The sequence below is a fragment of the Panthera onca genome, chromosome C1 (genome assembly GCF_046562875.1).
Source record: "Panthera onca isolate mPanOnc1 chromosome C1, mPanOnc1 haplotype 2, whole genome shotgun sequence".
NCBI classification, from domain to species: Eukaryota; Metazoa; Chordata; class Mammalia; order Carnivora; family Felidae; genus Panthera; species Panthera onca.
Genome location: NC_138346.1, coordinates 98,113,910 through 98,235,805, shown reverse-complemented (window position 1 = coordinate 98,235,805; position 121,896 = coordinate 98,113,910). Strand labels below are relative to the sequence as shown.

Below are 121,896 nucleotides of genomic sequence, written 5' to 3'. Positions count from 1 at the left end.
TATCTTTATAGTAAATACAAACAACAAAGACACTTTAACTGCTCTTTAACTTTTAGACAGAAGTATACTAATCCTATGTGTTATTCTCATGGATAATGAACTTTAAGTGTTCACTGACATTGATGCTGACGTTTTAAAAAGCCTATAAAACATTTTCCATTTTATTCTTCTATAAATAACTGGTAAAATTTCAAGTTCACAAGATATTTTCTGCCATACACATTAGAGAGATTTCAATGAATCCCACTATTCCAACAGAAACAGAAATCATATAAAATACATAAACACAAAGTAGAATGACACTGTTCCTAAAAAAAAAAAAAAAAAAAAAAAACATTAGAAAAGGTAATTCAGTTTTAATTTATTTTATCACTTTTTCTTCATGATCCAGATATTTTAAAATGCAAAGAAAATTAACTTTCCATGATATGTCAGGGACTGGCACTAAAAAAATTTTCAGACTGCAAATGAGTTATACAAATGAAAATATCAAATGGAGATCCAGTTATCAAAATGAAAGCACTCAACATATTAAAATTTCACAATTATTTGTTCAGAGCACATAAAAAAGTCAGCTTGCTAACCAACTGTTGTGATTTTAAAGAACTATTGCAGAGGTTTGAAGAAAATAGATTAGTTAACTTATAAAGAGATTAAAGAGCTTGAAACAAGTATTAAAAAGAAATCTGTGCCTTTATTAGAATGGTGTTAGGCTTTAAATATACCAATTTTGGTAATCAAATTATTCATTTTTAATAAGAAATGACACTACAGAACTGCATTACTGGTCCAACAATCTTGTCTTTACTTTTCCTTTAAAGCAAGAAACAGAATTCGAGTAATCAGAAAGCACTAGCAGGCATCAGTTAATCCAAGATACTAGCTTCTTAGTTCCAAAAGCACTTGCAAAGAAAACCACTGTGGGGGTACAGGGGGGTGGAAGCCATTTGTAATAACTGGAATCCCATGAGTGTGTGTGTGCGCCAAGTCTCATGAGGCTTTTTTAATTTATCCTTTACTTGGTCACTTGTTTTTCCTCAAATACTAGTTTTTCTTTGACTTTTTTTTCCTCAAAGTATAAAAAGTATGAAATATAAACAAGCTCTTGCATTGCACACTTAGAAGTGCACAACTCAAGCATTATAGAGCTATCTACATACCGATAAATCCCATCGAATCTTGGATAATTCAATAATATACAAAATATCAGGGCACAGAAAGAACTAAAACCCACTTCTTTTTGTTACACATAAGATTCAAATATTCAGTCTAAAGAAAAACACATAATCATTTTGGCTCTCCTCTACATTCGCATGTTGATATACTTATTAAAATATCCTGTATAATTATGTTTGGTCTTCTTACTCCAAGTCAGGTTTAAAACCTCAAAACCAGCCATCCAGACAAAACAGGTAATCAGAAAGATTATTTCTTCCCCACCTCCCTAACCCCAATAATTATGAAATCAATTTTACGACATGACTCCAAACACTGGATTGTGACGACAAATGCTAGGTCCAATTTCTTCGTAATCCTTTTTGGTGTGGCACACTTGGTAGAACTCAGGCTGAAAACAAAAACATGTATTTTACAAAGGTCAAAAACGTACCACCTTTGAATATGCTTAAAAGAGATCTGTGTGGTGCCTTGGGTTAAGTGTCCGACTTTGGCTCAGGTCATGATCTCGCTGTCCGTGAGTTCAAGTCCCGTGTCAGGCTCTGTGCTGACAGCCTGGAGCCTGTTTCAGATTCTGGGTCTCCCTCTCTCTCTGCCCCTCCCCTGCCCATGCTCAAGCTCTCTCTCAAAAGTAAACATTGAAAAAAATTTTTTAATAAAATAGACTTGTTAAATCTAAAATTTTTATTAGCCCACCTCCATATGTGTACAAAGCTTAAAATTTCTAGCAACTGTGACAACATCAGTTGTAATTCTTTATCAGAAATGAAAAGTAGCATTAAACAACACATGTCCTAACACACATCTCCCCCTACCTTAGCATGATTTTGAAATTCTGAAGACTGGAAGGTGGATTCTCAAAAGCCCAGACTATTCTGCTGAGGCTTCCCCCCATTGTAATCTAAAAGAGCAGCATTAAATCTAAAATATAGGTAAACTCCTAGTAGTCATATACAAAAACTTCTAGATCAACTTGCTTTCCTTACTCAAGGTGTGGACAGAGTCTCTCTCTCTCTCTCTCTCTCTCTCTCTCTCTCTCTCTGTTAACTCCTTTCTCAAAGGGCACACTTACAAACTCAAATAGGTTATATGGCACAAATGAAGATGACTAAAATTAAGGAATAATATGTACCTCTTCATTTTAAATGGTTTTAAAAATCCAAGCATGTATGACATTCAGTAATTCAGATTAAAGCTTCTTCATTTTATTTAATACTCTGTGCTACAGGATAAAGCACCAATATTTAATAGACTAATGATGTTAAATTATCTTTTGAAGGGATTTTAAGATGTTTTGGTTTGGGGAGAGAGCTCTTAGAACAATTCCTTCCACTAAGTTTTGAACGTCATATTTCCTATGCAATGATCTTAATGCTTTTAAATATCTACACAGAAAAAACAATGACCTTCTGATATCTATATTATCACAAGGTTAAAAGAATTTTCCCTACAGATAAATTTTAACACCATAAATGCTTATTCTAAAAAAATGTCTAGCGAGCAAAAAATAAAATCCAAAGGACTTCTACTTTTTAAAATACTATATATATATATGTACGTATGTGTATATATATATATATATAGTATGTCTATATAGAGAGAGACATCCGATTTTAAAACCTGCTCATGCAATATACAAATACAATTTAAAGAAATTTCCTTCGTTCTTCTGAACTGTGTAAGTCCTGGGGTGCTTGTGTGGCTCAGTCGGTTAAGCATCTGACTCTTGATACTGGCTCATGGTCTGTGAGATGGAGACCTGTGTCCAGCCCTGCGCTGACAGCAGGGAGGCTATGTGGGATTCTCTCTCTCTCCTTCTCTGCCTGTCTGCCCCTCCTCCACTTGCACACACACTCTCAATCTCTCAAAATAAATAATAAACGTTACAAAATATTTTTAATTATGTCAGTACTGGTGAATTCTCCCATCTGAAAAATCACATTTTAAATGTAAGCTTTATCTCACCGTGGAAGCCAGCATCGATCCTCCAAACCAAACTGCGTATCGCTGCATGTGGTGTGTAATGACTTGTACATCAATAGGTTTTGGCTAAAAATGAAACAGAAAGAGCAGTTCGAGAAATAAATTCAAGTAACGATTTCTGTATTATGTAACTTTAAATGTATATAGACTAAAATATAATGTTTCAGATATTCAAAAATAATAAAACTCTAAGAGGACGCACATAAAGCAAAACAAAACACGACAGAAACAAATTAAGCTAATTTTTAAAAGAAAAAAAAACCAACCACTCTGAAGTGGCGAAAGCGACTAACCCAATTGTGAACACAGTATTATGACTGTGCCTTCTGGCTTAAGATAAAAATTAACTGATGAATTCCAGTTAATATATTTCTCACAATAGTATGGATTAACAATTCTGAAAGTACTATATACATATTCCAGATTCGAGCAAAAACATAAATATATTGTAGATAACGGAAGCCAAGATTCTCACTGTCAGAAAACACAACATTACAAATATGGAAGAGAAGAAGGCTAGATTGAACTTCTGGTATTCTGGAACTGGAAGTATCGGTATGCATTCAGAGTTTTAAATTTATATAGATACAAAACTAGATATAGATTGTGTGTGTGTGTGCGCGCGCGCGCAAGCGAACACACGCACGTACACACAAACACATCCTAGTTCTGTACACCAAGGCCTGAAGTGGTGACCCTCAGTAACAATAAACATAACTAGTATCCACAACTTGGTTGCTTAATAGCATTTTGCACAAAAAGGAACAGAAAGGAAGAGAAGAACCTGAATTATTCTGCTGTGTCAAGGAGTAACAAAGCACCGAAAGAATACTAGAGATGCATCAAAAGGACAAAAAGCCATCTTTAAGGGCTCCTACTGGCCAAATCTGAGAAATCTGAGCATCAAAATTAAAGATATTAATAGTAATAATGATATGTTGATATTATATCACAATGATATTAAATTATATAATATGAGAAATCAGGTTTTCACAGAGGTATTACTGAATGAATGAATGAATGAATGAAAGAATGAATAAATGAATGAGAAGGAAAAACTCTTCCTTACAGTAAAATGAGACTTAAAAAACACAGATGGAATGACTGGAATGTACAGAATACCAGCTGGCAACTACCACAACGATAACTATTTCAGAAAAGAAAAATGGATGTTAAAACCAGGGCTGAAAGTTTGATAAAAACCAGGATAGCTGCATAGTCTGAAACTATCTTTCCATAATATTCTTATTAAATATAAAGAAAAATAACTTCACAGAGAAACCTAACAAACACAACTTTATTAACCAACTGATCAAAATTAACATCTGGGACAACTTATACCATGTGTTCAGTGATACAATGCACTAAAAAGGATACAACATCATTTCTGTGGTATTACTGCCAAAGTACCTGATCTGAACCTAACTTATCATGAGGAAATATCCCCAATTGACAATCCCAAATTGAGAAACATCCTGCAAAATAAATGGCCTGTATGTATTCTTCAAAAACGTTAAGGTTAAAAAAGACAAATAAGACTGAGTACTTGTTCCAGATTGAAAGGACATAATAATTATTTCAAACATGTGATTCTGGATTGGGTTCTAGACCAGAAGTTTTTTCTTTTGCTATAAAGGACAATAATGGAAGAACTGTTGAAACCTGAATCGGGTCTATAACTAAATTATATATTATATCAAGCTTACTTGTGTGATTTTTACAACTGTAATGTATTGTTTGGGGACATACACTAAAACATTTAGGGGTGATGGACCATTATATTTCCAACTCACTCTCAATTCAGAAAAATGTGTGTATATATGCATATGTACATATATTTATAGATATAGAATAAAGCAAATATAAAATGCTAACATTTGGGGAATCTAGGTGAACGATTTATCGGAATTCCTTCCACTAAGTTTTGTAACTTTTCTCTAAGTATGAAATTATTTCAAAATAAAAAATTTACAAACTTACAGGTCATAAAAAATGGCTTATTTTGTTGCTGTTAAAACTATTTTAGTTGCCATTAAAAATTACAGATTGAAAGGGAATAAAGCCAGATTTAGATATAGATATATAAAAATGTTATGAAAGTCCATAAAAATATCATATAAAAGAAAAAGAGAGGCAGAGTCCTCCAGTAAACATTATTTTTCCTGTATCATTAGTGTCAATACAGTTGACATCACTGAGGGGAAAAAATCTCTCATTTCTTATTTTGAATGTACGAGCAACCTAAAAATGTTAAATTTTTACTTTATTAAAATACTACACTCAAAAATAGCATTTCTACTTTCATTTCATGTCTCTGAGTCATTACAAACTAAACAACTACTTAAACATATTTTATTCTGCAGTCCAAGGGACAGGTCTAAGATAACCAAAATTTAGTGGGTGATTTTGCTGTTTAAAAGGGTCTCCAACCACAGTAGTGCCAAACTCTAGAGGATTGTGTTTTACTTTTAAGTAATTTTAAATGATTAGTAGTCTCAGATGAAGCCCTCATTCTTAATAATTTTCCAAGTTGAATAAAATGTATTTTTATTTAGCAACATATCCTCTAAATCAATGTTTTGTATCAATAGTCTACAATGAATAAGGATGAAACATAACATTTACTGAAAATCTGTCTCATGAATATAGAAAGCCGACATCTGAAAATTTAAAATTAATTTTGATTTTGACAGTGAACCCAAAATCCAGGACATGCAAAAGAAAAGTTATTTCTGCCACCAGTGTGATTTTACACTATGAGCTGCTATGGGGGATAAGGGTGGGTAGGGTCAGTCTGTATAAGAAGGCTTGACCCCACAACATCAGCTTCTCTCTCATCTCAGCTTTATTGTACTACTATTGGAGAATTTAAAATTGTGTAGATTCCCTAAGGAATATTATCCCTGGAGTATGCAAGATATCTGTTCTATATAATATGTTATCCGTGAGAGAGGTATGAAAAAATGTTGCTTACACAGACTAAGAATACTTTCCAGAAATGTAGGTGATATCCTAGAGGAATAAAAATGACCAAGAATATCATGGACATGAATGTGTAATATTAACCACTTTCCATTAGAATGCCTGATAGAGGCCTCTTATTTTCCTAAATTAAAGCAAAAATTGGCAGACATTTCCCATCACCATTATAAGAATCAAGAAAGCCCCTACCCTCCCACCAATAACTGAGAAAACCAACCTTCAATCTGCCACCACTCAATTCCTCACTTAGTTTCAGTCTGGCATCTACAGTTCTTTTCAAATCTCTTTGTAAGCGACGTCCAAAGTCCCTGAACATGGTTGAACCTCCAGAGAGGACAATATTCTACATTGGTGGAGAAAAATAAATAAGTATTGACTTTTATTTAAAAGGAAAAAGAACATTTTTAAAGACATAAGAAACAATACTAAAATCCTATCAGAGCCTTTTGAAGAGAGGTTTTTCAATTTAATATTCAAGAACAGACCAGAAATTTAAGAAGTTTTTAAAAGTATGGCCTTGAACAGTAATTTTGCTGTAAATACTGACCTTGTAGAGAGGACGTCTGACATCAATAGGGCAATTCTGAATTACTTCATCTACAACTTCTGAGATAGGTTGAGTAAAGTCTGGATTAGCAAACTGAAAAGTAAAGGTGGATATACGATAGAGATTAGGTTAGTACTGACTTAAATATCACAATAAAAAAGCATGTTTTCAGTTCAAAAACAAAAGAATTTTTATAAATCATGAATTCTGGTCTCTAATTCAAAACTAAAGACACTGAAATCAGAGATTTCAGAAGTCAAATTGTAATAATGATGATATACACCATTTCACAACCATCAGAACAGTAAAAATGTAAAGCTGCACATACACTATGAACTGATAAAAATCTGTGGACACGCACATGAGCAGAGCTGCAAAAATCTGAATTGAATGACACATTTATAGTTGAAGGCAAACAAGGAAATGCTCAGTCTTCTCATTTCACCTTTTATACTATAAGTGGCCTTTTCACGATATATGTAGTGTCACAGTTTCCACAGTTTTGTGGGTGATTTTGCTGTTTAAAAGGGTCTCCAACCACAGTAGTGCCAAAGTGCTATCTACTATTCCTAAGCTTGAGAAGGCTGTGACGTGTGTTATGGAGAAAATACAGTGTTGGTAAGCTTCATTCAAGCATGAGTTACAGGGCTGTTGGCCGTGGGCTCAATGCTAATGATGGAAAATATATACTCGTGTGCCTTTAAACAGAAACACAAATAAAACAAGGTTATATGTTCAGTTGACAAAAAATGTAACCTAAAGCTCACAGGACCTAACCTTGTATTTCCCCTACGAACAATGATTTTAGTTTTCACTAATTCGATGTTCACAGCAACTTTATAGAGCATCTACTGTGAATAATGAGAATAAACTGTGTATTTATATGATGATATACCACAAACTATTTCCAAATAGCTGACACTCAAAAGCAAAACTCAATTTTTAAGAAGCTAACTTCAAAAAAATCTGAATGATTACATATATGTAAATCTTTTAAAAATGTTTATTTTTGGGGTGCCCGAGTGGCTCAGTCAGTTGAGCAACCAACTTCAGCTCAGGTCATGATCTCACAGTTCCTGAATTCGAGCCCCACATTGGGCTCTGGATTGAGAGCACAGAGCCTGCTTGGGATTCTCTCTCTCCCCATCTCTCTGCCCCTCCCCTGCTCATGCTCTCTCTCTCAAAAATAAACATAAAAAAAAAATTTTTTTTTAATATATGTTTTTGTGAATACATGCACAGTTAAAAAACATGAACTGGATATACACTAAATTTATGACAACCACCCTCAGGAGAAAAAGCAAGGATGGAAACCAAACAGAGAAAGGAAAAGGTCTGAGGAAGGGAAGGTACTCTTTTTGTAATACTTTATTTCTTAAAATCTCAGTATGATAAATATGAGTATTAGTATGTATTTATTTAGAATGGAAGGTACATGTATTAGGCAACACTTTTCAAAATTTTTTTAACAGATCGGTTAGATTGGTAGGTTTGAGATGGAAAGCAGCCTAACAATTTAAATCATCATGGAAATAAGAAGGAGATTAAAAATAGTAAATTTTTAAAAACTTAATTTTTATATACAGCAGGCCTTATACAAGGAGAAATAGTATTAGGGAAGGCTTTCTTCCCCATCATGTATTTTTATATGCATGCCTGTGGCCCTCCAAAACATGCTGTAGCTGTAGGTATATTTCTAGATTTCCTCAGAGGAACTACAAAACATAAGTTTTTTTTTTTGTTTTTTTTTTTTTGTTTGTTTTTTTTTAAGATTTTGAGAGAAAGAGAAAACGGGAGAAAGCTGGAGGAAGTGAGGGGGAGAAGGCGGAGGGACAGAGGGGAGAGGGGGGAGGGAGGGGGAGGGAGGGGGAGGGAGAATCTTAAGCAGTCTCTATGTTCAGCGCTGAGCTACATGCGGGCCTCAATCTCATGATCTTGGGATCATTACCTAAGCCAAAATCAAGAGACGGATGCTCAACCATCTGAACCACCCTAGCACCCATAAAATAGTTTTTGAATACTAGATCTCAGAATTCAACTTGTATTTTGAAACAAAGACCTCATTTTACTAAAACTTTTCAAAAATATATGTATGTGGCCATTCTTTAAAATTGGAGAGGAAATGCTAGATGGGGTTTTTCCTAGTTAAAAATAAAAGGTCAAAAGTTAGCCTAATTTGTCAAAATAAACAAGTATATTTCACTAAAATGAATAAAATTTAAAGTACTGTCCAAAAAATGAGTTGCCAACCACGTTTCTCGGCCTCTCATTTTTCACATTAGGTTGTCTAATGGGAGAGACAACATTCCTGTGTTCAATAAACTGATTCTAGAACTTGACTGATAACTCTTATGCATTTGTCAATTTTTTCCAGTTTTTAAATTTAGTTTTAAGTTATTGAGAGTTTGGGCATATAATGAAAAGAGATTTAACGTTACTTAAATGATGAAGCATAATGATACAAAATATTTTACTTTAGATAAAGTAAAATATCACTAGCAAAGATTCTACTGACTTCTATTATCATAGTAAAAAAACAAATGGTAGTCAACATCTATCTATTTAAAGCATACCCTAACAGGGGTATAGAATTCCTAGGAATAATGAATAGCTACAAGTGGGTAGAGAAATGGGGCTCATACTGAGGCTTGAAAACCCAAACTACAGACTATTTGTTCCATCTGTTAGAGGTAGTCCATATTGCATCCTGTGGGAAAATGGGAGAATATAACTCCACTCAGCTGGCTCTGTATGCCATTTACAGTCAATCTTAGTTTATGGGCAAGGAATGGCTCAGTTCACAATTAACTGGAATGAGTAACAGAATTGGAATCCTGAAAATTTCATTTTGTGATGTGTATAACCACTCTCTAAGCTTTAGACTATGAAATCTCTAAGGAAGCTTCAATTCTCAAAACACGCTTTTATGATCCCATAATGATACCTTCAACCTGAGAACCTGTCATGAGATTTAATCCTCAAAATGTGGAGAACATTAACAATCCGATAGAAAATATGGTCTATAGGGGCGCCTGGGTGGCTCAGTCGGTTAAGTGGCCGACTTCGGCTCAGGTCATGATCTCGCGGTCCGTGAGTTCGAGCCCCGCGTCAGGCTCTGTGCTGACAGCTCAGAGCCTGGAGCCTGTTTCAGATTCTGTGTCTCCCTCTCTCTGACCCTCCCCCGTTCATACTCTGTCTCTCTCTGTCTCAAAAATAAATAAACGTTAAAAAAAAAATTAAAAAAAAAAAGAAAAAGAAAATATGGTCTATAATATCTCATCAATTTACTAATACAGAACTTAAAAATTCTATACACTGTCTTTTGTTAGCCATACTCCTTAGTACTTACCTAAACAACACACACACACACACACACACAAAGGAGCACGCACTCAAGAGATTAACCTTTCCGTAATTCTTTCCCAAACCTTTAAGACAGTTCACCTGCTATAACAAGATCAGAAAAAGGCAGGGATAGGGTCATTCATTCCTGTGCCATGCCCTTCTCATAGCAATTTTTAATCAGGAACATACAAAAGATAGAATTTATACAACCTTTCAATATTCACATACCCTGGACTCACCCATAGATATTCTGATTTAGAAAGAAATGAAGTCTGATTTGAATACATCTTTACAAAAAGCTTGGGGACTATTGTGCTTTATAGAATCCCAGGAGAGAATGTGTAGAATGTAACGAGTGAAGCAGCAAGCAATGAATACTTAGTAATAAATAAATGAAGGAAAAGAGTTAAGAATTAACAATAAATTGTTGCAGGTTATTTAATACTTTAATACTAACAGGCTCAACCTAGGGTCCCTACTAAGCATATTTTTAGGCCTTTGCTTTCCCTTTCAGCAAAAGGATTAGTCCTGCCTCTGTTTTCTGATCGTGTCTTAATACTGCTACAAGTGGCTAACAAGAGAGGAGTATCTTTTCTCTCTTCTGAGAAATTTACAGAAAATACACTCAAAGTAGACAAAGCAGTCAAAATAGCTTTGTCAAAAAAATTTAATTTCCTTTAAAAAAAAAAAAAAAAAAGTGCCAAACCCGTTCCTTCTAAAAACAGCTCAGGTATTTGTGAAGAATTCAGCAATTCGAAAAATAAATATCCTTACTCTTTCATACAGTTTATCATCAGTGTTCAAATTCAGGTACCTACACTTTTATCTAGCCAAAACAAAAACCAGAGTGAATTCTTCAGATGACAAGAGGAACTGTGACACAGAAAAATCTAGAACTACATAAGACAGAATCTTAAAATTCACTTGGGAAGTGACACAGTTCATATGATACCAAAAAAAGGGGTGGGGGTCTATTCTGGAAAAACATGATGAACTGTACACACATATCTTCTTCTCTCTACTAAAAGCACTAATAAAGAAAAATTATCAAAAAGGCATAATCCCAAATGTATGTAGAGAAGAGAACAGGAAGAAACAGCAACAAAATTTGGCAAACTAGAATCTGGAAGGCAGATGGACAAGACCATACATTCCCTCCAAAACACTTAGTAAGTCATCAGTAGGGAAAGCCAAGAATAGGGCTGTTTCTATCACCAGCCCACCCCCCCTCCAAAGAACTGGCTGTTATGTGTTAGCACTGAAATGGAAGGGCTGTCTAAAACCTTACAACACCCAAATACTAGTCTGACCACAATGCCTTATCCTTCAGGGGCTCACTCCTTTGCTCCCAATTTACAGTTATCTGCAATTCATCATGATCTCCAATCCCTGGCCATACCCCTCATTATCCCTAAGTAAGTCAGGCCTTTCGGATTCAGGCTCTTACACTCCACAAAACTCTGACCTCTGCCTTGTCAAAACACTTTGTTCCTTTTCCACAACTGCCTGGGAGGGAAAACACTGCTCTATGACTCAAAGTTCTGAGTCTCTAACTTTTGTAGTGCCAACCCCCTACTATTAATATAGTCACCCTCTCAATTCTTCTAACGATTATACAAGTTACTGTTGTCTCCTAGCCCTCAACTTTATGTCCATTCCCTTCTCCCAACACAATAGCTTGACTCCCCTTCATGAAAAATAAAACTATGCACTGTGACAATGAACTTCCTAAGCTACCTGCCTACTCCTCTATCCACTCTTCCCAGCTTCACATTTTCCTGTACCCATACATAACTCTTTACCTCTACCACTGGGGTAATCCCTCTTAAAGACAAAACAACCTCAGCCTTATTCTTACAACTGGGCTCTTCTCAGTCCCTCCTTCATCTGGAAAACTGCAATAAACTAACCTGTTTCCAACACCTCTGTTCTAATTCATCCCACACAGTGCAGCCAGAGTGACCTTTCTAACACCGTTCATAAATCTGTGTCATTTGCACTGAAGATTTCTGCACAACTCCAGAATCCAGTAAACTCCATTCTGTAGCATATTAATCCCTCATGAACACCCATCTGGACCCATCTCCTAACTCCCTTCCTTTATACTTCTATTATTTAGCTCTCTCCTCTCCCAGACTTCTACCCAGTCTATCCCCTTTGCCAGAAACATACTCCCCTAACATACCTGCCTGACAAATACCTATTCATCCTTGAAGTAAGTCTCAGTTCAACTGTTACCTCATCTAAGAAGTTTCCGTAGTTCGCCCAAGCAGACTTAGATGTTCTTTGTTCCTATCCCCTACCCAGATCCATGCATTTATTAAAGCAACTTTACCTGTTTAGCTATTCATCTCCCTTATTCTCTGAGCTCAGTAAAACCAATATAAAATAATTTTTCATCTTTGAATATTCCGTACTTAAACTGAGACCATGAAAACTGTATTCACTTACTATTTGCTAAGAGAATAAACAATATTCAAAAACAACTGTTCTTAATGTCAAATACGCACAAAAAACATTTAATGTAATTCTATTAACAAGTTTTTTATAGAGGCACCTGGGTGGCTCAGTCGGTTAAGCATCCAACTTCAGCTCAAGTCATGATCTCACAGTTCATGAGTTCGAGCCCCATGTCAGGCTCTGTGCTGACGTGACAGCTCAGAGCCTGGAGCCTGCTTCAGATTTTGTGTGTGTGTGTGTCTCTCTCTCTCTACCCTTCCCCTGTTCATGCTCTGTCTCTCTCTCTCAAAAATAAAAAAAAAAATTTTTTTAATAAGTTTCTCATACTAAGTTATTAGAAGAGTTTTTCATTATTAAAAACACACCATTTCATTAATTTAATAAAACCTGTACATTACTAACATTTCACAGAGATAGAAAACTACTTTGTTAATAATATTTTGTTACGATACTTAAAGGTTCTTTGTCTAATGGCCACTTTATATGAGGACAGTGGCAGTTCTAGAACTTATCCCCAAATATTTTATTTAAATGGTCATAAATTTTAAGGGCTCTCGTCTTTGCATGACCCCACATAAGCCAAATTTTAAAAAGACAAGTTTCAGTTTTCTAAATGCATGAAAACAGTAACTTGTTTAGCCTATTTCAACATAGGCAATTTTTCCTCTTGAAAATGATTAATTCCCTATAGCATTTTAGTATACAAAAGAAAGTTCCTGAGATTAACTCTTTCCTGAATATCTTATAGTTCATTGATAATTTCTGCCAAATTTTTCAAAACAATTCCATCTAAAAAAAAAAAAAAAAAAAACTTACCTCTGGATGAAAAAAGATTTCAGGTCCCAAGAATCTCTCATAACCAACATCAATAGAAAATTCTTTTTTTGAGATAGCATTGATTCCAGTATATTGCTTAATCCACTTTGATCCATCTGTGTCATACTTGTTAAATTCTTTTACTAAATCTGGGCAGACATAACTATAGCGCTCCTAGAAAAACAAAGAATTGAGTAATTATTTCCTCATTTTAGTAACGGTAAAAAAAGATGCCATATTTTCAGTAAACAAGAATCAAATGAACCAATACCTTCAGAAAAAAAAGAAATTAAGCTGAGGAAAATTTCATGTTACAGTATTGTCTGATGTCTAGTACAAATAAAAAGCTCATCTCTCATCTCCTACACATAACTCCTGGCTTCATATATAAATTGAGTAAGATCTGACCAACTAAAGAGACAATCTCTATTATTTTAATGTTATTTCATGAAAATATTCATTTCTGTCATTCAACATTTTATACTGCTTCAGTAATTAATGGAGTTTACATTCAAGAGAGAAGAAAACATAAAATACATAATAACCAGAGAATAAATAATAGTTGAAATAACCACACAAATTAATATAGATACTTAATCCTTAATACCTATCTGAAAGAAAACTGAACATGGTCTAAGCAAATGAGCAAAAGAAAAATGACTGAAAATAAAAACTATTCTTTTTTACTATATCACCTACAATGCTAAATTGTTGCATATCTGATTATATGCCCTAAGTAAAAGTTTTTATCAAAACTGCAATTCAAAAATGTTATGGGTTATAACATTCTGTTTGCAACTTATGGGTTCCTGAATCCAAGTCTCAGGGTTTTTTTGTTTTTGCTTTTGTTTTTTTTTTGTTTGTTTTTGTTTTTTTTTTTTAAGAAAAACACACAGGGGTGCCTTGGGTGGCTCAGGCAGTTATGTATCCGACTCTTGATTTCAGCTCAGGTCATGATCTCACAAATCCTGAGTTCGAGCCTCACATCAGGCTCTGTGCTGACAGCATGGAACCTGGTTGGGAGACTCTGTCTCCCTCTGTCTCTGTTCATCCCCACTCATGCGTGTTCTCTCTCTCTCTCTCTCTCTCTCTCTCAAAAAAAAAAAAAAAAAAAAAAGGATTAAAACAAAACAAAAAAGCCACACATTTCATATAGTTTTGCACATCAAGAATCCTAATCTGCAATAGCTACAACTATTATTACTAATAACCAAAAGACATAAAAGGAAAAAGTACTGAAAAACAAAGGACAATTTGATTATGTTACCGTAGGTCTTCTTTCTCCAAACCTTGGAAGTAGAAATTACATGGAAATAATAAGTTTTAAAAGACATTCACACTGAGCATTAGTATTCTCTAGATTTAAATCATTGGTGCTCTTATCATTTTTTTAAATTCCAAAGACTTCCCGAAGATGCTATAGCAGTAATGTTCATATTAATTTTTTACACATTTAATTTCGATGCCACCATTGGCGTCTTTTGGCAGCCATTTAGTAATTTAGTAATTTTAGCCATTTAGTAATTAGGAACAGTAAATTCATTTTCATTCCTGACCTTTGACGAGTGGCAGAAACCCTATAATCATGCAGATAGGCAATAAATAGTTATTTCTGCTGGGGCAGTTTTACTTTCACATACTGAAAACATAGGAGAAATCCACGGAAATTTGTTTAGGTATGCTGGCAAGTGAGAAATTTAAAAAGCAATGCTAAATATTTTGATGGTTTACATAAAGCACTGATAGACTTATGTAAGATACATATTATAACACCTTACATAGCCTTTACACGTTTCTATTTGCCATATCACTGGAGCCAAACTTATATTCTATAGACAAATGAAACAATTACATTAAAAAAAAATTTTTGCAACAGAAAACTCTTAGGATTAAAATAAAGAATTCAGTGAAAAAACTAAGATACGAGGACTCTGAAGTGAACTAATGAGTTTTACTATGGGGAATAATCACAAAATGCATGCTAAAGTCAAATGTTCTTGACTCAAATGTGAAATGTGGAGACAACAGGCACAAGGCTGATAATTCCCCAAAATTTCCTTACAAGAAATACAGAGAAAACATATACATAATTAAGAGTAATGATTTGCAAAGGGTTTTTTAAGTACTATTCTTCATCTAATAGTTTCTCATGTTAACACTGTAAATTTGACTTTAATTTTTAAATGAATTACACACTCCTCATTATTTTGTACCTTTACTGCCTTAGCAGTTTCCAAGGATTGTTCTGGAGGGATTCCTACTTCTCGGTCTCTCAGCAACTGCTGAATAAAATATGTTATATCTCGTCCTGCGATTGGAATGTGCTTAATACAGCTGCCAATCACATACCCTTCGGCCTAGATGAAAAAAAAAGTCTCAAGTTTACTTTCAATGATTTCAAGATTAATATAACACAAATAACCATTATAATAAGACTAGGTTCTCAAGTTAGTGTATTTATATTCTCAAGTACTACTTTATCCCAGGAGAATTCTTCTAGTCTTTATTCCTCAAGTTTATTCCTCACAATACTATATTACATAATTTATAGTACTATACAGATATTATGAACAAGAATGGTCAGCAACTCAGAACTGTTCTTTTAAGAACTCTTGGTAAGAGTTTATAACCAAGACTGAAATGACTGAACAGCACAAACAACGAATTTCAGAAGTATTAAATGTTTTGATATTAGACCAGATAGAAAATTATTTTTAAAACCTTTTATATTATCAGTGAACAGTTTAGACAACATTGTAGGAAATTTATAGTCTACAAACTATCTTTTTTCCTACTGAAGTAGGTACCAATTTCACAAGGCTGAGGCATTCTATGCATCATCATAATGCCAAATAATTAAGTTCCATACAATGAATCCAAATTTTCTGATAGGAGTCAGAGGTACAAAGAATAATGTAGCAATATTAAATTTAATTAACAAAGAATATTAGGGATGTCCTCATCTGGGCACGGCAGAGTATTAGTGATTGGATTTATCCTCTCACCTTAAAGAAAGAACAGGACAAATTATATGAAATAAAGGTTTACAGACAGTGAATGAACAACAGGCAGAGTAGGGCAGTGTTCCCCATGAGAAGAGAAAACAAACAAGATGAATGCTATGAACATCCCATCTCATTGCCTAGAAAAGTGCCCACACAGCAGTAACAGGAGGGAGAACCCAAGCAGAGCCAGAGTCTCATTAAGTTGAGGATACGGAATTTCGATTTCAGGAAGGTCAAGACGGCTACAGTTTGCAAGTTAAACTATTGAAGTGGAAAGAGCTGCATTGACACAGCTTTGGAGATGTGAAAAGTAACACGTAAGCTGACTAATAATCACCACATTCATGTTAGGAAACCATCAAGACCAAAGAAAGAACCTCTAGAAAGGAGGGGACAAAATAATCCCCAAAGCTCTTGCATAACTGGGAATAGTCTACATTCCCATTAATCAGAGTTTAAAGATCTCAAACACAGGGCATTGAGTAGAGTCCACAGAAGGGTATTTCTTCAAGAGTGAGGATAGAGTAGAACCAGACAAAAGACTGTTCTGGACTTGCTCAATAACACTTAAAAGGAGCTCCTAAAAGGATCAAAATGATTCCTAGTAACTTAATTGGGTTCCAGGAAAGAAATCTCAAAATATTTTAAAAAGCCCCCAAAACCCAGGACACAACAATGTAAATATACGGTACCTAATGAAAAATTATAATCAAGCAAGGAAAGAGGAAAATACAACCCTGACTGGGAGAATCATCAAAAGAGAAAGCAACAGAAATACAAAAGATAATAGCATTGATAGACAAAAACACTGAAACAACTATATATTCCACATGAACAAGAAGATCAATGGAAATATGAGTGAGAGAGAAAGGGAAGATAAAAAAGACCCAAAGAGAACTTCTATGATGAAAAATAAAATATCTGAAATAAAAAATATTCTAGGGGCACTTGGGTGGCTCAAGTTGGTTAAGCATCCTACTTCAGCTTAGGTAATGATCTCATGGTTGGTGAGCATGAGCCCCACATCAGGCTCTTTCCTAACAGCTCAGAGCCTGGATCCTGCTTCGGATTCTGTGTGTGTGTGTGTGTGTGTGTGTGTGTGTGTCTCTCTCCCCCTCCCCTGCTCATGCTCTCTCTCTCTCATGCTTCTCTCTTTCTCTCTCTCTCTCTCAAAAATAAACATTTAAAAAAGAACAGCATTAAAAATATATATATGCTAAATGTGATTAGAGCAAATTAAATTATCTGCTCTAATAATAAAAAAAGTGAACATGAGGACAAGAATGAACCATTCAATTCATGAGTTCCAGCCCCACATCTGTTTCTGTGCCCATGGCACAGCCTGCCTGGAATTCTGTCTGCCCTTCATGCTCGCTTGCTCTCTCACTCTCTCTCTAAAAACCTCAAGGAGAAGAAATGGAAAAAATAAAATAAAAGAATACATTTAGGTACATCACAAACTACTAAAAACTAGTGAACCAGGAATATATTATGAGAAAATCTTGAAGGCAGCTGGACAAATAAGAAACATTACAAAGAAACGAGCTTAGGAATAACAGCAGACTTATACTCACAAACAATGTAAGCCAAAAGACAGTAGAATTACATCTTTAAAATACTAAAAGTAAAAAGCTATCAACCTAAAATTCTATACCAAGTAGTATCTTTCAAAGATGAAGGCAAACTACTTTTTCAAAGGATGTATATAAGTTGAAAGAGTTCATAGTCAGTAGACCAGCACTTTTAAGAAATGCTAAAGGCCATCGCCATCATTCTGGCAGAAAAAAAATTAGGCTAGACGAAAATATGGACCTTCACAAAGGAAACCAGCACTGGAAATGGTAAGTGCATAAATATAAAAGAAACTTACCTTTTTCAAGATCTCTTTTAAAGATGACAACTTGTTATGGGCTGACATGTCCCGCCTCTCCCAAAATTCTTACGTTGAAGTGCTAACCCCTAATACCTCACAGTGTGATTGTATTTGGAGACAGGGACTTTAAAGAGGTAATTAAGTTAAAGTAAGATGATTAGAGTTGGCCCTAATCTAATATGACTTATGTTCTTAAAAGAAGAGATTAGGACACAGACACACAGGGAAGACCATGTACAGATAAATGGAGAGAATTAGGCCATCTTGATAGAAGACACAGAAGCCTCGGAAGAAATCAACCCTGCCAACATCTTGATCTCAGACTTTATTACCTCCATCTGGGCAAATACTAATTTTCTACTGTTTGAGCCACTCAGTCTGGTACTTTGTTACAGCAGCCCTAACAAAACTAATATACTATTTACAATGAAACAAATTAATAACATAGTGAAAATTTATAACAGGTAGAAGTAAAATAAGTGACAATTATAATTCCAAAGGGAAGTACACTGTTGTACACAGTACCTACTTATAAAACATCAGAACATTATTTGTACTTAGATTATAAGTTAAAGATGTTTATTATAAACTCAAGAGCAACCACTGCCAAAAACAAGCAAATGACAATGACAAAGAAGTAGAACATAGCTAATAAGTCAATAAAGAAAACAAAATAGATTTAAAAAAAATACTCCATTAATTCAAAAGAAGGAAAAGAGTACAAAAACAGGAACATCCAATTCTTAATATCCTTATAAAAATTCACTCTTATTCATGTTCATAACTTCTATTTGAATATTAATTATCAAGATACTGACATTACTGATTAATTTCATAGATCTTCAGATTTGGGTGAATCAGAACCAGTTCACCTACTAGTTCCACAGCCTACTATTTGGTGATCTTAGGCAATTCACTTATTTTCATTTTTTAATGGGTAAACTGAGGCCCTCAAAAGGTAATATAACCTACATTATAGATTTTGAGGTTCAAACGAGAATTTAAAATGAAAATCTTAAGAAGCTCTATGTACCACTAAGAAAGAAAACTATGACACCAACTATAAAAAAAAAAAAAATGAAATATTGGACACATTCCAATATCCAAGATATTAACATATCCCCAATGGCAAAAAAAAAAAAAAAATGTGATATAGCCATACAATGAAATATTATATGGTGTAGCCATATAACGAAATCTTATTTGGCGATAATAATAAATGAAGTACTATCTTGAATCTTGAAAACCTAAGGCTTCATGAAAGAAGCCAGTCACAAAAGACCACAAAGTTTATGACTCCATTTATGTGAAATGTCCAGAACAGGCAAATCAATTGAGACAGAAAGTATGTGAGTGATTGCCAGTGGCTAAGGTTATCAGGGAGAGAGTCTGCTAATGGACAGAGCATTTCTTTTCAGAGTCATAAAAGTGTTCTAAAATTGACTGCGGTGATGGATGCACTCTGAATATACAAAAAACCACTGAATTATACATTTGAAATGGGTGAACTGTATGGTGTATAAATTATATCTCAAGAAAGGTGATACTAAAAAAGGGACAATTATTACTAAAACTATTATGACATTGGGAGAATGGATTATAACATCTAATCTAAGTCAACCCAAGGATGTTATCCTCATCAGAGGATGCCTGATCCATTAAAAATAGGAATGAGAATAATGAAGACATAAAAGTCCCGAAATAATTTCATCCCAAACAGGATATTTAATATAATATAAACATTATTTGAAAAACTGTTTTCTATGTATACCCATCTAATATTATCAAGTATGAATTCAAGTAGTCATTTTCAATATATTAGGCACAATAAAAACCCGAATCTGTCATTAAGAATTGGAAGCACAAAGGCCTTGGCAGAAAAAATGCTATCTCTGACAAACAATACAATCTGATGTATTTTTCTTAATATGCCTTACTAAATCCAAACCACAAAGTACAATCATAACTTGAGCTTTTTATTCAAAAAATAAAATAACTTTCCGGGACACTTAGCTGGCTCAGTCAGTAGAACATGTGACTCCTGATCTCGGAGTCATGTGTTCAAGACCCACCACTGGGTGTAGAATTTAATTTTAAAAAATAAATGAATAATTTCCCAAAATTATTAACAGCCATGAGCTTATAAACTATTTAGTTAACCTACGCACCCAGCTCAAGTCTGTTAATCAAGGATAAGAGAGATTATCAAGTAGCTAACACACACACAGACATATCCAAACCAGAAAACAGAATTCCATGTCTAAGAAAAGAAAGGTATAATATATTTCCATTCCAGTTACTCCAACATTTGCTAATTATGAATTAGAAATAATTTCTAATATCTTTAAAATCATTTTCTAATTATAGTACAAACCTATAGCAAAAAAGACTTTACAATTTGTTTACAGAATTTAAATATTAATTTGAGCAAAATATAGCTATAGCTGAACAAATGACCAAATTTTTAAAGTGCAACATTTAGAATTTTTTAAAAGTGGTATTAATTCATATAATTTATTTCTGCCAGATGTGTTATCTGATGTCCGATTTGGTAACTGTAAAATATTCTTACCACAGGAATGACATGAGTGACACCGTCTCCACTGTCTATTACTGTACCGGTCAATGTCCGTTCTCCTACTTGTCTTGAGGTCCAAGATGCAGCTAAGGCAAGAACAGCCTTAGACACACACACACACACACACAAATTATGACAGACAAAAAAATAGAAACAAGGGCAAAGAGTTAACAGAAAGAAAACTATTTCAATGGAGTACTACAATTTTAAATGTACAACTGACTCTTGAACAACACCAAGGTTAGGGACACTGACCATTCCAACACAAGCAGCTGAAAATACAAATATAACTTCTAACTCCCCCCAAAATGAACTACTAATAGCCTACTGTTGACCAGAAGCCTTACCAATAACCTAAAGAGTTGATTAACACAGATTTTGTGTGTTATATTATATACTGTGTTCTTATAATAAAGGAAGCTAGAGAAAAGAAAATGTAAGAAAATTGTAAGGAAGAGAAAATACATTTACAGTACTCTACTAGATTTATCAAAAAAACTCCACAGATTAGTGGACCCATGCAGTTCAAACCTGTGCTATTGAATGGTCAACTACAGTATCTTTGGAAAGAAAATACACAAAATTAATTTACATTATGCAATAAAATTATTCACATCCTACTAGTTTACAGGCTTATATTTACTTTCAGGGGCATGTTCATAAATATTCCATGTTTTAACAAGAGACATTTTTCTCCTAAACCCCGCAAAATGGGAAGACTAACATGAGATATCACAGTACTAAGAATGCAAGGACTTAAACTATGTTTATATGAGCTAGCCTATACACAAACCACAAAGTGTAAGGAAGGTAAAGAAATACACAAACACCCAATCACTCGTTATTCCATACACAGATGGCTATAAACAAGTACCTCTATCATAAGATTAGCTCCAAATTTTCTAAGTGCTGCGTGCATTTAGAAATATGTAACAAGTTATTTACCCATAGAAAAAGCCATTATACTCTTCTTAATATTATGATTTAATCAGGAAACAAAGTTGAGGGGACTGCATTTTTCAATGCAAAATACTAGCATGGGCAATAAGATACAATTTTTTTTTTTTAAGTTTACAAATAAAGAAACTAACACAGCTAGTTCATTGTTTAAAAACTCAATTTCATACAATCCAAGCTTCAAACAAGATACACAGCCAATAATTAAAAAGAGAGCTAAACTGGCTTTATTTTACCTACTTGCAATATAATAGCTGAAAGGGACCTAGAAAGTTATCTAGGCCATCCTCCTATTTTAGCACAGGATCACACACCATAATCATCATGACCTAAGAGAACTACACAATAGTTTACATACTTATTAAACATTTATGATATGCTAGGCATCACATTCACTACAGGGTTAAAAAACAAGTAAGAGGTGAGCTGTGATCCTGAAGGGTAGGAGAGAAGCCATTCCATGAAGATACACTTACAAAGTAAGTTCAATAAAATACTACAGGGATTTCTGATACATGGAAAACAGAAGGGCACAAAGAAGATGGTCCAATATACCTAGCAGTAAGTCAATCAAAACAAACTATGAAAAAGGGACACAACAACTGTTTCAAGGATAAATGAATATGTATATAAAGTTCCTGACCTGGAGCAAACAATAAATATTAGTTCCCTTATTTCTGTCCCATGAAAGCTTTGAATTATCTAAAGTTCATCAACTTACTTCCTTCAACATTTCTCTTTTGCTGATTAACTCTATTTCCTATGATTTCTAAATTACTGATTCAGGAAAGAACTATGGCATGCTTTGAGGTTATGAAAAATATGTATTTTTTAACAGTGAATTAAACCTTAGATTAAAATTTAAGAGACAAGCTTATCTTGACTTATGAACTTGCTTACCTGCACAGCAATGTACAAGCCTGGAACATTGAAGGACTCAAACATTATTTCAGCAGTATATTCCCTGTTTTCTGGAGTATTCAGTGGAGGTTCAGTCTATTAAATTGAATGTTAAACATTTTAAATAGACAAGATCAGATTATTTTCATAACTTTATAGACAATTTTTAAATAAGAAATAATTTGTCATTTTATTTAAAAGTCTTTTAATTAAACTTGCAGGTACAAAGATAGACATACAGACAAAAGAAAAACTATATAAAGATTTCAAGCAGATCTAGGCATATATGAAAACAATAGTTATTCACACAAGAAACTGACTCTTTATGTCACACCATTAAGCACTGATAAAAGGAATGAGAGAGAAAGGAGACCCAGTCAAATCATCTTGTGAAAGGGTAAAGACAGACCTCCAGGGAGACATACCAATCCTATCTGCTGGTGGAAGAACTCTCACCCATGTAATGTTTTCAGCAGGATGTACCTGGTCTATTTACAACTATAATAAATAAGCCAAGATTCTACAAATTTATGGCATGGCTTCTTGGAAAATGTTATAGAAGTCATAAAACTGTTAAGAGTATTAAAATGGAGATGTGTAGGGGTGCCTGGGTGGCTCAGTGAGTTAAGCATCTGACTTCAGCTCAGGTCATGATCTCACGGTTCATGAGTTTAGCATTGGGCTCTGTGCTGTCAGCTCGGAGCCTGGAGCCTGCTTCGGATTCTGTGTCTCCCCTCTCTCTCTGCCTGTCTCCCGCTTGTGCTCTGTGTCTATCTCAAAAATAAACGAATGTTAAAAATTTTTTTTTTTTTTAAATAAAATGGCGATGTTTACAGTATTCTCTTCCATTTTTGTGACCACATACATCATTTAGAAACCTGCAGATTAAGTCTTGGCCAGAACACATCCTAAGTCAAGAGTGGACTGAGGAAACAGTTACCTGCATTCCTGGACTTCATGTTTCACCTATGCCTCATGACTACTTAAATCATTTACATTATTAAAGCTTGAAACTGGGCAAGACCTCTAATTCTTCTGAATGTGATTTGACAATTCTTTTTGTTATCTCAAATATTGAAACTGAAAGGCAAAACTTTTAAACTTCAGAAGTACAAAAGAATTATCTTTTTGATCTTGAGGTAAGAATGATTCCTTAAATTTCAAGAACACATATTACAAAGAGAAAGATGGATAAAATTCAAATTCATTGCAAATTAAATCTTTTTGTTAATTTAAAAAAAACACTATAAAGTTTTTAAAGAAAAAGGTCGACTAGGAGTAGACTTTTTACACATGTAAACCCTTTAATAGCTAAACTACTTGATATGATTAAACTTATTTAGAGGAGTTTTGGAACATGTTCAAGGATTTGGAGATAATTTAGAGACAGGTACATAGAAAATTAAGCCCCCCCCAAAAAAAACCAAGGCAGTTAAATTATAAACTCCAAGAAAAACAGAAGTTCTATATAAAATAAGATATAATCAGAAGATCTCCCAAGGAAAATATACAAATAGCTAATAAGCACATGAAAAAGTACTCAACATCATTAGTCATCAGAAAATGCAAATTAAAACCAAAATGAGAACTCTTACACACCCACCAGAATGGCTAAAATTAAAAAGACTGACACCAAATGTTGGATAGAATGTAGAACAACCAGATTGCTAACACATTGCTGGTGGGTGTGCAAAAAGGTAGAACCCCTTGGAAAAAGTTCTGAAAGTTTCCTATAAAACCAATCATGCATGTACCCCCATGACACAGCAATTCCATATCTAGGTATTTGCACAAGACAAATGAAAACATGTCCACAAAAAGACTTGTATAAGAATGTTCGCAGCGACAGTTGGGTGGTTCAGTAGGTTGAGCTTCTGACTTTTGATTTCAGCTCAGGTCATAAACTCATGTCCAGCTCTGCTGAGCACAGATCCTGCTTGGGATTCTCTCTCTCCCTCTCTCTCTGCTCCTCCCCTGCTCTTTCACACACGCTCACTCTCTTTCTCAAAATACACACTTAAAAAGAAAGTTCGCAATAACCAAAATATGCATAATAATCAAAAATTGGAAACAGCCCAGGTAATCATCAATAAGAAAATGGATAGTGAGGCACATTCATACAATAGAATATGATCCAGCAACAAACTACTGGTATTTACAACAATGTGGATGAATCTCAAAGATTATGCTGGGGGCGCCTGGGTGGCTAAGTCAGTTAAATGTCCAACTTCGGATCAGGTCATGATCTGGCAGTTTGTGAGTTAGAGCTCCACATCAGGCTCTGTGCTGATGGCTCGGAGCCTGGAGCCTCCTTCGTATCCTGTGTCTCCCTCTCTGCCTGCCCCTCCCCGACTTGTGCTCTGTCTCTATCAAAAATAAATAAAATGTAAAAAAAAAAATAATCAATTAGCTTAAAAAAAATGATTATGCTGAATTAAGTCTTAACCAAAGAGCACATCTTGTACAATTCCATTTATACAAAACTCAAATACAAGCGAAACCAATCTGCGCTGGAAAAAATCAGAACAGTGGTTGCCTCTAGGGAAGAGGGGCAGGAAATAATCAGGAAAGGGCATCAGAAAACTTTCCAGGCTGATAGTAATGTTCCATATCTTGGTAAGGGTTTAGGTTACACAGATGTATGCATCTGTCAAAACCAGACAATGGGTAAACTACATCATGTATCCTGTAAAACAAATCCATCCCACCACTTGTTTCTGTAAATTCAATTTTATTGGAACACAGCCATACCCATTCATATAAGTATTTTCTGACACTGCTTTCCTGCTACAACAGCAGAGCTGAGTAGCTGCAAGAGACCACATAGCACTCAAAGCCAAAAATGTTTGCTATCTGGTTCTTCAGAGAAAGTCTGCCAATGCCTGGTCAATATACACTGAATGGTAGAATTAAGATTTGTGCATTTGATAGCATGTGAATGTTATATAAAAGAACTGTAAACAAATAATGAACTGTATTTGATGATATGCATGCTAATGTACTTAGGGGTGAAATTACCCCATCTACAACTCATTGTGAAGTAATTACAAATATAAGATTGGGGCGCTTGAGTGGTTCAGTCAGTTAAGCATCCAACTCTTGATTTCGGCTCAGGTCATGATCTCACGGTTCATGGGTTGGATCCCCACACTGGGCTCTGTGCTGATGGTGCGGAGCCTTCTTGGAATTTCCTCTCTCTTCCTTTCTCTCTGCATCCACACACATGCTCACTCTCTCTCAAAATAAATAAACTTTAATAAATAAATAAATAATAAGATGGAATGATGGATAACCTAATAGCTATCATAAAGCAATTATAAAAAAATTAATACTTGAGTCTAGGTTGTGTACATGTGGTATTTATTGTAAAGCTCTTTCAACTTTGTTTATGGTCTAGCCATAAACAATATTCACAAACTACCATAGTAAAATACAGAATACTGATTTACCAAAAATTATGATATAACCACACTGCAGGGAGGAAAAGATAGGGACTTTGTGTTAACAGAAGGGGGATAAGAGGAAAAGAATAAAAGCCTCATCTTTCCTACTAGGTAGTTAGTAGGTAGTGTCTAATATTCAAATAAACAAGAAATAGAAAACATGTTTAAATTTATGTGATAACTAGCACACACACAAAAAAACTCTTAAAAATTTAAAGTGTTTGTCTCAAGAGAACATGAATCAAAGACTGGGAAAGGTGAGGAAGGAGAATACTATCTTTTTATTTTAAATCTTATACCACTTGATTTTTTAAGCTAAAAACATGTGTTGCACTGATAAAAATAAGAAAAAAGTTTAAAAGTAAATTATATTGTATTTCTGTTGTCAAGAATTATTAATAAATAATAATCAGACTAGTTACTTAAAAACACAAAGTGAGGTGCCTGGGTGGCTCAGTGGTTAAGCGTCTGACTCTTTACCTCGGCTCAGGTCATGGACTGGAGCCCCCATGTCGAACCTGCTTAAGATTCTCAAGATTCTCTCCCCCGCCCCCAACCCTCTTCCCCTGCTTGCACACGCACAAACACTCTAAAAAGAAAAGAACAAAAGCAAAGTGCCTTATTTCTAATTTGTTTTGAACCTTACTTACAGTTCCTACTGTAAGAATTAAATATTAATTATGAAAACTTTGTAAAGCACCTAACCCTTGGTGTCTCAACATATTACAACTCTAGTGGAACTCAGAATTAGATAATCTTAAAGACAATACAACTTTATAACAAAGTCTCTTAGGTATATGGTAATGTAATAAGAAACTATGCCCTACTGAGTACAGATGTGATGAAAACATTCTCAGCATTTTTCAAAAATATCCCTGATGAAATTATAATTTGTACTTACCAAAAGAAAATAATGGTCTTCTGGTTCTGCCCTTAAATATTTAAAGATCACCTGTTCCATAAACCTTTCCATCAAGTCCCAATCTTCAACTATACCATGGCGAATTGGCCACTATTAAAACGAAACACAAAACAAATGAAATCGTATTAATATCAAAAGTAAATATAACTACCCAAAAAAGGTAATATTAAATCAGGACAGAAATTTTTAGGTGTGATTTAATGAGTGTATGTAGATCATGCTTAGGAGACACAAACTTAACTATTTAGAGATCAATGAAATTATTGCTACAACCTATTTTTAGATGGTTCAATTAAAATAAATAACGCAAATATGTCAAATGCTAAAAACTCTTACATCTAGATAAAAGTTCACCGTACTGGTCTTTCTCGATTTCTGAAAATCTTGTAATAATGGGAAAATAACCCATTAAAACTAAAGTCTATGAATAGTATAGTTGATTAAAGTTTCCTTAATTTATAATTTGTTAGCTCTTTCACAAATATTTGTTTTGTGCCTAATATATATAACACAGCTGGTATGTACAAAGCCAGCATAATCATAAATGAAGCATGTTAAATTTTATTTAAAAAGTTATAGATATTTGTACAGAACCATGCTTTAAAACAGAGTCCGAGGGTACTGCTGCAAATTCACAAAGACACCACAACATATTTAAAATTTTTCAGGGAAATACAGTGATACTCAAAATCAGTTTGACACTGCATATCTACTAGTTCAAGGTAGTTCAGTTTCAACATTAGATCATTCTATACTCCTTTCAGTAACATCACTTCTTTGAGAAGCTGGGTTGCCAGCAGTTGCTATTATAAAAACCAAGTACCTCCCCCCAAATAAGAAATGAGGGTGGCAATGAAAAGTTGTGACGTGCCTAACAAGCACATGCATCGTAACAGTTAACTGTGATTATCTGACAATTAAATAAAAATATTTTCCTTTTGAATAGTGTCTTATTTTTTTCAAATGGCTACTAGCTGCTTATCACTAGCTACTTAATAAACACAACTGCTGGGTATTTCTTTTTGTCTAGGTGGTGGGTGGCACAGTAAAAAATCTTACTGAGACACTGAGAGCACCAAGAAAGTTTGTGAACCTCTGCAATAATACTTCCACAACGTATATAACAAAAGATTAGTGTTATAAATATATAAGGAATTTCTTAAGCAAATTAAAATTTTAGGCAAAAAACTTTAAAAATACACATAACAGAAAGGAAACAAACAAACAAAAAAATAAATAGTTCCATGTACACAGTACGCACTCAATACCTAAGGCTGAACTATTGAATGAACAAGTAAACATCCCATAGTTATTTACTTAATCATTAAACCTCTTATCTATTAATCCCTAATGTTCACATCTCACTCCAGCACTTTAGATACTTTTTTAGTCATTATACTTATAAAATGACTTCTACTAGAATTTAAATTAATATTTGAAATAAAAGAAATACTCTTCAGTTTGCTTTAGGGAAGGGAAATGAATGTACTACACCATTCATCTTATAACATTACTGGAAGTTTACATATTTCAATGTTCTAAGAGCTTATTCATTTATTAGTCAAGTATTATTGTGCACCTAATGTGAACCACTGGCAAAAATGCTAAGGACATGACCATCCTGCCCACAAGTTCAGCCTAATGCAAGAAACAGATACAAATAATACACTGTAAGATCTTAAAGAAATAAAGTATCTAGGACAAGATAACCAACTTGGCTTCTGAAGGAAAACAGAAAGGCTCCTCCTATTCCTTTATGACTGAAGTCATAATCTAAGCTGGGTCTTAAAGGAGCAACCTTGTCAATACTGTTTTTTGGGGGGCAGAGGGAAAACATGTAGACAGAATAGAAAAAATATATACAAACACTACATAATATACAAACACTGCAGTTATCAAAAGGCTTGGGGAGAGGAAGTATAAAGAGATAAATCAGTTCTAGATGAAGGATACCAGATTCTCAAAAACTGCATTTACTTACCATGTATTTGTGTTTTATTCTATAAGAAATAGCTCATCAGTGGCAATTTTTAAGCAGCGCAATGACAAGAACAGCTTTGATTTTCAGAAACATCATTAGTGCAGCATTGGGAAAGCTGAAATTCATCTTAAAAGAATCAAGCAAGAAAGAATAAGAGCCCCAATTGTGGTATGGATGATGTTAGGCCATACTGAAGATTTCTGTCAATAAGAATGAGAACAAACTCAAATGTATCAACAAGTTTCCGTTCTGAAGTCAGATTGGAGAGGGTCTATTAATCAAGATACAAAAATTGTGTTCTGTATTGTCTTGGAATAAGCAAGGGTAGAATATATATGTAATGAATTTTGTTTTGGATATATTAAACTTGAGAGCCAGGTAGTTGGAAATGTAACGGTCAAGGAATTGAAAGCAGAGATCTGGGCTGTAGTCGTAGGGAATGAAGTGCATGAGATCACCTAGATAAGAAGGGAGCTTGGGTGGCTCAGTCAGATAAGCTTCCAACTTCAGCTCAGGTCATGGTCTTGCAGTCCATGGGTTGGGGCCCCACATGTCGGAGACTCTGTGCTGACAGCTCAGAGCCTAGAATCTGCTTCGGATTCTGTGTCTCCCTCTTTCTCTGCCCCTCCCCCGCTCATACTCTGTCCCTCTCTCAAAAACAAATATTTTTAAATAGATAGATAGATAGACAGATAGATAGATAAGAATCAGGGAAAGCACATGGGAAATAACACATCTGATTAGAGGCAAAGGCGGGGGAAGTAAGAATAAAATAGAAAAGTCTATGTTAGGAAGAGAATTATCAGAGCTATCCTGTTGACAGACAAACTAAGAAGGATAAAGATTATTATATACTAATGGATTAACAGTTTAAAAATAATCTGCATTCAAATAATGAGACTAAATAAGAAGTTTGGTTTTAAAAGGAAAGAGGAAAATGAGGAAAATGATAGCTCTAAAAGGCTGAGGAAAAGGAGTAGGAATAAAGACTGAGAGAAGTTTTATTGTTTTGGTTTGTTTGTAGCATTTGAAAATGTGTTTAAGATAATGTGTTGAAAATGTGTTTAAGAGAACAAAATCAGTGCAGAGAAACTCTGGCCTCTTAGCTCACTGACTTCATCACCTTCAAAGATTTATTTTCCATTCTGGCTGCAGTTTAGATCTTGGTATCACTATCATCTCTAAATTCCTGGAATCCAAGTATATCCCTCTCTGATCATAACCTCTTCTGGAATACTCCAGCAGCCCCACTATATTGCTCATCACAATAAGACTTGTAGTTCACTGGCTCTGGTAATTATTCCCTAGTTATCAAACCTCCCCAAATACACACACACACACACACACACACACACACACACACACGGTTTAGATTTTATGCCCCATCACTTTGACTACTCATATTTCCTTTTGTCATTCCATCTATCAAAACCTAACCTAGCATAACTCTTTGCTAAATGTGCCTATACCCAGAATGCTGACTATACTGAAGACACATACATAACTAGGTGGATAAAACTAAGTATTCATAATTACATTCTCAATTCTATACCTAACTTTGCCTGGCAAGCCTTTGTTTCCCTACTCTGTTCATCTTCACTCTTCACAATGATAATTTTAAATGTTCTCCCTATCTATCACTCATGTATTCTTCCCCAACTCCCTGGGCAGCAGAGATGATGTCACCATGTACTTCATTCACAGAGAAGGCAGAAGCCAAGTCAGGAATCCAACCTCCTTTCACCAAATCTATAAAACTGATTCCATACTGACCCTTGTTTCTCTTTCACTTTTTTGTAAGTGAAGAGACTCCCCACCCCCCCAAAAAAAAAAAAAAAAAACCACCCATATCAATTACATCATCTGTGCTCTGGATGCCATCCCTATCTTTCTTAGTCACCTGGATTAGACTACATCTTTCCTGTTACTTACACCTTTTTCTAATGGCTCTTTCACATTAGCATTTAAACATCTCTTCTTAGTCCCACAACTTGTCTATTCATCTATCTCTGGCTCCCAATCACAGACAAACCCCAACGAATTATTACTGTCATTTTTTCCTGGCCTAATATTCACAATCCAACCTACCTGAACCCAGCCTCACTGGGTTCTCACTCTTCTAAAACTATTCTTAAAGTTACAAATGACATCCCTGTAGCTAACGACAGTAAATAATATATGGGCTCTAGCTTATTTGATACCTTGGCAGCATTCCACACTGTTTATATTCCTTCCTATCTAGCCCAGTCTCTCGAACCACAGCTTCTCGGTCTCCTTTGTAGGCTTTCCCTCTTCTATAGAAATCTAAACGGTACATCCTGGGCCTCTTCCCAAGTACACCCCCCTAAGTAATCTCATCCTTTCTAAAGTAGATACTTTCCAAACATCTGTCTCTAGCTATCATGTTTTTGAGCTCCAAAAGCCAAGTACCTGACTGCCTAACAATGTATAAGATGTTTCTCAGGCACCTCAAACACAACACATGCAAAACTAAACTTACCCTCTCCTCCCTAAACCACCCCAGTCCAAAGTGTTTCTCCTCAAATAGTCTCAATCTCAAGAAATAAAGGGCACGAAGACTATCCAGGAGCTGGGAACTATCCTCAAGTACTGTTTACCACCAATATCTTGTTAATCATTCCCTACTACTCCTTAGGTATCCACGTTTTTATTCTTGGCAAAAAAACAAAACAAAAAACCAAACACACACACACACAACCACATAACTTACACACATCTAATCAGACTTCTATATTTAATACTTTACAACAAAGAAGTAAACATAGAAAACAGAGGATCATGTTAAGTGACAGAAGAATGTAATCATCAGAATCCACAAAGTGGGACATTTAACAAGACAAATAACCAAAATTTTTCCATAAAGGAAAGAAGAACTCACTTTCTCTCTCTCTCTCTCGCTCTCTCTCTCTCTCTCTCTCTCACACACACACACACACAGAAAAGAACCCCAGACCTAAGCAACCTGTCAACCAAATCAAAGGAGTAGACCTTGTTTAAAACTTGATTCAAACAGATTAACCAAGATAAGAAATAATCAGGGAAATGTACTTATTAGATTTCAGATATTAACAAAGTGCACACTGTATTTAGGTGTGATATTCATATTTTTAAAAGTCTGTAAGAGAGAAGTATTTGTAGGTGAAACAATATGTGAGATTTACCTTAAAATAATCGGAGGGAGGGGGAAGATACAGATCAAACAAGGTTGGTGATGGGTTGATAACTGCCAAACTTGTGTAGATGGTATGTGGGGGTTCATTATATTCCTTTCTATTCCTTTTATACATATGAAGTTTTCCATAACAGAAGTTAAGTATGTGTGTGAGAGACACACACACATAATCTGTTTCTGTCTATCCCCACTGCCATCAAATGTAGTCCAATCACTAATATTCCTTGTCTCATCTACAGTATGGCCTTCCCAGAATCATGCTGTGTTCCCAAATAATAAAAACAGCTAACACATAGTGCTCATTCATTAGGAACAAAGCACCACCCTGTTAACAACTGCTTTATATGCATTATCTCATCAAACCTTCCAACAATCCTGAAGTACCAAAAATATTCCCATTTTATAAATCAAGAAACTGAAACTCAGAAAGCTTAAGTTACTGAATGATACCACAAACCAAGAAAGTAGCATAGATTTCCAGCGTAAGCATAGAGACTTCAATATTTGTACTTTTAGTCACTAACATTATTCCTCTACTGAAACCCATTAATGTTGTCCATGGGACAGAGTTTAAATCCTTTAACATGTCTGGCCTAACAATACTTCCAACCATAACCAGCCTCCTCACTTCTTTCCACCTTATTCTCTATGCTTCAGGCACACTGGTTGTTCAATTCCAAGCTCCCTCATACTTCCAAGCCTTCCTGAATATTACAGTCTCTGCCTAAAACAATCTTGCTACACAATTCATTCATCTAACTCGTTTTATTCTTCAAGCCTCAGCTGAAAAGATATATTCTTCAAAGACTTTCCAAAATCCACAAACCAGGTAAGTTACTCCCGATGTATATTCCCAAAGCATCCTGTATTTTCCTTTTTCTAACCTTCATAACACTTGTAATTATTTCTTCAATGTCTTCCATTCCACCACATTATACTAGCCTTGAAGACAGGGAAGCCATTTTTCTTATTTACCATTGTACTCTTAGCACTTAGGGTTTTTTTTTTTACACACAGTAGTTGTTCATTGTTCATTAGTGAATAAATTATCAGAAGGGAATAAAAGGTACAGAAGAAATGTGCAAAAAAATGTGCAAATAAGGCAAAGTCAGCATCTAAAAATAAGAAAATTAAGGTCACAATGGTGTTTGCCTTTCAGTGTGGGCAGGGGTGGTAACAGTGTGGAGTAAGTACAAGGAAAGCAGGTGGGTCACTAGATTTATTTGCTCTATACACTGAACTTTTAGGATTATGATAACAAATATTTTTAGACTACAAAATGAAAACTTACCTATTTTACTATATAGAAATTATACCTCAATTAAAAGGGAAAGAAAGAAGGGTCAGGAACGAGAAAAGGAAAAAGAACAAGAGGAAAAGAGAGAGGCATTTCCAGGTGACATAAGCTTCAAGAGAGAAATAGTGTGAGTCTGAAGATGGGAAAGACATGTCTCTAGATGCAGCACTTTGGAAGTAAGAGAAAGCCACTCACATTGATGGCTCTGAGGTCTAGTGGCACGGAAAAGTAAATATTGCTCATTTGAATGGGTAAAAATTTTCCTCTCAGGAGGAAAAAACAAAGCAAGGTTGGGAGGAGCCTCAAGGAAGAAGAAATTTCTACACTAAAGTGGTTGAGGGTATTAGGCCTATAATTGAGTAAAATTCTAGATGGCACAATCACTGAGCAAACTCATTTTTAAAAAATGTATTATTTATTTATAGAAATCATAAAAATATACCTTTGTTGCATATGTAGGTTTTTCTATTGCTTCATCACCAATAAAGAAGTCTAGGTCATCAACACCTTTCATCACCCTCCTCTGAGCTTGATCACCCACTTTTGCTGACTCCTTAATAGCAATACCTTAAAAATAAAAGTTATTTATACATGTGAAAATTTGCTTTTCTCAAATGAGACATATTAACTTATATTTCTTCCATTATAAAGTATTATTAAACACAACATGACCTAACATACTTAAATTGTCAAAGCAGAGTACAAAGGTCATTTAAGAAATCAATGACAAAATTAATTTAACACAATGAAATCTCAACTTCCATCCAGAGACAAGGCCTCAAGTGTAAAAGCCACAAGTAGAAGTACTGTTGTGGGAATGTTTCAGTTATATTTTTTAAAACTATGTAGAATCTATTCTGATTTGAGCAAGATTATAATCCCACCAAGTCAACATATGCTTAATGGATAATCAGAAAGAAAAAAAATGAAAAACACTAACAAATGAAAACAGGAAAACAAAAGGGGAATTTTTTTTCAAAAGCTTTCTTCCTATTTGCACTATTATGGACTGGCAATTTAAATATAACACTGGGGGCACCTGGGTGGCTCAGTTGGTTCAGAGTCCAACTTCGGCTCAGGTCGTGATCTCACAGTTCGTGAGTTCAAGTCCCACATGAGGCTAGCTGCTGTCAGTGCAGAGCCCGCTTCAGATCCTCTGTCCCTCTCTCTCTCTGCCCCTCCCTGGCTTGCGCTCTCTCAAAAATAAAAAATAAAAAAAATATAAATATAACACTGGCACAGGGTTCTGTTAAACTTTAATCCCACAAAGGGAAATTTCAAATCATTTAAGTAAAATCCACAACATTCCCCTTAAATAATTCCAGAAACTCAGCCACGGTTCTTGACCTAAAACCTATATATTTCTTAATTAACATATAAATTTCTGAATCCTTCAAGTTAAGCATTCATTCAAAATAATTATCTGCATGTACTTAAAATGATCTAGCATTCAACTGTTATACTTTCATTTAATAACAATTATATTCTTAATAAGATGGGTAGAAAATACTGAAGGAAAGATATTCTAAATCCAGTCTACTCCTTCAAAATGTTAGAAAGCTTCTCTAGTAATTTATTTATAATGTCCATAGACATCCAGATGGCTCACTACAAGTTTCCTGAAAAACAAAGATATATGCAAATAACTATGAACCAAATCTACAGGCTTTCCAAATCAAATATCCATGCTCATCAGTGGCAACTGGCTGTATCTGATTATAAAAACTGGACTTGCAGCATTAAAACTGGATGTAAAAAACTCCAAAATCAAAAATCTTCTTTCAGTACAGAAATGGATTTTTAACACGCTACAACTTCTCGTAAGAAAGACAACGAAAACTAAAATTGCATATTTTGGCAAAGAGACAAAATAGAGAATGGGTATAATGGTGATGGGATCCTAAGGTTCCAAAGATGGGTCTCCAACAAAGACAACACGTCCACTTAAGATTTATAGGAAAAAAAAAAAAAAAGGAAAAGAAAATCAGTAATCTCATGAAATAAATGCTTAATCACAATACCTTATAAAAGATTATAAATTATGAAATAACAAAATCAGCATTTTATGGGTTGAGTATCTTCCCCAAAGTATGTTGAAGTCTTAATCCCCAGTACCTCAGAATGTGACCTTATTTAGAAAGAGGGTCTTTTGAGTTGAAAAGAGATTATTGGGGTGGGCCCTAATCCAACATGACTGGCGGGTGTCCTTATAAAAAAGGAAATTTGGACACAGCCAGAGAGAAGACAATGTGAAGACACATCGGGAGAAGACAGCCATGTGACTGGAGTGATGCATGTACAAGCACTGTCAGCAAACGTCAGAAGCTAGAAGCAGCAGCTAAGAGGGTTCTTCTCCTAGAGCTGTCAGCAAGATCATGGCCCTACTGACAACCTGATTTTGGAATTCTAGCCTCCAAAACTATAAATTTCTGATGTTTTAAGCCACCCAGTTTTTGGAACTTTGTTATGGCAGCCTTAGGACACTGATATAAAAATACGAAAGGGTCTAACACTAAACTCAAATATAACTAAGTCAGGTACTGGACCACAAAAGTATTATCCATATTAGCGGGCAATAAAGCCAATATTTGTTACCAAATTCTTGAAATAAACAACAATCAGTATATTGATACATAAATGCGAGGAAAGAGTAAAAAAAAGCAAACTTGTCCTTCAGTGTAGACAACAAACATGCATGAATAAAACATAAGGAAAAGACAATAGTACCACCAAACTAAGATCACTATAGTCACATGAATGAGTGATTTCATCAGTGTCACCTAAAATCCATTGTATGTATTAAAAAATTAGATTTAGGTAGTAGCCTAAATTCTTTTTCTCCCCTTTTAATTGAAGTATAATTAACATAAAATGTTTACTAGTTTCAGGCATGTAACATACTCATTCAACAACTCTACACCTTACTCAGTGCTCACCAGGCTAAGTGGTGACCATCTGTGACCATACAATGCTATTTAGAATATTATGGACTATATTCCCTATGCTGTAGTTTTCATCTCCATGACCTACTTATTTTATAAATGGAAGTTTGTACCTCTTGGTAGTAAGCCTAAGTTCTTACATAATCAATCCATAGCTAAGTATACCAAAAGTGTATCACAAGTACAAAGTCAAACAGGTTTGTCAGTGGAGAGCTAAAAAATAAGATACATATATGTATTTATATGAATGTATGTATACATATGTATACATATAAATATAAAAGCTCCCCTCTTAACTACAATTTTAACAATGTACTTCTCATATTTCACATTGAATTTTGTTCTTGCCATATTAATTACAAAACCACTGACCTATTCATGACCAATGAGTGCCGACTAGAGACTAAAGATCTGCATTTTTGGCAATTTCTACCATGTTCTCAACTTCACTGATCTGAAACCTAAGCTGTTTCATTAGTCTCCTGCATGTTTATTTTCCCAATTCCTTATTTTCATAAATAAGAATATACTACACAAAAATATTCAAACAGTCACACAAATACTACTTTGCAAGACGAGTGACACTCCAGGAGTTAGCACCACCAAGCAATGGCTCAAAAGATTTTTCACCTGATATTGTTAAAGTTTTGATTTGGCAGTAGGACAAGTAGATCAGGGTACTTTATATGTTTGAAAGTCAAAAGTACAAAAGCATGTCCATTCAAAACCAGATGCATAATCCAATGCTAACAAGTAAGAGTGTTAACAAACCAAGTGTGAAGAGTATTTTTTAAAAAACTACTGAAAGTTGGGGCGCCTAGGTGGCTCAGTTAGTTGAGCGTCCGACTTTGGCTCAGGTCATGATCTCGGGGTCGAGATCCCACGTGGATTGAGCCCCACGTCGGGCTCTGTGCTGACGGGTCGGAGCCTGGAGCCTGCTTTTGATTCTGTGTCTCCCTCTCTCTGCCCCTCCCCCACTCATGCCCTGTCTCTCTCTCTCTCTCTCTCTCTCTCTCCCTCTCTCTGTCAAAAATAAACATTAAAAAAAATTTTTTTAAATAAATAAATAAATAAATACTGAAAGACAAACTACTGAAAGTTGATGGTCAGGCTAAAGTGAAGTTAACAGAGGATAGAACAAAAACAATGTAAGTATGGTTATAAAATATTAGAAAACAGCTCAAGTCAACATTTCTAAAAATGAGATGCCATCCTTATTTTGAAACATGGGCTTTCAGCAGGGACGTCAATAAACACAAGTCTGGCAAACAACAATCATGTCCACACACCAAAGAATAGTCTTCATAGGTGTGCAACAGAGGATCCACTACTGAACAGTTACACCCAGAAACTGTTAACAGAAATATCCTCAAAGCAGAAAATTGTGTGATTTTTCAGTTCATTCATTTCTGTCTTTAAAAAGAGACATTTGGTAGATCTGGCAAATGAAGAACTAAACAGCTAAAATGAATGGTGAGAGGTGTGCAAATGAGGTCACACTTAGCAAACTGTTTTTAAAGGACTAAAATCTTACACAGTGCCAGAAATAATTATCTTTTACTTTAACGATTAAGAAAAAGATCTTTAAATCAGCTTGTGGCTTAAAAGAATACTTACAGGAAGGGATGATAAACTGTGGTTCTGTGTTTCCAGCATATCCTAGTTTTGTATACCTGCAAAATAAAAAATAAAATTTTAAGGATTTCACTAGTATCATAGCAATTATGAATTTATTTCTCAGATCTCCATTGGTTATGAAGTGAGATTCCATTGTGGGTAAATTTACAAAATCCCATAGCTTCAATGCATGTAAATATCCCTATTTTCCAAAATTATACCAAAATTATAAATACCCACAGCTTTTAACAAGAAATTCCACTTCTAGAAACTGATCCTACAGGAATATCCTACACATGTGAAATAACATGTATCAAGGCCATTTGCCACAATCTTGCTTATAACAGCAAGAGTCTGAAAATAACCTAAATAAACATGAAATGAGAAACTAGTTAAATATGCTAACTTCATCCTATGTTATATTATGCAGCTATTAAAAAAGAGATCGAAGAGGCTCTTTATGGACTGATATGGAACAACCTCCAAAATGTACTGTTAAATGAACAAAAAGCAAGGTACAGAACAATGTTTCACATACACTATACAGTATTTGTATAAAGTAAGGGAGAGGAGTAAGAACACATAAAATGTACTTGATTGTATAGACACACAGAGTATCTCTGGAAGAATATAAAGAAATCAATAATTGTGGTTGTCTCCAGAAAACGGAATTGGGTAGGTGATGGGCAGAATTGAGGAGGAGATTTTTTATTGCCTATTTTTTCATACCATTTGAATACATTACTATTCAAAATAACTAATTTTTAAATGCCTTGCCACAGTGGATTCAGCCTATATTCTTACAATAACAAAATAACGACAACAATGATGATTAGGAACTAAAAGCTGAGCTTTGATAAGCTGCGCGTTATGGGCTACGTAGGAGATACCTGGCTAAATATGAAAACCTATTAACTATGAGCAGGCTTTAAAGACAAAGTAACAACATTTTATACTACTCATATTCAAACTCACTGCTAAATAGTAGGCAGATAAATTGCTGTGAGATTCCTGGCTTCTAATAATATCTGCAGAACTTTTTTTTTTTTCTTTCCTAATATAAGAAGAAGGAAAAAAGCTCTCTTTGGGGAGAACATGGTTCAAAACTTAGTTCAAGAACTAAGAGTGCCAAATAGGCTAACTCGTTAAAAGTAAGGAGAAAACATAAACTCTTCCAAATGTGATAATGCTCTGACTAAAACCTCTTCCAAGATTCCCCACTGTCCACGTTTAAAAAGTAAACAAAACTTCTTTGCAAGGCATACAAAAGAGCTCTAATATTTGGCTCCTGACCACCTTTCCCAACAGCGCTGACATACTATACCAGGCTCCCTAGCCATAAAACTGCTAACGTTTTCTGGACAGAACAACTCATTTCATGCCACGGAGCCACTGTTAACACTTCCAACTACAGGAGATGCTCTCTTTTCAATGCTGAATGCAACTGCTAAACTCTAACCCATCCTGCAAACAGCAAATTAAGTATCACTGCCTCAAAACAAAAACTTTTCTAACCTTCAAACAGTATACTTTGTCCCCACAGTGGACAAATGGAGCTGACTTATGTTTTATTACAATAAAGACTTACAAAACATGACAGTCTAAAACTGTCTGAGCCACAACATCCTAGAAGTTTACTATACAATACTTAGTGTGAGATCTAATCCCTCTACCTTTTTTTTACCATTAGTCACCAAAGCAATTTAAGTCATTATAAATAATACCCTAATAGAACAGAATGTCTTACTTCCAATTCTATTACCCCTACAAAGAATAATCATCTCCCTAAAAATCACTGCCTAACCCACATATCTTCAAATGAGGCTCTACTGCTTACAATATTAAGTACAAACTTCTTCTTGTTTCTATAAAATGATTCATTATTAAGTATTCCTAAAGTCCCTTTCAGATAAAAAAAAAAAAAAAATGTATGATTCTGATTCCTTCAGCTGAATATTAAGGAACTTCACAATAAGTCCCAATTAAACATTTTAAGTGTCTCCCATCATTTGCTTCCATGAACCCAGCTCAAAGCACGCTGCACTTGTTACTCATTTTCCTCCACAATGACTTGCTATTTCCCCATCACATTATCCGTGTTTACATGGCACCCTCTCAGAAAGCTCTCACCACAACTTAGGACTCCTCCATGAAGTTTTCCTGATCATTTTAATTATCAGTCATCCTTTCCCTCAATAAATTCAATCTCAACAATCACTCGTTACACAAGCCAAACTGTTATTTTCCTGTGTGTAAATACCAACTCCCAAATAAAGTAGTAAGATATTTGAAGTAGAAACCATTACAGTAAAAACTCCCTTAAGAAAACTTCCATTTGTCAAGTTCACCAGATTAATCAATACTCCATCCCTGGTCAAAATCCAACAGCCTAAGTTGAACATATTCAGCAATAAATTAGTTTCAGAAAAAACACCAAAAGAAGAATCTAATCAACCAGTCTTTACCAGACTAATACAAAACAGTCAATACATAATCAAAACAAATGTGCTCTCCCCCAAACACAAAAATAACTACCTAGCATATTAGCTATATGGATACACCATAACATTTAATCATTTCTACTACACTTATAACACCACAGCCAAATAATTTTCTAAGTTTTTGTAGGAGAATAGCCAAATACATCTACCAATGCTCTACTGCTCTGGATTTAAAGTTAAACAGTATATCAAAGGTACTCAAATATCTCAAGTATCTCAAATACTAAAATGGCATCAAAAAATATCTCAATTTTCACCAATTTTTAAGAAATATAAAGGGAAATCTCCTAGTTTACTTTTAACCTTAAAATGTGCTTAGCCTCTAAAAATTAATTTGGCTTGTAGCTTAAAGAAAAATGTTTGTGGCACAGAATACAATCTAAAAAAACTGAAAAAGTCTTATCCTAAACTCTAGAAAAGAGTTACTGAGTTAGGTTGAAGTCACATTTTCTCTACTGGAGAGAGAGCAAAGTGCTAGATAACAAACAATATGACTCTTTAAAACCACTCTCCCATACTATTAGCAAACTTTAAAAGTTGTTTTTTAAAACAGCTTTGAAACTGCTCAAAAAATCCACAAAAGTCCATTTATTTAAGTTTATTTATTTACTTTTATTTATTTTACACAAGCAAGGGAGGAGCAGAGAGAGAGGAAGGGGGGGGGGGGGGAGAGACAGAGAGAGAGAATATATATGAATGAATGCCAAGCAGACCCCACAACACTGGGCTCAAACTCACAAACTAGAGATCATGACCTGAGCCGAAATCAAGAGCCGGATGTTTAACTGACTGAGCCACCCAGATCCGCCCAAAAAGACATTTTAATGTTCTTATATGAGCAGAGAAGCATTTAAATAGGGAAAGCAGGAGAGAGGAGAGGGAAAGAGTCTAGGAAGATCTGAAAGAACTGGTCAGCTGAGTCTTAAAGGATGACTTACAACAGTACATACCAATGCACACAAAATATGCTAATATTTGAAGAGTATACTGGAATGAATTGGAGGGCATTTGGGTATAGCTATAAGAGATTTGTTTTTAACATTCATTTAAACTTTCTCAACATAAATATAACGAAAAGAATATAAATTATTAGTACAGATATTAAGTACTAAATTTATGTTTCAAATTAAAGCTTTTCAAATATAAAGTAGCCTCGATTAACCTAACTTAATTTATCAGCTTTTATACTTGAAATGGCTGATTTGATTAAGACATTTTTATGATGACCTCTCAAAATTCTTGATAGTCACCACAGAGAAGAAACTGTACAAGTAAATGACAGAAAAGTTTTTCTTACTTTTTCTCTAAAAGAAACTCCTTTCTCACAATTAATGGCATTTGTTAACTCGAACTCTTTAAATTATAATTTAAGGATGTGTTCACTGTATTTAAACTAAAAGTTCTTTGCTTTCATTGACACATGCAAAATTCAAATTTTGTGTAATAAAGCAAATAGATTTCAAATCAAACTTTTTCATATTAAGACTTTCTCAAACCATGCATACATGTTCCTCTCCTTGTTACAACAATGTTCTTTTTTATTATTAAAATACTAACCAAAGATCACAGTGAAACATTTTTAGCTTCACTCTTCCAAAATGAATTTTTGTTTTAAATTCATAGATTCTGTCGGTATACTTTATTTTTCCACAGCCCTTGCAATTTTCTATTAAGTTCCTTTGGGTGTTCAAAAAAGTGTTTTATATAATTAAGCAACTCAGGAACACAATACTTAACCAGACTATACAATAAATCTATAAAGAAGTGCGCACGCACACACACACACCAAAATCTAAGTTGCCTTGAAGCAGAAACTCTTCCTTCAGACAGCTAGTAGACACTTTGCTAACATTTCCTCCCTTTAAGTTTTAAACATGGGATTAAACAGCTTGGCTTTCTCTTAAATTTGCCAGTTGGAGAACATCACTTAATGTAAGATTCAGACCTGGGACAAATCTTTATATTTGCAAGGCATTTATTCAAATCAATCTACAGATTCATGCAATCCTTATCAAAATCTCAAGAATTTTTTTTGTTTTTGCATTAATAGAAAAAAATCCTAAATTCACATGGAATCTCAAGGGACCATCAACAATCCTGAAAAAGAACAAAGTTGGAGATCTCAACACTTCCCGATTTCAAAGCTTTACTACAAAGCTAAAGTAACCAAAACAATGAGGCGGTGAGGTACACACAAACTATATAGACTAATGGAATAGAACAGAACTCAGAAATAAAACCTCCCAAAAAAGGTCAAATGTTTTTTGAAAAGGGTGCCATAACCATTCAATTGGGGAGAGGATAGTCTTTTCAACAAATGGTGCTGGGAAAAGTGGATATCTATCTACATGTAAATGAATCAAGTTAGAGCTTTATCTTATACCATATGCAAAATTTAACTTAAAAAGGATCAAAAACGAACACCTGGGTGGCTCGGTATGCTGAGTTTCTGACTTCAGCACAGGTCATGATCTCAGGATTCCATTCATGGGTTTGAGGCTCATCAGGCTCTGTGTTGACAGCTCAGAACCTGGAGCCTGCTTCAGATAGTGTCTCCCTTTCTCTCTGCCCCTCTCTCTCTCTCTCTCTCTCTCTCTCTCTCTGAAAAGCAAACATTTAAAAAAATGGATCAAAGACCTACATGTAAGAGCTAAAACTATAAAACTCTTAGAGGAAGTGCTCTCTTCAGCAGCACATATACTAAAACTCTTAGAGAAAAACACAGCGGAAAAGCTTCATGGCATTGGATTTAGCAATGACTTATTGGATGTGATGCTAAAAGCACAGGTAACAACAAGGAAATAAATCAGACATCATCAAAATTAGCAACTTTTTGGCACCAAAGGGCACTATCAGTTCAGGACAAAGGTACCCATGAAATGGGAGAAAACAGCTGCAAATCATATACACATAGTGCCCAATTTAGAATGATTCGACTCACAATTTTCTGACTTTACAATGGTGCAAAAGTGATAATGCATTCAGTAAAACAGTACTTTGAATTTTGATCTTTTCCTGGACTAGCGATATGCTGTATAATACCTCTGGTCATGCTGGGCAACAGCAGTGAGCCTCAGCTCCCAGTAAGCCAATGTGATCACAAGGGCTAACAACCAATACACTTACAATTACTCTGTACCCATACAACCATTGTTTTTTACTTGTAGTACTACAGTCAATATATTACATACTACAGGCATTTTATTATATGATTTTGCCCAAATGTAGGCTAATGTAAACTTTCCAAGCACATTTAAAGTAGGCTAGGCTAAGCTATGATGTTTGGTACGTTAGATGTATTAAATACCTTTGTGACTTAGGATATTTTCAACTAATGATGGGTTTATCCAGACGTAAGCTCAATGTTAAGTGGAGGAAGATCTTTATCATCCAGAATGTACATATATATATGTGTGTGTGTGTGTGTGTGTGTGTGTGTACATACACACACATATACATATATGTATTTTCTATGGATATATATATTCTGGATATTATACACTACATATGTACACATATATTCTGGATATATATACACTATATATACATATATATATGTATATATAGAGTGAAGAACTCAACAACAAAACAAACAATACAATTAAAACTGAGTAAAACACGTAATAGACATTTCTCTTAAAAAAAATGTACAAAAGACCAATAAGCACGTGAAAAGATGTTCAACATCATTAATAACGAAGGACATGTAAATCAAAATGAGATGCCACTTCATACCCATTACATTGGCTATTACCAGAAAACAAAAAGAAAATGACAAATGTTAGTGACAAAGTGCAGACACTGGAACCTTGTACTGGTAGTAATATAAATGGTACAGGTGCTACAGAAAACAATATGACAATTCTTCAAAAAATTAAACACAGAATTACCATGTGATCCTGCAATGCCATTTCTGGGTATACACCCAAAAGAAAAAGCAAGGGCTTGCAGACCCATGTTCAGAGCAACATTATGCATATAAGCTAAAAGGTGGAATCAACTTAACTGTCCACTGTGAAAGGGTAAACAAAATGTATATACACACCACAGAATATTAGCCTTAAAAAGAAAGAATATTCTGACACATGATACAATATGGAAGAACCTAGAGATCATGCATAGTGAAATAAGCCAATCACAAAAGATCAAATATTGTACGATTCCACTTATATGAGGTACCTAGAAGAGTCAAATTTACAGACAGAAAGTAGGACATGCCAGTAATGCAGGTGGGGTAGGGGCTGTTATTGTTTTATGGGTATAGAGTTCCAGTTTGGGAAGATGAGTAAGTTCTGAAGATGGATGGTAGTGATAGCTGCACAACAATGTGAATATACTTAATGCCACTAGACTTTACACTTAACAAGGTATTTATGTTGTGTATATTTTACCACAACTTAAAAAAAAAAACTAAATTTTGTAGCTGCCCAGAAAAAAAATTCAAATTGGATATATACCGTATATGTTAAATATAAATCTAAATGCATCAAAGATTAAAAGAGAAGAAAAATTAAGATATAAGTTTTAAAAGAAAGCAGGACAATTTCTTTTTTTTTTTTTTTTTTTTTTTTAATTTTTTTTTTTTTCCAACGTTTTTTATTTATTTTTGGGACAGAGAGAGACAGAGCATGAACGGGGGAGGGGCAGAGAGAGAGGGAGACACAGAATCAGAAACAGGCTCCAGGCTCCGAGCCATCAGCCCAGAGCCTGACGCGGGGCTCGAACTCACGGACCGCGAGATCGTGACCTGGCTGAAGTCGGACGCTTAACCGACTGCGCCACCCAGGCGCCCCAGGACAATTTCTTTATAACCATGGAGTAGAAGCGGTTTTCTAACTATAATTTAAAATCTAGACACTAAAAAAAAAATTAATATTTCAACTATGTAAAATTAAAAACTTCTCCAAAAAAACGTATCAAAAGTAGCCACAAGAAAAATTACTAACAGAGAAAAATTGCACTCGAAGACAATCTCCTTGAAACATACAAGATACCTACAAGGTGATGATGAGGGAGGGAGGGAAATAAAGAGGAAAAGAGCAAAGAAAGGAAGAAGGCAAAAAAAAAAAAAAAAAGGAAGAAGGAAGGGCAAAAGAAGAAATAGAAATAGCTATAAACAGAAAGGTGCTCAACTCCTTGAAGTTAAAAAAAAAGCAGATTAAAAGTACACTGAGATAATGCTCATACACTCACAGTTGGAATCCAAAATGATACAGTTATTTTAAAAACACTTAAACATTCGGGGCGCCTGGATGGCTCAGTCGGTTAAGCGGCCGACTTCAGCTCAGGTCATGATCTCACGGTCATGAGTTCGAGCCCCGCGTCAGGCTCTGTGCTGACAGCTCGGAGCCTGGAGCCTGTTTCAGATTCTGTGTCTCCCTCTCCCTGACTCTCCCCCGTTCATGCTCTGTCTCTGTCTGTCTCAAAAATAAATAAACGTTAAAAAAAAAAAATTTTTTTTAAAAACACTTAAACATTCACTTACCATATGACCCAGCAATTCTACTTCTACGTACACACCCAAGAAAAATAAAAACATGTGTCCACATTCGTTCAAAACAGCATTATTCAGTGTCCCCAAACTGGAAGCAAAACATATGTTCAACAACAAGAAAATAAACAAGGACAATATAATTATACAAACCAAAATTACTCCACACATAAAGAATTTAAAAGTGTAACCCACTCTCCAAGGAAAAGTGTTCAACAGAAGACAAAATGACCCAAATATTGGAATTATCAGATAAAGACGGGAAAACAGCTATGACTATCACAATTAAATACACAAAAGTGCACTTATAATGACGAATAACAAATATCACCAGCAACTCTAAAACTATATAAAAAAACAAATGGAAATTCTAGAATTGAACAAAGCAATACCAGATATTAAAAAAAAAAAAAAAAAAAATCACGGATGAGCTAAAAAACAGAAAACAGGTAACAGAGGTAATAATCAGTGAACCTGAAGGCAGATGAGTAGAAATTACCTAATCTGAAATTGGAGGAGGGGGGATATTAAGAAGAGACCTGAAGAAAAAAGAATAGAGTCTAAGAAACTTGGGAGAAAATACGAAAAAGGTCATATACTGAAGTCTCAGATGGAGAACACACCGGATAGTAAAATACTTTTTGAAGGAGTAATGACTGAAAACTTTAGCAATTTAGTGAAAGACAGCAACACATAGATGTGAAGGGCTCAAGAAAACCCAAGCAGAATAAATAGAAAGAAACCATACTTAGTCACATTACAATCAAACTAAAAATCAAAGATAAAGAAAAAAATACTGAAAGCAGCCAGAGGAAAAATACCCATTAACCGGAAACAAAATTCAAATTACTACCACCTTCTTATGAGGAGTGATGAAGGCTAGAAGACAGTAAACAACATTTTTAAAGTCTGGAGAGAATGGGAAAACAGTCAGCCCAGGAATGTACAGGAACAAAAATACCCTTCGACAATGAAAGTGAAATGAAAACATTTTTCAAATAGAAGAAACTCACTGCCATCAAACATGGGCTAAAGAAAGTTCTTCAATCCAAAGGAAACGGGAAACTAGAGGGGGTAGTGAAGTATAATAAAGAAAATCAGAAATTATAAACAGGTAAATATAAAAGACTATTTTTTATACCTAGTTTTTGAACACACTTATAACTAAAGCAAAAATCTGATTATCTTGTGCAGTTATACAGTACATAGATGTAATACCTATGACAACTTTAGCATAAAAGGACAGTGAAGTAAGGGGAGCAGCAGGCAAGACTTAACAGATCTCCTGAAATGCAAGATCTTTACTCCTTACGTGAAGTTTTAATTAACTCTAAAGAAACAGTGAGTAGTGAGTTTTCTTAGACACATATTGTAATCCTTAAAGCAACTGTTAAAAAAAATGCCAAGAGTATAGTTAAAAAGCCAAAGGTAAATTAAAATGGAATTCCAAACAATATTCAAATAATTTGAAAGACAGAAAAGAGGAAAGCACAACAGGAACAAATTTTTTTTAATAAATAAATAAAACAGTATACCTAAATCCAACCATATCCATTATTACATTAAACGTTAACAGACAAAACTCTCCAATTAAGAGGGACAGATTAAAAATTTTTTTAAAATAAAAATGCAAGCCCAAACTATATGTTGTCTGCATGATATGCACTTTATAAAGACAGAATGAAAAAAAATGGATGGAAAGCAAAAAGCAAGTATAAGAAGGCTGGAGTGGCTATATTCATATGCGATAAAACCGTTCTTTAAAAAAAAGAGTAATATGAGGGGTGCCTGGGTGGCTCAGTCGATTAAGCGTCTAACTCTTGATCTTGGCTCAGGTCATGATCTCAAGTTTATGAGTCAGAGCTTCAGGTCAGACTCTGCACTGACAGCACAGAGTCTACTTGGGATTCTCGGTCTCCCCCTCTCTCTCTTTCTCTGCCCCTCCCCCATTCACTCACTCTCAAAAATAAATTTAAAAATTTTTTTTTAAAAAAGAGTAATATGAGAGAGTAATTTTATAATAATATAAAGGGTAAATTCATCAAGACCTAACAGTCTTAAATGTGTATGTGCCTATTAACAGTTTCAACATGCTTGAAATGTGTCATAATTAAATGCTGAGACTATTCAACTCTTACAGCAGGAAATTTTGTCACCTCTCAGTAATGGATAAAATCACACACACACACACACTCACACACACACACACACACACACAGACACACACACACACATACCAAAAACTCAGTAAAGGCATACAGGATCAACGTTAATAACCATTTTGATCTAATTGATATACTCAAGAAGTGCAGAATATGAATTCTAAGTACACATGATGCATTCATTTTGACCACGGATGGGCAAACTATGGCCCCAAAACAAAATTCAGACTATTGATGTTTTGGTATCACTTGTGAGTTTAAAATTCTTTTTATATTTAAATTTTTTAAATTTTCTTTTATTTTTTTACATTTTAGGAGGAGGAAGGGAAGTGAAAAGGGAGGAGAGGAAAGCAGCAGCAAGGACCATGCCTGACCCACAAAGCCTAAAACAAAGACCATATGTGGCCCACAAAGGCTAAAATATTTACTATTTGGTCTTTTATAGAAGTGTGCCAATCCCTGACACAGACCAGATGCTAAGCCATAAAAAACAAATCTCAATAAATGTAAAAGATTAAAATCATAAATACATGTTCTCTGACTAAAAAAGAATTAAATTAGAAACCGACAGCAATAAGATATCTAAATAAACCCCAAACATTTGGAAATTAAACACACTTCTACCTATAATCCGTGAATCAAAGAAAAAATTGGAAGGAAAATTACTTCAAGTTGATTAACAGTTAAAATAAAAAACATCAACATGTGTGGGATGCACCTAAAGCAAAGCTTAAAGGGAAAATTCCTACAGTGCTTATGTCAGAAAAAATAGAAATGTCCATAATCAGTGACCTAAGATTCCACCTTAAGGTACAAAAAGGAGGGATGCCAGGGTGGCTCAGTCGCGTCAGACTCCAGTCCAGGACGTGTTCTCCCAGTTCATGAGTTTGAGCCCCAGGTCGGGCCCTATGCTGACAGCTCAGAGCCTGGAGCCTGTTTCTGATTCTGTCTCTCTCTCTCTGCCCCTGCCCTGCTCACACTGTCTCTCCCCCTCTCCCTCTCTCTCAAAAATAAAAATAAATATTATAAAAAGAAGAAGAAAGCAAACTCAAAATAAATAGAAATAAACAGTAAACAGAAAGGCAGAAATCAGGTTAATAGAAACAGAATATTAACAGAAAAAAATGGAACTATGGAAAGATAGGCTGATCGAGAATAGTACAGAAATTGCCAACATAAGGGATGAAAAGCTGATTAACGCTACCAATCATATAGAGGAGAAAATGATAAAAAAGAGAATACTATAAACCATAGCCATCATATTAAGATGTAAGGGACAAATACCTTCAAAGACAGAATTTACCAAAATCAATACAAGATGAAACAAAAAATCTATTTTGAATAACCCCAAAGCTATTAAAGAAATTATCAGTAACCCTTCCAAAAAGCAAACTCCAGGCCCAAGTTTGACTGGTAAATTCTATCACTCATTTAAGGAAGAAATAAAAATAATTCTACATAAGCCCTTTCAGAAAAGAGGGAAGAGCTTACCCCAAACCCTTTCGTGAGGACAGCATAATTCTAATACCAAAACCAGATAAAGACATTTCAAATGAAGAAAATGGCAGGCCAACATCCATCATGAATACAGATGAAAAAAATCCTTAACAAAACAAATAGAACAACATGCAAAAAGGGTATATATCATAACTAAGTGAGGCTTAGCCCAAGAATCCAAGCTTGGTTTAACAGTTGAAAAATCAAGCCTCTGCTTTTTCAGAACACCTCAATTAATTTCACTACTCAACATGCTATGGGGTCTGATGCCTGCTTACTTCCCCAGACTCATCCAAATACTCACTTCACTTGCATAATCCTCAAACCCTACAAAACACATTTTTTTTAATCTAAAATAGAATTACTCTTATAAAGCTTTAATAAACATAGTTAGGAACAGAACACACAAATCCGAGCACTTACAGAACATAAATGCTTATCCTTCTTTCCTTCTTTGTTTTATTTCACCCAAATCCTTTGTTTCCTTATAGACCCTTTCCAAATCTTCCATTTTTATCATTCCTTTTGGACACATTTGATTTTCATAGTATGATTCCTAAGCAAAATTAGTAGAGTCCTAATGCCTTTCAATTTGCTATTCTTTAATACGTGGTGTACAAGTATGTATGTTCATGTACGTGTACTTTTAATACTGTTTAAGTGCATTTTGTTACCTTGAAATATCTTAAAAAAACCTTTCAAACCTAGTCCTTTTTTAATCTGAATTCTAAGCAGGAAAATTACATTTTGTGAATGTCCTTTCTTTTTTGATGTCAATTGTAAGTGGAAATCTACATTTAAATGCAGAGTAGAAATAAAATTACACATCAAGAAAAATTCTATTACAAAATGCATATGTTTTTTTATTCTGGAAGTCTACAAAAGAAACAGAAAATTGTGAGGCACCAGGGTGCCTCAGTCAGTTAAGCTTCCGACTTCAGCTCAGGTCATGATCTCACAGTTCCGGACTTCGAGCCCCACATCGGGCTCTGTGCTGAGAGCTCAGAGCCTGAAGCCTGCTTCAGATTCTGTGTCTGTCTCAAAAGTAAAAAAGAAAGACGAAAGACAGGAAGGAAGGAAGGAAGGAAGGAAGGAAGGAAGGAAGGAAGGAAGGAAGGAAGGAAGATAGGAAGGCGAGAGGGAGAGAGAGAGAAAGAAAGAAAGAAAGAAAGAAAGAAAGAAAGAAAGGAAGGAAGGAACAGAGGGAGGGAGGGAGGGAGGGGGGAAAAATTGTCATTGTCTCCAGATAGCAGAATGGAGAAAAAGGAGAATTCTGTTTTCTAAATTTACAATGTTATGTCTTAAATGATCTAACCATATACATTTAACACATAACAGTGTCACATTACTTTTTTAATTAAAAGAACTTTTGAAATGATAACATTAGCCCATGAAAAAATTTTAATAAATAGTAACACTAGAAAAGTACTAATGTAAGTTTCCCTACCATGCCTATCCCCTAGCCACCTAGTTGCCATCCCAAGAGTAATTATTTACATATCCTGGAAAAAATTCATGCATAGACATGTACATATATTACTTTAATTTATGTCATTGGGTTATACAGGAAGTCAAATTATGAATCCGCTTTACTTCTTTATACTTTCCTATATTTAAAATGTGTCATTTTCTAAATGGTTTTTAAAAAGAGAACATAATGAAAAAGGCAAAGCTATCTTACCTAATGTTTATGAAACTTGTAAGCACAATACAGTATTTTGGAAAACTAAACCAAAATTTTCCTTTATGGCCCGAGAAAGCAGGCTAGATTTACAGAAACTCTCCCTGAGCTACACAGCAATGAAAAAAAATTTCTGATGTTGATTTTGGCCAGCCAGGAGGAGTATGGAATTGGAAACGGCTTACAGAAGGGACGATAGTAGAGAATTCAAAACCATCTTTGAAGACTTGGTGACTAGAAAAATAGTGAAAATATAATAAAGTTAGAAGAAAGGGATTTCCTGCACTGGGAGAAATGAATGGCAAAAAGCGAATGAGTTTTATGTAAGAAATGGTTGGTCTATCATGGTCCTAACTGCCTCTGGGGCAGGGAAAAATGGATTCAGGAGTAGTCATCAATAATGTGCTCTCTTAAAAAGAAATGAAACAAACATGATAAAATGTTAGCAGGCAATAATTGTGATAAATAAGAGTATCTGTTATGTTATTCATTATACTTTTCTAAAAGAAAAAATTCACTTAAAGAAAGAATATTTTTAAATAATAAAACCAGTTATGCTTGTAATGTAAAACATTAGCATCCCTTATGTTGGATAGTATTTTTAATTCTGGGGACGCCTGGGTGGCTCAGTCAGTTAAGCGCCCAACATCAGCTCAGGTCATGATCTCACAGTTCAAGCCCTGCATCCAGTTCTCTGCTGTCAGCACAGAGCTGGCTTCAGTCCCTCTGTCCCTCCCTCTCTCTGCCCCTCCCCTACTTGAGCACATGTGTGCGCGAGCTCTCTCTCAAAAAAAAAAAAAAAAAAAAGTTATTCCGCAAATTCAAATTTTACTTATTAAAGGCATATAGTTGACAATGAGTACTTTTACTTTACACGATTCCTATTTCTTTTTGCTTTGAAAATCATCTCACAGCAAAAAGTTACTTGAAGATTCCAATACTTTACTGATACTAAACCACTAATGGGAACAGAAACTTAAGAAAATAAATAAATAAAGTTCAAAAATGAACTGGAATAAAAAGCTACAACAAAAAAATCATTCCAGAAAAGAACAAATATGTATTGACGTTATTACCCTAAATACAGTATATGTACCTACAGCCTAGTAGGTAGGAAGTAGATAGAATTTTAACTTTCCATGTTTGAACAATCTTAAACCACATAACAAAATGAATATAAGACTCCCACACTTTAGGATGTACAGAACCTTCATGATCTAGTGCAACCCACAATTTCCAAAATTTCTTTGTACTGACAACTACTAATTTAAAGCTGAAAGAATTCTACCTCAATATGAGCAGCTTACATCTTTACCATATCATAAAAACAAAGTATATATTAAGCATAATTATCAAATTGTAAGTGAAAATGGAGGTCTACAAATGAATTCCAATGCTTAACTTCTATAATTTCTCAATTCTCAGCTTAGCTATAGTTTTCTTTGTGCTTCTAGTGTTAGGAACTTTTACAACAAGAATGTAGTCGTGGGGAGCCTGGGTGGCTCAGTTAGTTAAACGTCTAACTCTTGCTTTCAGCTCAGGTCATGATCTCATGGTTCATGAGTTCTAGTCCTACACTGGGCTCTGTGCTGACAGGGGTTGTCTCTCTCTCTCTTCTCCCTCTTCCTTCTCTCCCCACCCCTCAGGTATGTGCTCTTGTTCTCTCTCAAAATGAATAGCATAGCACAGCACAGCATGCAGTGGCTAATTTACTGGGTTTGTAAATCGTATCTCAATAGAGCTGTTTAAAATAGAATAAAATACTAGAGTCAGTCTAATACTGCATTAAGTTTAACTTTTACCAATCTTCTGCTTAATGAACTACACAATCTATAGCCAAGCAAACCAATTCCAACCCATTGTTTCCCATTTAAAATCCTTCTGAAATATGGCAGGATATATAAATGAATAAAATTAGCTACTTTCTGTCACACAGCTCCAAATAGGGTGAATTCCAGGTAGGGCAATCTCCTAATTGATCCCTCCCTCAAATATTTTGAAACTCCTGACTTCCCTTCATCAATAAAATATTACTGAGCACTATTAAATACTACGCACAAGGCAGTAACTTAGAGAGTGAACAAAAAAGACATCCTACAATCATAAAGCTTCCAATTTAGCTTACATTAACAAGGTTTTCTTTCCTTTCCATCTACCATATCCTACTCATGCTTTTCCAAGAATATGAGTAAGTTCAGCTCCTTCATAAACCATCCTCCAAATACGACAGCCCTTAGTAATGTCCCCAATTAAATACTAATATGCCATCTTTAATTATTTCACATACATTAGTTTCATCTCTGAAACTAAATTGTAAGTTTTTTAAAGAATAAAATCATGCTATAGCTTTCTGGACATACCACAGTATTCAACACAGAACTGAGAAGTTCAACAGTGAAATAAGTAGTTGATTACTTTTTATAATAATTTTAACTATAGCCAAAGTTGTTACTGTATGTCAATTATTTTGCTATGTTCTTTATATTATCCCTAACAGTTATCAAAAGCATGCAAAATGGATCTGTTTAAATATTGGGAAAAGTGCAGCTCACCAAAAAAATCACTTCAAAGAAATACAAAAGCTAGATACGAAATCAAGTATCTATCAGCCTCCAAAGTCAATGTCTTTTGTACTGTCTCCTTTTAAACATGAGTGGTTACTTCCAAAGTAAAACCAGAGAAAGAAATAACAGTATAGTATAGTATGCTAGCTATGAGATCTTTGGCAAGCAGTTTACACTCTGTCAGTTTCATCTGTAAAAGAGAATAACTACCTACCTCATAGGATTAGGTATCAAATGAATTAATATTTGTAAAGCAATTAGAACAGTGCCTGGCACACAGTATGCACTATATAACTGTTGGCTGTTATTTTTATTGTGATAAATCACCATAATGAAGTCATCAAATGTGCCTACTTTCATAAACTTTCATACATTATGGCTTCATACTATCTACAACATAAATATCAAAGTAGTGCAGAATTCAAGGACATTCAAACCTCCATAATCCAGCTCAACATGGATCTTTTTAATTCAACTCAAGAAGCACTTACTGAGCACCTATCATACATCAGACACTTTCAGTACTTTCTTGTACCATCTCTCTGTACCATATTAAACATCACTACTGCCTCGTACCATATCAAACCTAACATACCCAAATTCAACCTATACTTTTCTCACCTCACTTTGTTTTCTTCCAGTGTTGTCTCACCTGGTACACTAGTCTTATTTCTGCCTATTAACGCTTTATTCATCCTTAAAGGCCTACTTTAGTTATCATTTCTACCAGGAAGCCTTTTTTTCATCGTCCCTGGAAAAAGTACATTTTCCTTCACCTATGATTCCAAAAAGTTTCATTCATACCTGCCAGAATATTTATCATATTGTTATAATTACATACACGTAAGCTTCCTAAAGGCAGGCACCATTTCGTAATCATCTTTATATTCCTCACAACAAAAGTATTGCAAAAGTACACATTCGCACTTACTAGAGCTACTGAAAAACAACTTTCCCAACCATAAACAAAACAGACGCAAAAGCTACTTCCTATTTCCTACTTTTGTTTATAAAGATAATAATCCCACTATCTTCTGAAAAAGAAAAAAAAAAAGAGTACAGCTCAAATTCTCTCAATTATAATTCTGGTTTACTATTTAAAAAATTAGGGGCGCCTGGGTGGCTCAGTCAGTTAAGCGGCCGACTTTGGCTCAGGTCTGTGAGTTCGAGCCCCGCGTCGGGCTCTGTGCTGACAGCTCAGAGTCTGGAGCCTGTTTCAGATTCTGTGTCTCCCTCTCTCTGACCCTCCCCCGTTCATGCTCTGTCTTTCTCTGTCTCAAAAATAAATAAACGTTAAAAAAAAATTTTTTTTTAATTATAAAGCTTAAAGAAATAACCTGTCATATTACTGCATTTATCAAGCAGGTCCTACTTTCCAAAATATTCCATACTCCCAGAATAACTAGACTGTTATACCTCTGTTCTAATGAAAATTCCCATATTATTCACACCATCATTAATTATTGCTTTCAAAAAAAAAAAAAAAAGCAAAAAACAAAAAAACCTGCTCCTTCATACATTTAAATTGAACACTGCGTGAAACTCACAAGAGTTTTTGCACTTTTGGAAAAAAAATGTGTTAATTCAAACTGCTGGGTAGTAAAGGATCAAGCAGTTATCAAAATGAAATAGGAATTTAAGGTAACATAAAGAAAACCGGGCAACATTACTTCCCCATCCTCATCTTTCTCTGGACAGCAGTCACTTCTGCCAGCATCAAATCCCCACTCCTATTCTGACAAACCCACCAAGGATTAAATCTTTTTGCAAGATGAAAAGCTGGCATCCCTTTACAGGACGAGGGACCCATTCCACTCCTGTCAGCTACTACACATCACATGATCTATGCCTAATCAATCTGAGCTTAGGTAAGAACACTGAACATCCCAGAGATGTTTTAGAATTCATATTGCCAGTATCTATCTAGTTGCAGCATCTTGCAGCTTCATGCAGCATGACTTTGACAGCAGACTCTCACTACCTGGCCTCTCCCTTCCTCTGCTTTTCTGAGCCCAGTTCTCCAGCCTTCCCATCAATTTTGTGCTGTATACCATACCCTTTCCATAACTCATTCCTTTTTCGCCTTATATAAGCTAGTTATTCTGTTGTTTGCATCCAAGATCTCCACAAGTTACATTTCTCTCATTTCTACTTCTCATGGAGTCTTATCAATTTGAATCCTATTTCACTGGGTTTTTTTAAACCAAAGTTTTGTTTTGCTTTTTATAAAAAATGTTTATTTTGATAGAGTGAGCATGTGCACGCACGTGAGAGAGAGAGAGAGAGAGCAGGGGAAGGGCAGAGAGAGAAGGAGAGAGAGAATCGCAAGCAGGTTCTGTGCTGCCAGCATGGAGCCCGATGCAGGGCTCAATCCCATGAACCCTGAGAGTCTGAGCCAAAATCAAGAGTCCGATGTCTAACCAATTGAACCACCCAGGCACCCCTTGTTGTGCTTTCTAAATAATTTTCCTGACAGGAAGGCAACTTGAAACAAGGCAGGCCCCTATGAAATGCATTTTAGAAGCAATAAAATTCTCAACTAGTGTATTATACAAAAAACAAATTAACCAAGGGGAAAAAAAGCTCAAAAAGGTCTCTTTCCTTCACTGTTACCTCTACCTTTTTTGATTAGTATGAAACAAAATTTTTAAATAAATATTTTCAAACAGGAAACACAAGTTTCTCCCAAAACTGTGTACTTTCCAGATAAAATGCACCAAAATTCATCCTATACCTGAGATAACAATCTCTTTAAATTCTACTTTAGACAGGGCACCTGGGTGGCTCAGTTAGGTGTCTGACTTCCGATCAGGTCGTGATCTCACGGGTTCGCGAGTTGGGAGCCCTGCTTTGGGCTCTCTGCTGTCGGCACAGAGCCCACTTCAAAGCCTCTGTCACCCTCTCTCTATCCCTCCCCTGCACACGCACACACACTCTCTCTCTCTCTGAAAAATAAACATTTTAAAATAAATAAATTACATTTTAGGGAAAAAAACTGCTTTCTGGTAACCCATGTTTCTCTTAATCTATATATTCACTATATTCCAATTCAAATAGCAAACATTAAGTCCTGTGAGTCTAATAAAAAAAAAATTCTTATTTACAACTCCATACTCTTAAGTTCTTATTCTTAAGTTCAACTATTTCATTTTTGTGTTTTATGCAGTCATTAATGAGAGATGACTTTTGTAATGCACTAATTATTCATTTTCAAACTGCGGCTTCAGAAATATACCCTCATTCTGAAGTTATATGTAATTAAACATCATTTGCTTAATTGAGTTGTCCTGAATGAACAAGCAATTGTCAGTTTTACCATGTTTGATATAATTCCTGTCCTTGCAATATTCAAAGTTAATAAATAGTTCAATGTCAATTAACTTGCTTATGTTTCAGGTTAATCAAATCAATGAATTGGTCACTAAGACTACCCTATATATCTCATATTTGTACTAAAAATTGGCAGTTCTAAAAAAATATTTTTTTAATGTATATTTAAATTTGAATACTCTTCAAAAACTCAGCTAACACTTTAACCGCTCTTATGGAATATATCCCAACTGAGGGCAATGAGCTCTGGTGTCAGATTGCCTGAGGGCTCAGAGTCTAGATCTATGTAACTGTAGCCACTCTTTTATTAGAGCAGGTTACTTCAGTTCTCTATACCTCAGTTTCCTCATCTTAAAATAGTAATTATATCATAGTACCTATACCTCATAGGATTTCTGAAAAGGTTATAAATAATTATCTCAAAAACCTAACTCTTAAAGGGCTCTGAAAGACTGACTTGTACACATCCCACATTATGTCTTTAAATAACTGAAATCCAAAAATAAAAATATTTTTAAGATTTAAATGACTTAACCAATAAAAAAGCATATTTCCTTAAAAAAAGCATCACTTCAAAATAGTAATTTCTGAACTTGGTTTCAAATGTTATGATGGGAAACAAAATTAGTTTTTCATTTGTGCCATCCAGTATGTATTTGTATCAGCACAAAAACCCTAAAGATTTCATGCACTGCACCATGCCTCAACCAAAACCACTCTAACATATTTTGTATCACTTCAACTAGTAATAAGAAACTTTAACTAATATAACTCATAAATGTGAACTCCTAAGAAAACTTTAAAGAACTCAACAATGCTATCAACTGATAGTTAGAACACTCCCGAAAGGTATTTTTCAACTCTGGATCTCTGTTTCATTTTTAAGTAAGAGTGGATTAAATTATTCTTAAAGTCTTTTTCAGCTCCATAATTCTATGTAAGTCATGAGGCACTTCCCTTAATTCACGTAAGTTTCACAAATACACATTAAATGCTATTTTTGTGGTCTCAAAGTAACTGAACTTAAAAATGCTTATAGAAGAAGAAAAATGCACCATATTTAATTTACTAAGTTCTAAGACTTTAAGCAAACAACTGAAGTTTATCATAGACCAATACTAAAAATTTAGTATATATTTTTATACAGTTCCAAAATCAACCTTAAACTGTAAGACATTTTGCACCCTAATTCCCCATTTTAAGACTTCCAATCCCTTTCTTGTAACCCTTCATGCACACTAAATACTGTAACTGAAAATGTCTTCAACACCCTTCCCATGAGAATTGCATTTTCACAATGGGCAAGAAAACTTAAGAGAATATTTAAAGATTAACGTTCAACATCAGAACAAAGAAAAAACACTCTTGTGAGGTATGTGTTAGGCGTAGAGAGAAGTTAGAAAGACAAATATATCAGACCACACAAATTGAAGGCTGTTCCTTTCCTGGTTATAAGGAGTATGTAAGAATGACTTGAGTTTAAAAGTCAACAGTTTCAGGGCACCTGGGTGACTCAGTGCGTTAAGCGTTAAGCGTCTGACTTGGGCTCAGGTCCTGATCTCCAGGTGGTTACTGAGTTCAAGCCCCACCCTGGGCTGTGGGCTGAAAGCTGGAAGCCTGGAGCCTGCTTTGTATTCTGTGTCTCCCTCTCTCTCAGAGATAAACAAACATTTAAAAAAAATAAATAAAAAAGTCAACAGTTTGGAAAGCTTTTTTAAAAAATCCTGGAAGAAAATTAGTAAAATTACACAAAATGGTTCTTTAGAAAAATTAAGGTATTTGTCTTTTTGTTCCGGTACAATCAATTATGGAGGTATCTCATTTATATATTGTATGGCATAAAGGTTCACATAAAGATATAAAACCACTAGTAAACGAAGTAATGTTTGTCACTATCCTATTTTGAAGAATCAAATTTAAAACATTAATCCAATAACATCACCTTATCTTGCACTGTCACTTAATAATATATGAATTTATAAGAAACTATAAACCATGTTAATGGAGCGTTATTATTACTTAACTGTCTTGCTCTTACCTCTCTAAGCTACTGGTTATTACAGATCAGTAATGTCATTAAAGAGCCTACAAGTTCCAATAGAATTACAGAGGAGCATTCAAATGCTTTTCTTATAGGGGAATTTTGTTTCAGAAAGCATTACTTGAAGCTACCTTTTAACCATTCCACACTTCTGCCCCTATTCCAATCATTTACCTGTTTTCACTCTTTAGAGAGGGAGCACACTGGACAAGGAAGACCACTGTGGAGGGAAATTGAGCTGTATGGTGAGCTAAACTCTCCTAAGGATTCCTCCTCTTAAAAAGTGAGAGGAAACAGATGACTGGTTGTCAGCATGGCTGACTTCACTTTAAGCCACAACTGCTCACTCATTCTTACTGTGAAGCTCAAGAAACCAGATTACATATCCAAGATTTCTAAAAGAAGGAACATAAATATTCAATCTTTGTTTCTCTTTATCATTTCATTAGCTTCAATTTATAAATTGTAATGATGATTGCCACATCTCCACCTTCATTGCTAAAGTCCCCATATTTTTAACTTCTCAAATATTTCCAATTATGATCATCATCCAAATTCAATAACAAATTCAAATAATGAACTTACTCAGCTGCTAAAAACCAACTCCCTTACTGTCCCACTCAAACTCAAAATCTTTAAATCGTCATTGATGACTATTCACAATCCACCACAAGCAAATGCCAAGCCCTAGCTATACCTCCATCTCTCAAATCAGCAAAAACATTCTGACTGTGCAAAGAAGTGTGTTAAGCCAAGCACTGCAGGAGAAAAAAATAAATAAGCATAAGACACTGTGTTCCTTTCCTTAAAAACTTCAATAAAAACAGTAGCTGATAATTGTAATAATTACAATGTATCAAGTTATTACTATACATCAAGCACTGCGCCTAGTCATTTTCATGCATTATCTCAAAAAGCAACACAAAAAAACCCACCCATACGGTAGATACTATGATCTCCAAATTACACATGGGGAAAACATGATGTGAAGAGTTTGAAGTACACAAAGTCATACAGCTAGAAAAACTCTGAACTTAAAAGCAGCTATGACTACAAAGTCCTTGCTAACCATAAACAATACAAAGAATAATTGCTTCAAAGTACAAACAAAAAAGAAGCGGCCCTGTTCCTACTGCCAATACCCTATTTCAGAACTTGTGCAAAGCTGGTGCTGGGAGGGTTGCTTAAAAATCATCCAGACAGACCAATTAAATGAATATTCCTGGGCCCAACCCTTGAGATTCTGAGTCACTGGGTATGGGGTGTCTCCCAAGTAGTTTTTTTTTTTTTTTAAACCATACCCCTAATTCTTGTTCAGCCTTTCATTAGCTCATTCATTGAACAAAGATGTGAGTTCATATTCTATGTGTCAAGTCCCATAACTTCATCCCAAATACCTCCTCTACATCTGATCCAACCACATTCCATTCTGCAAATATTCTAAAAGCCCTATTTACAACATTTAACTCTTCTCCTAAAGGATTTTGATTCCCTACCAAATAAATATTTTGAATCAAAGCTTTCCTGACATAAAATGAACATGAGGTAAAGTAAGCGCTCCATAAATGTTAGTTCTTTTTCACCTTATGAAAATAGATTTGCATTATGTTATTACACGGTCCTCAATTTGTAAGGGAAAGGAGAGGCACAACATAGGCTAACAGGGCTAAACACAAGAAGCAGCTACTCTCTCCTTTCTGCTGCATATGCTTTTCCTTCCCCTGTGTATATCAAAACCCTTCAAAGGAGAGTGTGCATCCTACCTTCACTAATACTGCTTGGATTCTTCTTGACCACAATAATCTCTTTCCTTACAACCTAATGAACAGCTATTACTGTCAGAAAAGTAAAGACTGTAACATTTGATTAAGTGGTCTTTTACCATCCTAATTTTTTAAAATAATTTTCAGCTCTTATCTCATTAAGATTCTTGAGAGCAGATTGTATTATACATTTTCATTATAATTCCAAGAGTGTCCAACCTTCTGTCAAGTATATAGTTAGCTTTGATTTGGCAATACCACTTTTTCTACCTGTAAGAGTGATCCTTAAGTTACTAACGTAACTTTCTGCCTTTATAACATCAAAAATGAATTGTCAAAAATATACAAAAACGATTGAAAACTACCAAAGATTCATCCTCAATGTAAGAAGCATATCATATGGTATAGGGACTCTCCCACACTTATTTGCTATAACTGGCTTAAATAGTTTAATTTCACTAAACCCTAAATTTTTCTGTCTATAAAATAGAGATAATTCTCAGAGTGACGTGAAAAGTAAATGAGGTAAAGCATTTAGCACTAGGCCTGATATGTAATTCTTCATAAATATTAGCTGTTAGTATTTTTTGATAAAATCTAGACAGTAAATTTTTTTTCCAGAAGTTAAATTTAAGCAAAGTGACAAGAAAATAAGCTAGGAATTCATGTATCTAATATATATATATATATCAATCAAATCAGAAAAATCTGCACAAGAATGGTTTCTCTAATTCGTTAAATCAAATGTGTAAGTCTAGGATTTATAATCATATTTTAAAGAAGAATAGAATTAACCTTACTAACAAAAATAAAGCAATGTGCATAGTTCTGATAAGGGGCTCAGGAGTCCCCACAGCGTAACAGAAAGAACACAGGGCTTCAGTACAGAAAGGCTTAAGTCAAAATAGCAACTCTTACCACCTGCTCACTACATGCCATTAAAAAAGTAATTTAAATTTGTCTAATCCTGTTTTCTCCCTTGTAAAATGAGGTTAAAAACAGCTGTCACAAAACTAAATAAAGTAAATAAAAATCCTGGCCAGAAGATCCTCCACTAGTGGAGTTTTCCATTCTGTGCTTAAAAATAAATTTCTGAACAGTGTTTTACAATTAGGCTGGAAGGTTCATCACATACAATGAATATACAACCCAAAGCCCATACTTCACCACACAAAATTTGCATGCAGGAAAAGAGATTGGTGGGAAGGGAGAGGAGAAAGATTGTAGGAAGTCTAAGTAAGAATCCAACTTCTCAACAGGTGCCTGTTATACTTCAAAGAGCACGCAAAACATGACCCATGAAGGAATAAGAATTTCAATGTTTTTTGGTAACAAGATACTGTGAATGCTTCTGCCCTTGGAGATGGCTGGAGAAAAAATTATTAAATACTATGTACAGAATTCACATATGAAACTTGAACTTCCCACTTATGTTTTTCCCCACCCACTCAGCTCTTCCCCATTGGCTCTCAAAGAAAATCACCCTCTCTGTACTAATTGCAAGAATGTAGCCACAGTATGAATTATATAAGCTGCTTATCCACGGACTCCAACAATATATTTATGCTTATATTAAAATTTCTAGGAAGCTTAAGTCAATTATGGAAATTCCTGAATTCATTCTAAATCTGAATATATCTAGATACCAATATATAACTCTACAACAAGGCTATATTAATCCCTGCTGTCATAATGAAGATAATTTACCAACACAGTATTTATCAGGGAAAAATGAAAGAACGGGGGAAAAGAAAATTTCACAATGCAAAGTTCTATAATCAAGCTGTAGCATAGAAAATTATATAAGGAGTTCCTTCACTTGGCTTGAGTGTTGAAGAAAAGAATAAATGAAATGAATGAAAACATGCAAAATATAATTTAGGATCTTCTTAACTTTGCAAGTGTTACATTGTTATAAAAATGCTTTTTAAAAAAATGTTTCCCTTGGGGCACCTAGGTTGCTCAGCCAGTTGAGAGTTTGGCTTCAGCTCAGGTCATGAACTCACAGGTCCTGAGTTTGAGTCCTGCATATGCTCTCTGCTGTCTGTGCTGAGTCTGCGTCAGATCCTCTGTCCCCCTTTCTCTGTGCACCTCCCCTGTTCAGGCTCTATCAAAAGTAAGCATTAAAAAAAAATGTTTCCCTCATCACACATAGCAGGTTTGAGTTTTGTAATTGTAATATTAAACAACCAGCTCAATTGATGAGAATCTCTACCCAAATTTTATTCTACAGTACTATCCCAGTGCAGACAAAAAAAAGCATAGATATTAATATGAAAGTATTATTTCTAAATTCTTTTCAAAAGGAGTTATTTTCTTTTATGATCTGAGCTGATTCTTTTTTTTTTTTAATTTTTTTTTTTAACGGTTTTTTATTTTTGCGACAGAGAGAGACAGAGCATGAACGGGGGAGGGGCAGAGAGAGAGGGAGACACAGAATCGGAAACAGGCTCCAGGCTCTGAGCCATCTGCCCAGAGCCTGACGCGGGGCTCGAACTCTCGGACCGCGAGATCGTGACCTGAGCCGAAGTCGGACGCTTAACCGACTGAGCCACCCAGGCGCCCCATGTGATTCTTTATCTTATGTTGACATAAAGGATCTTTGCTAGAGGATCTCTAATTTTAAGTCTGGGGTATTAAGGTTCATGTTTCCTAACTCATAGCTTTTCTTATCTGAGAACATCAAGTTTCATAGGTGGTCACTTTTTCAGTCATCTTTTTCCTAACTTACATAATGAAATGGAATGAGCAACCAGATTCAGGTTATAACTTTTCACTTACGTTAAGTAGGTAATTGTAATTATAGACCAAACAGATGAATGTATTCTCTAAAGCACAAAGGAATACACAAATTATAGGTGCACAATCTGCATCTGGGGACCACGGTATTCTGAAACATAAAACTCCCTATTAAGGCCTTACTAAGATATGCTTATCGCAGGCCCCATCTCAATGAGCTATCCTCTCTGTGCTAATAAACCTGAAGGTGTGACTCTTCTGGAGTTGCATTAATAGGCAACACAGAAGACCAAAAAACCTTTTGAAGACCAAAATAAATGAAGTTCTGACAGATGGTAAGAAAGGTGAGAGGGAATGGGGAATCTTAGTTCCATTCAAATCATGAGTGTCCAGTTAACTACCTCACCTTGTGAGGTAAAACTAACGTAATAAAGTGTAATGTAATAATAACTGAAATTTTAAAATAAAAATAATCCCTATGATAGATCGAACCCCTCCTGCACCACCTTCTGGTCACTCAGTATGTGTTTTAAATTCAGGGTTGCCCTATCAGAAGGAGGTCATTTAAGGACAGTCAACCTCAATGAAATACCTAATACACTAACTCAAAAATAACCTGAACTGTATTTCAAAAGGGGAAAAACAGAGTGAGAAAAAGTAACATCCTACTTAAGATGTTAACCATGTTAGTTATTAGGGTTACAATTATCTACACTAATTTTGTTAACAGCCCCATAATTTCTAAAGCATAAAATATTAATTATGTAGCAGTATTTTTCACTTTAACAAAACACACTTGAAAATTCCTTCTCACTCAGGCCAAATCTAATATTAGAACTGACCCTAAGCACGAAACTAGTGGCCAATTAGACTGAGAAAAAAAAAAAATAATAAAATACTGAGTTGAGAAAATTAGACTGGATAAAAAATAATAACTTTAATAAGCTGTCCGTCAGAAAAATGCATTTAGAAGTTCCAAGGCTAAAGAGGGTGGTGTTTCCCAAAGGAAAATATTAATGAATCGGTTGCTTCCACATGCACGGCTGGGATTTTAGAACTGTCAGACTAACAAAGTTATGAGCATGAAGATTAGAGCTGTTTTACGGAGAGCAAATGGAGTGAGGAACATACACAATCCTTCAAGCAACAAAAGTTTACTGATTAATTAAAGGAGGGAGGCTGACACCCTACCTCTCATAGCCCGCCTCCTCCCACTGGATTATTTGGGGAATTAGAAATGTGACAATGTATCAGAAGAGGACACACACACACACACACACACTCCCTGCACTGTAACTTAAAGCAGTCATTCCACATTAAAATATAGACAATATTTTCTATGAAAATACAAGTGCACCAAAAACTCTTAAGATGCCTATTTATTTACTTTAACGCCATTCTACATATTAAACTACCTTACAGATCTGGTGACTCTTTGAAAAGCAAGCACATCCCTTTATAACTCAATACCACCTTCCTTCCCGACTTGAGATACCTTCACAGAATGAATGCACAAAACTTCCATTATTTTCCTGGGTGCTTCCCCTCCTCCTCCCTCGTGAAACACGAATATATATCTTTTTGAGTTCACATAAATTGATAACTAGCACCAGTAACTCAGTCGATTTGAAATATGCTTAATCTTGAAAGTTCTAATAAGATGTGTTCAGGTTGGAAACGAAAAACTACCTTATAAGGATATAAAAGACAGAAAGCAGGAAGCGGCTTTGACAAAACTAAGGAAGTTGCAGCGCGCTTGCTCACTGGGGGACTTTTTTGAGGCAAGAGAAGTAACACATGACATCTTTCTCTCTCAAATTAAAATGTGACTTGGTTCACCGGTAAAAGCGCAGTGGGAGATGGAAAAGACCGCGAGTCGGAAAGGAAGAGGAGGTGGGTGGTCAAATGAAAGCCCCGACCTAGGTTCCCATTTTCAGAGTCCGATTCTTCCCTTTCCCCACCCACACCCTGGGCAGTGTTGTCACAGCAATCTTGCAAAACCTACAAGGAGTGCTTCTCTCTTCTAGCTCCTCTGCCCAGCTGTCCCCGCGCTCGATCCACTCGGTCCCAAACCCACAGGCAGGAAGAGACGCGGAGGAAAAGGAGAGCCGGGTGCGCCGGGTGGCGACCACCCCGACCGCACCGCGGGCCCCGGAGGGACGACCGACCCCAAGTCTCCTTGGGCAACGCTGCCCACCGCGATGGGGGAAGGGCCGGGAGGGGTCCCGCGGAGCAAGCCGCTCCCAGGGGGTTTCTCGGCCCCGCACGCCCGCCCGGGTCCCAGAGGGTGAAGCGAGGCGACAAGGGAGGCCCTGGCTCCGGGCCCCACCCCTCGCAACACGGCGGGGCTAGGGCTGACACGGCCGGCGGCAGCACCTTGCCGCAACACACATCTCCCGATCCCCACGGTCCCCCGCCATTTACCCCCCTCCGCCTCAGTTTCCCCACCCCCCGCCCGTCAGCCCCCTTACCCCGTGCCACAGTCCACCACACAGGCCGGCAGCCGTCCCGCCATCTTCCTCCTCGCCTGCTGCTGCCGCTGCCGCCGTCTGCTCCGTGCTGATTGGGGCCAGGGATTGGCGGCGGGAGATCGGAGCTATCTGACCATCCACAGCCGGGCCGCCCTCTCCGTCCGGGGGGGAGCCGGGAAGCCGAAACAGTAGCGAGAAAGCAGCAGGCTCGGTCAGCGGCTACCACTTCCGCAACCCAGGCGGGCAGGCAGTCCCCGCCCTGCCCCGCCGCGGCCTCCTCCCCCTCTCTCTCTCCCCTCCTCCTCCCTCCTGCCCCCACCCTACAACTTCTTCCCCCCACGCCGCCTTGCCCCGGGAAGCCAAGATGGCCGCCGGTGCCGCCGCCCCGGCCAGGCCAGGCCCAGGCCGCGAGCGCTCCCGCTTCCGGCTCCGAGCGGGAGGGGCGAAAGAGCATGCGCAAATGACGTGCTGCCGCCGGCCTCCGCTCGCGTCCGCCTGTTAATGAAGTCCACTTCGGGTTTTCCTGAGGGTAGGGGCGGGGAAGTCGGCCTCAGCTTCCAGATCTACTTCTGAAGCTGGAAGGGCTTTTTAGTTTCAATTACTTGTGTGGTAGGTTGAGGGAGGAATGGAACCGCATCCGGCAGCCGCGAGTATCTTCTCCAGTGCCCCGGGGAAAACCGGCCTAACAGAAAACGTTCTCAGCGGCACACAACATTCTTGTAACTTGGAGAGTCTGCTTTTCTGGGTAGAAAAGCGATTATCAGACCGAGGGTGAGCAGTCGGGAGGGATAGGTGAACAAAGGCTTCCACCGTGGCTCTTCTGCCTTTGTGCCGAGTTTTTAGTCATTTACACCTGTGCATTGTTACAACATTGTCTAGATTTGTAGGCTCCCCACCCCCAGGGGCAGGCCTGTACCCTCGAGGACAAATAGTCCGTTAATCAAGGCTTTTGGTTGATGGCAAAGATTCCCTCGTAGTAGTTTAAGATTGTACTATTTTACTAGCAGGGTTATACCAAGGAGTAAGGACCAAAAAACTAATTAGGAAAAAAAAGGATAAAAACTGGAGAGCCCAGAACAATGGTTTTCAAACTTAAATGTGCATCAGAATTACCTGGAAGATTTGTTGAAACAGATTTCAGGGCCACACCCCCGGAGTTTTCTGCCTAGTCTGAAGAAGGGCCAGGTGATGGTCTGGGACCCCATCTGGGGGGAACCTAGAAGTTTAAGAGCTTTCCACCAGGCTTATCTTCTGATAAATCATCAATTTGCTTATATGTTGGAAATAAAAAATATTTTCCCTAAGAAAGGTGTCTTAATCACTCCAGGCGATAACAATATGGTGTCAGACCAGCCTGAGGAATGTAAGGTGGGTTTTTCATTCATTTAACAGATAGGTATTGCTCACCTACTCAATTGTGGCAGGGACTGTGCTGCCCCTGAATAGTCATTGGGCACAAAAATAGATAAGGTCTCTAGTCATAGTTCACAGTGTAGTGGGAAAACATACATTTTGTTAAAAGCAATAGCAGAGAACAGGGTCCTGTGAGAAATGGGGATGAAGGGTGGAAGAATAGGAGGAAAGTGGAATATAGCTTTTCTGACAAAGTGACATTTCAAAGGTTAGGTAGGAGATAGTGGAAAGGGTGAGGAGAGCTTACCATAACGGAACAGCAAGAGTCAAGGACCTGAGGTGGAAAAGAGCTTGGATTGTTCCACAAATTCAAAGAAGACCCAAATGGTCAAAGTGAAGTGAGCCAGGGAAGATGGGAGGTGAAGCCTGAGAAATAAGGAAGAATCAAACTGTAAGTATTTGTAGACTTCTCCACGAATCTTTAGCCTAAAAGCAACCTGGAAGACATCAAAGAGATTGAAGCAAGTAAATGTGGCTGCTTTGTAGGGAATGGACCCCACAAAGAGTGAAATGAGTGGGTGGTCTTATAATACATTGTGTGCTGTAAATCAGAGATAGAATTATGTGAGCAGTAACATCCAGTTGGGATCAGACATGTGCAGAGGAGACAAGGGGAATCATCATCACCAGCTAATGCCCAGCACACCCACAGCTACTCACAGAAAGTAGATAAATAATCCTCCTGGGCGGCTTACTTCAGCAATTGTCTTCCAAGAAATCAAACAGAAGTGGTTCTCTGTTCAGATCATAGTTGGGTTTTTTTCCCCTGCATTTTAGAAGACACAAAACAGATTCTTTGCTGCCTTTTCCACCATCAGATATTTAAGGTCATTTGGAAGGATAGATGCTTGAAGATAAACTGTGACAGAAAAGGGACATGTGGGTTGGTTGGGGTAAACAGTTGTTTCCAGAATTACTGGTAGCAAGTCAGGAGTGAAAGGATCTTACCAGAAGGTCCTAAGAACAGAGGTTAGGCACTTGAACAGATCACTCAATGAGACCCACACTGGTGGATCCTCAGGATGGCCTCCCACACTGGCCTTGTGTGGGCTCTCACAAAAGTAGTTACATTAAGGGTCAGAAACTGGAATGTTTCCAGGGCACAACAGGTGACCTTATGACTGAAAAGGACCATGAGGAGGTTTGACAATAGGGAGAGTCCACATCCCCACCAAAGGCGGTAGCTATTGCTATGCAGAAATGTAGACCCAGGATTGCCAGAGCCTCTAATTGTTCCAGAAAAGTTGGAAATCTGTATTTTTGTCTGTTGGTAACTAATTCTCTGCAGGCTGTATCTGACCTATGGGCTACCAGTTTTCAACTTTTGATTTGAGAAGCTGTTTAACAGTTTACTTGTATATTGGATTCAAATATACAGCTCATGTCAGTGCTGTGTACTGTATTTCATAGGTATGAGGAAACCTACAGATAGTCTCCTTCATGTAGTCAAGTCTGACCTTTGTCTGTAAAGGCTGTGACTGTTAGAAGCATTTGGAAGCTTCCAACACTTGTTGGAAGTATCATTTGTGCTTGTTCCTCATAATTTGTCTCCCCAAACATTTGCTTGTATAAGACCCCTCCTACTTCCTACTTGCTACATGCCAAAATTGGTCAACCTCTGTGCTCTTGCTGTGGTTAAGCCTTCCTCAGCTGCACACAGCGTTCAGAAGTACATCCAGCCAGAACATTTCTGACAACCCTGTTTGCATATATACCCTTCCTGCTCCCAATACAGAGAAGCAGAGGATGTCAGAGCTAAAAGACCTCACAGAGATGATCGTGCTTAGACATGAAAAGGAAAGCAGTGGTGGATCGGTGGGGTTTGTGTGACCGCCTTATATCCATTCTTTAATAACACCCTGAATTCTTTTTAGTTCAGATCAACCAAGTGCTTGTCACTTTCTAAGCCTGGTCCCCAACATTTCAAGCACTTGTGAGTCTTGTAATAATCCTTTCAAGAAATCCCCATTTGCTTAAATTAGTAGTAATCAGTTTTCATTACTTGCTAAGTTACATAGAAACCAGACAATATAAGTGATTTTCCCAGTATCTTAGAGAAACTAGGGACCAGGACCCAGACCAAAGCCTGGCTCTTTTCACCACTCTCTAGTTCAAATGCCACAACGCTGTTTAATTTTGACTGATATGCTGTGTGATTTCCTAAGTTATTTGTAATTTAAGGCCAACTTAACAAATGTCTCTGGGGGCGCCTGAGTTGTCAGTCTGTTGAGCACCTGGCTCTTGACTTTGGCTCAGGGCATGACCTCACGGATTTGTGAGTTCTAGCCCTGCATCGGGCTTCCCACTGATAGGAAGGAGCCTACTTGGGATACTCTCCTTCTCCCTCTCGCTCTGCCCCTCCCCCACTCTCACTCTCTCTGGATCTTAAAATGTCCAAAAAATTCACAGAATTCACATGTGACTCAATCTCCATTTTTTTAATATAGGAAATGTTGTTATGGTTTTGAATGAACATAAGTACTTGCTGTGAGGATGACTATTTGCAAACTGGCAGACCAATCAAATCCACTCAAAGCCAGAGTATTGATTAAAGGCAATGAGATAAATGGCCAAGATATCCATGCAGCTGAGTGGTCAGAGGGAGTTTGTAAATCTTAGCTTCTCCCTACTCCAGTTGTGTGATCTTAGACAGCTTAGTATGTAGAGAGAGCCCTGAACTTGGAATTAAGAGACTTGAGTGTTAATTCTTTAATCTGTTTTTATCTATGCATTTGCAGAAATAACTAACCTATAGGATTGTTGTAAAGTTTGAATTTTAAGGAAGCATATTATAAATTATGGGATGATATTATGGACAGATCAGGAGGACTATAGTTTAATTATAAAGTAATGACTCTTTTACTTCCTACCTAAACATACAGTCTTTTGTATCCTCCTCATCACAGAAGTTATCTTGGGGCCTGTGTACTCTTAATGCTACTATCATACAGAGTATTTTTAGAAGGTCTCCTACAGACTTGCCTTCAGATCCCATGGCACATCCTTTTAAATATCTCCACTGGCGGCAAATCTTGACTTCTTGTGGGTAGATTTGATTTTTGGAATTTGCCAAAAGTCTTTTTTTTCAGAGCCAAGTCCAGGGAATAAATGGCTGATCAACTAGAGCTATGTTTTTTGATCATCGGCTTTGTGGGACTATAAAGTAATAAAACTGGTTTTAAAGGGGACTTAACTGCTGCTGTCTATGCACTTCTAAAAAGAAGTTCTAGGGACGCCTGGGTGGCTCAGTCGGTTAAGCGTCCGACTTCAGCTCAGGTCACGATCTCACAGTCCGTGAGTTCGAGCCCCGCGTCGGGCTCTGGGCTGATGGCTCAGAGCCTGGAGCCTGCTTCCGATTCTGTGTCTCCCTCTCTCTCTGCCCCTCCCCCGTTCATGCTCTGTCTCTCTCTGTCTCAAAAATAAATCGTTAAAAAGAAGTTCTAGAAAGATTTTATGCAATGGACACATCCTTGGGATAAAAATGTTGTACTCATCATATGTTTTATTCCAATTGAAAATCTATTTCAGGGGCACCTGGGTGGCTCAGTCAGTTAAGCGTCCAGCTCTTGGTTTCAGCTCAGATCATAATCTCATGGTTCATGGGATCAAGACCCACTGACAGCATGGAGTCTGCTTAGGATTCTTTCTCCTTCTCTCTCTCAAAATAAATAAACTTAGAAAAAAAAAGAAAGTATATTTCATATAGTAATAATATCTGTACAGTGTTTGAAATAAGGTGAGATTCTGTGGGATATCACCCTAGTCTCCCTCACTGCTGCAAAAATGAATTATGTGTTTAAAATATAATGGGGCACTTGGGTGGGTCAGTGGGTTAAGTGTCTGACTTTCTGTTTCGGCTCAGGTCATGATCTCATTGTGAGTGTGAGCCCTGCATCCCGAGTCTGCACTGTCAGTGCAGAACCTGGTTGAGATTCTCTCTCTCCATCTCTCTCTGCCCCTCCCCTCACTTTCTCTCTCTCTCAAAATAAATAATAAACATTTTTTAAAAAATAATTAAATAAAATGTAACTCAATTGGAAAGAAAATACAAGCACACTCCTCACCCACCCTCCCACCCCACACACACATTACATATAAAGACATGTTCCAGATGGACTACAAATCTTCAATATAGAGTAAAATCCATATTCTTCATTGTGACCAGCTAAGGCTTCTGTGGTGTAGTGCCTGCCTCGCTTTTCAACTTCGTTTGTCCCTGATGGGTTAGCCACATCAGCTTTCTTGCTCTTCTTCACACACACCAAGGCCATTTCTACCTGTGTCTTTTCCCTGGACTTACCCCCTAATCATTAGTTATTCCACAATCAGTTTAAATCTCACTTGCTCAGGACAGCCTTTCCTGATCACCTATTCTGAAGGAGTCTGGTTCACTCCACCATGTCACCATATTTTAATAATATAGTGAAATGCCTCATTTATTGATTGATTCATTTGCTTATTATCCATCTCTCCCAAATGCCTACTAGAATTTGAAAAGAACTTGGCTCATAATAAGGTGCACAACAAATATCACTTAAATGAATGAATTGAATAATAAAAATAAAACTATAAATATACTAGAAGAAAATTTAGGAAAATATTTATATAATCTCAAAGTGGGGGGGGGGGGAGACTTTCTTAAGTAGAAACCCATAGCCATTAATGGAAAGAATTGGTTACATAATTAAATTTCCATTGGCTGAAGGTTTTTCTAGAAATTATAGGCTAAAAGAAAATATTTATATCCATATGACAAATGTTAACACTCGAATAATTAAAAATGATAAGAAAATGCAAATAATCCAACAGAAACATTGGCAAAGGCCGTTAACACAAACTCCCTACAGAGCAGTAGGACAATTAAAATGGACAATTAACATAGGGAAAGAGGCTTTTCATTGCTGCTAGTAAAGGAAATACAAATTAAACAATGATACCATTTTTAACCCATCATTAACAACATTTAAAAGGAGAAAAAATATCCAGTGCTGATAAGAATATAGGAAAATGTTCGTGCACTAAACACTGTTCCCAAGAAGGTGAATTGCTACAACTTCCTACAAAGTTAACCATCAATATCAATTCATTTATTTCTATACATTTGCATATATTAGTTTTGGAATCCCATGTTGGTGAATCCTTAAAAAATTAAAGTACTGATCTAGGAGAAAGAGAAGATTATGATCATGAAGAATTATTTTAAAATTCGAAGATTTAGAAATGCATTCTTCAAGTGCCTCTGTGAAAATCACTTATAGGTGATTAGCAGGTAATGAAAAGAAGGTGGACTAGTGAAAGTATAAATAATAGGGGATGGGGAGGACCACGTTAAATTGGAAAGTCCATGCAGCATCAATAATATTATTGCCATGCAGGCATGGAGATCCATATCTTCCAGTTTTTCATATTAATCTTTCTCCAATGTTGTGCAAACAAAACATTTTCTTTGCTGTATCTAGACTGCAGGCCACCATTTTGTGACCTTTGATTTGTAGTGTGGTCTAATATGTGGAAAAATACACAAAAGGGAGAAATAAGAGAAGAGGAAAGGAAAGAAGGCCCTATTGTCAACACAAAACAAACAAACCTTTTAGAATCTCAGAGAGAGAGAGAGTTTAATTCAAGCCCAGGTTAGGACGGCTTCCCTGGAAACACTCTCCTCAGGGAAGAAAGTGCTCTGGAGAATGAACAGTTTTTAACAGGGTTATATGTTTTTGACATTTTGTAAATGCTCAACAGATTATAGATTTGCATATAGGCAGGGATCATGAGTTTTGCTGTGAAGGAATGCAGGTAGTGGGTGCTTCGATCCATATTTCAAGGACAAGATGGTTTTCTGTTGGGGTGCCAGGGTGGCTCAGTTGGTTGAGCATCTGACTCCTGATTTCAGCTCAGGTCATGATCCCAGAGTCATGGGACTGAGCCCTGCGTCGAGCTGAGCATGGAGCCTGCTTGGACTCTCTTAATCTCTCTCTCTCTCTCTCTCTCTCTTTCTAAAATACAAAACAAAAGAGATAATTTTCTGTTAGGCATTCGTAAAGCAGATATATAACGCATGCATGGAGAGCCATAAATCAGGTTTTTGGTTTGAACAAAGTTCATCTACAGTCATGTTTTCTTAGAAATCTAATATGGTTTCCCTTTAGGGAGTTCTTCCCTCATCACTATATATGTACAGTAGTCCCCCCTTTTCCATGGTTTTGCTTTCCACGGTTTCAGTTACCCAGGGTCAGTCCCAGTCTGCAAGCTGATGAAACTCCTGACGTAGCATCAAAGGTTAACAGCCTAATGCTATGTCACAACACCTGTGTCATTCACCTACATCATCTCATCACGTAAGCATTTTATCATCTTATGTCATCACAAGAAGGGTGATTAACAGGACAAGAAGATATTTTGAGAGAAAGAGACCACATTCACATAACTTTTATTATAGTACATTGTTATAATTGTTTTATTTTATTAACCTCTGTGCCTAATTTATAAATTAAACTTTATCATAGGCATGTACATATAGAGCAAACAGAGCGTATACAGGATTCAGTACTATCCATGGTTTCAGGAATCCACGGGGGTCTTGGAACGTATCACCGAGGATGGGGGTGACAGAGGTGGGCAACTGCACACATTTATATGTGTTATAAAGATAGAGACGATATTGAAGGTTGCACACAAAACGATGGAAACCCTAGAAGGGATGAGATTGAACAGAGAGATTGTTAACTTTTCCTTATAACTCTGTATTTCTGTCTTGTTACAATGATTTTTGTCATTTTAAAAAGTCTAATAAGATAGGAGGAAAATTGCTGAGGTTACTCAGACTGAAACTCCAATGCAAATGCCACAACATAATCATAGCAAGCTTTTAGGATAATCCAGCCAGAGGAATTTCAATTTGTCTTAGGAGCAAGTCATTAATTTAAGTATTAACACCTGAAACTAGAAAATACAGCTTTGAAAGGGAAAACATTCACACACTGTAGGGTACAGTGACTTTTGTTAGGTGTGGATGAACTGGAAGTCACATATAAACATACACACTTGCCAACTGGAGAAAAAGATGTTCCAGAAAATGGTACCTTGATTATTTTTAAATAAAAGATTAAAAAGAAGTGCATGCTTAGTTCTTTAAAATTACAATGTGGCTCAAAGCATACATAGCATTTAGTTTAACACATTATGCTGTTTTATTAAAACCAGTTCTAGTCTTAGAGCAGCTCAGATTTTTAAATATTTATTGCTTTTTTTCTGCTTACCTCTCAGGCATTACAATGCTCTTCAAAACACATATCTGAAAAATGTTCAGGCTTCTCATTCCAATCTAACACTGCATTTGGTTCCAGTTTGATGAGAAGAAACTAAATTGCGAATACATTTTTTTTTCAGACACATTTATTTTCATCTTTTGGTTAATTTGACTACCAGTGACAGTCCTCACATTTCTGGAACAAGTCCACCAATTATGGAAGAACCTAATAATTACACTATGATAAATAATAGATTTTGAACTGGGGTTTATCCAAAGTGAAGTTATCAAACTTTCTCTTCCTGCTTTCTACCCTGACCCCAACCCACCCTGACGCACACCATGTGCCATTGCAGCTTCTATGCCTACTAGTCAGTTAGCATTGAGTCAGTGTTTTTTTCAGAGAATGACAACTTTATGGGAGAGGCTTAGTATACCTCCCCAGTTTAGCAAATGAGAAAACTGGAGCACAGAATTAAGTGACTTATTTAAGATCTCACAACAAATTAGTAGAGTACTTCCACTAAAATATATCTCTGGAAATGCATAGATGATGAAAGCTATATTGACAATCTGCACAATTCTTGTGTAAATTCGATGATGCTATAAAACCTTGGCATAATTTCCAGTGGGTCAAGACACTTTGTGGTGGTAACTAAGAGAAACCAAACTCAAATCAGCTCAAAAATAAAAAGGAATATTTTCTTTTGAATGAGTGGATTTCAAATAAGTGTAAATTCCAAGAGGTAAATAGGTTGAGGCTGGATGGAAAGCTCAAAAATGTCAGAATCTGGCTCTCTTTCTCTTTTGGCTTTGCCTGAAACTGTATTGGCTTCATTCTCAGGCAGCTTTACTCACACGGCGGCAAAAATGGCTTCTGTTCTAACAGTTCACCTATATCTTTCTTAATGGCCTCAACAAAGGAACGGGGAGTAACCCTCATTGGCTGGTTTGGATTGTGTGTCCTTCCTGGGCACTTCACTGTGGCTACTTGGCCAAGCCTAGGTCACATGCTCTGCCTCCTCCCTACCAATCCCACCAAAAGGAAGCATCTGGAAAACAAATGGAGGAGGGGTAGTCACACAAGGGAAAAAAGTGTTCATTACTCAAAGGGAAGTAATGAATGTAAGGAGAGCAAAAACAAAGTCCATTAAATTTACATTGACTTATAAACTGATACAGTTAAGTGTTAATTTCTTGCTTAGTGGTTAGGGGCTGGTAGCATTTTCATTAAAAAAAAAAAAAAATACTACCAATCCTCTAGAAGAAGATACTATGAAAACAGAAAAAATAGAAATATACTGAAAAATATTGTTGAGTTTGCCAAAACAAAAAGATGCGTGGCATATATATATATTTATAGTGTCAGTCCATAAATGAACACAAAGGCAAATGAAAAATTAAAATGTAGGACCTCTACCAAACATTACATTGATTTAAGTGCTTAATTATTCCCTCGATCCTGCACTGGAAAGCACTCATTATGTTTTTGCAGTAGCATTTGTTTATTTTGGTTTCCATTTCATCTTTAATGCCGATGAGCTTGTGCTAGCTTCACTTAATAGTATTCCATCGGAAAGTATATAATTATTCAGTTCATAAAGAGTAATGGCCTCATACATAGCTAATTTTTATCATAGTGTAACTAGAACTCTGCTTATTCATTTATCCATTCATTCATTTGCTTATGTGCCAATTATGAACCAGGAACAAGGTTGGACACTAAGATTAAAGAGAGGAGTAATTTGCAGCCTCACCCCTGGAAGAAGTCAAAGTGCAATAAGGGAAACAGATAAAAGTTAAAGTATACCATGAGAAGGGATTTGCACAGGACTTTAGAAGCAGAGGAAGACACATAACTCACACAGTTGAGGTATCAAGCAAGACTTCAGAAAAGAAGGCTTAGGGCATGCTTTCCAGGGTAAAGCAGGTGACAGGCAATTCTGGAGAAAATGTCATGTGCAGTGACATGAAAACTTAACTATGGGAGTTTCAGAAGCAGGATACAACAGTGGCTGTGGTATAGCCTGTATACAGGGTAAGATCCATGTAGATGACTTTGTGTGCTAAGTTTGGACTTGACCCTGCAGTCCCAAAACCCTGGTTCCCCAACTAGGACCAAGGTGACAGCAAAGAGCCATCTATAGAGCTTGTCAAAAGTATAGACTACCCAGGCACCACTTCTGGAAATTTGGGTCAATGGGGAGTCTGTGTTTTAAGAAAGCTCCCTGTGTGATTCTGGAACACATCCAAGTTTGAGAACCACTGTGTATAAAACACAGGGCTCCTTCAGAGGGTACTGGGAAAGAGAATAACATGTTTTGGAAAGATAGCTCTTTGCCAGGGGAAAGTTTCAGCAGAGCAGGTCAAACATAGGAGATGGAGAGACCTGATAGGAGACCGTTGTGATAAAACAAATTAAGAAATGGCCAGCACCTGCACTGTAGCAGAGACAGCGGGGTGCAGAGGACGTGAAGGTTCAGAGAGATTTCTGAGAAATGGAACCCACAGGACAAAATGATCTGTTTGATGTGGGAAGTGGTGTGTGTGGGCGGGTGGCTGGGGGGTGGAATCTAGTTTATAAGGGTGCCCTTGAGAACTTGGAGTTAAGAGGGAAGCAGGAGGTGTGGCTGTGTGTACTGTAGTGTGATATTAGCTCAAGGTGGGAGACAAAGCTGGAGCTTGCCATGGGCAGGAGGCCAAGGCTGGGGACTGGGCTATTCGAGATCCAGAGTCTCAGATCTGAGTTTGAAAACTTGCTGCCGATCTTTACCTGGGGACACCTCCTTTCTTTGTGCCACAGGGGGTTTCTCCCAGCAGTCATCTCTCACAGCCCCTCTAGTAGCTTCTTAGGCCTTCTCTCTCACTTGTAAACTTTCTGAAGCCAGGGATTGTGTGACTGTGTTCTCAGAGCCGAACCTAGTGCCTGCACATGCTTAATGCTCACATTTCTAGGTAAATGAATTTTATTAATTACCTAAATAATTACAGCTATAGCAGCCTCACTATATCTGTATAGGCTTAGGGCCTCGTGTATGTGTGTGTGTACATGTGTGTGTGGTTATATAAACTTGTATTTCTATAAATCTACATGCTTCTTTTATTACTTACCAAAACACACATTTTTATCATGAGTAAGAGTATGCCAGGTACACTGCTTTCTTCCAAACATTAGTTACTGCAAGATGCACGTGTAATTAGTGAACTAGGCATTTGCCAGAGATATTAATTTAAATTCCACCAGAAAGAGCTTGATTAATAAAAAATTATTTTCACAACTTTTGAGCTAATCAAAGACAAGGAGTAATTTTCAATTCAATCATCCAAATAAGTGTATATGGATCTGCAGAGATTATTTTTAAGTAGAGTGGAATGATTAAAGTACTGATCTTTTTCTCATATGGTGCTTATTGGAACAAAGAAGAAAGGCTTTACTCAAGCCCCAAGGAGTCACTGCCATGCAAAATAACAATAGAAGGACAAAAAACATAAGGCTAACTTGAAAGTATATGCTTCATTCTGTTCATTCATTAGATAATTCCTTTTTTGTTTATTCCCCACTATTGTTGCCTTCCTTATTGCAGGTAAGTGCCCTCTGAGTACTGAACAGGAACATCCTTCTTACAGTTTCACATCAACAAGAAAACTCAAATAGTTACAACTTTTCTTTATAATCTGCTCTCATAAGAAAAGTCAATGACAAGTAAGCAAGCTAGTATCAGCAATTTCACAGTACAATTTCCAAGCAGATGTGGGAATTAACTTTGGATAACCAGAAATTGTAAAATAGCAAACATGTTGGCAAAAACTAAGAAAAGTACTGTTTGCATTTTAATGCATACATCTTCAAACTAAATTCTTACATATAGATACCGAATTGTACCTCTCTAAGCCTATTTGACCCCAAATTGACTTCCCAGTGTGTGTGAATGTTCCTGATAGAGACTGATTATCATGAAAATATATAACTTCCTGTTACCCCTGATCTCCAGAAGGCTGTTTTATGCTTCTCAGCTTATAATTTATGATACGTATGTGCTAGTTCCCTGCCCTTTCCTTCTGTGTTGAAAAAAGCTGATTCCTAAAAAATAAATAAATTTTTAAGAAGGGGGCACCTAGGTGACTCAGTCAGCTAAGCATCTGCCTTCGGCTTAGGTCATGATCTCACCGTTCAAGACTTTGAATCCTGCATAGAGCTCACTGCTGCTGTCTGTGCAGAGCCTGCTTTGGATCCTCTGTCCCCCTCTCTCTCTGCCCCTCCTCCCTGTTCACACACATGTGCGCACACGCTTGCACGTGCACATTTTCTCTCTCTCTTTCTCAAAAATTATTTTTAAAAAAAGAAAAAAATAAAGAAGAAGCTGATTCCTGCCATCTCCATTTGCCAGACTCACTTGCCTATGTCCCAAAGGAATTAGGGCACTGAAAGATAAGAAGACATAGTAGGAGCACTGGCAGAAGAAGGGGAGAAACCAAGGCATTTCTCCTCCCTGATTCAGGGAGCTTCTCCACAGTGGCTGCTTCTCTATGATTCCCATTCCTTGTCTGGCCAGGATTAATGCTCCAGGGCTCTGTTAACCCTAGAGGTGGAAAGGAGAGGCTTCCTGCTATTGCTACTTGGTAGGGTGCCCCTCCTTCCCCAGTTTGGCTTTCCAGTTCTTCCAACACCTTTGTAACTAGTTCCTGGTATTAAACCTCCTCATCTGAACTACCTCATTCGGGGTCTGATTTCTGGTTAGACCCCATCTCAGACACTGGGGCCATAATACCTGGAAAATGGTTAGGCAAGGAATAAAATGATTATCGTTGCAGGAGAATATGGGTAGGTATTGTGAGGATAGGTACTGCAAGGACATCCCAAAATGTCCAGCAGAGATATAAAATAAGTCATAAACATGTTGCAGAAAATATATAATACAATAGAAACAGTTATTTAATTTTTTTTAAAACTACTTTCACTTAGTTCTTATCTCCATTCACTAGTAATCTCCCATCAATAGGAAAACCATGGGGAATGGAGCAGAGTGAACAAAGAATCATGCCCACACTCAGCCCAAAATAGTTCCAAGTAGCTTTGCCTACACAAAAGAAAGAAAGGTGTAATCAGCACCCAGGATAGGTAACAAGACACATTTAACAATGTTACTGTTAAATAACAATGAAGACCTCTCTGAAGTCTCCTGCTGCTCTGTCTCCTGGATACTCTTTCTCTCTCTGCACTAATTCGACCTTCCCATGGCACAAAAGCAATCAAGCTTAATTGGATGGGAGAGTCTAGGACAGTTGTCAGTGACCTAAATGGCCTAGGGGTGACCCATCCTTTGATATAGGTTTTGAAATCAGATTTTGTACTCTGTGCAAGGTTGAGGCTATGGTTTCATCATCTTGGACAGGATTCATTTCCTCATGTCTACCTTCCAAGCAAATAAATCCATTTCTGGTTTTGTTGAGATGGAGCCTAAATGGAAGCTGCAAAAGGAACTAGTTTTATTCTCCAACCAGTGATGGGCCATGTGCTAGTTTCCTGAGGCTGCCGTAACCAAGTACCCAAACCAGGGCCTTAAACAACAGAAACTTACTGTCTCACAGTTCTGGAGGCTGAAAGTCCGAGACCAAGCTGTTGGCAGGGTCCCTCCCTTCTGGGGGCTGTAGGGGAGAATGTGCTCTAGACCTCCCTCCTCACTTCTGGTGGTTTGCTGGTGATCTTCGGTATTCCTTGGCTGGCAGAAGCATCATCCTGATCTCTTCCTTCCTCTTCACAGCATTCTTTCTGTGTGTGCACATCTGTCTCTACCCAAATTTCCCTCTCTTAGGAACATGAGGCATTTTGGATTGGTGCTTACCCCAAAGGTCTCATTCAAACTTGATTTCCTCTGCACAGACCCTATCCATTAATAAAGTCCCATTCTGAGATACCAGGGGTTAGGACTTCCACAAATCTTGTTGAGAAGAACACAATCCACCCCCTAACTGGCTACTTACACAGATGAGTTCACTGTCCCTTGCTGAACTCGTCTTCCCACACCCACCTACCCATTTTTCTCCACCACAGCCTCTGGCAGAACTTAGTGGGCAGGAGCCCATTTGGTAAATTCATTCACACTGAAGCGTAATTCACTAACATTGTCCTGGTCTATTTATAAAGTGTAACAGTCCAAAAGGATATAGAGCAGCAATAAGAAACCAATGAAGTTTAATATATTATCCTTCCTGGAAATGTGTACATTTTATCAAATCACAAGGAATTATACTCATTCCTCACTGTTAGGTGAATGGCAGCAACACTGGGGGTTGTAAGCTAAAACTTGCTAAGGAGCCCTTGGTTTTCACTATAATTAACATATAAACTGCATTTTCTATTGATGGCAAAATAAGATTGAATTCCATGTTGTTGATACAGTGATAGGCACTCATAATTCCTTACTGAAGATTACTGTAAATATTTTTAACACTAGTAACAAATATAAACACCACTGAAGGAACTGCAAACTTGGTAGCTACTGCCACAATATGTTTCTTAAGTGGCACAAAATCTAGGAAATTGGTAAGATATTTGAACCACTCAAGCCAACACTGGCTTTCCTTTAAGTCTGTGTGTTCCAGTAATGTCTCCACCCATAGCGTTTAAAAGCCATGTTTGCAACCAATGAAAGATTTATTTTTTTAAGCTCAAAAATGTGGGATATGATGGCACAGCTATCACATTTAAGAAAAGCTTAAATTGACATTAAGAACTAAAAAATAAGATAGGAAAACTTTATGTGTTGTGCTCTAAAATACAGCTGGTTCTTAATATTCACAGGAGCTATATTCTATAGTCTCTGCCAACATGGAATTAGCAAGTACTGAGCCATTGCCCCTAAGGGAAATACAGGGTTAGGTTCCTTTGAGGCTCCAGTCACAACATTTATGTCAACCAAATACATATTCTTGTTTTATGTGTGTTTCTGTTAAAAGGCACATTATTTAATATACATTGTTGATTCATTACTATTGAACTCATGACCAACTCCTCTATAACTCATGCCTAAATGAAGCTTAGCTAACTGTATTTTCTCCTTCAGGCACATTACAGCCTTCTTGTGCTTAGGAACAGTAGACAGCACTTCAGCACTATGCTTGGGACCATTTTAAATAGCAAAATCAACAACAAAAAGCATAAAAATGTGAAAGATGTAGCACTAAATAAACTGCAAAAGGGATATTTGTTTACAGTATCAGAATCAAAATAAGAAGGCAAAACATCGCCTTGTTGGACCTTAGCTGGGAACATGTACAATCAGCAACTCAAATTTTTTGCCACTCTGTTCATGTCTGGGAATAACCATGAAAGTGTCATGGGTATTGATTTTAGGGTTATAAAAAACTTTTTAGTGAGTAGGAGAATTCCCAAATATGAAGGCATGAATAGTCAGGTACTTTAATCTGGTTCCCATTACCCATTAGTCAAAAACAACAACAACAAAACCCCAATACTCTATTTATCTAACAAAATAGGTAATTTACATTTGAGGTTCATATTTGGAACAAGAGACCTTGTAGAGTAGTAGATAACTATAATTAATATTGAAGCCCTGCTACTAATTCTCTGAGTGACCTTGGGCAAAAAAGCTGGGTTTCTCTGGGCGTCTGCTTCTTATTCATTAAATGATAGGTTTAGACTGCAGCTGATGTGTACTGTTTTTGTGTGTGCATAGACATACAAATATATGTCCATATACATATAAATACAGATACTTATAAAGATACCTTAGCATTCTAATACACACAACAATGCCCACATTTAAATGTGTTTAGCATCAGGAAAACATATAAGAAATAGTACCTTAGACACATGGAGGACAGTGATGTGATGGAAGATGTTTCACTGTGTTTATTTTGGTGTTTGACATGAAAACATATTAACTATTTAAAAAATTAAACTGGGGTGCCTTGGTGGCTCAGTCTTAGGGCTGGACTCTTGATTTTGGCTCAGGTCATGATCTCATGGTTCGTGGGTTCAAGCCCCACAACAGGCTCCGTGCTGACATGGAGCCTGCTTGGCATTCTCTCTCCCTCTCTCTCTCTCTCTCTCTCTCTCTCTTTCTCTCTCTCTCTTTCCCCCTCTCCCTTTCCCTACCCTGCTTGTGTGCTCTCTCTCTCTCAAAATAAACTTTAAAAACTAAAAGTAAAATAGATTAAGAAATAAAATATTAAACTGTATAAAGTAGAGAATAAGAATTAGACTTTAAAAAGGAAAGGAAAAAGGAGGAAGAGGAGGAGAAGAAGTAGAAGGAGAACAAGAAGGAGGAGGAGGAGGAAGAGAGGAGAAAGAGAACTCCTAATAGGCATTTCCTGTTCTGCATAGTAGGGGGCAGATATTTTAAGCTCAGATCACACTATGACCATTAGACCACAGGGTTTTATTTGTATATCTTTTTATAAATCATGTGCTTGTTGAGCACTTACTGAACCCCAGGGACAGTACTAGGACATTATTTAATTTTTTTCCTTATGCCTGTGAAATAGTTATTAGGTTGAATCACACCAAATTGCCAATTTTGAACAATTTTAACTTACAAAAATGTCCATTGCTTACCTTCAACCTAATATTAACATCCTCATTTTAATGATGAGGAACCCAAGGTTCCCAAAAAGCTGAGTAGCTGCCCAGTGGCACACACAGCTTTAAAAGGGTCCTGACCTGAACCGAGATCTGTTTCCACTGAGAAGTGGGTATGAATTTCAGGCCATACAAATAAATGTACAAGAACTTTTTAACTTTCTTTTCCTATGTGCCACCTTAAATGCCACCAAGTGTAGAGATGTGACATCATTAAAGTCAGAATTTTCTCTTCTCACCACTTCCCACCCATTCCCTAGAATTGTGCCAGGGAGGTGCCCCAGGTTCAGGGGCTCTGGTTCTCTCCCAGTCATTCCTTCTGCTTTCTGCTCCGTATTGGTGGGAGAAGGGATCTCACTGCCTTGCCCTCAGCCTGGGGGGCACATGTCCCTTCTGCTGTCAGGCAGGAAGTATACCTCACACACCACTTTCTCTGACATCACCACTGGCTTCCTCACTGGCTCTCCTGGATCCAGACCCTTACTAGTCTCAAGAGGCAGAAAAGTCTGGCTCTGACATACTGTGCAGAGTCCAAGCCTTGAGTCCTTTAATAAGGCATTGGCTTTGAAATGTCAAAAGCTTAAGTTTCTGCCTTCCACAGACTCTTCTCTAAAACTCTTTCCTGCTTATAGTTTCAAAGTCTACTTTTCTTAGTAAAAAAAAAAAAAAAAAAAAAAAAAAAGGAATCTGTTTTCTTTCATTCTTTTCTTGAGGCAATAAAGGCAAAATAATTAGTAGTCTGAAGGATGAGTGTGAGGGAAGGGATCATGATAACAGGAAAGAACAGATGGGAAAAGAGGAAAACAGAAGTTGATGTTCAAAATGCTTTGCCACACATGTGTGTGGTTCTTCTCTCAACAAAACTTCTCAGGCACTTCGCACGCATGAGGGTGCCCACAACATGTCCAAGGAGGTCGCACAGACCCTGCTTTATTTGAAGAATAGTAGTGGGGACCCATGGAAATGGGTTAACCCATATGGCTATAGTAATTTTCACTTGTGAGCATGTCCAGAGTCACATAAAAGCTTGCCAGTCTGACTAAATAGAAGGGATTTTCTCAGGGCAAGTAAAACTGAAACTTATTTTTCAACTTATTTTGAATGGGTTGAATAGGGAAGCCTACTGTGACTGCAACTCTGTGGCCCTTTTTCTCTGCCTGTGAAGCAGTTCTTTAAGACACAGATGGGGTGCTGGGCCATTATTTAAGCAAAGGTTACATAAAATGAAATCAATCAACATGGTGTGACAAATCAGAGAGGAGAGTCAAGCTAACTGTGCTGCTTCGCTGCATCTAAATTGCAAAACAGAGGAAGAATGGAGGAAACAGTGTAATTAGAGGCATTTAAACTCTCCTGTAGGAGGAACAGCAAAATGTACTAATTTGAAATTGTAGTGGGAACTTGGAGTTCTAAGGAGGTAGGGATAGGAATAAGGAAACTAGGAGAAGGGTAGAATAGAAGGGAGAAGGCACAATGTGCCCTCAGACTCATAGGAAAAGTATTTGATCAGACTTCTTGAAGAATCAGGGAAGGAACAGTAAAAAAAAAAAAAAATCTCTTAAATACAACGGGAGATGTTACAGTTGGAGAGGAAAAGAATGAGAAGTGGTGGGGGAGGGTTTGACAGGTGTTAAGAACTGAAACGGAAGAAGATTGAATATTTACAAGGGATAAAATAAAAATTGATTTAAGTAAAAATATTTCACTGTACAAAGTCCCTAGGCATGCCATTAATGTTTAATTTAGATTATACAACTTTATCACACTTGCTATGTATTTGTCTAAAAATAGTTTAAAATGTGCTAACCAACCTTCCTGGCCACAGTCCACAGTAGAGTTATGGAACCTTCTACAGTCTCAGAGAGCTTCTCCTGAAGGCTAATTTTGTTCTCTACCTGCCAAACTGAGGGAAGAAACATGAGTTGTTTCTTCACCAAGGAGCAACTGTTAAAACTGCTCTAGTTTTGAAGGAGAGGCAAACATACCAATGTTTCAAGTTTCTCTTGAAGGTTTCTTCTTGCACAAATGACTTCTTACAATTGTGGCCATCCTTTATGCTTTCAAAGCACGTTCAGATGACTTACTTCATTTGAATTTCAGTAAATTCTATCATGAATATTTTCTATATCATGGTTTTTTGTTTTTTGTTTTTGTTTTTATAAGAGAGAGAGTAGGGGAGGGGTGGAGGGTGGTAGGCTGAGGATCCAAAGCAGGCTCTGCGCTGACATTGGAGAGCCCGATGCAGGGCTCAAACTCAAGAACCATGATATCATGACCTGAGCCCAAGTTGGACGCTTAACTGACTGAGCCACCCAGGCTCCCCTATATCATATGTTTTTACATGTTGCTTTTCCACTATCAGAACCAATAAAACATGAGACCTGGTTAATTCATTAGTTTCTTATACCATAAATCCTCAACCTCTCATTGTTTTCACTTAGGTTTTCCTTTTTCTTTCCTTCTGACTAGAGAGCTTTTTATGCTGGGGGTCAGTTCTGTTGACATTCCAAATTTCTAGTCTTACACTTGGCAAAGTCACACAAAATCTAGAAAACCTAGAAAAAGTTCACAGGGGGATATAGCTGCCCCCCTAATATCATAGCCAACTGCCAGGCGTTCATTGGTACTGTGAGAGCCACTGTGGCCTTTTGAAGTCATCAAAGGGTCTCAGTGGCTATCAACCAAAGTTTTAAGGCCAGTTTAGACCTGGCTTTGATCCCTGGATTTACCATCCAGTAGCTATATGGCATCCTCCATAAAGTGGTGGATATCATTTGTAAAGTTTCTAAGTGCAGTATAGTCCCTGCCACACAGCAGACATTGAATGAATATTCACTCCTTTCCCTTACCTCATAGGACTGTTAAAGAGCGAAGTCACATACAGTTTATGTGACAAGGGCTGGGGTGTGATTTTCTTCACAGAAGTAGAGGTGGAAACTCTACCATCAAACTCTAGGGTAATTGTGTGCACTGCTGAACTCTGACCAGCCCACCATGCCTGTGGAAACCAGGGCATCTACTGACACCCAGCTGGATGACATAATCCCCCTCAGGCAGGTCATGAGGCACCTGCATACCATAATCCCAAAATAGCCCAAATGCATACCATGATTTCAAAGAAGACCATCGTGATTAGCCCTGGAGTTGCACAACAACAAATGCAGATCTCACCAGGCAAACATCGCTCAGACATTTTACTTTATTAATATGGGACAGAAACTGTTTAAGTGTTTAGGCTTTGAAGGATTTACCCCCTTTCTCCTTTCCTAAATCTCATCCATGAAGGGCTCCTAGACCTCTGCCTCTGTGTAGGTCTAGGTCAGTTTCCCTGCTTTGCCACTTCAGCACTTACCCTTAGGTCTCTAATAGTCTTATTTTTTCTTAAACAGCACATAAGAAAAATTAGTGTCAGCCTTTGTGAGAAAGACGTGGCCTTTGTTCCTCTATGCAAGAAAGTAAAAGAAAGCCCCTGTGAACATAAGAGAACAGATGTGGATTCTCTGCAAAAAGGCAAGATCAAAGCTGGGAGAACTGGACTGGAAGGTAGGAAGAAGTTGCTTCAGCAAGACAACTGATCTCTGAGACAGACAGTATCTCGGTTTCCATGAGGATACCCTGAGTATGTTAGAGCGGCCAAATACTGCATTAGCTGCCGGAGATAGGAAGATGAGTGGAACTCCGTCCTTATCCTAAGGACTTCAAAGCCTGGTAGGGAAGGACCAATGAAGCACATGGTACGACACATCATGATTGCGACTGATTCTAGAAGAGACTCAAGGTGAAAGTGTTCTGGGGTCATAGAGGAGGGTAATCAACTGTGCTGGTGGGGAGAGGAAGAGGGAGGAGCAGAGCCCTCATACAAGGGGTAATACTGATACTAATTAGGATCTCCATGTTGGTTCTAGCTAGCAGTTATTTTTGTGAAAACGAAATAAATATTTTTTTAAATGTTTATCTATTTTTGAGAGAGAGAGATAGAGAGTGAGTGGGGGAGGGGCAGAGAGCGAGAGAGACCGAGAATCCCAAGCCCCATTAGGAGCTCCAGATCAAGAACCGTGAGGTCATGACCTGAGCCGAAATCAAGAGTCAGGCGCTTAAACAACTGAGCCACCCGGGTGCCCCGAAAATGAAATAAATTACAGAGTTCATTGACATTTCTGGTCTGTCCTAATCCTTATAATTTGTTCTTAATGATCTTTTCAATTTATCCATAAATTTGTATTTTACAAATGTATATATGTGTTTGTGTGTGCAGTATGTGTATGTGCATGTTTGTGTATGTATATGTGTGTTTGTACGTATATATTAGAAATATTGTGCTTTCTTGTATGACTCTTGCTTCTATTTCTCTAGCATATGTGAAACATATTTAAATATGCCTGAAGCTATGCTTCTCCCTTGTAGATGTTAATGGTGATTTCTTCTAAATAAGTTGAAATTGGAATCAATATGCATGTATATGTGTATATACCCCTACTGACATTAATCCCCCCAAAACTTTCTTTTTTTTCTTTCTAAAATTTGCATCTTTATTTTCTGCCCTGTTGATTTCCTCACCATGTTTGTCATCAGCATCATACAGCCTGTAACTCATCAATATGTCTCAGGATGCCTTAAAGGAAACACCTGGAGGGGCACCTGGGTGGCTCAGTCGGTTGAGCATCCGACCTTGGCTCAGGTCATGATCCTATGGTCTGTGGGTTCAAGGCCCGAGTCAGGCTCTGTGCTGACAGCCTGGAGCCTGCTCCAGATTCGTGTGGTATGTGTGTGTGTGTGTGTATCACAAAACAAAACAAACAAACAAGAAACAAGAAATACCTGGAGAGGCTCAGTATTGTGGTCTTGACATACAGCCCCTGTTCCTGCTTTCACAACTCCACACGATTCTGCAACTTCCACATAGGTGTGCACTTTGGAAAGTGCTGCTGTCTTTGTTGTAAGGAGAAGCCCTATGTCCTGTACTGCTCTCTTGATAGCTCTTAAGAGTGTCTTCTGTTAATAGTCTATTTGCTGCAGCTCTCAGTATCACCCTATCAAAAGCTATTCCTCCTTGAGCTCTTGAGTCACACTGATCTAGGGTGAAGGGATTTATCCTGTTCACGTTTTACTAGGAAGAGAGCTTTAAAGTAGTGTAACCTCATAAATATTCCTTAACTGGACCAAAGACTCTACTTTCTGTGCAGTTCAGGAAGCACCGTCCCTAGCGGCTGCTACTTCATCATTCCATACCCACTCTTGGGGAGTGGGGCAACCTTGCTTGAAGCTTACCTCACACCCCTCTACTCTGTAGGCCACAAAAGCACTTTGCAAACTCTAATGCATTACCCAAACATAGGGTATTAGTACAATCATGTGAGAAAGAGCATACCCACCCCTTATTCCTTTATCACCATTTATGTGAACTGCTTTGGGACTGAGTTGCCTTATTGTCCCTTGGAGTCATTAAGAGGCTGCCCATGTGAATGCAGAGGGTCCAAAGAAGACTTCAACTTTTCAGGAATATCCCTTTATTAAAAAAATATGATGAACATTGATTCATTCTGGATACATTGTATTTTTATATCATCTGTGTTGTTTTCTGCATGTACCAATGTCTTCAAATTAAAAAATTAAAAATCCCCCTGAGCAGAACTGCATACATGCTAAAACATACACATGTAACGTCCAAGAAGCAGGGACCCAATTCTGCTGAATCAACTGGATTCTGACGCTAACTTCTAACTGTCCCACATTTACCTGTTGTCTTTTTAAAAAGTTCATTTCCTAATTTTTCATAGTATCTCCTCCCCTGTTTATGCTGACAATACCTGCTGTGCTTATAGGAGTATTTTTATAAAAGGCAACTGGAAATAATAGGTACTAGATGCTGACATTAGAGTAAGTGGCTAGGGCACCTGGGTGGCTCAATTAAGCATCCGACTTTGGCTCAGGTCATGATCTCACAGTTTGTGGGTTCGACCTCCGCGTGGCGCTTTGTGCTGACAACTCAGAGGCTGGAGCCTGCTTCAGACTCTGTGTGTGTCTCTCTCTGCCTTTCCCCTACTCATGCTCTCTCTCTCTCTCTCTCAAAAATAAATAAACATTAAAAAATTTAAAAAAAAGGAAGAGTAAGTTGGGGCACATGGATGGCTTAGTCAGTGGACCATGCAACTCTCAGTGTCATGAGTTCAAGCCCCACATTGAGCCTACAGCCTACTTAAAAATAAATAAATAAATAAATGTTAAAAAAGAAGAGTAAGTCTAATAACTAAAATTGTGTTAATGTAAACATGAAATTTTAATAGCATACTGAAATATATATTATACTATGATTAAAACCAAGTAAATATTATATACATACTGTGTGTGTGTGTGTGTGTGTGTGTGTGTGTGTGTGTGTGTGTATGTGTGTGTAGAGGGGGGTAATAAAATTGATAAGCAATGTGAAGAAAGAGAAGATTTCTATACAGTAATATGGGAATTATGGGTGGCTTTATAAAAATCCCTTATAAAAAATGTAAGTCTATTTAGTAGTAAAGAAAAATGAATGTCCTTTATGCTATTGAGTTTTTCCTTTGACTCCCATTCTTTTAACTTTGTACTTTCTTTTGTGACTGTTGCTTTTGCTCCCCTGGTATGTGCTCATTCATTTTAAATGTTAGATGGTATGCTTCATCTGTTACACATTCTATCTATATAGGATGATTTCTTTCATAAGCTGAAAATGGGGTCAGTACCCCATGGGGACAGATACCTGTCCTTTCCTTAAATTTAATTTCTCTGAAGTGTGACCTGCACTGTTAAGCACCATCAAAATCAGCCTTTCGTCATGTTCCCCAATACTCCCTTGCCACCCACCCTGTGTGTGCCGTGAGGAGACTCTGCTAGAGAATGTCCTCTCAATTTCAGTTCTTCATTTGTCACATGGGTGGCCCAATCTTAAACCTGCATTGGTGTGAAATTAAAAATCACATTCCTAATTCTCTCCTTTGGTGTATCCCATAATCCCTCTCAAGCCAGCAAGCTATTAATTTCTAACCTTTTATGGTAAACTTTGTGCCTTGTGAGTCATGCTCCTGGAGATTTCGCTTGCTTATCAGTAAGATTTTATCAAAAATCTGAGAATTTAGAATTATTAGTGCTCCCCAATTCCCAATAGCTTCCATGTTACTTTTACAAATGTCATTGTTAATATATAATCTGTGTGTGTACATTATATATATATATATATATATATATATATATATATATATATATGGATGTCAAAGTGTTAGAATGATAAACATTGAGTTGGTGAGAGAGATTTTGATATAATGATAAACACTGAGGTAGAAGAGAAAACAGGGTCTGTCATTAGTGTAGGGGCCCTCAATGGATTGGTAATGCTTTCTTTTTTTAAAGGAGGAAGAAACTATATTACAATATTAATATCTGATGAAGCTGAGCAGTAGATCTATATTCTCTGTATCTACAGGTGTGTTCCTCTGTTAGTCTATCATTGCCTGTGTGCATGGACTATTTCACAAAACAGTGTCATTATTAAACTTTTTATTCCATTGTGCTGGTCATTTAAATTTCTTTATTGACATGTTACAGAAAATACCAGTGAGAGAATTTTGGAAGGGTAGAGGATCCATACAAAATAGAGAGTTGAGAGATGTAGATTATAGTTAATGGAACAGGAAACAAAGGTAAGTATGTTAAGAAAGGTACAAAGAGGAAGTAAAGTAAGTGCATTATATACAATTACACTAGAGGAATTAAAAATAATGAGACATTCATACTGAGAGGGGGGAGAGTGTAAGTGCACTAAGCACTCATCTGTCTGAATGGGAAGGAAATCCACAGATAGAGTCTGTCTGGTAAATGAAGAAGTGACAATTTGACTGTATTACTGAGAGATAGGGAAGTAAGCACTCAGAAAAATTAAGAAATCTGTTAAAAAGTTAAACTTGGTTGCTTCTCAAGTGTAGGTCTAGAGTTTGGATGGAAAGCAAAGGGGTGGGTAGAGCTGGGATGTGGGAGCAAAGTCATCTGATCTTTTGCAATGAGCTCGTCAACACCATTGATTTTTTGTAAAGGTGCACACGTACTGCTTGGACTTGAAAGACAGACAGACCATCAAACCCAAGAAAACGTCCCTCCCTTCAGTCATTTGGTCAAGTTAGTTTTCACTTATTCTTGCTAATAAATTATTTACATCTTTACATCTTCACCCTTTGATTGGTATCCTAAAATGATCCTTTGTTTTTCTTTCTCTGTTTCTTTTCTCTCTTTTAATTTTTACCCTCTGCAAACATTTTAGAAATGGCTTTTCTATATAAAAATTTAAAAACTATTTATCCATTTATGGAAAACTTGTTTCTGATAGATTATTAAGTGAAACAAGCAAGGTTCCTCCCATTCAACTGGCTCAAAACATGCCTAGGACAGACGACAAACATGAAGAGGTAGAAAGCAGAGCCCAAGGCTGGAGGCATTAAGATAGAGAGTAACCGCTAATGGGCTTTTCAGGAGGGTGGGTGATGAAAATATTTCAGACTTAAAGGGTGGCGATGTTTGCAGTGGTGATGGTTCACATCTTTGTGAATATACTAAAAGGACTGAATTGCACACTTTACAGGAGTAGATTTTATGGGACATGAAATATATCTTAACAATAAAAAAATATGCCTATGAAGAAGTACTAGCAGAGAATAAACAAAAACGATAATTCTTATGTTATATTTGGGGAGTGTTTTTCTATCTTTTCCTTCTCTAAAGGCTTTAGTAATGTGATGTCGCCTTCATAATTTCAGAAATATTTCAAAGCAACATCATTAGCTTCAGTGTGCAGCATCATCATCATGTGTCTCTTTCTCCTAATTCCACAGTGCTTTTTATTTTCTCATGTTCTCGTATGTGCATAATTATTTGCGTTTTATTATTTATTTATTTATTTATTTGAGAGAGAGAGAGAGAGAGAGTGCGCACACTCAGGAGCAGGGGAGGAACACACACACAGAGAGAGAGAGAGAGAGAGAGAGAGAGAGAGAGAGAATCTTAAGCACAGAGCCCAACAGGGCTGAGATCATGACCTGAGCCAAAATCAAGTCAGACGTTTAACCAACTGAGTCACCCAGGCACCCCTCATTATTTGCATTTTAATCTGTTTTCTTTTTGGTTTGGGATTTGGTATTACTCTCATTCTTGTTTGACTTTTTTTTTCTTTTCATCACCTTGATGCTGCCAAATCTTTTCTTGTAATTTGTTTTTTTCTGCTTTGTTTTCTTCACTCACTAAAACACTTTTTCCTGCTTTTCTTGAGAGCTCTCCTTGAAATACATAAAAATGCTTTAAACACACTGTGACTTTGTGAAAGAAAAGCTGGACTTTCCTGCCTTGAATCATTCCTCAGTCCAATCAAAGCTGGCAGGCAATCTGGAGGAAAAGGACAACAAGGAGAGAAAGAGGAGGAGAAGATGATATTCCCTGGGCCCCCTCCATGTGCGACGCTCTGTACATGCATTTTCTCAATACTCCCTCAAACCGAGGAGGCACTGTTACCCTCTTCTTTGCAATGCAGACTCTGACTCAGATCAGTTAAGCAATTTGCTCAAGGTCATACAGTCGGTAAACAGCAGAGGCAAGTATCAGACCCAGTTCTGTCTAACTCCAAAGCCAGCACTCTCTTCCTCTACACCTTCATGTTTGCTTATGTCAATTCCACTGTGGCATTGCCAAGATGGCCTTCAAAGGTTATACCAACTTATACTAATGTTTCGTGAATTTTCATGTTTATTGGCCACTTATATGTTTACCATTAGATTTTCCAATGTACATTAGCCATTTGTGTAATTTCTTCTCTGAATTTCCTGCTTATTCCCTTTTCTTGTTCTCCTACCGTGTTATATATTATTTATACTCCCTGTGGATTTGTAGCACTCACTCTGTGCATCGTGGCTAAGGATTCTTTATTTTCTATTTTAAAAATATGATTTTCTAGATTGCCATTCATCTCACAACTTTGTTTATGGTAGTTTTATTTTATTTTTTTTTTTTTTTTTTTTTTTTTTTTTTTTTTTTTTATTTTTGGGACAGAGAGAGACAGAGCATGAACGGGGGAGGGGCAGAGAGAGAGGGAGACACAGAATCGGAAACAGGCTCCAGGCTCCGAGCCATCAGCCCAGAGCCTGACGCGGGGCTCGAACTCACGGACCGCGAGATCGTGACCTGGGTGAAGTCGGACGCTTAACCGACTGCGCCACCCAGGCGCCCCTGGTAGTTTTAAATATAAATTATAAAATATGGGGGCTCCCAGGTGGCTCAGTCAGTTAAGCATCTGATTTTGGCTCAGGTCATGATCTCACGGTCCGTGAGTTCCAGCCTAAGAGCTCAGAGCTTGAAGCCTGCTTCAGATTCTGTGTCTCACTCTCTCTCTGCCCCTCCCCCACTTCTCTCTCTCTCTCTCTCTCTCTCTCTCTCTGTCTGTCTCTCTTTCTCTCCATCACTGTCTCAAAAATAAATAAAACATTTAAAAAGTATGTAAATTGTTCACAATTTACCCTGTTTTCCTTATAGTTATGGGTTTAGTATTACTCTAAAAAATGATTTTCCCACCTTACGGTTATAAAAAACATTTCTGTGAATTTTCTTTTTAGAAGTTTTATAATTTTCTTTTTTATTAAAAAATATTTTTTATTAAAAAATATCCTGGTCCTTAATCTAGCTGGAATTTAGTATGTGATATGAGAGAAAATGAATGTAATTCGTTGTCCTAAAGAGTGATCAGGTGTCCCAAACCAATTCAATTTACTTTATGTACTGAATTTGTATTCCCCCTTTATGGAATATGAAGTATATACACACAGTATACACGGACTAAATTGAGATAAACACACACACTCAAGTCTGTCTCGACATTTTCTAGTCTATTCCACTGATTTATTGCCTATTCTTAAACCACTAGCATGCTGTTAATTTTGAAATTTGGTAGAACAAATCCTATCTTCTTACAATATCATTTAAATTTTATTTATTTATTTTGGGGGGTGCAGAGAGAGAGGGAGAGAGTGAGAATCTGTGCTGCACAGAGCCAGATGTGGGGCTCAAACTCATGACTGTGAGATCATGACCCAAGACAAAATTAAGAGTCAGATGTTTGATGGACTGAGCCACCCAGGCACCCTGTCTTTTAAATAGATAGATAGATAGATAGGTAGATAGATAGATAGATAGATAGATAGATAGATAGATAGACATCTCATAAGTAAATAAATAAACATAGCAATCAAAGATACTAAATGACTTGTTCAATGCATGTATCATTTAAAGACAGAATTCAGAGAGTAATCTGTGTCTTGAATTTGAATCATTTATTCATTTTATTTAACAAGTTTTTATTGGACACTTACTATATGCCAGAAGCTATTGTAGCTTCTGAAAAGTCAGCAGTGAAGGAAACAAAAATATCTATGCCCTCATGGGGCTAACACATATTCAACATTATTATTCATTTTCAAATAGATATATTCTCCTTTTACTTCTGCTAGAGTTCCCAATTTTTGAGAAATAAATCTTAGCTATTATTCCAGTATTATTAAAAGAGTTAGTCTTATATTTCACAGCCTCTTTTTCTTGCATACAAAAAATTTAAACTCTATGGTTTCATTTCCCTTTTGTTAATGCAAAGTAGTATCTCTTGTACATCCAAGTTTGGTTTCTAAAAACCACTTTGTAGAGAACCCATTGTTCAGAAGCATAAAGCTTTGCGAGGAAAACTAGTTTAAGGAAATCAAGGTCATAATTGAACTAGGAAAAAAATACACACTTTCCTTAAACATTTATTAAAATAAAACTATATATCTAGCGTATATTATGCATCTGAACTTAGTAATTGATTTCTCTTAACCATTTCTTGCTTTGGGGGAACTTTTCAGAACTTCTCTTTTATGACATTTCAGCAAGATGCATGACTATTTTATTTTATAGCACATAATATTCATGATGAGTCCTTTCTCTATTAGTTTTGATCACTACATTTAAAATTTTATGACTTGGAGTAGTTGACTCCCACTCTCTACTCCCAAAATGACCCTAAAGGAATAAGGAAAGAGTTACTTGACAGGAATTAAGTATAGTTATGTTTGGGTTCTGAAATTGTACAGGTCTGGATTCAGAACGAGCTTTGCCTCAAAAACACAGTGTGATCTTGGGCAAGTGAGGTAACCTCTCTAAATTAAGTTTCTCCATATATAAATTGGTGAGAATAATAATAGTGCTTCATAGATTGTTGAGAAAATTAAATAAGCTAGAACATATAAAGTTAACAGCCAATGCTTGTTACATGATACATGTTAAATAAATGTTAGCCAAAGGGCACCTACATGGCTCAGTCAGTTCAGCCTCTGACTCTTTTTTTTTTTTTTTTTAATTTTTTTTTTTTAACGTTTTATTTATTTTTGAGACAGGGAGAGACAGAGCATGAACAGGGGAGGGTCAGAGAGAGGGAGACACAGAATCTGAAACACGCTCCAGGCTCCGAGCTGTCAGCACAGAGCCCAACGCGGGGCTCGAACTCACGGACTGTGAGATCATGACCTGAGCCGAAGTTGGCCGCTTAACCGACTGAGCCACCCAGGCGCCCCAGCCTCTGACTCTTGATTTTGACTCAGGTCATGATCGCACAGTTCATGAGTTTGAACCCCATGTTGGGCTCTGTGCTGACAGTGCAGGGCCTGCTTGGGATTCTCTCTCTCTCTCTCTCTCTCTCTCTCTCTCAAAATAAATAAACTTAAAAAAAATAAATGTTGGGACGCCTGGGTGGCTCAGTCGGTTGAGCGGCCGACTTCGGCTCAGGTCATGATCTCACGGTCCGTGAGTTCGAGCCCCGCGTTGGGCTCTGTGCTGACAGCTCGGAGCCTGGAGCCTGCTTCCGATTCTGTGTCTCCCTCTCTCTGACCCTCCCCTGTTCATGCTCTGTCTCTCTCTGTCTCAAAAATAAATAAATGTTAAAAAAAAAAAAAAAAGGTAATCTTTAAAAAAATTTTTTTTTTAAATAAATAAATAAATAAATGTTAGCCAGTATTTTTTGAGATGGCTGTCAATATCCTGACACGACAAAAAACAATGGTTCATTTGGGTGATAGAAGCAGGGGTATTGTGAGAAATAAGGGCTTGAAGAACCTCCTGGGAATTCAGGGGAAAGCTATGGGTTTAGGCCTCATGGACATTGGCAGTCATTCAGGCACCAGAGGCTTCCAGGGAAGAGTCACTGACCTGACTCATCTTGGCGACTTCAGAGATTCCATAATTGCTGTGACTCAGCAGCCCTCCATCTGCTCTGCTCCCTTTCTATTTCTACTCACCAGTTTCTCAACTCTTCTGTGAATGCCTTTGATTTCAGCTTACTATGGCTTCTGCTTGTTCATAACTGCTTGCTCACCTTTTCTAATAATGCAAAGCTTCAACTTATTCACAGTATGTCAGTTTCATGTCAAATTTTGCAGAGCTCGTGTCAGCTTGACCTGATGATATTCCTATTTGCACAGAAGGTCTATGCCAAACCATCTCAGAGGCCTTAGACACATCTAAAAATTGTTTGTCTGGGGACTGATGTTGAGGTGGGAGGACTGGGTGTTGGACGGTTAGGCAGGGGTAGGATAGTTCATGTGGTATGGGACACCTACCTTCTCAGGAGGAGCCACAGGCTTTGTGGTTCCTCCAAGGGGCTGTGTGGTGGCTCCCTTGTCCATAAGCTATATGTTGAGTAAATCATATCTAATCTATTCAACATAGCCCAAAAGTAATGTAGCTTCTTCCTTCCATTCCCAGTTATTTTATTATTTAGGTTGGTTTCCAATGTGGTGTAAAATGGGGAAATTTTTGGCCCAGAGGATCCAGTCAAGGATTTAAAAAAATAGATGCCCAGACCCAGTTTTTCTTCCTGTATTACTTTGTTTGCTGTTTTAAAACTATTCCTTATTTCTTTCCTTTCTAATCTCTATAAACCATAACTCTAAATTTGAGTGATCTAACACAATCTCAATGACCTGTTTCTGGTTTATATAATGCTTAGCCCATATCTATATGGTTTATTTTTAACTTCTCTAGGCTTACTTGAAATCCTTTTACTTCCTTAGATTCTTAATTGTTTACATCCTTTAATCCCAGGACTCACATTACTTCTCCTTCCTCTATTCTCTCCGCAATAGCTTAGGCACCCTCCACGGTGCTTCTCATCTCCTTTGGGCTTCACCTCCATGGATTTTCCTGGAACCCCTTTCCTCCCACTTCTTCATGCCTCTTGTCCTTGAGCTCATGAAGTGTTCTCCTCCATGGACTCGAAACAGAGGTATCTCCGCTGGAGTGAGTCATCTTGCTACTCTTTCCCTAGCAAAGGTTCATCTTGGCAATCACTGTCCACCTTTTCTTATTCACTTAATTTTATCTCCACCATTTCCCTAAATTGATCTTGTTTTTTTATCTAGCCTCTTCTATGGCCCCTTTATCTCCTTTTTCTTTTATAGAATCAGTTAATTCCCCTGCATTCAAAGGGCAAGTCATACCAAATACTGCCTGTGTTAATTTTCTAGGACTGCTATAACAAAGTACCATGACTGGGCGGCTTGAACAACAGAAATTTATTTTCTCATCATTCCAGAGGTTGAAGTTCAAGATCAAGATTGGTTTCCTCTGAGGCCTCTCCTTGGCTTGTAGATGTCCTCCTTCTCTCTGTGTCCTCACATGGTCCCCCCTCTGTGTGTCTGTGTCCTAATTTCCTTTTTTTAATAGGGACAATGGTTATATTGGATTATGGCCCACCTTAATGACCTCATTTGAAAATTACTTTTTAAAAGACCCTATCTTCATATTCTGAAGTACTGGGGGTTAGCACTTTAACATATGAATTTGGGAGATGGGGGACATAATTCAGCCCTTAACACTGCCTATACTTTAAAACACAGATCAACATTTTTCTCCTCCTAAAGCATACAGTGACATGATTTTTCTAGAACTTGTCTGGAAGTTAGTATCCTTACCATCCATCTGGTAATCAGTCATGCCCTCTCTTGTAACATCTCTTGTTTTGCCATATTATTATGTATGATTTGTGTTGTTAATTTCTTATATTTTATTTCCCTGATAGGGCAAAGAGGACCCCTACCTCTCATTCTCAGAATCACCATAATATCAGGTCCAGTACTTTGCATGCCATTTGTTTTCAATAAGTAAGTTTAACAATTTTAGTTCATGTTCTCCCACTTTCGATTCTCCTAATTCAAACCCCTTTAAAGCTTGTCATTAATTTAATGATTTTCAGTCAACTCCTAAAAATATGTTCTTTTCAAAAAAAGGCCCTGTTTGCTCAAAGTAACAAGAACCCACCAGAGCAGTGGTGGAACATGTTTGAGGCTGATTCTATAGGGGTCAAAACCCACTGAGATTACTGGTGAGGTTTGAATGGGGTCAGTTTAGGAGGAGGTGCTTAATAAGATTGTGGTTAGAGGGCAGGTGGTGGGGGTCCATTTGATTGGGAAGGTGAGTATAGGGCAGAGGATATGCCCAAGTTGCAAGTCAGGCTTTTGTTGGTGAGGCAGGGAGAAAGCATCCCTCAGGGGACAGCACCCTGGTTGAGTTTGAGAGAGAAACTCTGTCTCAATGCTCAACTGGTCAAGAGTCCCTTCACTGACAGGTGCACAGTGGGAAAAATGACTCATGTATAAAATTTATCTTCCCGGATGGCCCAATGAGTGTGGCCTTTGCAAAGATCCTCAGTTTCTATCTCACCAGAGTCTCGTTCTATGGGTACCTCAATTCCCTTGTCACTGTATATCTCTCCAATATTTCCAGATAGCCTTTGTATATCTCTCCAATATTTCCAGATAGCCCCCAAAGAGCAGAGAACTTGAGGCCTTATCTCATCTGGCCTCACTTGTGTCACTAACCATGTTCCCCTACCAAGCAACAGAACCCTTTCCCAACAGAACCCTTGGCCCTCATGTTCTTGCTTTCTCAAATTTGGTCATCTAAAATCATTTCTCATGTATTTAAGTTAATTAAGCATTTACTATATGTTAGGCACTATGGTAAATACTTTAGAAGCATCTTTTCATTACAACCCTCTGAGGTAGTATATTAGTTTTCTATTACTGATAATTCTAGAACAAATCATCACAAACTTAGTGGCTTAAAACAACACTAATTTACCTTCTCACAGTTTCCGTGGGTCAGAAGTCCAGGTACAGGTTACGTGGGTACTCTGCTCAGGATCTCACAGGCTGAAACCAAGGTGTCATTTGGGGCTGTGATCTCCTCTGGGGCTCTGGTCCTTTTCCAAGTTCATTGGTTGTTGGGAGAGTTCAATTTCTTGCAACAAGATGACCAAAGTCCTGGTTTTCTTGCTAGCTCCCGGCAGGGGACTAGTTTCAGCTCCAAGTGACCACCCTCAGATTCTTGCCACCTGTCTTCTCTTCTCATGGGCTTTTTTATTTCTTCCATGGCAGTAGGAGAGTCTCTCTGAGGCTTTACCTTCTTCTAAAAGCTTATCTGATTAGGTCAGGCTCACCCAGGATTATTTCTCTTTGATTAACTCCAAGGCAACCTATTAATAACCTACTCACAGGAGTGATATTTCATCATATTCACTGGTGCCACCCAATACTCTTGGGGGAGGGGCATGCACTCTACAGGGCAGAAATCTTGAGGCCATCTTAGAATGCTGCCCACCACATGGAAGTCTCCATTACAGATGGAGGTACCATCTGTAATATGATACCCCATATCACAGATGCAAAGCTATTCACACAGTTTGTAAGTAGCAGAGCTGGAATAGAATTTCAGGCATTTGGATTCCCAAACCAATGTTCTAGCCCAATGTACAAGACCACTGTTATTAGCTCAACATCTGCCTGCAACATTGTCCCTATTCTTATTTCTGCTTGTAAAATTGCATTTCTTCTATCATTCAACATAATTCTCATGTCCCTCATAAAGTCTTTTTGATTAACCAAGCTTGATGTTGACTACATCTATCGTATGTTTTCAAAACCATCTGTCAGTTAAATATTAACAGGACACACTAAGTATTGAGAACTAATATTCTGTCTTTATGCTAGAAATATATCATTGACTGTTTTCTATAACTGACCAATGGCTATCAAACTTAGCCTAAAGAATATTTTATTCCTTGGAAAAGTTAGAAATAAAAAAAAAAAAAACTAAAAGATTTGTTTCCATCACCTCAAAAATATAAAACAAATGATATGCCCTTAAACCAAGAAATACGCTATATTGGAAAGAATTAAGTGTCTTTTGGGAACTGGACCAACACATTGTAGAATCAGTGTGACCAAAAACTCCAATTCAAGCTAAATGTTTTCAGAATAGTTGGTTCAAGAGTCTTGCTTTCTAATGCAGTGGTTCTCAAACCACTGAGTACATCAGAATTACCTGAAATCTTGTTAAAATAGAGATTGCTGAGGGACGCCTGGCTGGCTGAATCAGAAAAGCATGCAACTCTTGATCTTGGGGTCATGAGTTTGAGCTCCACATGAAGTGTAGAGATTACATAAATAAATTTTTTAAAAACTTAAAAAAAAATTAAATATATAGATTGCTGAGCCCCATCCCCAGAGTTTCTCTCTAGCAGGTCTGCAGTGGAGCAGTCCCAACAAATCACCAGGTGATGCAGATTGTCTGGGGACCACGCTAAGAAACATTATTCTGAAAGGAAGAACACATGGGCAGAAAGTATATAATAGCTACTTTTAGCTAAAGATTTGGAAGAATCTTTTTTTTTTTTTAAGTCATTATTACTCTCCAATAATGGACAGTCTCTTTCATGAAGAAGAGAACTTCCCATGACTAGAAATAAGCAGCCATTGAATGATTGCTTGTGGGGGAAATTGTAAAAATGATTGTTGCAATAAGCAATGGTGTCCTGGGTCCAATCCATGAAGCCAGGATTGATCTGGGGGGAATTAGTAGAGCAGAGGAAGGGGGATATGGGATTTTGCCAGGACATAGGTATCAGAAAGACAAGCCTAGGTGCTGAATCAAATACGCTTGGTATTGCGTGGAAGAGAGTTTCAACCCATCAACAAGAATGAGAGATTAAAGCAGTAACTAGGAAGCAAATATTAGACTGGGGAAGGAATAACCAGACCTACATCATACTAGAAAAGATTATATTACTCGTAAATGAAGGGTAGGTATAAATGGAAAATCAAAGTAGAAGGAGCTATCCACAAATGCTGGGCATTCCACACAGTGGCCCTGTTGTACAAATCTAGTCAAATATTTCTGGAGTGGGACGGCAGGTGGAAGTTTGGGTGATAAAGAGGGGTCACTGCACAGAGTGGAGTTGTGCTGGAATTGTTCCTTAAACCCAGCTGATTATCAGTCACCAAGGAGATTTTTTTTTAAGTTACTTAACATACATTGTAATACTGGTTTTATAAATAGAATCCAGTGATTTGTCACTTACCTGTAACACCCAGTACTCATTCTAACAAGTGCCCTCCTTAATGCCCACCATCCATTTAGCCCATCCCCCCCACCTCCCTTCAAGCAACCCTCAGTTTGTTCTCTGTATTTAAGAGTCTCTTATGGTTGCCTCCCTCTCTGTTTTTATCTTGTTTTTCCTTCCCTTCTCCTATGTTCATCTGTTGTGTTTCTGAAATCCCACATATAAGTGAAATCATATGATATCTGTCTTTCTCTGACTGAGTTCACTTAGCATAATACACTCTAGTTCCATCCATTTTGTTGCAAATAGTAAGATTTCATTCTTTTTGAATGATGAGTAATATTCCATTATACATATATACCACATCTTCTTTATCCATTCATCAGTCGATGGACATTTGGGCTCTTTCCATAATTTGGCTATTGTTGATAGTGCCACTATAAACATTGGGGTGCATGTGCCCCTTTGAGTCAGCAGTTTTGTATCCTTTGGATAAATAATCAAGGGGAGCTTTTGACAATGCCAGATCTCAGAGTCCCAGTGAATTGAGGGTTAGCAGTCGAGGGTCACATGGAATGGGAGAGAGACAGGAATCTGTCATTCCCAGGCATTTTTTAGGTTGTAATTGACTAGCCCTTCTGATCTCTAGCAACAGTAATGTTTGGTAGTTGTCCTTAAAGCTTTTTCACAACAGGAGACTTGGCCTTTTGAGTTATTAATCCTTAAGCAATTCCATCCAGTCCTCTTGGTGAGAACACACTTATTTTTACAAGCAGGCAGAGAACCAAAGTGTTTCTGTGCTTCTACTTTTATCTTTTCTTGTGTACTGATGTGATGTGATCATTTTCTTTTTTTAATGTTTATATATTTATTTTGAGAAAGAGTTCATGAGCAGAGGAGGGGCAGAGAGAGAGAGCGGGGGGGCAGAGAGAATCCCAAGCAGGCTCCACGCTTAGCGTGGAAACTGATGAGGAGCTCAATCCCACGACCTTGGGATCATGACCTGAGCTGATATCAAGAGCTGGACCCTCGACTGACGGAGCCACCCAGGCACTCCTCATTTTATTTTCATTAAAAACATTTAAAAAGACTTCTGCTTTTAAAATGGTTTGAAAACAATGGGGTAATAGTGGAGGAAGGAGCACCAGTTTTTGAAGCCGGTGTTCACTGCCACCTCTCTCGCAGAAACCTTGGTGGAGTTGCTTAATCTCTCTTGAGTCTTGCTTTTCTTGTTGGTACATGGAGAAAAGTAGGACAAGCCTAGCGGTGGTTCCAAACTCTTTGAGGTCACTGTTGTATTCCTAGTTCTTGGCACTTAGGAGTTGTTCACAAAAAACATTTGCTGAATGAGCTAATAATTTATATGTAGACAGTCTAGCACAGCACCTGCTTACTAAAAGGGAGTTCATGTTATTATTACTGAAAGCTTCCCAACCTCCCCTTTTTTGGACTCAGGCTCAAATACTGCATGTGCTTGTACTTCTTGTTTCAGAAAAAAAAATCGTTTAAGGAGGTGGAGGTGTTGACATTTGTGTAAGGTACAGTTGAGATGTGGCCAAAGGGTCCTTTATTTTGACCTATAAGTTTTGTAATTTTTGGAAGGAAAATATATTCATAAATTATTCGTTCAATTAGGGAAAAAATGGAAAGAAATTGAAAAGTAAACTAAAAATCTCCCTCACATCACCCCATAAATGGTCTGCTAGCCAGGTTAGGGGTTCTTTTTAGATTTTTTACTTACGGATCTGCACACCCAAGACCCTTCAACTTTCCATCTAATTAACATATTTTCCTTTTCATTCAATAAGCTGCCTTGAACCCATCTTCTGCTGGAGAAATATGTGTATCTCTTCTTATTCAGCAGTTGCCTCACCCTCTGCCCTCTGAGCCTCTTATCATATTCAGAACAATTCTGATTAATTCATTCAAGTCTTTATTTTATCAAGAAGGACTCTGGTTACAGCACTCTGTCTCATTGGTGTGTGGTATTGTATGCACCTTGGGCTGAGAGTGACCTTTTAACCCTTTGCTGTTCCAAAGCTCCCCATTTGATAGCCAGTAGTTCAAAATTCTCTGCTTGCCTGGCAAGACCCTCCAGATGGACCTCACTTGACCTCTAGTGGTCTCTTTCTGTCATGCGTAGAATCCTCAGCTCTTCCAGTGATGGTGAATTTCTTGGGAGTGGAGCCTAAGCCTTCAAACTATTTCCATCTGTTTTGATCAACAGTGTCTTTGTCACATAGAAAGTACTCCTGTTGGATGAATGAAACTGGAGTTTTGATCTTATTTTTTTTTTAATTGGTTCAGTCACTACTTTTTATCTGTAATAAATAGAAGTTGTGTCCAAGGAGCAAGTTCCCATTTTCATAACAAGGAATTTCCAACTGTCTACTATTTTTCAAGGTCATCTCTCACTTCTGATCAAGTTTTTAAAATGTGAATGTTGTAATTTCTATTGGGTATGCACTTAAACCTGTCCTGGGTTTTATTCTGAATGCCCTTTGTTTTTCCCCCCTTCATTAATTTGGCTAAAGACATCCTTAATTTCTGTTCTGTTCTTGCAGAATACACTGATTTTATGGTTTATTTTTCATGATAACTAAGTCACTGGATGTGAATATTGAAGAAAATTTGACATCTCATCCAGAGGGTTTTTTGCCTGGTTGTTTATTTTTGTTTGTTTTGCTTAGTAAAGACTATAAGCTTTGGGAAGTCCCCGGTTTGAATCCTGGGTTTGCCATTTAGTAGTTGTGTAGCTATGGACTATTTACTTCATTTTCTAAGTCCTGTTTTCTCATTTGCAATATCCAAAGAAAAAAAAACACTGCCCATATGTCATTATTATGAGGATTCAATGAAAATATGACGTTAAAGACTTACCTCAGTGGCCAGCCCACAGATAATGTAGCAAATAGTACTTATGATTATTATCAAGTGGATATTATGGACTTTATTCATTCATTTATTCATCCATTCTTCCAGTTAGTATAGTTCACCTATTGTAGCAAGCCCCGCTTCAGATGAAAATGAGCCCCGCCTCGGGTAAAACACAATCTTCACTTTGGGTAAGCCCTCTCTCTCTCTCTTACTCCCTCTCTCTGTCTCTATCTCCCTCTGTTCCTCCTGTTATTCTCTCTCTCTTTGCCCCTTGCTTACTTGTGCCCTCTCATTCTCTCTCTCTCTCTCTCTCTCTCTCTAAGGAAAAAAAAGAGATAAGAGATAAGGATAGTTCAGAACTCAATCGTTTTTTGTGTTAAATTGATTATAAGCACATTTCAGCACTTTTACTGCTCTCAGGCTTAAATTATTTGGCTGAGGTTGAGAAATAGCAGAAAAGGGCGGTAAACTGAAATGCCTGCAGGAAGTGAGATGAGCTGAAAGTGAGAACCCACAGAAAGCCATCGGGGAAAACCATGGTGTGGAGGGTTACACACCTTCTAAATGGGGCTATGCTCACGTGGCTCTAGGGAATCACAGGACTGGTGTTGACAGCAACTCTGGTGTCTCCAAAAAAAACCAAACACCTGTAATCTTAGGTGAGCTTTCTGGACTTTATTGTTGATTCAAACAATTTTAAAACAGTAGGAGACAAAACAAACGTGTCAGTTTGTGACCAAATTTACAGACCAAACTCTATTGGGTTTATATTCTTGTCAGCAAAAAAATGTTGAACATGCAATTCAGAATATAATTTATAAATTATGTAGATGTACTCAAAATCTATGAATTCAATGTGAACAATGCCTTCTTTCTTTTAGGAAAGAGGTAAATCTAAATAAATGTTCTCACATTTCCCTTCTTCACCCTAGTGTTCCTTGGCTTGTGGTACTGTGGACACTGCTGCCTGGACTCTGGCTGCTGGAGGAGTTTGAAGGTTGTGGGACATAGAGAAGTGAAAAGTTCTCTCTCTCATGCTTGACCCCTAAGTTCCCACCAATTTCCTTCTGCAAAGCAGCCACTATAAATAGTTGTGTTTTTTTTTCCATTGTGTGTATTTGTCCCTGTGTATTATTTTTTTCAAAAGAAATGTATTAATAGCTACTGTGCACTAGAACCTGCTTCAGGTGCTTAGGGATATATGCAATAAACAGAACAGACACATATGGCTTCCATCATGGGACTTTAGATTGTAGTGCCTCATGGAACACTAATTACATTCTCTTGGGGGAGATAGCTAATAAACAACTAAATCTTAAATATATAATTAAATGTCAAGTGGTGCTAAGTGCTAGGAAGAAAAATAAATGAGGGTGAAGTGATAGACAGTGATAGGTGGTGTTAGGGAGGGAAGGTACAGAGACAAGAACTAGGAAATGGCTCTCTGAGGAGATGACATCTGAGCACAGATCTGAGTGATAGGCCAGCCTTACAGTATCTGGGAAAAGCACTCTAGGCAGAGGGGCTGTGAGTTGCAAAGACCCTGAGGTAAAAATGAACTAGAACAAGAAAAGCATGAAGTCAGAACCAGATCACATCTGGCTGTGGAGCTCTGGTGGGGAGTCTGGTTTTATTTGACCAATTGAAAAAATAAGGGCTTTTTCATTTTGTTTAATGTTTACTTATTTATTTTGAGGAGGGAGGGGCAGAGAGAGATTCCCAAGCAGGCTCTGTGCTGAGCTCAGGGCTCGATCTCAGAAATGATCAGATCATGACCTGAGCCAAAAATCAAAAAGAGCCAGATGCTTAACCAACTGAACCACCCAGGTGCCCTTACTTAAAGGGTTTTGAACAGAGGGATGATGTGATTACATTTTTCTTTTAACTGGATTTCTTGGGCTGCTGTGTGGAGACTAGACTGAAGGTTGGAAGCAGGGAGGCCAGTCAAGCAATGAGAGGCTGCTGACCTACTACAGGCATGAGGTGGTAGCTTTCTGAGGGATGAGAGCAATGCAGGGAGAGAGATGATTGGAATAGGGATTTGTTTTGAAGGTCGACTCCACAAAGTTTGCTGATGAATTATTCTATGCACATAAAAAATACATGTTTATATTTGCCACTCTCTCCATTTTTAAAAACACAAATAATAGCTTAGCGTACAAGCTATTCCACATCTTGCCTTTTGTCACTTGATATTAAAGACTTTACATATCAGTCTGTATCAGAGACATCGATCACTTTATTTTCTGTCTCTTTTCTTTTTTTACTTGTATTGAAGTTAACATGCACTTACTTTTGAATACAAATAGTTCTATAAGGCCGATTGTGGAACACAGTAAGTCCATTTCCCCTCCCTTATCATTTCCTTCTTCACAGGGGCATTAACTTCACTTCTTTTATCTGACTGTTTTGGTAATAGCTCCTATTTCTCTGGGTAACATTCTTGCATTATTATTTCTAGACTTTCTAGTTTTTTTAAAAAAATTAATTTATTTAGAGAGAGAGAGCGAGCATGAGCAAGGGAGGGGCAGAGAGAGGGAGAGAAAGAATCCACAATGAGGGCAGAGCCTGACATGAGTCTCAAACTCACGAACTGTGAGATCATGACCTGAGCATAAACCAAGAGTCAGGCACTTAACCAACTGAGCCATCCAGGCACCCGGGACTTTCTAGTTTTAAATAGGATGTCTTGAGTTTCCTTCAGGAAGAGGAGAAGAAGAGTAGGGCTCCACTCTTTTATCTTTCCCACTCCACTATTTGTACCCACTTTTTGGACCCCTTTTTTTCTCCTAATATGGTTAAACTGTAATTTTGGTTTGTTTAATATTCAGTGTTAACTGGCATATGACTAGGTAAACACTAATTACCACTAAATCTTCTGCAAACTGTGGCTATTTTTATTTGCTGAACAACTTTCTGTTATCCTCAGACTTAATAGTTGCCTATTTTTTCCCTTTGCTTAGGTATCTTTATGATTATCATAAATTCAACACCAAACTCTTTTGACAATTTAAATCTTCCATCAACATGTTCAGACACATCGAGTACATCTTGCCAATTTTGTCTTCTTGAAGAATTTTCTCCTGGAAATAATCTCAATGGTAGATTGCTAACAAAAATGACTAGCAAAGATTCCTTTTATTATGTCCAAGTTCCCTTGCTCTGTAACTTTGAGTACACTTTCCACATTGAGTCTGAACTTGATCATGTAATTTGCTTTGGCCAATGAAATGTGAGCAAACGTGACATTGCAGAGATTCGAAAAGTCCTTGTGCTTTGGGCTCTTAGAGCCCTGCTGCCATGTGAAGAGCAAGGCTCCTCTGCTGGATAATGAGAGGAACATAGCCCACTCACCCTGATGGCCCTAGCCACCACCCAGTCAGCTGTCAGACATGTGAGCATGGCCATCTGGAACTGATCAATTCCAGCTGAACTGCCAACTAACCACAGATGCATAAGTGAGCCTAGCCAAGATCAGTTAGAAGAACTGCCCGGTAAAATGTGAGCTTGAAGATGGTTGTTTTAAGCCACTGCATTTTGGGTTGATTGGTTATGATACAAGCTGCAGTGTGGACTGGTTTGCTCTGGGGGTACAACTACCATCCTTTATTCTTCACCATCTTCATCATTGTCTTTTGCTTTTGCCCCCTAAATTTGATTTCCTACTTCCAATAACCCACATCTTCCTCCTGCTTGGTTTCTTCCAGTGACTTCCGCAGAAAGGATAGATGAGAAGTAAATTATTTAAGATCTTGCATGCCTTTAAAGAAATTCTCATATCTAAATGATAGTTTGGTTGGGTGTACCATTCTGGATTGGTAATTATGTTCCTCAGATTTTTGGAGGCCTTTCTTCATTGCTTTTAGCTTTCAATTGCTTTTAGCACCTGTTCAGAAGTTAAAATTTAATCTATGTCAAAGGCTGATGAGACTCAATATCTGAAGTAAAAGGACAAAGCTGAAGTTACTGCTGTAGTAAGGAAGAGCTGTGCTGGTCAGGCACTGTCTCTCCAAGCAAAGCAGATTGCTGAGATCATCTAGGATTTGAGGGAAGCACAGAGTTCAGGGGCTGGTGGACTTGGAAGGCTCCAATGGGTCACTGTTACTTATAGTGATCATCACAGTTCCTCGGGTGCATTTACTGAACCCAATCCATCCCTGACTGGTCAAAGGTCAAAAGTGAAGGATTCATTGGGTTCCTTGGCTTGCAAAGAAAAGCAGGCTCACTAGGGGCAGGGAATTTTGATCAATTAAATGTTTAAAACCAGTTTTTAAAAAATGTGGGGTTTTTTTGTTTTTGTTTTTTGTGTTTTTTTTTTTTGAGAGAGACAGCACGTGCACTCAGAAGCAGGGGAGGGGCAGAGAGAGAGGAGAAAGAGAATCCCAAACAGGCTTCTCATTGTCAGCATGGAGCCCCCCATGTGGGGCTAGAACTCACGAACCTGTGATATCGTGACCTGAGCCAAAATCAAGAGTCAGACTCTTAATCACCTGAGTCACTCAGGTGCCCCTAAAACCAGTTTTAGTGATCATTTGTTACCATGACTACAGAACAATAGCCTTTACCTAAGTTTTGGGGAACATTTTTATTCTCACTCATTGCTAATCCTTTGTCTGGATATTTTCTTTCCTCTTTACAGTCTTGCAGGATCTTCGCTTTGCCTTCAATATTTGAAAACATTGTTACACTAAACTGATCTGTTTTTACTTAGTAAAAGTTTCAGTCTGGAAACTCAGGTAATTAACTATCACCTCCTCTCCATTTTCTCTATTCTCTCCAGCCCTTTTTTTTAATGCCACTATGCCATGATCAATTTCATAATTGTCTTAGTTTTTATCTCCTATTTCCCATCTCATTTTGTTTTTTTCCTCAGCTTTTATATTCCTCAGCTTTTATATTCCAATCTTCCTATTGCAAATTTTCATTTCTCCTCTTGCATTTAATTTCTAAGACCTTCTTTATATTGCTGGAACATTCTATGTATTTACTTTTTTGTTTATTTTGTGGTAGAATTCTGTTCTTGTTTCATGCTTATGGTAGCTCCTCATTGTGAGGTTTTGGCATTTATTTCATTTTTTTCTTCAAAAAAATCCCCTTTTCTCTTCATTTTATTTTCTATCTTCCAGGTTAAAGGCTTTCCTTGGATATCTCACCTGACAATATTTAAGAGTGAGAGACTAAAATACCAGCTAGAAGCTCTGAGGATATGAGAGGACTCCTCCCCTTCCTCCTCCTCCTCCTCCTCCTCCTCCTCCTCCTCCTCCTCCTCCTCCTCAGGTTAGTTAACATACAGTGTAGTCTTGGCTTCAAGGGTAGAATCCAATGATTCATCACTTACATACAACACCCAGTGCTCATCCCAACTAATGCCCTCCTTAATGCCCATCACCCATTTTCCCCACCCTACCCCCATCAACCCTCAGTTTGTTCTCTGTATTTAGGAGTCTCTTATGGTTTGCCTCCCTCCCTGTTTTTATCTAATTTTTCCTTCCCTTCCCCTATGATCATCTGTTAAGTTTCTCAAATTCCACATGAGTGAAATCATGTGATATCTGTCTTTCTCTGACTTATTTCACTCAGCATAATACTCTCCAGTTCCATCCACATTGTTGCAAATGGCAAGATTTCATTCTTTTTCATTACTGAATACAATTTTCCATTGTATATATATGTGTGTGTATATATATATATATACACACCACATTTTCTTAATCCATTCATCAGTTGATGGACATTTGGGCTCTTTCCATAATTTGGCTATTGTTGATAGCGCTGCTATAAACATTGGGGTGCATGTGCCCCTATGAATCAGCCCTCCTGTATCATTTGGATAAATTCCTAGTAGTGCAATTGCTGAGTCATAGGGTACTTCTATTTTTAATTTTTTGAGGAACCTCCATACCTTTCCAGAGTGGCTGCCCCAGTTTGCATTCCTACCAACAGCACAAGAGGGTGAGGGGGGACTGTTCTGGTGTGAGATTTACTGTAGGAGCATCAGAGTGGGCTTGTTGAATGAGGAAACTTCCAGTGTCATATCTTTCATCATGGACTATCCATATTTCCCAGAAAAGGCTCTTTCAGCATCCTGCTAGGAGGGTGAAGGTGTAGCTTCCAGTGTCTTGGAGTCAGAACAGAGAAAGAAGATGTGGCATATTATATCTCCAAAGCTAATATGCATACATTCATTTAAACCCCATTGTTAGTACAGTCCCTTGAACCCCAGCTGCATTGGTATTCTTCTACACAAACCACCTATTTTACTTCATTCTGAAAATAAGCTATCACTCTTTGCCTGTTAAGTAAGGGGCAGTTTCTGGGATGTGGCACAGATTGTTGAAGCTTAGGTATCCAACTCCTTCTAAAACATACTTTCTAACAATCCTTCTTATTAAGGCCATACCCCTTTTACCCTCACTTCCACGAGGACCTGGCTGCCATTAGTTTCTAAGTTTTGGATATTCTAGCAATCAGATTAGTTCTTAGTTTCCTCTGCTGAGTAATTAGATTCAGTTTCTCAGCGCTGCTTACTCGATTACTATGTATTCGTCTTCCTCCCAGCTTCCAAAATGATCTCTTCTCCAGTTCTTTCTATTCTTGGAGTTTAAGTCTTAAAATAGCCCTTCACTGGTTGTGTGAGTGGGGTTTTAGGAAGGTGAGAAAGTAGAAGTGCATGCTAAATCTCTTATCTTCCTACAGAACTTGCTTTTCAATTTATTTGTGATGGATCAAAAACTGGTTGATGAAAGATGGCTCTAATTACAATAAGCTGAAAGCAGTGCTTCTCTCCTTAACAATACAGAGGAGAAAAAGTAATTCACTAACACAGTGAAAGGGGACAGATAATTATAAATCAAGATTAATGTGCCTGGGAATATTCTTTCCACGCATTTGTATGCCCTTGCTAAAATGCATATTGCGTAACAACCTTAGTAAAAAAATTCCTAAGCCTGTGCAAACTTGTGGGAGAGGTGTAGTCATGCATAATCTCACACTAAAACCTGCCAAGGCAGTGCATACTATGGAATTTATAATTTCAGCTTTCATTCCACACAGTAGCTCAAAGCTGGAAACATATGTGCTCGTGAATCTTTGTCAAGTTAATCACTTTTTCCTGCTGCACCAAAAGTTTAAAATAGCCTTCCTAACAACCTGTCACTAGAGTAATCTGCTTACTAATCATGTGATAAATCACACACAAGGTAAGTTAATGCTGTTCTGTAAGTAAATGTTGCTCTGTTAATTGCGGTCATTTTTTCCAGAACTCTGCTCTTCATCAGCCTTTGGGGGATGACTGGGTTCCTTACCCAGAACCAAGCCAGACAACTACACACTGTAACACTGTAAAACAAAAATAAACAGGAAAGTACATGTAGACAGTTACTCCTTCTCCCTCTGAAATGGTTCCTTGTTCTCTGGCTGAAACCATAGTCCACTCTTCCCACCTTAAGAAAATCTTCCCTTGATTCTGCCACCTCTTGAAAGTTGCCTTTGACCTTCCAGGGGTCTTTATTTTTTCTCTAACTTCCATCCTCCTTAGTCGCTAAAAACACTCAGACCCTCTCTATTGAAAGATAACATACAGAACAAGTCAAACATAATAGGCTGCCTTAACAGGAAATCTTGATTTCCCACCTCAAATCTAAACCTTCCCTCCTTTAAAGACATCCCAGTTGGTAATAACAAAAGCTTTGATTGAACAATTATTTAGATATTGTGCTAAGTTCTTTATATGTATTAACTCTATTTCACATCTTAATAACCTGTTAAAACACAATCTATTATTATTATGCACAATTTTATAAATATGAAAACTGAGTCCAGAGTTATATAATTTGCTCAAAGAAAAACACTGGTCAGTGGCAGGCATACATGGACACGTGTGTATCCCTGTATGTGAATGATATTCCATCCATCCAGTTACCCAAGCCAGAAACCCAGCGATCAGTATTAATTTCTCTCTTTTCTTTTTTCTCCACATTCTTACCATCTTGGACCAGGTTACCACCATTTCTCACCTGAACCAGCCTTCCAACTATTTCTGTTCAAGCTCCTTATAGACTATTGTCCATAGAGCCAACATGTGAATTTGATAAATCCACAATCATAATGAGAGATTTTTAACAAACTTATTTCAAAAATTGATTCCATGCAGTCAGGATAGTCATATGGCTAAAAATGTATCTTTATTGTGTAGGTAATACCAAACCAACCAACCAAATCTGAAGGATGTACTTGGCAACAGCACTCTCATGTCCCATGCCTGTCTTGGGCATTAACTTTATGCTGGTTGGTTTGCTCTCGAATTTATATCCCTTGCCCTGGCTTCTCTCCTGAACTCCACTGCTGTGTTTATAGTTGTGTATAGGACATTTCACCTTACATTTTCAGAACACCAAATTTGACACGGGTAAAACTAAATCCATCATCCCACTTCCCACCCTCTAGAATCTGCTGTTGTTAATCCTCTGCCTGACCTTCTCACGTGAAACACCCATCCTTAAGAAGTCAGATACTTTCAGGCAGGGACTACATCTCTTTCATAGGAATGACTTTTGGTTCAAGCACAGAGCTTGACATGTAATACGTATGCAGTAAATATTTTCTGAATCACTGGAAGATTCCATCATCCTCTTACTAATTCCATATCCTTTTCTATTTTGTTACACCTCTGTAATTTGCTCTGAAATACATTCTCTTTTTATTTTTGTTGTGACTAGTCCTCTTGACCACTCACCTGCAGAGGCAACAAGACAGTCTGAAACTCCAACAGCTAAATTATAATAAATCCCATAATATTTTATTATGTATTTAACAAAAGCCATGTTAAAGGCAAAATGTTTCCTAGTCAGCAGGAAGAATGAGACCTGACTGCAAGGTTCTTAAAGCTGTTAACATAATTGAGAAAGAATGTGTTGATCAGAAGGGGAGCTGGTGTAAGGAAAACACTGGGAGAGCTAATAATGCCAGCAGAGCTCAGTCATGCTGTGTGCAGGATTCTTCCCCATCCAAAGGGCTCAGCTTTCTCTGGTCGTGGATGTAGCCTAGTTGTTTGCAACTGCTGCGGCTGTTGTTGTTGGATTTAACTTTTCTGTAGCTAAATGCAACCAACCTCTAAATTTCTAAGAATCCGACAACTATTCCTTCAGTTACCCAAGCTCAGAATATAAAACTTACCACTGACTCTAGTTTCCCTGTATTCTTCATATCGACTCTGATCCTTTTTGATTCTTAAGCTTTCCTCTTCTCTCTCTATTTTTAGTCTTGCCTCCTCCTCCCTGCCAGCCATAATTTACCAGGTGCTTGCTAAAACACACCCAGATTAGCCCTTCAATTAGATCTCTTTGCCTCTTTCCACCCCTCCTGAGAATCCTGCCCATGGCACCAGATTCCTCAGTTTGGTGTTGCCTTTCCTTATGTAATAATGACATGAGACCCAGACACATACAGATTCCCAGGCCTTTCTCTCCTGGTATTTAAAGCAGGCACCACTGGGGCACCTGGATGGCTCAGATGGTTAAGTGTAGGATTTCTGCTCAGGTCATGATTTCACAGTTCGTGGGTTCAAGCCCCACCTCAGGCTCTGTGCTGATAGCACAGACCCTGGAGCCTGCTTTGGATTCTGTGTCTCCCTCTCTCTCTGCCCCTCCCCTGCTCATGCCCTGTCTGTCTCTCAAAAATGAATAAACATTAACAAAAAAAATAATAAAAAGAAAAAAAAAAAGCAGGCACCATTTTCATGAGCAAAACCAGGGCTTGCCCTATTGCTGACATCACTGAAGCCCACCACTGTGTTTTTCACTCAGGTGGAGTTCTCTACCCTTCCCTGAACAGATTATGCTCATACTTGCCCCCCAGCCTTTGCACACAGAGTGGCCAGATGAGAGCCATTCTCCAAAGTCCCATTTCCTCCTTGAAACCTTTGCTGATTTTACCTGCCTTACACTGATTTCCTTCCTCCTCTGGCCTTCTTTAGGCCCTAGGGCATTTGGATGAGGTGATTTACCATGAAGCTAACTAAAGCTTATAATTGAAGGCCCCCTACTTGGACAGCGCCCTCCAAGACTGTGCACCTAATTTTTATTTATAATTTTGTATTTTTCTCTTAAAGAAGATCCTTCAAGTTGGGGAAAGTCATCTGGATCTACCCCTGCATTTAGGCATTTAATTATATTCTTTCCTTGAAATATTTTCTTTTTTTTTAAGTTTATTTATTTATTTGGAGAGTGGAGGGGCAGGAGAGAGAGAGAGAGAGAGAGAGAGAGAGAGAGAGAGAGAGAGAGAGAACCTCAAGCAAGTTCCTCGCTTAAGCATGGAGCCCGATGGGGGGTTCAAATCCACGAACCATGAGATCATGATATGAGCTGAAATCAAGAGTGGGATGTTTAACTGACTGAGCCACCCAGGCACCCTTCCTTGGAATGTTTTCTAATTTTTTAATACATGACAAACTTGATTTCTTAACTTAGCATAAGCTTCATGCCATGCAATGTTATTTAGTGTATACTGTGGTAGTTAAAACGGTCATTGGTGGAGTCCCACAGATCTCTATACAAAAATCACCTCTGCCACTTTCTAGCTGTGTAACACGTTTTATTTCTTAACTTTATTTAGCCTAACTTTCATCTGTTAAGTGGTAATGATTATGGCAAGGGCCACTCTATGACTTTCTGAGGTCTAAGGCACTTTTGTCCTCATGGACCCCTTACTCCATAAAAAAACAAAAACAAAAACAAAAACAACACAAAACCTAAAAATTGTATTTTATGACTGTGTGGTATAAAGACTAAAGTAACCCAGGGAGGATTTTATTATTTTGGATTATTATAAAGGATTTTTTTTGAGGAATAGATGAGATAATGCATATAAAGAATTTAGCACTTTGCCTGGCACAAATTTGGCATCCAGTAAATGTTAGGTATTATCACTAGGCAAAGTGCTTAACTCAATATATGGCATGTAGTAATTGTTCAAAATATGGTGAGTAGTCAAACAAAATAAAACAAAACCCCAGGATATGGTTGGTATTCTTACTAACTGTATTTTATTTATTTTTAAAAAATTTTTAAAATATTTATTCATTTTTGAGACAGCGCAAGTGGGGAAAGGGCAGAGAGACAGAAGGAGACACAGAATCCAAAGCAGGCTCCAGACTCTGAACTGGCAGTGTGGAGCCTGACACAGGGCTCAAACGCATGAACCATGAATCATGACCTGAGCTGAAGTCAGATGCTTAACCGACTGAGCCACTCAGGGGCCCTGTAACTATATTTTAAAGATTTATTTTGCTTATTTTTCTTATGTCTGGCAAGTTTTATTTGTTATTTGCCTAAAATTATTTGTGATTATTTCTTTGTTTTAAAGAAAAGACAATCCCAAATTGAAGGACATTCTTCAAAATAACTGGGTCAGTCTCTTCAAAAGTGTTAATGCCATGAAAAACAAAGAAAGATTGAGAACAACTAATGATAATTTTCTGATACTGATAATCAAATATTTATTAGTGTGAAGTTCTGTTAAAATAATTAGTCACTAAATAAATACAGATAATGTAGGAGCACTGTGATCCATTGCAAATAGCATATAAATTGATATGACTTCTCTGAAGGGTAATTCGGTAATACCCTTCAAAAGCAGAAATGCATGTTTGACCTTTGACCCAGAAATTCCACTTCTAAGTAATTATCCTACATAGATGATTCCATATGTGTGAAATGATTCAAATAAAATGGTATATTCATTGCAGGTATTCATTGTAAGAGGAAAATCTGAAAATGGCACACATGCCTGTCAGTAATGGAATGCTTAAGTGAATTATGATAGACTCATTCCATAGAGTAAAATGAACATAAAAGACTGTTCTAAATGTACTTTTTGAAAAGAGGTTCAAGGAAGGAAGTGGAAAGAATAAAGTTTAGAAAATTGGGCAGAATATGTCCCCTGCATGTGGGGAAAATGTGTGTGTATGCATGTATCTGCATTGATTTCATATGCATCTATTTATATTTTGTGTATATAATACATGTATTTGTATACTTCTATATGTTTATATACATATTTTAAAATATGTTTATATATGCATATATTTATAAATGCATAGAGAAGCTCTGCATTAATGCTTAAGAAAGTTGAGAAATTATTGGCTCCAGAGAGGGAACTGCATTGTCGGGAGACAGAATGAGATAACTTTTTTTTTTTAACTTTTAATTAAAAAAATATTTTTTTAATGTTTATTTTTGAAAGAGGAAGAGAGACAAAGCACTAGTGGGGAAGGGGCAAAGAGAGGGGGAGACAGAATCCTAAGCAGGCTCCAGGCCCTGCACTGACAGCAGAGAGCCCAATGCGGGGCTCGAACTCATAAAAAAGGAAGTGAGATCATGACCTGAGCCGAAGTCTGCTGCTTAACCAACTGAGCCACCCAGGCACCCCATAGACTTCTTGATCTTGGTATGCCATTTTGTATTTTTTTGTGTGTTTTGTGCAATATTCAGGCATTACTTATCCAAAAAAATCAAAGAATAAAGACAATTTAGAGTGTTGGAGAGCCAATCTGAAATCAGTTGAAAGGAGTGAACATTTGTTAATAACATGAGTGCAAGCAGATGGAGAAGGATCTTGTACTGAACAACACTCCAAATATAGAAATAGTGTACTCCCCCCCCCCCCCCCAAAGTCAGAGGAACAATGGGGCAGGAAACCAGAGAAAGTCAGACAAACATGGCATGTTCAAAAATCTGTTCCCAGCTTAAAGGTTATCTTTGCATGGAGTGAAGATTATCAAATGACTCTTCTTTTTTGCAAAGCTTAAAGGGGCTAATTTTATTGGTATGTGAATTAAACCTCCATTAAAAAAGTAAATTAACTTTGAAGAAGTTAATGGTGATAACACATTCATACCATGTAATACTACTCAGCAATAAAAAAAAAGGAAGTATTGATACACATAAGAACTTGAATGAGTCATACAGACATGGTGCTCATTGAAAGAAGTCAGTCTCAAGAGGTTACATGCTGTAAGATTCCATTTATATGACATTATCAAAAGTACCACTATAGGCATGAGTGACTCTAAAGGGATAACAGGATGGAGTTTCAGGTGGTGATGGAATTGTTCTGTATTTGGGTCATGGTGGTAGGTGCAAATCTATACATGCCTTAAGATTCATAGAACTTTACATAGAAAGAAAAACTTCAAAACTTTTACTGTATAATATTTTTTAAATAGAGTTTTAAAATATTGGAAAACAAAAACACTCTAAAGTGCGGGGGCTCTTGAAAGAGCATAGTCCCAAAGTAGAGTTCTTAAATTTTGAATTTAAATTTTCCTTCTATACCAGAGGTCAATGAGGTTTTGCTGGTGGTTTGATTTTGTAGCCATTAATGTCCTGTTCTCTTTCTACAGGATAACCCTAACCCTCTCTATGACTCTCAACGAGTTAGGGACTATTTCAGCTCTATCTTTTCAGAAGCATAGTGACTGCAGACAGTAATTGCACTCCTCTGTGAATGAGCCAGCCAAATAGATGCTGGTGGATGGTTACATCACACCTACGAACACCATTTTCACTGTCACCCAAGTTCACTGTCACAGCACACCCTAGGTGCTTCTATGAGGATGACACAGCAATAGGAAAGAACGAGAGATTCTCAGAGTGTCAGATCTAGAAAAACAATTATAGCACAAGTTCCTTTCCCCAGAGAGCTTTCTAAGGAAAATTGAATCAAACAAGCCTTCCTGAGGACAAAGTATGAATTAGCAGGAGGCATTTGTGTTCCTTGTGATAATACTAGATAAGTACCTATTGATAGGAACTATTACACATTCTCCCCACATCTCACCTAAGCAATAAAAAATTAACTCTTGGGGCACCTGGGTGGCTCAGTTGGTTGAGCATCTGACTCTTGATTTCAGCTTAGGTCATGATCCCAGGGTTGTGGGATCGAGTTCTGCAGTGAGTGTGGAGCCACTTAAGATTCTCTCTCTCTCTCTCTCTCTCTCTCTCTCTCTCTCTCTCTCCCTCCCCCCTTCTCTTCTTCCCTGCTCATTCACTCTCTCTCTCTCTCTCTCTCCCTCCCCCCTTCTCCTCTTCCCTGCTCATTCACTCTCTCTCTCTCTCAAAAATAAGTAAAATAGAATAAAATAAAATAAAATCAATAAAATGTTAAACAAGTTAACTATCTTTTTGGAGATGTAGATAGAGCACAATACTTATCTATCATTCTTTTATTTCTCCTGTTGGTATTCCTTCAGAGTCTACTTATTTCACACATTTATCTCAGACTTCATCCCAAACAACCCTATAAAAAGCCACTTGTATCGAGAAAGGTGGTCTGGTAGGTTTGAATCATCCCTCCACGGGGGAAGAAATTATCCTGAAGAGAAGGCTATAGGAAGAACTCCCTAGTTGAAAGGGAAGGCTCTGGAGTCAGAAGTCTTGAATTTGAATCCTAACTCTAAAATGTATCAACTGTGTGACCTCAAGTTAGTAGCTGGACTTCTGTGGCCTCAGTTTTCTCTCTGTTAGTTTTGGGTGCCAAGAGGAACTCCTTGAACTGTGAGAAGATTAAATGCAAAAACTGTATGTAATGTAATGCACCTAGAACCAGGTCTGATGCTTAATGCATATTCGAGGAGTGTGAGCTATTTTCATATGCTGTCATTTTCATGCGTGTGAATATGAAAGGGTGGGAGGGTCTAGGAAGGTGTTTAAATCCCTTTGGTGCTCAGTTCCTTTATTCTGCTTAGGGTGACCTCTAACATTCCCTGGGCAACTCTACCTGCTTCCTTGGTAGGCTGGTTCCCATTCCCTTATGCCCTTTGCTGATATACCAATCAATCGGGCAAACTAATCATCACAGAGATGTTAGTGACTTTGACTTCTTAGAAACTGATGATGTAAGAAGTGCACTTCAGGCTGGAGACAGATGGGTCCATTCAGGTAGCATTTCTTTCCACACAGATCATCCTGCAGCCTAGGCTGTGGCACCGATGTGAGTTGGCCACCTTATACTAGTGGCTGCTTGGGTATGTGGGTGAGGCTGTCCTATTCATGCTCCAGGGTCCTTGTGCACATTTATGACACCGTATTTCTGCTTCCCTGCCTTTACTCTCCCTTCCCTTCCAGATCAGAATGGAATAGGGCTCATTAAAGATTTATAGGGTAATACCAATAAAGAACTTTAGGAGCTGGGCTTGGTCTGGAGAAGAACCATTAGTAAAAATCAACTCTATGCTCTAGGAGCCTTTAGACAGCCACTGCTTCCATTGGTGTTTAATATTTATCGCTTCCTCATAATCTTTCAGCTGCTCTTTTGTTGACTTTAGGAAGACTGGGAGGAAAGTCCTATGAATATTTATTTTCTGCCACATAATATATTTAGTGTTTGGCTTGGAAGTTTAAGTTTTGTGTTCCTTACACAAATTATGAATAAAAAATAAAAATCATCATCACTGCTTTCAGGCCAAACATATGTTATCATGTAACAATGTATTATGTACAAGAGCACAACATAACTTGCACAGGTTAGTCCTACAAGAATGTGACACAACACAATGATAGCACAGTATTAAAGTGGAGCTATGAATGAAAAAAGAATTTGTAAGTGCCCAGAACCTGTGAATATATTATGGTACATGACAAAGAGGGATTAAGTTGGCAGATGGAATTAAGGTTGCCAATGAGTTGACTATAAGATATGAAGATGGTCCTGGGTTATCTGGGTGAGCCCAACATCTTCACAAAAATCCTTTCAAGTGGAAGAGGGAGGCAGAAGAGCGGTCAGGAAAAAAAATTGAAGATGCTGTGCAGAAAGAGTCCATCCTCTTCTCTGTACCTATCTCAAACTACTGTTCTATTTCGCTTTCCTTTTAAAGCTTAACTTCTTAAAAGGGTTTTCTACATTCTCTTCCTGGACCTTCCCACTTCTCATTCGTGACTTAATCTGTGATGCCTGACTATGCCTTCATGTTCTACTGAAATTGTGTCCTCCAGGTCACCAGTGACCTCCCAGTAGTGAAATCCAGTGACCATTTTTCAGCTTGTCTCTTATAGACCCCTAAAAACCCCATTGTCCTGAGATACTCACATCCGCGTTTGACTTCTGTGTTCCTGCATTCTACTGCTTCTCCTTGTGCCCCCACCCCATTGTTCCTTCCCAGTCTCTTTGAGGCCAACATTTTCTCTGGCTGTCCCCTAAATTCCATTTATTATGGTAGACCCTCTTCTTCTTCTACATACTCTTTTGAAAATCATCTACATCTGAAACCTCAATGAGAAAGCATACACTGATGACTCCCAAATGTATGCCTCCCACACAAACTTTGAGCTTTAGAGCTTCATATCCATTTTGCCCTCTGGAAACTGCATGGGTGATGGAGTGGGGGGCGGGGGGGGGGGTGTTTCCCCATCACCTTTAACTTAGGCTCTGATACTCTGATTTGAGTGAAAATAGTTTATTTTGGAGGGAGATGACCCCAGGAAGCATTCTAAGGGAATGGGAAGTAAGACAGAGAAAGGGGGAAAGTCAACAGGCAATGTGTTAACAAGCAGATTATCCCTACTGTTCAATGGGACTCAGTCTCCCTGGGGACCCTCAGAGACAATGGGTGGAAGACACCTCAGAACTGGTGCATAGAGGGACATGAAAGCTGAGGTATTCATTCATCAGTTCCTATCCCTCACCTTTGATGGTCACTCCTGGGATATTAACTCCCTGGAATTTCACATCTGACTGCATATGCCCTGCAGCCAACCTTACTCTAGTGGCCACAGAATGACCTCAGTCAGAAACATGCAGAAGCTGTATTCACATGTAGGAAGTGTCTGCAGACAATTTCAGTAGAAGGCCAAAGGAATACGAGTGGGTCAGCAAATCACCACACCCCAAACTGGATTCAAGGGCTTAACTTCCAAACCTGCTCTTCTTCCTGGGTTTCTTGTTTCAGTAAATGATCTCACTATCAATCCATTGTCCAAGCCAGAGACCTGAGCAATCTCAGTGTCACACTAAATTCCTTTCTTTCCTATTTCATACATGTCACATCTGTCACCAAGTCCTGTCAATTCTACCTTTTAAA

General features: G+C 37.3%; 2 protein-coding genes across 2 annotated transcripts; one reads left to right on the top strand and one right to left on the bottom strand.

Moving 5' to 3' along the window:
* Positions 1 to 341: 341 nt before the first annotated feature.
* ACTR3 (actin related protein 3) lies at positions 342 to 66,352 on the bottom strand. Its single transcript, XM_060625936.2, has 12 exons — positions 66,258 to 66,352; positions 38,018 to 38,073; positions 33,901 to 34,025; positions 26,967 to 27,077; positions 22,623 to 22,718; positions 20,760 to 20,867; positions 15,523 to 15,666; positions 13,310 to 13,483; positions 6,689 to 6,781; positions 6,359 to 6,484; positions 3,142 to 3,225; positions 342 to 1,567 (listed from the first exon to the last, which is right to left on the bottom strand). The coding sequence occupies exons 1-12, from the start codon at positions 66,299 to 66,301 to the stop codon at positions 1,472 to 1,474; spliced, it is 1,257 nt and encodes a 418-aa protein (XP_060481919.1). The 5' UTR covers positions 66,302 to 66,352; the 3' UTR covers positions 342 to 1,471.
* Positions 65,623 to 66,349, top strand: LOC144617174 (uncharacterized). The gene is made up of 2 exons (XM_078451367.2): positions 65,623 to 65,679; positions 65,814 to 66,349. Exons 1-2 carry the CDS (start codon positions 65,646 to 65,648, stop codon positions 66,347 to 66,349), a joined length of 570 nt encoding a protein of 189 aa, XP_078307493.1. The 5' UTR covers positions 65,623 to 65,645.
* Positions 66,353 to 121,896: the final 55,544 nt, after the last annotated feature.

Bases quoted from the DNA above. Each gene is read 5' to 3' on its own strand.
- LOC144617174 (XM_078451367.2), top strand. From the start codon at position 65,646: ATGGAAAAGACCGCGAGTCGGAAAGGAAGAGGAG. The intron at 65,680-65,813 runs GTGGGTGGTCAA...TCTCTCTTCTAG, and splicing joins GAGTCGGAAAGGAAGAGGAG to CTCCTCTGCCCAGCTGTCCC.
- ACTR3 (XM_060625936.2), bottom strand. From the start codon at position 66,301: ATGGCGGGACGGCTGCCGGCCTGTGTGGTGGACTGTGGCACGGG. The intron at 34,026-38,017 runs GTAAGTATTCTT...TTTATTTTTAAG, and splicing joins ACAGTTTATCATCCCTTCCT to GTATTGCTATTAAGGAGTCA. The intron at 3,226-6,358 runs GTTGGTTTTCTC...TTTCATTTTTAG, and splicing joins TGAGTGGTGGCAGATTGAAG to CCAAAACCTATTGATGTACA.